This window comes from Zophobas morio, unplaced genomic scaffold, assembly GCF_036711695.1.
Source record: "Zophobas morio isolate AGI-343-1 ecotype UQ-CSIRO unplaced genomic scaffold, CSIRO_AGI_Zmor_V1 ptg000021l, whole genome shotgun sequence".
NCBI lineage: Eukaryota > Metazoa > Arthropoda > Insecta > Coleoptera > Tenebrionidae > Zophobas > Zophobas morio.
This window is the reverse complement of record NW_026972126.1, coordinates 5,884,306-5,987,033: the sequence shown is the minus strand read 5'-3', so window position 1 is coordinate 5,987,033 and position 102,728 is coordinate 5,884,306. Positions and strand designations below refer to the sequence as shown.

Genomic DNA, 102,728 nt, shown 5'->3' with positions numbered 1-102,728 from the left:
GAAAAATGGAACAGTTTTAAAAACTATTCATCTATTTGTTCTGTCTTGCAGCGAGAAAGGAATATAGCATATTGTACCCACATTTCATAGTAAAAATATGGATCCGGTTTAAAATTTTACCTACCTACTTAATTACGTTAACAAACTAAAATTTTCATTGAAGAGACAGGCTGTTCTAGGAAACTTTATTACAAATCTCTTCATTTACGAGCTGCTGAAGGACCGCCGGTCTCATTGATAATTCTTACCTACTTCAGTTCTTACCTGGCTTGTACTTAAGAATGAAGCGAAAAATAGGATAAAGAATTAAATGCGCACTGGCTTTCCTAAATGATAAAATTTACAGTTCAAAATTTTTGACGTTCGGTTTACTTGAACAGTGAGCATTACATACAAATACCATAATTACATCACAATATTTGTTGGGCAAACTTTTGTTTGGAGGAGCAGGATGACAATAGGAAAAAATTAAAATTGTATTAGGTGGTACGTCTTTCGATAAAAATCCTAACTGTAGTCATAATTTGTACTTGTAGCTGTAAACGAAAATAAATATTTTGTAGTTATTATTGTGAACTTCCTACGAATGCAACAGAGAGAAAGATGAATTTATGGTAGTGTTTCCCGCGTAATTTTCAGGTAGTCACTCAGATGTTACGATTCTGAAATTGTTTGCCTGGTTTTCAACATTGTCTAGTACTTTTAGATAACAATGTCCTATACGACCCAACCTATTTATCTTTTACGTGTATTACTGTTTTTCAGAATTTGACAATTTTCATTAATATTTATATGTATTAATGATAATGAACATGGTTTCATCGAAAGCTGAGTGAGCGTCACTTTATTAATAACTCGATGTTTATCGTGTGTTACCATTTCATAATTTAATTTTTATATTACAGTTCTGAAGGAATTAGTTTTGTCAAATGTATTATATACATATATACAGGGCGATTCGGCCTAAATGACGAATTTAATTTGTCGTTAGCACGAAGTCTGTGATTTTAAAAACGTCAAAACAACTGTACAAAGTATTTAATTACCTAACAGGGCAAATTCTAGGATCTGTGGTGTTTGTTGCAAGCCATTTGCTGTCTGTTAATTTATGGCTACCTCCTTGAGCTGTTTTGGAAAAAATACAATTGTATTCTATTCGCCCCGTAGGCAAACCACAATTATCACTTTCTTCCTTAAAATGTTTGATAGTAACGTTAACACCTTCACATCCCCTCCAAGCTAATTCTAATCCAGCCACATAAAAAAACATTTTCTGTAAACCATCTGGCGTGTCTTCGTTATAAATCTTTAGAATCTTGTTGTATTCTTCTAGAGTCAAAATTGAGGAACTAGTTTTGCGTTTTTCCGGTTGTATTTGTAGGTTCCGGCGTTTTGCGTCGCGTGCATTTCTACTACCCTTGAATTCCAGGTCAACAAAAGGATCAAACTTTATACCAAATTTATTGAAATACAGTTCTTGCAACTGCTTTGCCGTTACATTCCACATCGTTTTTATTACTGCTTCTTTGTAGTCATTACCATCGACTTTTTTCATATTGTACCCCCAATCTTTGAGGATGAATGCTAGTTTTTCCGTGGAAGTGTTTCCATCAAAAACATATTTGCGTTCACCGCAAAACTTCTCAAATTGCCTCCAGATTGAATTTCGTGAGTTCTTCGTATTTAGCGGCGTAATGTTTGTAATAGAATCATCAATTTCTTTTGGCGTGTTACGACCAAAACGAAAATTGGACATGGTTTTTTAAACCCACACAAATTTTGCAAAATGGCTGTTCTTATTTACTTGCGTCGCCATAGTATCGCACACCAAACTACTTCGTAAATCATTATAAAATTATTTTTAAAATGTTTGTTCTTGCAATAATCTGTTGAATATATTGCGTGCATCACAATGAAATCGATAATTTTGAACAACAATAATCTCTCATGCTTGTTGCCTAAGAAAAATGCACTCGTGCTAAAGCACTCGTGCGTTTTCAATGCAACAAGCATTCGAGTTATTGTTGCTCAAAATTATCGATAACATTGCGATGCACTTAATATATTATAACTGATAACTATGAGATTTTTACACATTTTTTCGTCGCCCTCTATCGAGTGGTAGCTTTATTAAATGTATTGTTGCTGTGATTTGAGTTATCTACGCGCGCGATTAGTGTCCAAGCTTTTCGCCGACGTTTGACGGCCGACTGTTGGTGCGCCATCTCTTGTTCGCCGGCCGTTGGCCTGTTCGCTCCAAACAATAGCATGGGTCTATCTATATGTATTTAATCAATGCTAAAGTTAACGTAGGGTTGTTGAGTGTTGCGGCTATAATCATGGTACAAATACTGTGGTACAAGGGTCCGAAAAGTCGGCAAGGTGTGCTGATTCCATAAGCCGGGTCAATTACTTGGATCGGAGGGGGAAGCTTGGCGATGCGCTTGTGTTACGGTTTGAAGGAGGTCGGCTTATTAGAGATGCACTTGGCACGAACAGCGAACTGAGCTGAAGCTTGTGAGTAGAGAGAATGTTGTTCAGAACATCTTGTATTTTACTGGAAAGTAATAACCATTGATTTAAAATGTCTTGCGTTTATGTATGTGACAGTGACACTAACGTTTCAAAAAAGAAAAGCAAACTTATGGCAAACCATGGTCAAACTTGTTACAGAATCACTAAATCTTAAAGGTTGGCGGCCTTTTAAGACGTAGCACGGAATTTTTAAAATGCCAAAAATATTTGTCAAATTAGTTAGGGTTTACGGGATATGAACTGGTCGATTCGCCTTCCACCGTACCATTGCCAGTACAAACCTACCGGGCTGGAATAGGTGCAGTGGAAACGCTTTTATAATAAGCAAAGATAGTTCACAATTTATGAAAGCCATACTACCGTGCATTTCAAGCATTTGTAGAAAAAAATGTTTTGCATTTCGAAAAACAATTCACGAGGACTCAGAGAAGTTAATGGGAACGTCACTTGTGGACAATATGCCACCCGTGGTTATAAATGTGGCGGAGTCATTAGATTCGTATGACCCAAAATTTGAGTTTGTAGACGAATTAATTTATTTAGATTGACATTAAACTGGAAAAATGGTGTTCACAATTACAAAGCTCAAAAAATAAAGGTACTAGATTTATTTAGTTGTCTATCTATTTGCTCATCCAAAAAAAATTGATGACGTCACCCATCTAAAATGTACAAAATATGATGAGTCTGTCTTGTGATTTATCATTCCATCCATATTTTTTAGATTTGCTTAACAAGTCGCCCAAAAAAATTAATGAATGAATCAATTTATTTTATTGATTAAATGGGGAATAGTTCACTCCATTTTCCCGAAAATTTGAGAATACAGTACTTTTATTTTTAGTATTACACTACATTTATCCAAACTGATATACGTGTCCTTGCAAAAATGTTGATGACGTCGTCGCAATCTTTTGTTAAATTGCCCCGCTACAAAAATGTAATGAGAAAAAAAAACATAATAGGCATGTAGTCGTCATGTTTTCGACAGCGAGGGAAGTACTGTCTAAACTCTTTACACCAATTTTTTTTTATTAACAACTTACTGAAATCAACAAGTGGTGGTTTTTTAAGTTTGGCAGAAACTATAAAAGTACCTATATGAACCTAAATTTAATTGAAAACATCATAAAACTTGTAATTCACTTTTTGTAAAAGACGTCCTCAGGACTGGTTCATTTTCAATAACTTTCATTTATTGTTATCACGGATGTATATTTGGTTCCATAACTTATTTGTCATTTAATTTTTAAAAATTAGTTGCTTTCAGTTTTAAATTCAAAAACGATCAACGGAAAAGTATTGTAACCAACTCTTGTGTTAATGGCCGATCAACACACTTGTTGCTTAAATGGAATATACAGGGTGATTCACAGAGTGTCTGAATTAGCGCCCTTTTTCCTGCAACCCAAATTACCTTCTCATAGGATATTTCGCTGTTTTTCAGTTGGTATAAAAATTTGTGATTGCAGCAATCCGATTTTAGAAAACTGAAATAAAAGTTTCAATCAAATGTGTCAAAATAATTACGTTTTTTTAACAAAAGTAATGTTTAATTATTATTGAAACACAACATAACATGAAAAATTAACGGAAAATGTATTCAAAATGTCCCCCACGACTTCCTTCACTCTAAATGATTCACGTGTAAGAAGATCGGTCATCTAGACTAGAATACAAAAAATGGGTATCCCGTTTCCGTCCGTGTGTCTGTTCGTCCTCCGTGACGATTTTTGTTGGACAGATAATCTCCGAAACTACCACGTGGATGGTAAAACGCTAACCAAACCTTCTCTAACCATTCCAGTCAGTAATGTGATGACGTCAACTAAAAATTGTATAGTAAACGGGTTTAAAATTGTATAAAATAACATAGTCGTACACGTGTGGTTTATGAATACGTGTTGAATTTTTACGTGAAACGTTCAGATTTTTCGAAAAAAAAAAAATACATACAGGGTGTTATGGAAAGGTACGTACAACAAAATTGACAGTTCTTCGCGAAATCTCAGAAGTCTGAAAAACTTATTTTGTGTTATCAAAATTATAAGGGGAAAATTAACTCTTATCCAACCTTTTTAGACGCTACTGAAGGATAAATAGGTAAAATTAATTTATTTTAGTAAATCCTAGGAACTGTAACATTAATAAAAAAATAAGAGACCCTTTTGTTGCTGTAGAAGCGAAAGATGACCTTTTTATCAGAGGCGTATAACGAATTTGGACATAAATTTTAATAATTTTTATCTCTAAAAGGAGAACATATTTACCTGAACTTTTTTTACTTTTAGCACCCAAACTCCTAGACCAATTGTCGATTTTATTTTGTACGTACCTTTCAATAACACACTGTAAATATATAAGATTTTGAAATGTAATTTTGAATCTGCAAAACCGAATACTTTGAAATCTTGCAGATATTTTAAAATTATCATAAGCATGGTAAATTTTTAATCAAAAATCTTGTGTGAGGAATTAAGAAATGTTATAATCAGACTTCGGCATAGCGGAAGTGATGCTCATTGTCGTCCGATTGCCAGCGCTATTGCAGTCGTGGCCTGCAACTTTAGAAATTCTTAATAATAATTACTACTTTTTCTAGGTTTTCCTCAGTTATACGAGTTCTCCTACGAGTTCAAATGCTTTAAAAATTAAAAATGACTGTTCAACATCACAATTTTCGTGATCAGATAAACCTTAAATTACATCAAACGCCACTGAGGTTGAGACTGCACAGTCAGCCAGCCAAATTTATCGCCTGAATTAATGTTTGTCTGATTGATTCCCTATCACTTCGGCTGTACCTAAAACTAGTTATAACGTAACACTTAAGTATAAGCATCCAGAAACCTTATTTATAACTTGATAAACAAAAGGACGAGTCCTGAATAAGTGAATCTCATGAAATCTCTTAGTAAATGCTTTATCTGAATCTCATGACTGTTAAATTGTGTTAGAACCGGTAACGATTCAAATCGTAATATGAGCTGTGAATTTATAAACAATAAATCAAATTTACACCACGTGTTAGCATCGGTCGAAAATTCGCATATTTCCGATTAGAAAAAGAGCAATAATTAGTTACGCTTGTTGGGGAAACTGGTGACAGAATTTGAATCAAAATTTTCGCGCTGAAATTAATTAACAGCGGCGGGAAATCACATTTGAATAATTTGAGTTTGACAGAAAAAAAAAATTCATCAAATCAACAACTCGTTAAACAAACATGCACGTAGCGTTAGTTTAGTTAGAGTTAGAGGGCGGTTTGCTAGAGACAGAGGGCCGTTTGGTAGAGACAGAGGGCGGCATAGCGAAGCGTCAGTCTGGATGTGTTTGTGTGGGTGTAATCAGGGACGGATGGGGTACAGTTTTCCGGCCCGGGAAAATAACAAGTACGGCCCAGACCGAAAAGTCATTTTTTTATTTTTGTTGCGGAGGAAACCGATATTTGTCAGACACAATTAATCATGAGTAATGTGAAAAAGATATTCACTCTTTACAAAAAAAAATGCATTTCACAAAAAATAAAACCTATATTTCACAAAAAATTAGCAAAATCGAACTAACAACTATGTAATCTAATATATTAAAGCTTTTTTTAACAAACTACTCTCTGCCGCAAGACTGTTAATGACTTCTTCATTATCAACTGTATTTAAAATGGATTTTTCCACATTCATGATGACGAAAGATTCCAGTCGGTCATCTGTTAATCTATTTCTTAATCTATTTTTAATATATTTCAGAACCGAGAACGATCTCTCACACTCCACTTGAGTTATTGGAAGTGTTAGGAGATACTGATACGCTGTAGCAAGTGCACAATATGCCCCCTGGAACATGTTATATTTCAAAATAACAGTGTAGCAACATATTGCACAGTTTTTGCAACTCTTGCAAATATTTTTTTTCAGTTTAACATCCGTAATTTCGGAAGAATTAGGTAAATTTACAGTATCGATACCATCCTCATTATCATAGTCGTCCTCAATGATATGTAGATCTAGATCGTAATTTGTCTTGTACGTATCCTCCAAAGTTAATTTTAGTTTCTCCCAATTTGAGGCAAAACTTAAAAGCTCCTCTTTTAACTGGGAAGAAGTTGCAGTCGAATTATATTTTATTATTTTCGCGGACAAGTACTTCATGCAGTTGTCTGGCAAACTTTTTTTGTTACAAATTTCTTCAAAATTATTGGGATCTAATATTGCCATATCCCTACATATATCCATATTTTTTAAAAATCGATTATTCATGGCTTCAACCACAATGTCCATCACCACGTTAAAAGTAGATATCTTATATCTTTCTTCTGGAGATTATGGCTGCTCATCAATTGATTTTTCTTCATAACATTTTTTTACGTATCTTCGACGTACGTTAGTGAAATGTTCCTGTATATCTGCATCTACGTCTTTTGACTCTAACTCTAATTTAGCCCAACGTAAAAATGTGTTTGTAGCCTCCTGGATAGAGATAAAATCTCTCTGTATAGACCTCAGTTGTTCGATAGTCGTCTCTAACATGTGGTTACATTTAAGAAGATCTAATCCTCTAGTTTGCAGATATCTTGACAGAGGACCAGTTATACTAAAAATCTTTAAAAATATTTGCGCAGTGATTATATTTTCGTATTTCAATAAATTATCCTTATGATTTTTAGCTGTAACCCTGGTGTCATCAGGATTAATTTTATCATTTTTTTCAATTTTTTCCAAAGTATCAATAACAACAACATATAAACTGTTTTCCGGTTTATTAAAATCTCCAAATATTTTCTTAAGCGCCAGTTCCTTAGGGCCGGTTTATCAATGCGCAGTTAAGTTAAAGTAACTGGCAGTTAAAGCTTGTCTGTCAGTTAACCTGTTTATCATTACCCGCTAGCTCAAAACTAGTGGTCAAAGTGCCTGATAAATTAACTGACAGTTCAAACTGTCAGTTAAAACGTTATCCGCCAGTTAGTGACAACATAACCTAACAAATCCAAATAAATCTGTTATGAATTTAACAATATTTTGATGAGGACTTATGTTGTGCAACAAATTGACAGAGAAAAGATGAGAAAAACACTTATTATTAGCTGATTATTTTCCTGGTCTAATGTGGGTACCAAAAATTAAAAACCTATCTAATAATACCGCGAGATCGAAAAAGAAATTAATCGAAGTAGGCCATGCACGACAAGCCATTTGTCGTAATCACGGTGGTAGGGTAATTTAATTTTTTTTATTAAATGTCAAATTGACAGTTTAGAGATTAGAATTATGACGCCTACTTTTAAAACACATAAGAATGAATTAAAATCACCGTTTTCCAATTTTGTCTAAAATTTATCCCATTTCTGAAGATTCTAATAACAAAAAAGCTTTAATTTCGTTTGATAACAGTGCAAATTACTTTTGTCAACGTGACGATTAATCAAAAATTATTTTAAACTAAGACAAACGCCTTTTCGTGCATGGCCAACTTTGACTAATTTCTTTTTCGATCTCTCTGTATTTATTTATAGGTGTACCTACTTGTTTCATTTTTAATTTCCAATACTTTTTTTCTAATGCTAAATTTTGCTTTTTCGTGATTGATCACGTGAAACGCGATATACAATCGTTGAATACCGAATGCGGATCAAATCTGACGGAACTTTCAAGGTCGGGGTAGTTTTGAACTGACCAATCACAACTCATTTCCAGTGGGGTGAGCGTTACCAACTTAAGAGAGTAACAGCTAAACTTCGAGCTACGAAACTGGAAGAAACATCGTGCATTGATAAACACTTTACCTCCGTTAACTGCTAGTTACCCTTATCTGACAGTTACTTAACAGACACTTTTAACTGAGCATTGATAAACCGGCCCACCAACGGGTTGCACCAATACTTTGAATCTTTCTGTGTTTTGAATCAGTAGAATTATTATTAGACTCCCAAATGTTCATACGTTGGTAAGATTCTTTAAAGAAAGAAGATATCGAGTTTAATAAAGAAAAAAGTGAAGCAGCTTTTAAATTTGCATTCAATATATCACACAGGACTAGATTTAGAATGTGACTGTAACACCAAATGTGCACATGGTCTGAATTGAGGTTTTGCATATTTGCAGAAAAACCATTATATTCACCCTGCATATTTGCCGCGCCGTCTGTCGAATTTGTAATACAGTTTTGAGGATTTAAGCCATTACTTTCCAATACATTTAAGACAAGAGCCTCAAAACCTTTTCCAGTTGTATCGGTACATCGAATTAGCGAAAATAATCGTTCGATAATATTTCCCATGTAAACATATCTGGCAAAAATACAAAAATGTTAATGTTTAATGCTACATATATAAAAATTTCACTATCTTACCTTATAATAACCGAGCATTGCTCCTTTGTGGAAATATCTTGCGTAGAATCTATTTCAACAGAAAACATTTCGGCTTCTAAAATCTCCACTGACATTTTCTTTTTCATAATTTTAGTTATAATAGAGATTATTGAATTTATTGTAGTCTTTGATAGGAATGTTAAAAAATTTCCTGTTCTTCGGGTGTTACCTTTTTCATGAGCTCTTTTGCTGGCTTTGATGATTACATCCAGATGTTTTTTGAAAATTATGTCATATTTGGATATTAATAAAACTATTTCAAGAAAATTTCCATGGTCAATATTTTCATTTTCTAATGAATATGCGGCCTCATTTAAATTTCCTCTGTAAGAAACGCCTGTCTTGCCTATAAATTTAATGACGTTAATAATAGTACTTAATATTTGTCGATTGTTGATCACTTCCTGATTGCGCTTGTGGAGATATTGACTGTATAATAACTTGTCTATAGTTTTATTCTTCAGGTGCATAAAATATGCATCACAATTTCTCCCGTGTAGAATAGTTCGTTCGTGTTCTTCAATTCGCTGGTAAACATGTTTCCAATCCACCATGCCGCAGTTAGAGTTAAAGCTATTTGTTTCTTTGCTTTCAAAAGCTAAACAAACTGAACAAAATAAAGCTTTTTTCGAGAAACTGTAGGTCAACCATACTCTATTAGTTCCATTTTCGCGTTTAAAAGCCTTATCAACTTTAAAAGGCAATCCTATTTGATTTTTTGGGATGACAGGATGATGATTAAAAAACATATTCAGTTCCATAACGTCCGGTCGTTTAAAAAAGTCGTAATCATCCGAATAATTCTCAGTTGGAGTGTTCTCTTTTGCCGCCACATTTTCATCTTTTTCACAACGCAATTCACTAGGAATATAATTGATAATTTTGACATGTTCTGTCTCATTAGCTTCTTGATGTTCTGCGGTTGTATTATCGCAGATCTTAGAGGTCGAAGGAAAATTGTATTTTTCATTTTCGGAAGCTGGTGTTTTTAGGAACATGCTTGTTAACGTCCTACAAGTTTTTGCTTCTTCCATCAGTCTTCGCTTTTTTCTCTCTCTTTCTTTTTCAGCGCCGCCCCTTGCTTTGGTTTTGTTGCTGCCTTTATCCATTGAACTACAATTAGGTCTATTTTTGTCAGTCCACTTGTTGTTGTGATTTACCCGTATTTTGCAGTTGAAGATCAAAGTTTGTATAAGCACTTTTGAGCGGACTGTACCTATATTATCTATAAATAAAAATACTAAATAGGCGGAAAAATAAACTAGAGAAAGGATTTACCTAAATTGATTAATCACTATAGTCACTAATATCAAATCGACACGTAAATTATTATTTAAACTGAAGTAAAGTATGTTTTTGATCTGAACTAGTAAACTACGAATACTGCGATCACTTTAAAATAAAATAATTTGTCAGTGGTAATTATTGCAATGTAGTCAGCTCTATTTTGAATGGAACACTGCTGAAGAAACAAGGGAAGCAGAGATCTGGGGAGTGTTGGTAGTGTGTTTAACACGTGTTAGGGTTTGAGCAATTTATGCGATTTTAAAAGAGCTGACCGCTGTCGAAGATATATTACTGTGCCTGTACCGACTCATTTCCAAGAAATAAGTCATTCCGATTTCCTTATTCGCAGCAGTGTTTCAAATCGGTTAATTTGGATTTAACCAATTTGACCGGCCCAGACTTGCCCAATTCGATCGGCCCTTCGGGATTTTTCCCGAATTCCCGACCGGCCCATCCGTCCCTGGGTGTAATCATGTGGTAAGGTAGTTTTGGTTAGTTTAGTTGGTTTGATAGTTAATAAAAGGGAGGAAGCCTTTGTTTAACGACAATCAATCGTAACTCCGATCACGACACGGCTTTTAATAAAAAAAAAATGCGATCTTTCAACGCGAAACACGTGCCGTAAATTTGTTTTATTGTTTGTAAATTCACCAATCAAGTTAGTTTTTCTTAATCGTCAGCTAGTGCTAACACAATTTAACAATCAGGATTTAGAAAAATTGCAAAGCAAAACTATTCCTCTGTAATTAGGAATTAATGTTGGATCGCCCTTCTTAAAAACAGGGGTGACACTGGCTTTTTTCCATATTTCAGGAAACTGTGAATTTCTTATAATTAGATTGAACAGGACATGTAACGGTTTGACCAAAACACAAGCGCAGTCCTTTAAAATAAAACTTGAAATTCCGTCTATGCCGGCTGTAAGTGAATTCTTAGATCGCTTTAAGGCTTCTAGAATTTCATCCTCTGAGATAGATGTAACAGATATGGGAGTACTAGAGAAACATTTTGTTACAGCGCACTGCTGGCTAAAATCGGAGGCAATATATAAGGAATTGAAGAAATCATTGAACGCGTTTATAATAGCGCAAGGACTGGACAGCTCACTATCGTTGTAGTACATTACCCCTGGAATTCTTGTGTGACCCTTTTTCTTACGAATATATTCCCAGAGCTTTTTCGGATCGGTTGAGACCGAATGTTGAATATTACTCAAATAATGTTGGTATGCAGATGTGATAAGTGTCTTACAGAGTGATCTGTAGTATCTGAATTTGATCAAATAATGTTCAGTTTTGAAACGTTTATATTTTTTATGAAAAGAATATTTCAACTTTAGCGAGTCAATTATCTCACAATCAAACCATGGAGGGTATTTGCGACAATTGTTGGAATTAATTCTATATTTGGGAACAGACTTGGTAAAAATTTCGTTCAAAGCGTTATAGAAAGAAGAACAAGCAGCGTTTACATCCTTAATATCATACAAGAAAGACCAATCTGCAGATAAAAGGTCTTGGTACAATAACAAAAAATTAGCTTTCATAAAGTTAAATTGTTCTGAATCGGTGTTCGTGCTGAAATTAACAAATGGCTTTTTTATTACCTCAAAGCTTAAATCTAAACTTGGATGGTAGTCATCTTCAATAACAAGAGCGTGCTCCGATCGGGTCACATTACAATTAAGATTAGCGAAAACTAAATCTAAGGTACAATTGTATTTGTTTGGCACGTTATTAAATTGGGTAAAGTTATAAAAGTGACTAAAATTATTTAAGTATGTACTTATACTGTCGTTGGACTTTTGGCAAAGATTTGGCGCATTAAAATCACCCAATACTATAACTCTGTCGTTGTGAGTTTCCTCAGTATTACTAAGTATGTCAAGAAATAATTGGTAATCATTAACGGACACAGATGGGGTTATGTATATATTACAATCATAAATTCTTTTAAAGAAAACTGAAATACGTGTGTAAAATATAAAGTTCTAAGAAGTGTTCTTTGATTTGTAATATGATTATGTTTTTAATATTTTTTTGCTTAAAATAAACCTTTTTTAATGAAAGTGTTATGCTTATTTAATGGTTTTTTGCTTAAAATAAAACTTTTTTTATTGAAAATGTTGTGCTTATTTAAGCGCTTATTCTTAATTTTTTTGTGCTTATAAATCCGCTCTCTACTTATAACTTTGGACCTCGTAATATAAACAGAACAGAATGTGCTATTAGGTCTTCAAGAACGGTGGCTCTGCAAACTAGATTCCCGGAACACTCAACTTCTTTGCCCAAACCACCTTCCATCACTAACGAATGGACCGAAAAATTCAAGATTTTCTGCCAAAAACTGCAATATATTTCTAAAAATTCCAAAATGAACTCTCTTGTGCGACTGCAAAGAATTTTTCTACCTTACACAGCATAATCTAAACTCTTCTAACAGTACAGCGACATATTTTGGTACCCTCACAACATGGACTTTCGCAGTCGCGTCTACCACATACGTCCCCCAAGATGTCTAGTGTGGTGAGTGGTGTTGGTGCTGGAACACGCGGCGTTTAGTGGATGGGGCTAACGGCAGTCAGGTATAGTTGGTTTAACCCAATTTATTTAGCATATGTTGGTCATACATATTTCTGTGGTTATGGTCTTGTGCTTTATGATGTTAATTTTTTAGTGATTTTGTGAGAAATGGACCCGTGATTAATTTAACGAAGAGCAAATTAAATAAGGTTTTGTTTACTTTTTTAGTTAAATGTAAGAAAGAAAGTGATGTTTATTCATGAAAAATGTTTAATTACAGAAACATTTATATACATATGAGTACTGGTTATAGTGCAACGATGAGAGGAGTGGCTTACGATTTTAACTCCCTCACCACGCTTGATACCACGAGCAATAGATGCAGCTTAAACTTAATGGCAGTTGTTCGTTGTGTTTGGTTGGTACGCTTCTTCTAAACAGAATCGGCTTATCTTTAGTGATATTCGTTTATGATGCTCTTTGTTCGGAAACAACCGATTTTGTAAATTCAAAATCATAAAACCACTGCTTTCGTTGGAACACTAGACGTCAGGAAAGTGAGTATTATAGATACCTGGTAAGATTCTGTAATTTGAGTAACTTCATGTTCCTGACGTCATAGATCGTTTTTTTTCTCTTTTGTTCAGATATGTGTCCATACAAGCACTGCCAATGGAATTATTGTTACTAAAAAATTTACGAAATGCTGAGGAGACGAATTGTCGTCATTGCATCGATCTGTGGAACACTCAACGCAACGGGTATTTACAATTTTTGAATGAAGATTTCCCAATTGTATCTTCTCTTGCCTTGATTTTGCCCTCGACTGGCAATCACCTTTCGGAATACATCCTTTCAATCTAACATCTGTTGCTTCTGTAAATAAAAATAACCAGTAGTTTTGGGTATTCCAGTGTCTGTTTGTTTGTGTTTGACTGTTACCTGTGTGAACATACAATGTGTGGCAGTTGTATTGTGTTTTAGGTGGTACTGTCACGTAATGAGCACCTTTGCTTTCAAATACATTTTGTAAATATTTTGTACAATCTTGTAAAACGAATTCCCCTTTTAGTGATGAGTTTGTGTTTGTGACATAACATTCCAAACCATGAGCTTAAAATAAAATTACTTGATTGATTAATGTTTTCGAAAAATTCAATGAGAAGCTTACTGTTTTTGTGTAAAAAAATAATTAATGGAAGCAAAACACTTATAACACCTTTCAGCATTTTGCACTGCATTACGATTTAAGGAAAACTTGTCTTATCGTATACTTCCTTCACACTTCCTGGATGTTATGACGTGTATTATCAGACACATGAAGACTACTGAAAGGAAAAGTTATTATCATTGTTATTTATTGTTTAAGAAAACAATTTTGCGCATGATCGCAGAGATCGTATATGTATATGTGTCTTTTGTGGCGTTTTCGGTTGACACGATCGGATGAATGTATTTAGATTAAGTGTTCAGTTCATTCGAGTGGCTTGGAGGAACATCGAAAATTTCGGATTGTACCATTTAGATAAAGCGAATCGTTTACTCGTCTCCTAATTTCTAGTTACTACATGGAAGTAAAATGAGAGAAGAGAAAATAGTTTGAAAAATTAGCGATCCCGCGCTTTCGACTGGTTGTTCCAGTGGCATGTTCGATATCGTTTGTTGAAAGGTTGGATATACCACAGTAGATCAGTAACGAAACTTCAGCAATATTTGCGGAACGGGTGTGACCTTGGGAGCCCGTTCCCGGGAAACACGAAGATTCAAATATTTCGTAGCATTCGTATGTGATTCATATAATACTAATAATTGTACACAAAAATAAAAATGGGTGGCATGTACTAGTGACATTGGCCATTTTTTTCTTTCTTATGAATTATTAATATATTCAAGCAAAACATTTTTATTCAATTTTGACGTTTTAAACTGCGTTTATTAAATCCTTAACAAGTCTGACAAATAAGTTGTTATCCACAAGTGAATTGCAAAATTTTTATTTCACTCTTAATATTTTTAAATCACTCACAAAAAAAATAAAAAACAACTTCAGGAACATAAACATTTTGCTTATTATTTTCAATAGTTTTCACAGAATACAATTTGTTTACAATTTTCACTAAAAGGTTGCTGCAACTAAATCAGTATTGTTTGACATATTTGTTTGGCTCTGTGAGACGTCAATTTGGGAATTGTATAAATCCCACACCAATACAATTCCAAAGTGTGTTTCGGAAACTATTTACTACAGATTATTTCGATACGAGTGCAAGAACCAACTGTGAAACACTATTTTATTTGAAAAGAAAAATTTGCTAAGGTGTTCTTTTAAACAAACTTCCACAACACATCTCCCCTGTATTCCGGCCTCTTCAACCATCATTAAGTGATGTGAGTTTACCGGAAACTCACCTTGAAAGAACACAACTGTTTATGGTATGTTTGTGGATACTTCATTAATACGAAAATTCTTACACCACCACTTCTGCGAAGTTTGTTGTGAACTTTGCACATTCTTACGAAGTGGTACATCCTGTTTTACTTGTGTGACATTTTAAAGTCTTCAATGAAGATGTGATTTTTGGCGATTTAATGATACCACCTAAACATTTTGCAGTTTATACTCCGATGGGTAATACATTTTGTGAGTTTTTCCCAATTTATGCACCGTAGTCGTTAACTGGTTTGCGGCTAAAAAACGAACCATACAAAAATACCATTCCACCACCCCTGCAAAGACTTTCCTCTTGATTACCTCGTTTCAGTTTTTATTAGTTAGAATTTTTTTACACACTAAAATTTAAAAATAAATCTTGGACCGCTCAAACACGCACACATCGAAAATTAAACTATTTCGTTTAACCTGCAGTTTGTTGACCTCTTTAGCCTGGAATTTTCTAGTATTTTTTACATGCATCGTAAGTATCTATTACTTTGTTAAAATAAATTTTACGTTTGTTTTTAACCCCATAACCCAACATCCCGTATGATTCCGTAATTAATATGACATTTCTTGTTGACAAAACCAGACAAAACGTTCACCGAAAACTTTAAAATGAAAAAGAAACTATGTTCTTCAAGGTCGGAGCACCTTTAGTGACGCTAGTGACCTCTTTATGTCGTTCCGTAAGCTCCCCATGTATTTCTTATGGAATCAACTGAGACTTTCATAGCCCTGGATATACGATACAAAAATTAACTTGTAGCAAATTAATGGCATTGATTAAATACGATTAAATACATATGTATTTAATCAATTATAATGGTATAAGGATCACGAAAGGGTAAGGGTCAAATTCTTTTACTATTTACTACCTGTGAACCCATTCATAACCAAACTGCACCGCCTTTGATCTGTTGACAACCGACCGCTCCCGATGTAGTACGAAAAAGCTTATAAATCGCTCTTGCGTGGAGCTCTTTTGCTGAGGTTTCTTTAACCTTAGTTAAATGAGGTATGCTCCTTCCTGTCATCCTACCTTCATGAGTTACCATGAAAACCCAAATATCTCGCCAAAATATGACATGTGAACAAAATTTTACAACATTTGAGAAATTCAAAATTTGGCCGTGAACTATGATCGTTAAGAAAATGAAACCGTACGTTGTCTTTTTTTTTGTGTGGCGGAATGCGTTGAAATGTAAAGTGGTGTACCCCAAGGTTGGAAAAGTGCTCTATCAACACAATAAAATAAAAATAACGTGTTGATAGCTTCGTTAATTTTACGCGCATTTCAGATTACCAAATCATGAATAATTATGAATTAATTACTTTCGTTGGAGAGAAACTGTGGCGTCATCTATTAATTTTTGTTTAAACAACTGCCCTTTTATGAAATTACAAACGACATTTAACCTACCCTTATTTTTCACCACGTAGTTGCACTCACAACAAACGACAACAAGTAAGTGAGAGTGGGTGTCAAAACAGGGATGCCAAAACACAGAAAGTGAGGCAGGATTGCCAGGATTTAAATATCATGTATCACCAACCTGACCTCAAAAAGTACCCAAAACGGATACTCGATCGCCACATTTCTGATGATCATGAACTTACGAATTAATCGTTTACAACAAGAACCACCAAAATTGTTAAACTTTATCAACATTTCCCAGGTTAATTAAACTAATAAAATAGCGCAAATCATCAGTTGATCTGCTGATGATATTACATGACCCCGATATGACGCGTGCCAAAAGCAACATCTGTAATCACTTTGTGTACAGTGTTGCCAGAGTGAAATTATGGGAGGGGGGGGGGGGGGGGGGGTGATTTCAGCAATTTTTTCAGTGAATTAAACATTTGTAGATGTTATTAATTATTGTCGTTATTATTCATGTCTGCAAAATTCTGCCACATTTCGAGGTTTTTTTGCACCGCCGCCGGTACGCCACTGTTTAGTCAAAATTCCGCTTCAAGTGGCAACACTGTTCGTGTATTGGTTTCTACTTCTCTGATTTGTTTGCATTTACCTGTCAACATTCCAGTACCAACCGATCACTGTGCCCTATTTAAAAAAATCGTTACGTAGGCTGTAGGCACCAGAAATTTATAACAGTGCCCGTGATATGATCCTGATGCCTACCTAACTTACTTACATAAAAAGATACCCGTTTTAGAAAAAAGCAGCCACTTTAAATCGCTATCGCCAACAGGGAATTTTATGGCGCCATTACAACTTACAACTACAAACATTGAGTGAGGGCGTTTTTCCCAACCCTTAAGCCACTACCAACCTAACAAATTAAGTGACATTCACTAATTTTTTAAACGGCTTACCACTCAAACTAAGAATGTCTACAGATGGTTGCCTAAGTTTTAATGATGTGATAACCCAAACTGTGACCCAAACATCCCGCCTTAAATTGACATGTGCAAAAAAATTAAAAGCCCGCGAAAAATTCTATTGTATCAGCAAACAGGTCGCCCAGCACCGCCCTATCACGAAGAAACGTGCCGCGCGACCAGGCCGTTAGGGTCGCAAACTCGTGGTTGGAAATTCCGGCTACTGGAACAAGCCGCGAGCGTCACGTCATCCCGACCGCTTCCCTGACTTCTATTCTAAATCTGTGTCTTTTGTGCAGATGACGCGACCGCCAGCTCGACAAGGAACCGCGCACTCCGCTTCCGCCACTGTTACCTCAATTCCATTTAAATCTTCAATTTCTATAACTCTGACATTCAACTACAACTGTACAAGTGTTTCAAAGTTTCAAGTTTCAAACGTGCAATAAACAACATTTAAATTCGCCATAAACTCCTGTGAAATTTTTAAACAGCAAAGAATTGTCATCTGAGATTAAGATTGGATCAGACAATTTATACGATGGAAACATTAATCAACAAAATATGTACATGGTCAAAAAAATAGCAAAGATTTATAAAAACAACAAAGATCTGGTGTGAAATAAAACTTGCAGACAAAAATATTACTTGAGGTCAGGAACTGCAGAGCATGAAAATTTAGGTTCAAATTAAATTATACAACAAAGAAAATTATTGAGGCTAAAATTGTTAGATAGAGAAAAATCGCATGACGTGAAAAATTGCAAAGCTAATAAAATTACATGCTTTTAATATTTGCCACACTTTATCAATGATTCAAACAAAGAATTTGCATGAAGTTAAATTATGCCACACTTTATCAACAATTCAAACAAAGAATTTACCTGATGTTAAATTATGCCATTATTCAAGTGATTGGTTACTTAGAATAATTAGCTTTGAGAGTTTGCATCGTGAACTGTCCCCAGGTTATACCAAACAAACACATGATAAATAATTACAAAATGCATCCAGTGTTGCGAGCAATATGCGTCTCGGTGATGTAATTTTCAACGTTGCGGAAAAATGTCTCGGTGGTATGATGATAATGTGACGATAACTGCCGAAGGGGAAAAATTTAATCCCCCCGTACCCCAGTCCACGAGTACCACACTATCCATGACCCTTTTCCTAGAGGGGGACAACGTTAGTTAATTTAACTGCCCTAAATGAACTATTAGCAATCTTGTGTGAGGAGTTAAGAAGTGTTACAATGTAACACTGAAGTATAAGCATTCAGAGACCTTATTCATAATTTGATAAACAAAGGATGGGTCCTAACTAAGTGAATTTCATGAAATCACCTAGCAAGTGCTTCATCTAAACAAATTCCCGACTGTTAATTTGTGTCAACCAGTTAAGTCCTAACATGGACTGTGAATTTACAAACAACAAAACAAAATCTACACCACGTGTTGGCGTTGGTCGAAAATTCCCATATTTTCGCTTGGAAAAACCGCAAGAATTAGCTACGCGTGTTGGGGAAAACTGTGGCATCGCAATCGGTACGATTAATTTTCGTTAAAGGAATGTTTCCTCCTTTTTTTTTATTAACTACCAAACTAACTAAACTTAATCTAGCTTCCTTACCTCGTCGTTTCAAACAAACAACAATGACGCCACCGAACAGAATGACTCATTTCAACCCTCTACAAAGCAAGCCAACCTCTACTAACCCTCTCACTACAGACTCCCCCACAAATTCCTCCCTTAGGAAAGCTACCAAATACCAAAAAGGAACTAAGCGTGGACATAGTTGCCTACGTTTAACGATTTTCCTGATTGATTTTTTTTCTAATTAAAAAGGGCACCGAGTGTTATTATTTGAAGTAATATAGTAATATAAAAGTAGTATTATCAGCCGTGAATACTCCTAGCGCGACGCACTGGTGACCCCCTTGTAGACCAGATCAAAGCGTCCCCACTACTCGCCGTAAAACACACCTTACTTCAACTGGGGATTGCAGCAGGAAGATTTAATTCCGCGCACTGACAATGAATGAATGCATGAGTAAATATTTTTTTTTTACTTTTATTTGAAACTGAAAGTCTTTACATCGTTTCTAGTCGAACGTTTTTCCAGCTACTGTTTAAAAGGTAGATCAGTGGCATCGCATCGAGGGTGGTTCATGGGTGTTTTGCCCCTTTCGGCTTTTAATTTGTTTTTTCTATATTCCACATTACTACGGTACAATTATTGCATATATTTCGAAATCATCCTGTATAATAAACGTTTCAGTTGTTGCTGAAGAAAAGTTGTCATTTTGGATTATAATCTCCTTTTCTGCGCTCAAAGAAATAATATTTACACTTTTATTTTCGATAAATTTAGATCCGCAGATCAGTTTTGTGCTGTTTCTAGAAACACTTTATTCTTTGTTATCAGTTTGTTTTTTCACAAGTAGTGTTAGAAAGTGGACGAAAATAATGTGGTATAATTTATTTTTATATTGTTAAATTGTATCAGTAGCGGTAAATTTGTAATTATACTTACAATATTGGGGTTAAGAACTGATCTTGAAAATAATTAGGTCTGTAAAGATATTAGGTAAGTACATGTTGATATAAACAAAGAAATCAGTAACAAAGACAGTAAAGTCATTATCTGAAGATTAGGGAACCAATGATTTTAATCTCATTAAGTTATCTCAGTATTCTCAAAAATTATATAAGTTAATCTTTATGTTCAATTTGGGTCGCGTGCCAGGTGTTTCATTATGCACTTGTTAAAAATTGGTTTTGAGATGTAATCGCAAAACATTGTATTCCTTCTAAGTGGTACGCTACTGTTATTCTGATTTATTTATGATAAGTACAACATTTTTGATTACACAAGTTTTCAATTATTTTGTGAGTAACAAAAATTTGGGTATTCTGGTCAAAAGTGAGATAATTTGACAAATAAAAGACATAATTTTCAACAAATCTACTTTGCTCAAGCTCAAGGGAGTATGCTTTATCTACATAAATATTATTACAAATACGGTTGCTTTCTAGTTTTTCCAAATTTATGCGAACACGTTCTGGTACAAAGACTATCCACTTACTATCATTTATTATTATTAGTTATGTACTTAGACATTCCATAATACTGATTAGTGATTACAAATGGCAAATGGGTTATGACGTATGAGGCTTACAAGATATTGGTGGGTTATAATTTATTTATGAGGCACGGGAGCAAAATTAAGAAATAGTATATTATGTAACGAGTAAGGTAAGAAGCTAGTTATTATCCACGAGCGAAAAAAATGTAAGTACGAGGGTTAGCCGAGTGCGATAATTCGCGAGTTCATACACTCAAATTGCGTGCTATATTACTTTTTCTATGACGATAGAAAAGCAGTGTATGTAATCAACTTTGTGAGTAAAATGTCACTAACTAACGAGACTTGAACGAATTACTTTAATTCAGTTTTAGATTTACATAATAGTTACGAAAGTTTAAAGTAACATTATTATATTTATTGACAGTAATTTGCCAAATCAGTTTTATCTTAGCAAGTACTGGTAACTGATTTTTCTTTTGTTGGTTTTCTTTTTGTTTATAATTTATAAATGTCTCGTTTGATTTTTTTATTTATTTATTAATGAAAAATAACAGCGTGTTTTATTAATAATAATGCACAACGATTAATGAGTAGCAGTTGTTATGGCTATTGTTCTAAAAAAAGTGGATTTCAGTCACCATCGTTACTAAGAAATCTGAAAGTAAGCCGGGGGGTGTTCACGCTTTAGGTGCGTGCAGTGTTGCCAACTTAACTTTGATAAAATTAGTTTTTTTTCGTAATCTACATCATAAAGAATTTTTTAATGATCTTTTTGAGACTCTCGAAACCTCCGTAGGTATATAACGTACTGAAGAGTGAATTCGCTATTTCCTAGATACCCGGTATAACGGGTGTTCTTTTGAAAAATCACTTAGAGAAGGCTTTGGAATATCATTTGACACAAACGGCATGTCTGTTTTTAAGTATAACATCCATTTGGCAGAAACGTAAACTGTTATATGCTATATGTTACAAGAACAGACATGAGATTTGTGTCAAATGATATTCTAATGCCTACTCTGAGTGATTTTTCAATTGAACACCCGTTATTTCAGTAGGTAGTCCTAATACTCTGTGGATAAAGTCTTGTATACCTACAATTCTATAGGAATGCCCATTCTGGTAATTGATACTGGCCAGAATAAGCAACCCCAAATTTATTATTAACTACCTATTTAAAATATCAACACCATTGAAATATCACAAATGTCAAAAAACACCTTATATTTATTATTCAGTTGACGATTTGGAGGGGTAGAAATGTTCTGGCAGTGTTTTTTCTTCATCTTCAAATGACAGACCTGTTAGTTCATAATAATGTTATTTTTTTTACTCCCTCTAATCTACTGTTATTTAATAGTATATTGAGTATTAAGAACGGTAAGGGGTGTTTACTGGTCGAAGACAAAAGTTTGGAGACGGAGCGAAGCGACGTCTCCAATTTGTCTGACACCAGTAAACCCCCTTAACATTCGTGATACTTATACTATTTTTTGTACGACCATCAAAAGATTTGCGTCTTTTTATCAAATTCATAAATTGAAAGAATTTATATCAAACATCAACGAGGTCTTTTTTTTTTATTTAAAATTTGTTACTATGGTTTCGATTAATATAAACAACAATTTTAAAAATCAGTTTCCATTTTGACCGCTGTCGATTTAGATTTGATCTGGCTTGATTTCGAGTTAATTTTCTTTCTGCGACTATTAGTGAGTGATTTATTTGCTTAAAATATCAATCATGAGTGATTCTGAAAGCGAAAATATCGAAGTCGAACAAGCATGGAATTTAAAATAAAAAAAATCTTGAATGCGTGATTACTTACCGTTCAGCTGAACAGTAAGTAATTTGCTTACCGTTCTCCTCTTCGTTGTTAGTCGTAGCAACCCGTAAACTGAACTTACTGCTGTGGAAACCTGTACGGTAAATGATCGAAAAAGCAATGGTCGTACAAAAAATATATAAAGTAAATCGGTCCTTAGTTCTTAATCTATTACAATCTATCAATCGTACTGGTAATGCAGGATATTAGTGGTAAATTCTACATATAGGTTAATTAACTTTCCAAGATTATTTATTTTATTGTCACATCAAATATTGTCTAATAAGCAAATAAATAAGTAGTTGATAATTATTAATTATATATAAGTTTTCACTCCTTCACATCCAGAATTCTCCGGCCAATCGCAAACAAAAATTCCAGGATTAAAGTACAGTCCAGCTGGGCAGTCAAACGTATACGGTCTACCATTAGAACATTGGTAGAATTTTGTACAGTCTTCGTGCGGAATATAGGTAGCGCCATCAGAACAAATGGTACCTATTTATTTAAAAATAAAATTTTGATTAATAAACGTTAATACTATAGCAATGTAAATAGAACTTACTGGCTTGAGACGAATATACAGCAAGAACAAGAAAAGCTAAACAAGTTGAGTAAAACATTTTAACTGGTTTTTATTTTTCGCTTTAAAAGTACTAATACAATTTGACGCGAACTGATGCTGCTGCAACAGATTTCGTAGTTTATATAGTTAGAAGTCAGCAAGCCGAAAATGGGTTAAAATAACAAAAAAATACTAAATTTTATCTGAATGATTAATATTAATAAATAGCAGATAAAACACTTCAGATGAACAATTCTGTGTATTATTTGCTAAAATGGCACAATTTTTAATCGTTCTGTTTACAAATTATTTTAATGAAGTTACGTGTATTAAAACGACTGAACATTAATGTACGACATACGAATATTTAGTTAAATTTGGTTAAATACGTAGGATAGATTACGATATTTAAACAGCAGTAACAATTGTTACATTACAGTTTTCAGTATGGAAACTTAAAAATTGTTTTAACAAAAATAATTTACTTCGCTCTAAAATAGAAGTTTAATAAATGACGCTGATGTTAACTAGTTTTACTTCGAAAAGTGTATTTTATATTTTCGTAAAGTTTGAAAGGTCTGTGAAGTTTTCATATTAAACTTTTCGCACACTTGCACCAGACAAAACCGTACTGGGTGTGTTTAAAAAGCGAAAGATTTATTATTCGTGTAAATAATTTTTTTAATAAATCTTCATAATTCAATTTTATTTTAATAAGGACTGTATAGCGTCGTTTAAACTTAGTTTGTATAGCTCGCTGTTTGATTTTTAAACTCCTACGTAAGAATGTTCTACGTAACACAAAATATCGCAGTTACACTTCACTGAGAATTTTTTAGTGGATGCAAAAATAATTGAAATCACTCAAAGCGAACTAAATATGTTATGCGAGAGGCTTATTAGAACGAATGTTTATTCATTTTAGTTTAAAATTTGTTCTTGAAATTAAAGCTGTTTTAAAGTGACTCATTGAAAAATTTAAGTACAAAAATATTTTGGTTTCTTTTTTCGACTCAGCAACTTTTTGTACATTTAAAGTCAAATCTATAGAACACAACAGCAGAACTTCATAGCATAAATTATAACTTAAAATTTAACATCTTATAAAATTTATTTTACTTCCTCTTGTCTTGTTAAAGCTTGTTTACTGTCGTCTGAACTAACTCGGTAAATTAGCCTTTACACGCACCCTGCCTGTAAAGCGTTACCGTGGCAGCTTTACAGGCACCTTGCCTGTAAAACGTTATCATGACAGCACCGGAATCAAACACACATTCGCTGCGTCGGCCTTTTTCTTAATCTCACTAATACTGTGCTAATACTAACGTTAAAATCACCTTCAAACTCTTCATCTTCATCGAATTCCACAATTAACAGAGCTCAGAAACAAAATTAAACTATTTAAATTATTAATCGAATTTACAAATTGACAGTCCCGTTATTTTCAAACAATTCAATTTTCCATAGTTACCGGAGCAAACTATGAAAAATAACTACAATTTCTATGACTGTAATTTCAAGTAAAATTTCTAGAGATGCCAAAATTGTTCATTTTCAGGATTTTCAGCAAGAGGAAGTAAAACGTTGTACGCGGCTCGCTTGCAACTAGCCTTTACTGGGGCTCACCGGATTACAGAGCTCGCTCCTACGTCGCTCGCCCTGCAAACATTCCGGCTCGCCCGTAAAGGCTAATTTACTAAGCTTGCCACGTAAATAACTATTAAAAGCGTGATTTACATGGTAACAATTTGAGATCAACGTTTTCAATTTTTTTTTTGCAATGAACAAATGAATTTTAATTTGCATTTTGTTATGTATATGAACAATAATGTCAAGGTATGTCAAAAATTTCTCAGTAATCAACCTAGTCAGATTTGCTTAGTTAACTCATCGACAGACAAACAGACCACGGATGACAGAAAAACGGAAAAAGGAGACATACATTTTCGTATTGTACAAGCTGTGAACCGTTGAAAAAATATGAAAGTAGACATTCGTCGAAATAATTCTTTAGCATAAGTTTCTACTAACACACGAGAAATAAAAACCATAAGACACAGTGAAGAAATAAAGTGAGATTGATTTCATAAAAATTCGATATGACGTCATCAGTTTTGGAAGAAGTCATATCTTTGGGACGAAGTTAAATATTTGTTAAAGTTGCCCTATTAGAATGTTGTCTTAGATTAGCGTCGGATTAAAAACTGACGAGCTTATTTTATTTAAAAACTAACCTAACTTTAAGTTCAAAAGACATATATATGTATGTACGTATGTCTTAACGATTTACTATCTCTTGGCATACGTTATACCTTCCTTATTAAAATAAAAATGAAAAATGAAAATTTATTTACACGAATAAATGTTTGGCCTTTCAAACACACGCAATACAGTATGCAAAGGTGCGAAAAGTTTAATGTGAAAACTTCACACACCTTTCAAATTTTAAGAAAACATAAAATACGTTATTCGAAGTAAACAGTAAAACTATCAGCATCATTCAAACTTCCGTGTTCGACAAGCACAGTTGCTATATCTGAGAGCAAAATACAGTATTCTTATTAAAGCAATTTTGTAAATGTCCATACTGAAAACTGTAATGCAATAGTTGTTGCTGCTGTTTAGATCTTATAAACTAGCTTCCGTATTTAACCAAATTTAACTCGTATGTCGTACATGAATGTGTAGTGGTTTTATTACAAGTAATTTTATAAAAATAATTTTAAAAAGAGTTCTCAAAAATTGTGCCATTTTACCAAATAACAATCAGAATTGTTCATTTGAAATGTTTTATCTGCTATTTATTAATATTAATCACTGCACCGTCAGATAAAATTTAGTATTTTTTGTTGTTTTAACCCATTTTCGGCTTGCTGACTTCGAACTATATAAATCACGAAATCTGTTGCAGCAGCATCAGTTCGCGTCAAATTGTATTAGTACTTTTAAAGCGAAAAATAAAAGCAAGTTAAAATGTTTTACTCAACTTGTTTAGCTTTTCTTGTTCTTGTTGTATATTCGTCTCAAGCCAGTAAGTTCTATTTACATTGCTGTAGTGTTAACGTTTATTAATCAAAATTTTATTTTTAAATAAATAGGTACCATTTGTTCTGATGGTGCGACCTATATTCCGCACGAAGACTGTACAAAATTCTACCAATGCTCTAATGGTAGACCTTATACGTTTGACTGCCCAGCTGGATTGTATTTTAATCCTGGAATTTTTGTTTGCGACTGGCCGGAGAATTCTGGATGTGAAGGAGTGAAAACTTATATATAATTCATAATTATCAACTATTTATTTATTTGCTTATAAGACAATACTTGATGTGACAACAAAATAAATAATCTTGGAAAGTGAATTAACCCTAATTTAGCACTATTATCCTGCATTATCAGTAGGGTTTTATCGTACCAACGTTTTTAGAAAGAAGTATAAAAAAACCCGTAGACTACATTTGGCATTTAGCTACCATGTTGTATCTACAAGAACATACTTTGTAATAGTCTAAGAGCTAGGGAGAGATTTACTTTATATATTTCAATATTTATGAATATCAGTGGATGAAGCGTTATATGTGTACTTATTGAATAAGGAAGACCCATTCTGGCAACTGATATCGGCCGGAAAAAGCAACCTTCCTAGAAGGGGTAAAAAAAGTTTAGCAGGTCTGGCGTTTGAAGATACTATTTTTTGTGAAGAAAAGATACTGCCAGAACATTTCTACCTCTCCAAATCGTCAACTCAATAATAAAAATTTTTTTTTTACAATTGTGTTATTTCAGCAATGTTGAAATTTACAATAAATTGATCTGATGAAGTCTAAACGCTAGAACCAAATTCCATAATCACAGGCGTAAAAAAATCTTTGTAAACTTGGGGTTGCTTTATACCGGCCGGTATTAGTTGCCATAATGGGCAATCCTACAGAATTGAAGGTATTCAAGATATTATTTACTGATTTTTATGAGCATACCTACTGAAATATATGAAGTGAATCGGTTAGCTCTTAGACTATAAATGGAATGGTTGCCCATTATTTCCTTTAACACAAACGGTCATGTCAAGACCACATCATTCAGCTTATTACACAAATACTGATTCGATATGGATATATACAGGATCGCTAAAAAATATATAAGCAGTTGGCAGTCGGATATGGAGAGAACGGTTTGTTGAATCTTTTTAAAATTTGGGCTGTCCCTAGGAATATCCAAGTTCTATTTTTTGCAATATTTTCAAATTTTATACTTCATTTGTTATTGAGATGTAGGACTAATTTGATTTTTTTTTTAAATAGCACTAGTAGTCAAATGTTTCGTTTTTAAATAGTACATTTTTTCTGAATTCAGAAGTGTAACGCATGGATTATTTTTTCCCAACATGGTAAAATAAATTGTTAAAATAAAAATACTGAAAATCAGAAAATCGTAGCTAGCCTTGGCAATACTATCACCTGTCATAGTCTTGGTAGGACACTTTATTCAAAAATTATACTAGTGCTCAATCATTGTAAAAATGATAGAACTAAGAGTACATAAACTGAAATAAAAAATAAAAGTCCCAGCGTAAATGTTGTTTCCAAATAAATTACAAAATATTCTATAAATAGCAATACTCCGATTAAAAATTATATTATTGAAAAAAGATCAAATAAACATTTAAAAACCAATAATTTTACAACAAATGTTCGAAATGTTTTCCAGTTACTTCCTGGCGATACGCTGCACAAAGTTTTCAAATGAATCTGTTAGAATGTTAGGAAGGATATCAGCAATCACATTTAAAAATTAGTATTTTTTCTTGGAGTTCTTCGATGCTTTGTGGTCTATTAATATAAACTCGATTTTTTACATCACCCCATAGAAAAAAGTCAAGTAGGGTTAATTCGGGTGACCACTCAAGTACCCCTTCTCCTCCTATCCACCTTCCAGGAAAAGTTTCATACAAGTAAAGTAATCTCACTTGACATACAGCTTGTAAAACTTTTATGACTTAAGCGACTTAAGCCAAACCACGCTTATAAGTCAAACTGGCTATTGTAAGCTTTGTAGATCCGAACCGCAAGGATTATTACTGTCCAATGTTGGCATAATGGAGCTGTGAACTGAGTTAGTTAATACAATAGCCAGTTTGACTTATAATAGTGCTTTGGCTTAAGCCGCTTAAGTAATAAAAGTTTTACAAGGCGTATTTCAAGTGAGGTTACTTTAATGTCATACCCGACGCTGAAGTGAGGATATGTTTCATCTTGTTGCAACCAGATGGATTCCTAATTAGTAGGTAGTGGATAAACGAAGTATTTGTACCAGTACGTGTTCCCATAAGTTCCGAAAAACTAGAAACCAACCGTTTTTGTAGTAGTTAATAGATAAAGCATTCTCACTTGAGCTTGAGCAGACTTGTTAAGAAGTATGTCTTTTATTTGCCAAATTACCGCACTTTTGACCTGAATACCCAAATTTTTGTTACTCACAAAACAATTGAAAACTTGTGTAATCAAAAATTTTGTATTACAAATAAATCAGAACAACAGCAGCGTACCATTTAGAAGGGACACATGTTTGCGATTTCATCAAAACCAATTTTTAATAAGTGCACATTTGACAAGTGACCCAAATTGAACACAAATATTAACTTACTGAGAAAACAATGAGATTAAAATCATTCGTTGCCTAATTTTCAGATAATAATTTTCTGTTGATCATTTCTTTATTTATGTCTGCATGTACCTACTTACCTAATTACCTAATATATTGTTACGTTGTACGGGTGATTAAAATCGACGTCGGTAAAACTCAACAATTTATTTCTTAATAACTCGAATTTATACGACTGATTAACAGCGATTGTGTACAAAATAATTCCGGCGCAACTTCTCTTGACTCAACTGGCTGAGTAATAATCGTTCCCGAAGGTGGCTTCTATTTATACCCATACTTTCTTCTAGATGTGCTGCGATCGGGATCTGTCTGGATTGCCGTTCGGGACTTCCGCTTCCAGGATTTTTGTTTAGCGATCCGACATTTGTTCAGACCACTTGAACGATATAAATCAGAAAAGCACGGCTTTTGGTTGTCCTCAAAAGAATTGCCAATGACCAATGACGACTCTTTTTGTGCGGGGGGTCTGTTTTGGCTTGCCAACAAGAGTGGCAAGCAGCATCATAGAATAAAGTAACACTTATATGTACCACCAGCATGAGCAGACAAATTTTAATAAATGTCGTCTTACTTATCACGGACAATTATTGCTCCTCGATATAATCCGTGGAATTTAAACAATATTTCACTATATTTTAATCTACTATTTAGTGTTATTTAGAATAATTTTGGAGTTATGTCTTTACCTTTTTTTTATTTTATAATATTATCTATCTATACCGATATTTCCTGTTTTGAGTGAATTAACGTAAAGATTTTTTTATGATTTTTCCCAAACTTGAATTGTAAACTTAATAATGTACCGTTCAATTAGTATACCTTTTTGGAATCATCTTTTATACGTAAATATATATAAAGAAATGTCTTTCCAAAAAAACAATATATAGCGGTAATCTAATTTAAAAAAATCTGTAGTAGTAATTATGTTAGAAGTCCAGGAAGTCATATTTTATCGAACGAATAAGATGGGATAACGTTCTTTGAACTAAAACTAAATATAATTAACATCAGCATCGTTTAAACTTCCACATTTGCATGGTGTTGTTACATTTGAGAGCAAAATACTGTGTCTTATTATAGCAATTTTGTAAGTTTTCATACTGAAAACTGTAACGTAATAGTTTTTTTAGGCGACCATTACAAATCTAATGGTTTTACATTCGCAATCACGTCCAAGAAGTATTAATTTTTTTACTGAAATGTCAAAATTACTCTTCTGGACTCACTTTGTCACATTTTTGGACTGATTTGTTATTTTTTTGTACTCAGATGTCAAAAATTTACTTTTGCGTTCTTGGTGTTGTCTTTTTGACCAACATTTCATCTTTACTGAATATCGTTATGAGAAATAACGGTACCAATTTTGTTCTTAACAGAGCAGCAAAGTAGCACGTTGGTTTTTATCAAATCTACAGGAATTTTCTTCCAAAAACAACAACAACAACAACAAATTTCTTCAAAACCACTTGCATAACCAATTATTTTTCTGTATGGTCGCCTAAAAAACGTTGTGTGTACCTCGATCAAAGAGAAGTTTTTCCGCCGTATTTGATTTATAGTTCTCGGTACACTCCGACTTCAAACTCCACAGATCAGCCGAAAAGGTTCTTCTTTGTGACCATGATACACAAATAAGTATTGTCGCTATTTAAACCCTGTGAATATCTTAGCTAATTTAACCAATATTAGTTAAATACGATCTGATTATATATCGAATGTGAATGTCTAGTTGTTTTAATATACGTAATTTCGCTATAATCATTTAAAAAAAATCATAAATTGTGCTACGAGTATATTACCAAATAGTACAAAGAGTTGTTGCTCTGAGATGTATTATCTGTTATTACTATTTAATCACTGCTCCCACAGATAAAATGAAGTATTTTTTGTTGTTTTAACCCATTTTTGACTTGCTGATTTGTAACTATATAAACGACGGAATCTGATGCAACAGCATCAGTTAGCTCCGATCTTCTCTAGCAAATTGTATTAAGACTTTTAAAGCGAAAAATAAAAAACACTAAAAATGTTTTACTCAACATGTTTGGCTTTTTTTGTTCTTGTTATATATTCGTCCCATGCAAGTAAGTATTTTTTAAGTTGCCTTAGTATTAGCTTTTTGTTAATTAAAATTTTATTTTTAAATAAATAGGCAACATTTGTTCTGATGGCGCCACCTATATTCCACACGAAGACTGTACAAAATTTTACCAATGTTCTAATGGTAGACCGTATACGTTTGACTGTCCAGCTGGACTGTACTTTAATCCTGGAATTTTTGTTTGCGACTGGCCGGAGCATTCTGGATGTGAAGGAGTGAGAAACTACACATAATTGTCAACTGTATATTGTTGTATATATTTATTTGCTTGTTGGATAATTAATTAATTAATGTAACGACAAAATAAATTATTTTGGAAAGTTAATGAACCTGTATAATTTAACACCAAGATTCCATATTACCAGTAGGGTGTTATGGACTGAAAACTATCGTACAAAGTAATCTGTAAGGAAGAAGAAGAAGAAGTCATATGAACACCACATTGCCCACTGATTATAGAAATAATACTTAATTAATTATTTAGGATGGATGTATTTCCACACACGTGAGGAGATATTCTTTAATTGCATTTTTAAAGATACTATGGGTGGTCTTTGAGAAGTGACTACACAAATTAGAGAATGTATATTTCTGGTCCTATAGTTGTGGTAAGTATTATTTTTTACAAAAAGTGCTAATTAAGACAAACAAACATTTATATGCAAACAAATTGTTGAAAGTTAAAGTTTATTGTTTTATAAATACCAACTGCAAGAATCTATTTTATTTTTCTTATAGCCCCTACATAAATTGCGATCTCAGTTTGTTTATTACTGAAGTCTACAAAATGGAGGGTTTCTTTTTCTGTTGATTTACTCTGCTTATACTCATACTGAAAACAAGAGGGTACATTTTTTTTGTACCAAATAGCGCACAATATTAGACAAACAATTTTCTCAATTATTTTTGACAATATAAGTTTAACAAAAGCAACTTTTAAACATAGTGGAAAAGTATCTGCTTTTATTGCTGAGTTTGCTAAGTGCAACAATGGGTGAGAAATCTCGTCATATACATATTTGATTACTGTACCTGTAATAGTATCAATTTCTGGCGTTTTGTTGTTACACAGTTCATATTGCCAGGAAGGCTTTTGAAAACTGCTTAAGATTACCATGTACAAAGTCCTACACAGTTTAGAATAGAAAATTATACTTCGTAATGAAGGTGGCCAGCCAAACATTAAACGACGCGATAGATAGGAGTCGCCTGATGTCACAGAAGGGAAGTGTTCCCAAGTTTATCTATCAACAAACCACCATATCGTTCAAGTTAAAACCAAAACCAAATCATTGAAATATTTAGTCACTTTTCACCACAAACCACGTCAGTGTCCTTTTATATAATTATTATAAATTTCTGGTTACGAAATAAATTGTATTTTCAAATAGTACCCAGTAAACACAGTTGTAACATTGACGTGAGAGGTACGTACTCACAAAAGAACAATGAGTACATCGCGTGATTATGTCTTAACGATATACCTGGAACGTAAGGTATATAACGTCACAATGGAGTACTCATGCTATGTAACCAACACGTAATGTTGACTACATTTACTAGATATCTCATTATTATGTCGCAGCAATATATCTTACATATAAGCGTTAAAACATCACACTGTGGTACTCCTGTTATGTAACTAACACCTAATGTTAACTGCATTTACTAGATATCTCAGTATTGTGTCGCAGCGATATAGTTGGCAGGTAAGCCTTGTAACATCACAATGGAGTACTACGGTTATGTAACCAATAAGTCATGTTAACTGTAGTTACTAGATATCTGATTAATATATATACATGTTTCGGAATGTTTTATTTTTATTAGTTAATTATGTAAAGTGCTTTTCAGTTCATTTTACAAAATGGCATGTCAAATCGAAAATTAACGTTTCTGACAGGGAACACCAAAAAAAAAACATTTAAAAACATACACATCGAGTATTATATAGCTCTATTTTATATTTATTATTTATATTTGTGTTGCAAGTAAATCGTATATTCATAAACAAAAGATGCTGAGTCTTAAAAAAAGAAATTTCTTCCCTCTCTTAAATCTTGCACAAGCGAGATGACGCCAATAGTGAGTTGCTCTTAATTTTTTTTTCATGTTATATTTCCATGTAATTATATTTATTTATAATTTTATTTTTATACGTCCATAACGACCTGCGTTTTATAAAACAGAACAAGAGACTTAATGCATATAGTTTATGATCAGAATTAAAAAATGTCCCATCTAAGAGGTAACACGAATTAAGACTAGTAATGATACATTATTTTATAACCTCTGCCTATGCGTCACTGCCAAAAAGGAACTGAAAAGAAACATATACAGAATTTTGAAATACGCTCGAAAAATAAAATCATTTATTTCATCATTTCATTAATTCTAATGCAAAATATGTTGATCGGCAACAAAAGCAACACAAAGAAAAAAATCGAAATTAAAAAACGAATCTATTTCAAAGTCAGCGATATCGTTCTAAAATAAAAATTAATTAAATAATTTCTTCACTTTGATCGTAAGGAAAATAAATAATAATTTGAATACGAAACAATAATTAATTGATCATCGAGTTTTGTGTTTTGACTTCGTACTCAGTTATAGGTATATCTGTTTAACATTAAATTTTCAAAAGTTTAGATTTTTCCAATGTAATCTTGGGTTCTAAAATAAACTGGTAATGTATAATGAATAATTATAATTGAGTATTTTCGTGGTTGATCTTTAAATTGTTATTTTCTCAAAAAATTCACTTCATTTCATATCCAATATGTAGCTAACTGAAAACTGATAATAAGGCAGCATATATGACGAAATAGTGTAGACTTATTTTAATGTCGGTAATAGAGTGTTTGTATAATACCAATACATCGGGTATGTTTCTGTTTTTGTCTTCGTTCGATACCACTGTATTTACAGTATTTACGCAAGTATACGGCATCCTTTGCTCACGTAAAGACAGTGTCTGGAATGAAGACAGAAATAGAAACATATCAGATGTGGCGATTCACATATAGTTTTACAACAGCTTATGAAAATTTAAAAAAACCACTATGGTATTATTCGAAATTTATTGTTAAAGATTATATGGTCAGTTAGATGGGGGTCCTCGTATTCTTTAAAAAGTGGCCTTCGTCAGTGAGTTCGTAATACTTAATTAATAATTATATTCAGAGCGAAAAATACAACGGCTTTATTAGAAATACACCAAAGACAAGTTTTTTTCATTGTAATAATTTCTAAGAATTATTTCTGTAAACTTGTTCACTTGAAATGTTATTTTGTAAGTACCTGCTTGGCAAATTATAAATAGAACATCTGGGGTAATATAGGGAAGACCCAACGACACAAACAAAGTCATAAAAATTCTTTGTCCATTGTCACTGAAATGGGACAAGGTTTTGAAGAGTTCATTCGTCGAATTTTGATTTTATAAAGACAATTATAAAGCGATGATGGGTACCAAACAAATCAGAGAGTGGTTAATTTTTAATTTTATTAAATTTATTTCATCTAATGAAAAAATCACGCTCAACTTCTGTGTTTACTATCCACCAGATGTTTGGGAGATGCAGTCCGACGATCCCTTTTTTCAGTATTTATGTTTATTGCACTTCACACTCACAATGAAGCTTTCGAATTCCATTTGGCCATTTGGTTCACAACCACCGAACCTTTCTCGTGGATCCGCAACTCACTTCATTTTTAATGCAATTTTGTGAAAATTTCTGCCATTCAGTGTGGGTTGTCTTTATACTAGGTAAGTTAATATAATTCTAATGAAGTAATCGTTTTAATTTTTACGTGCTTCTGTTGTTTTTGATAACTGTACGTAAATAACAAAAACAGTTTTTTCAGATAAACTGGAAATACCACTATTAATCACTGAAGATACTCCCGCTGATTTTCAAGAACTTACGGTGATTGTTTTTGAAAGTGAGACGCTTTGACATAAAATGTTGCAAAGGTATGTTACTGCAATTTTTTATGAACTAGGTGCTAATGAACATAATTTTACTCTAGACTTGAAACAAATACAAATAATATGTGTGAAACAAAAGAAATTCTAGAGGAAACGAGTGAACAAATTTCCAACATGAAAACGTCATCAAATCTGACAAATCATAAAGAAAACAGTAATAGAAGATATGCCGCCAGACCACAGCTAAACAAATTTTGAGGAATTAGAAGATTATCTTTGCCTACTACAACAAGCAGGTTTCTTTGTAAGTTAAAAACATACAATAAATTTATATGTACTTACATATAACATAATATTTGATACTATATACAGGTAGATGCCTGTAATACTGTAACACTTTTTAGGAACCTGCTAAACATGACACATTTCGCCTAACACGTTACCTACATAGTGGGTTGCAGAAAAGTCTCATAGTGAAGCACCCTGTATGTTATACATACGCGGTGACTTCCAAATAGATTCGGAAAAAAAATCCTTTAATTGTCACACGGATCAAAATAATTAAATTGCTGCTCCAGTTTCAATAAACAAATACGGAACATCTAGTTAAATGTCAATGATGCGGCAATGATTATTCAGTTTCCATTGTGACTAATTTTTTTCTTTGTTTTTGCTGTGTATTGCTTAGATGAAAACAAATAATGACACTGAATGAGGTGTAGATCTTGATATTTTTCCCCTGAATTAGGACTAGATAAAAGAAATTATTTAAAATTTTCTCTACTTCGTGATGTTGTGGTTTTATATTTCGAACTTATTTCACAGTCATTCGGTATAAACACATAAAAAAATACACTTTTTCTTATTTCAGGAACTGCTATTGTCCCAGATAGGTGGTAATGGGAAAAGAACAATGTGGGGCGTGTATTAAAAAAAATATTTTTCACCGAATTTGGTGTAGCTTGTTCGTTCAGTAGGAAAATTCCAGAATGGCTGGGACAAAAACAATGAATATCATGAAAGGTATTATTTTGCAATAAATATAATTATTACAGTTTTTATTTTTGAAGAAATTACAATGAAGATCCATTCCGCAATAGAAAAAGAAGTAGAACAACGGTGCTCAGAGTGGCTACGACATTCTAGTCAACGCCTGAAGAAAGAAAAAACGACAGTTTATAGTTTCTGTGTCTTTTTTTAAGTGTAGATTATATTGTATTATTTTCGAATTAGGAAATCATATATATATTTATTTATTTATAAGTATTATGAATTTATATTAATTTTTGTATTTTATCACTTATTACATATTATATTTTTTCAAACATTGAATAAAATAATAATTTACTGTTAGCTCTAAATTTTACTCTTCATATCCATATCCTTAAATGATAACTAGACATTTTGAAATGCCTATTCATATCGCATAGATCATGTTAATAAAATATACTGAGAGTCATATGTTTACGATGTTGCGATATATACGTAACGTCTATGTCCATTTAATGCGTTATATTGGCGTTTAAAATAAAACGTAACTGATACATCAAAATATAGACAATCTAGCGACATACTAACACAACGTTATGATGATGTACCAGCGAGCACGTCTCTAGTCTGAAACAATGTGGATGTCACCAGTATGTTACAAGCATGGGTGACTGTTGATTACATTACATAGCACAGGGAAAGCAAATGTACGCAGTTTGGGATGTAACAGCTAACAAGATCGTAGACAGAGTTAAGTGGCATTAACATCGTTACGATGTAACTGTGTTTACTGGGATATAACAAAATAAATTCTAAGTTTCAAGGAAAATCTCAAAATCTTCATGTTCTCTTAAAGTGTAAGTTTCTATCGTCTTTATAACAATCAACAATTTTGGGAATGTTGAAGTCACAGCAACATTTGTTCCGTGTTTTCAATTCAGGAACGAATTGTTAAAATGGCGTTTTAATAATATGAATTTAGCTGAAAAGCCTCTCTATTTCTGCATTAGAATATGATCAGGTCAATAAAGAAGCTAGAAATTTCGCTAACCGCTCGATCTATCTATATAGCAGAAAAACCGCGAAGCTGGGAACACTGACTGAACAAAGTAAGTGAAGGATACACTGGGTCAGTCATATCAAACAAAACACGATTTCAAATAAGAACCTAGTGGAAGTTTCAAGAACAAATGGGTATTCTACATTTGTTTAATACATAGTTTGTTGATAATTTAGTTGAAATCAAATTCTATGTGAATCTCATCAAAACGATTGTACAAATGGGAATAATGAAATTGGCATGGCAGAGTATAATCAAATAAGACTGTATTCTGTTGCCCAGTCAGTCAGTCAGTCTCAGGATGAATAGTAATCAGTAATTCCGAAATTTCCGTAAATAATGCAGATTTTAAAACTTGTGATAATCAGAGTTAGGTGCCGCCAAAATGACGGGGAATCGATCAGACAAATATTAATTACGACGGAGCGACGTCGGGCGATAAATTTGGCTGGTCGATTGTCCAGTCTCAACCTCAGTGGCGTTTGATGCAATTCAGGGTATATCTAATCAAGATTATTGTGATGTTGAACAGTCATTTTTAATTAAAAAAAAAATTATAATTATTATTAAGAATTCCCGAAGTTGTAGGCCACGACTGCAATAGCGTTGGCGATCGGACGGCAATGAGCATCACTTCCACCATGCCGAAGCCTGGTGATAATACATAAAGCAAGATAAAGATTGAGTCTTGAGCAGATTTGTGAATAATTATTACGTCTTCTATTTGTCAAATTGCCGCACTTTTGCCCTAAGACAAAATTTTTGTTACAGACAAAATAACTTGTAATCAAAAATTTTTTATCATAAATAAATCAGAATAACAGTAGCGTAGGTACCATTTAGAAGGAATACATATTGTTTTGCGATTATATCAAAACCAATTTTTAACAAGTGCACGATGAAATATTTGACGCGCGACCCAAATTGAACAAAAACATTAACTTATATAATCGTTGTGAGAAAACACGGAGATTAAAATCATTCCTTGCCTAATTTTTAGATAATAATAATCAATCAACTTGTTGTTGGTGATTTCTTTGTTTACATCTGCATGTACCTACTCACCTAATATATTTACCTAGTTATTTTGAGTATCAATTCTTAACCTCAATATTTTAAGTACACTTACCGGGAAAAAAACCGGCCACCCTGAAAAATTTCGCAAAACCACTTTAAAAATTATTAATTGAACTAGTGATCGTTACTTTATTAATGAACCATTCACTATTGACACATGATCTACAAATTAGCAAAAACAGAAGACAAATAAACGCAGAATTAAATTTAATTTAACAAAATAACAGAAACAGACCAAGTACGATATTTTCTTAATTAAAACAATAAAGGAGGCTGTTATTGTAAACATTGTTTTTCATCATTTGATTATGAGTTTTTTCTGTTATTTTGTTCAATTAAATTTAATTCTGCGTTTATTTGTCTTCTTTTTTTTCTAATTTATATATCATGTGTCAATAGTTCTTTAATAAAACAACGGTCAGTAGTTAAATTAATAATTTATATATATTTGTAACTAATAAGTTTTTTTGCCGGTTTTTTGCCGGTCAGTGTATTATTGTGCATTATAAATACAAATTTAGCATTACTAATATAATTTAATAAATAAATTACAATATACACATTTATTACTATCGTCTACTTTGTGATGCTAGGTACTTTATACTAGGGTATTTTATACATACTTATGTAAAAACAAATTGACAAAAAACCCAATAAAATGTTCCCAGAAGCATAACTAACCTGATCTGTATATGTAAATTTATCGAAAATAAAGCTGTTTTCTTTGTATCAAATTCGAACCTTCCTTTTATTATGTATTGAAAATCAGATTAGTCAAACTTAATTATTATCAATCTTAAAGTGAATTAAAGCAGCTCTCGTTAGTTGGTAAATTCACAAAGCTGATATATGTATATGTTATTTTTCTGTCGTTCTAGAAAAAGTATAGTACGCAATTTGGGGGTTAGGCCATTCGCGAATTATCGCTAGAACGGCTCGTGCTTACACTTTTTTCGCTCATGCATAGTAGCTTCTTTCCCTACTCGTTACGTAATTTATTGTTTATTTTTTTCCTGTGTCCTATAAATAAATTATGTTATAAGTTAGTTATAACCCACTAGTGTCTGCATAACTGATTGGTAGGTAATGGATAGTCTTTGTAACAGAACGTATTCTCATAAATTCAGAAAAACTAGAAAGTAACCGTTTTTGTGATAATAGATAAAGTAAGATAAAGATTAACTCTTGAGCAAAATTATTAATAATTACGTCTTCTGTTTGTCAAATTTTTCTGACTCACAAAATAATTCAAAACTTGTGTAATCATGAGGAATCGGGTTTTTCAGTAAGGCAAATTGCGGATTGCATAGGCCGTAATGTTTCAATCGTATTACAGGTTGGACTAGTTGGTCTGGTCGCTCTCCAAGAACGCCAGTGCCGGAAGATCGTCTTCTACGGGTTGCTGCTTTATGAGACAGATTTTCAACCACTCGAGCAACTGCAATTGATTGGATGAATGGGCTAGAGCGTAGCATCTCCATGGCATGGCATTGATCCTCGAATTAGGTCGTTTGGACTTCGTTCATGTAGATCATTTCTTTATCACCTTTTAACCGCAAGACATCGTGCTCGCAGGTTGAAGTGGTGAAACGAGCGATCAAATTGGGACCACGAATGGACTCGGGTGGTGTTCTCAGACGAATCCCGGTTTTGTGTTTGGACTCACGATGGTCGTAGGTGGGTGAGACGATTACGAGGAGAACGTCGAAATTTAAGTTTCTCTGTTAAACGCCTCTCACACAAGGGGTGATGGTTTGGGGGACAATAACGCAGGATGGCAGGTTCCCTCTACTTTCCATTCGGGGCAATTTAAGTGCAGTATATAGGGTACATCTAAGCAGTACTGGACCCAGTTGCAATTCCGTACCTGAGGGGGTTAAAGAGACCCCTATTTCAGCAAAAGAAAGGGCACACCCACCCACGGTAAAAGTAACAACAGAAATAATGTTGAAGTTCTCCCCTGGCCTTCTCGTTCACCCGAGTTATCTCCAATAGAACATTTGTGGGTTATCACGGGTACATGCCTTGGTACCTTACAGCATCCCCGCATAATCTGAATTATCTGCGTATGCGACTTCAGGAAGCTAGGAACGAGATCCCAGAAGACGCAATAAATCTTCAGCATGCCTCGTCGAGTTAATCAATGCATAAACAATCGGGGTGCACCCACACATTATTAAATAACATTTTTATTTTATTAGTTTCAGCCCTGTTATTTTACTCATTGGTTTTGTTCATTTTAATACACATTTGGTGAAAATTTGAGTTTCATTGGTCAACTCCTTCAAGGTGTTCGGATTTTTAGGAAAGTCAGTATACATACAGGGTGACTTTGAAATAGAGGTGGAAAAAAAAACCACGGCTTCATGAAAATGTGTAGAAGAAGTTTTCGTTTTGTTTTATTAATTTTAATGCAGAGGTAAAAACTCCAAAATCCTGACCCCACTCGGCGCCATTGATATGCACAAAATTACCTTACCAACAACCTACAGGTAAAAATTATATGCATAGCAACCTGATTGTTAAAACTTGTTGCTGTAATTATTGCTAATAGTTCATAGAAATAAAACTTCGTAAACAGTTATTTTAGTTGAACTCGAATTTTTAATAAAGGAAAAAAATAAAATAAAAATAAAACAACATTAAAGAAACTGTTCAAAATGTAAACCGTTATTATCGAGACATGCTCTAGCTCGTCGAATCAGCGATTCTTGAACCCTTGATAAAACGGCGGGGTTTTGTCGAATAGTTTGAGCAGCATTTTCTATTCTATCCACTAATTCTTCGACACTGTCGACCGGTGTGGCGTAAACTAGTTGTTTCAAATGGCCCCACAAATAGAAATCGCAAGGATTTAAATCTGGTGACCGGGCAGACCACAAAACAGGACCACCGCGACCAATCCAACGTTGGTTGTAATTATGGTCAAGCCAATCCCGCGCTTCACGAGCATTATGGGGGGGTGCCCCATCATGTAAAAACCACACATTTTGTCTTACGTCTAGGGGAATATCATCTAAAAGGTCGACCAGAACATTTTCCAAAAAATGTAAGTACCTAACTCCATTTAAACGAAGTGGTAAAACGTGAGGTCCAATTAGACGACCACCTACAAGTCCTGCCCATACGTTGACGTGAAACTTTCGTTGAAATCGGTGTTCCCAAGTGGCGTGAGGATTTTCATCAGCCCAAACATGGGTATTATGCATGTTAAACACCCCATCTCTTGTAAATCCTGCTTCGTCAGTTGTTAACAAATTATTTACAAAATTTGGTTGTTCTTCAGCTTTGTGTAATAACCACCGACAGAACACTTGCCGACGCGCAGGATCACCAGGTTGTAGCGCTTGCACCTTCTGAACGTGGTACGGGTGTAAGCCCTGTTCTTTTAATGTTCGCCACGCTATGAACTGAGAAATACCATGACGTACCGCAAGTCTCCTAGTGCTAATACCCGGTTCAGCTTCAACCGTGTGAAGAATTTGGGGTTCCACGTCTAGGATCCGCCTGGTCCTAACACGTCCCCGATCTTGGGTTTGTGGCTTAAAAGTTCCATGATCCCTCAGATGCTGAACGTTTTTTATAAATGTCCCGGCAGCAGGAGCAAGCCGCTGGGGAAAACGTTCCATGTAAATCCGCCTGGCTTCTTCAGCATTTCCTCGTGCTTCACCATAAATGAGAACCATATCGGTTCGTTCAATATTTGTGTACATTGCCATTTTAAAATGAAAATTAATTCATTTATGTCAAACTGACGGTTTGAAATTAAAGGTGGAAAAAACGTAGGTAACTTGATAAACTTCCTTAGCTTACGTTCGGAAAGCATAAATCGTTAGGTTACTATGGAAGTTAAAAAAATTATTATAATCATTGGCGTCCCATGAAAATTGAACTCAATTTGTTTTATTTTTTTCTTGAAATTGAGGTAGCAATTTCAAAAACGAAATCTGCCAATTTTCCTCATTTACAGTAAGCTTTAATGGATTTTTTTTTCCGCCCCTATTTCAAAGTCAGGCTGTATATGATGAAACATTTGACACGCGACCCAAATTGAACACAAACTTACTGAGAAAACTCAATCAGATTAACATTATCTGTTGCCTAATTTTCAGATACTCAATTATGTAACTCTTTGTTCGCGGTTTCGTTGTTTATATCATGATGTACTTACCTAATTTCATTACACAGTTATTTTCAATATCAGTATTTTAAGTGTTATTACAAATACCTACAAATTTAGCACAGTAGTGCTATTACAAGTATATAATACTTAATAAATAACTTACAATATATTACTTCCATCCACTTTGTGATGATAATCTCCGGTCCACTTAACTGATTGTTGTCAGATTACATACGAGTATGTCGTGTAGATGGCAAAACGCTAACCAAATGGGATGATGTTATCTCTACAATTGACAATAGTAAATTTATTTAAATTTTAAATACGATCCTCCTGTGTCCGTGTGGAGTTTTTGCCTTAGACATCTAGATTTAATAAATATATATTGTGTAAAAATATTTTACAATCTAATTTTGAAACTACAAAACCGAATGCTTTGAAATCTCATAAATTATTATTTGAGGTTTTTTTGTTTATGATGACCTCATTTTAAAATTTTGCCGAAGAAATGTTCTTTAAGTTTTATAAAGCAACATACTCTTACATGTGTAATTGTGAATCTGTAGTAAATTTTTACCCAAGCCAAGAGTATGTTTGGGAAAAAAATCAAAATTGTATGAAAAAAAAAAATTAAAATTTTAAAATATGTGAAATAACAAATTTTGGTAAGAATCTCGCTGAATTGAGCAGACTGCTATCTTGTGGTTAAGTAATATGTTTATACTTTGTGTGTGTGTGTCTTTGTTAATTTATTTCACTTAAAGTTTTAGTCTCAGTGGCGGTAGAATTTTTATAATCTATACATATAAAATTGTTTGTCCTGACTGACTGATTCATCAACGCAGAGCCTAAACTACTGCAGCTAGAAACATGAAATTTGGACAATAGTTTCCTTTTGTGATGTAAACACCCACTAAGAAAGGAACTTGGGAAATTCCACCCCTAAAAGGGTGAAAAGCGGTGGTAAAGTTTGTACAAGAAGACTATTTCCTAACCATTTCTGTTGTAAATATTTACGTGAAACTTGGTATTAATGCTTTTCAACACAAATAACGAAACACGTATTTCACCATTTTCCGAAATTCAACCCCTAAGGGGGTAAAAAGTGGTGGATAAGTTTGTACGGGAAAACTACTTCTGTTGCACATTTTCACGTGGAACTTGGTATTAATGCTCTTCAACACATATAATGACACACGTATTTCAGCATTTTCCGAGATTCAACCCCTAAGGGGGTAAAAAGTGGTAACTAATTGTGTATGGGAAAATATTTCTATTGTAAATTTTTGCTTGGAACTTGATATTAATGCTTTTCAACACAAACAATGTAACGCGTATTTCAGCTGTTTTTGAGATTCTACCCCTAAGAAGATCAAATGAGGTGACAAAGTTTATATGAGAAAAAATATTTGTATGGCGATATTTAGTTGAAATGTTGTTAACATTTGTTACTTGAAAATTGGTAATCATGTAAAATTGTTTGTCTTGACTGACTGATTTTAATTCTTTTTTGAAATTCATCCCCAACGGAATATAATTTGGGTGGAAATGAAATGAAAGGATGTAGCTGTAGCAAAAAATATCCTCGAATTCTCCTGAAAGAAACCCAAACAGGCGAAGACAGCTACCCTCAATACCGGCGAAGAGGTTCCGCGGATGGTGGATTCACGATTGAATTCCATGTTGTAACCCTATATAACAGATGGGTGGTACCGTACAATCCACTTTTATCTTGAACTTTTGCTGCTCACATCAACATAGAGTATTGTAACTCTCAAACTCCAACCAGGATTATTTGGTCTTGAAAATGACAATGATGAGGTCAAATTATATGAAAGTGGTCGATATATTAGCAGCTTTGAAACTGTCTGGAGAATCCTGACCCTTTCCTATACATGAACAATTTCCAGCGGTTTTTCATCTCACAGTGCACTTGAAAAATGGCCTGCTGTCTGTTTTAATCCTAACGACTTTAATAATGTAACTGAAAAGGTAAATAATTCACAGAAAACTACTTTTCTAGCATTTTTTGAGCTTTACAAAACGAGTAATTTTGCAAAAATCCTTTTTTATGTTGAAGTCCCTTCATACTATGTGTGGAAAAGTACCAAATTTGAGAGACAAAAACGTGGAAAAAATGTTGATGGTTGGCCGGGAGTCAAAAGCTATCAAACTTTGGGCAGAGTGTACACCGTTCACCCTAATAACGCCGAATGTTTCTACCTTGGTCTTCTTCTTCAAGAAATGAGAGGGCCAACATCATTCTCGGATTTAAAAACTATTGATGGTGTCGCTTATCCCGCATATCACTCATCATGCAAAGCTTTGGATTTGTCAAGTTCAGTCAGAGTGTCAAGAGAGTGTTCATATTATAAATGAAATGTACAAGTGTGTGATTTCCTTTAAAGACACGGTGCTGTCTTTAGGAAGACAATGTTTAAAGTATTATGGTTCGCCTCAGCCTGTAAAACGTGAAGAAGTCATACAAAACAGAGACTATCTCAGAGTGATTAGCTATGACATACTTTTATAGGCACAACGAAAGTTTATTAAATACAGAACAATATCAAATTTACAACCAAGTTTTAGATAGGTCAGGTAAATGTCTGTTTTTACATGGCTGCCTACAATATTAGCGACAAAACTATCCAAATATTTGAACTTTTTTAAAGAAATATCCTTTAATTTAAAACATGACTTTTAATCAAATCGACAAAAGATAACCCAAATTACAAAATTCATGGGACCCTAACTCCAAACTTTCAGTCCTTATTTCACCCACTTAGGAGTAATTGATGCTTACATAACAAAAGGAACCTTCTGTCCAAATTTCGTGTTTCTAGCTCCAGTAATTATGTTAATGAATCAGTTAGCCGAAGGACAAATACTTTTATATATTGTTATTAATGAAGACTTGCACAAACTTAAAAAGTAATAAAATTGAAATCAAAAAATAAATCAGCGGATCAAAAATAATGTGTCCTAATTGCGAAAACCACGCAAGCGGAGCTGCGGGTAACAGCTAGTAATTGATAAAACTGACCATTTTGTATCCATAGCCGACGTGAGTAACTAGCTGTTTAGCTTTTGAGTGATCAATGATTTACATGATATCACAACGCAATATTTTTCTTGCATTAGTTAACGTTTATGCTGGTATGCTGGCTTAAAAAGCTATGGAAAATGGAACTGGTTGTGTAGTTTTTTTTCTTTAAAAATCGAAGTCGTTATGCAAGTTGGTTGCTGTAGTTTTTTATCAACAAAAAAGTCCTAATGTTTAATACTTGCTAAAATAAATGAAACGACTGGAGCTATTTTACCTGAAAACGTGAAGGTAAGTGCGGAAGAAGCTCTTCAAGCTCTTATTCCAACCAAGTCGAAAGTAATGTACCAAAAATGTTATGCCGACTGCCAACACTGGCAGAAAATTAATAATTGTGCAGAAATAGTGAATGAAAATGTCCTTCTCGCGTATTTTCAACAGTTTATAAGTTTATTAATGTTGCAGTTAATGTGGAATTTTATTTTATTAACTATATTTAATTGATTTTTACTTCAAGAAGCACAGTTCTTCATCTCTGGGGGTATTATCCATTCACGATCTTTATATAGTAAAGTAGGCTTTGATATTTTTTCTTTAAGTTGGATAAACTGATTTGAAGATTTAGTTTTTTGTTTGTCAGTAGTCTGATTGACATTTGCTTTGAGCTGGATTGCCACTTTTCTACTTCATTTATTAGATCAGAATTATTAGACGCAATTTTTTAATCAAGCAAAGAAATGTTTTAATTTTGTCAGCATAGATAATTTGTCATTGTGACAGATTCACAGATCATTGCAACATTATTTAAAAAGAAAATGCCTAAAATAGTTTTACTGCAACAAAAAATTGCAATAAAAAGATGTTTTTTGCAGTTTCGAAAAGACAGGCCCGATCTTTCTTTCGAAGAGGGTCTCGAACATATTTTTTGTAAAGTAAAAATACGCTGGAAAATATGTTTTAATTTTTTTCTCATAGGTGGGAACATCAACTGTGGCGAAAATTTTATCAACAGGGGACCAAAATTGAAAAACATCACTATGTGGCAAGCGAAAATCAACGGATTTACTTACAAATTATATTTTTCGGAAAGACCTGCAACGACAAATTTGGCAACTTAATGAAAAAAACGAATATTTCACTGTAGATATTCCTTTAGCATATTCTAGGGAACAGTTGGACTTTAAATGGGGGCGAACCACATTATACAAAATTCTTAAGTCAATGGGTTATAAACACAGGGAAGTAAATGGTCGCAAAATTCTATGTGAACAAAAACATGTCGTTGCAGCCAAAATTACTTTTTTGAGAACATCTTTACAGTTTCTAAATTCTTGTGAAAATTTGACTTTCGTGTATTTGGATGAAACATGGATCTATTAAAATGGTTCGTTCATTCGTCGCTGGGTGCACGATAAAGATCTAAAAAGCAATCCCATCAAAATTAAAAGTGAAGGATCAAGGTTTACTATTCTCCACGCGGGTTGTTCAACGGGGTTCTTGGATGGTTGTAACAATTTTTTAAATTAAAAAAATAACGATAGAGACTATCATAAAACGATGGGCGGAACAATTTTTCAAAATTGTGTGGTTAATCAGCTAATTCCTACTTTGGCAAAGTTGAACCAAAAATGTGTGGTGGTTTTAGACAATGCACCATATCAGTTGGATAAACCACCCACTTTTTCTAGTAAAAAATGTGAAATGCAGGAATGGCTCTTTAAACATAGTGTTGAATTTGACAAAAAATTTTCGAAGAAACAGTTGTGGGATTTAATTAAACCCTTCAGAAACGTTAGAAAAAAAAAAGATATTTGGTAGACGAGACATTAAGAGAAAGTGGCCATGAAGTTCTTAGATTACCTCCGTACCATTGTCAATATAATCCAATTGAAATGACGCGGGGATTTTGTAAGAACTATTACAACAAGCATATAAATTCTCAACCTTCATTAAAAAATAGGGTGGAGAATTTATGGCTTGAGGCGCTTTCTAAATGTACTCCAAGTATGTGGCAAAATTTTTGTAAACATTGTGAAAAACTTATTTTGGCAGATTGGGAAAAAATATGGGAAATCCTTCATACGAATCTATACCTCCTTTCATTATTTCGCTAGGTGAATCTGAATTTGAAAATGACGGTGATGATACAGATTTTCTTAGCGAAATAATGGAAATGGAGTGAATTGTAGCTTGTCAGGGGGTGATATTTTTACGCATCTTTCGTTCTAAATTTACCAAGGTAGTGTGTGAAAAATTACCTGACGTACAACAAAATAAGTATAATTTTAGTTAGATCATCCACGTTGTTAGTTTGCACCAAATTTTAAGCATTTTCATTTTTTTTTGTAACTCTTCATGGACCTGGAGAAGGTGTATAGTAACATTCGTATTAATAAGCGTTTGAAAGTACTTAGTAAAAGCAAATAAACAGCACTTACGTAAGCATTAGTAATAGCTCTATAGATAAATCATTCAATTTAAGGCCGGAAAAATGTTCCAGAAGAGCTAAACCCACCAAAGCACTAGAGCAAGGTTGTTGTCTTTTGCCAACCCTTTTAGTAATCTTAGAAAAGTGAAAAAAGAAGTTGGAAGATATGGAAATAGGCTGTTCACAAAGGTCGAAATTTCCATTTCTAAGAAGAGTGGGCGAGCAGAACGAACTGATGATTGAGAATCAAAGATGAGATGCTAAATGTTGCACGCAACAATAGTCGTATGTAGAACCCCCATTCATATAAAAACAATGTTTAAGTGAAATTTTAGTGTTTGTTCCTTACATATGAAATAAATACTTACAAAAAGCCGAATAACTGTTTTAAATAGCGCAAAGTTTTACGCTTTCTCAGAAATGGATACCGTTAACTTGGTCATTGCTACTGAAAACTGAAAGTATCGGCAGCAATGTTTATATTTCTAGCATATTTTTTAACCTTTAATTTAATAAAACGTAACCTAACGAAACAAGTTCAGGGAATTTTTATTCTTCTGCATCGAATACCAACAAACTCACTAGATTTTCATGGCCAACCCTACTATATAAAGATCGTGAACGGATAATATTCGATGTTACGATGTATGATCAGTAGCAATAAGTACATAGATATGAAATGTTATGGCAAGCTATTTGCGTTTTTAAAAATAAAAAATGTTGAACATGTAGTAAAAAAATCAAACTTTTTGACGAGTGATAACCTCAAACTTTTCCTTCAGGACGCCGAGGTTGAACAGTTTTTAATGTCCAAGATAAAAATAAGTCGATGTCAAGAATACATGCCTGAAGTTTACTGTTGTTTTTGGCAATTTTCGGTTTATTTGGAGCACCCGATCCGCTGAAATTTATAATTTATCTACAAACAATATTAGTAAATAGGAAAATGTCATAATAGTCACAATTAATCAAACAAAAACTTAATCCCGATTTTTTACTGTGTTATAAATATAAAAACATGGAGACCGAAGCATACTCAACATTATAGCTTTTTTGTTTTCTATAATCACGAAAAATGTAATACTCAGAGAGTGGGCATACATCAGATTTCTTTGGTTCCCAACATTAACTGCAACGTTTTTGAGATTTCCGAAACCTGAGAGATACACCGGCCACTCTCTTTGACGTAGTTCAGTTTCAACACACTGATCTGAAAAGATTGGGTGGATGGAAAGGTTCTACTATCGCTGAATCACATGTGGAAGAATCAGTGCAACTTAAGATCAGTATTGCTAAAAAAATGGTTGACGCCTACGACAGAAAATAATTATAATGATTTAACAATGCCAGAAAACGTTAATATTAGCACTCATTATGAATTTGCCATAAAAAAGAAGACCGAAACCGAAGAAATAACTAAAGGTTAATTTTCAGGTTGTTCTAATTGCACGATGAACATAGGTATATAATTACTATTAAGGAAAGAAGAATTAGTAGTTTGTTTTTGTATATTAATATTTAATATAATTTTGATAATAGCGGTTTATCAAATAATTTCTTCTCTTGTATTGTAAAAATATTACATGTCGTTTTACATGTCATTTTACATTTTAAATAAAGTCATAAGGTGCATTACAAACCAACTTTTGTAAATATGTTAAGGACCTTTTTACATCCTGAAACCTATAATAGTTATTTACGTGGCAAGCTTAGTAAATTAGCCTTTACGGGCGAGCCGGAATGTTTGCAGGGCGAGCGACGTAGGAGCGAGTCCTGTAATCCGGTGGGCCCCAGTAAAGGCTAGTTGCAAGCGAGCCGCGTACAACGTTTTACTTCCTCTTGCTGAAAATCCTGAAAATGAACAACTTTGGCATCTCTAGAAATTTTACTTGAAATTACAGTCATAGAAATTATAGTCATTTTTCATAGTTTGCTCCGGTAACTATGGAAAATTGAATTCTTTGAAAATAACGGGACTGTCAATTTGTAAATTCGATTAATAATTTAAATAGTTTAATTTTGTTTGTGAGCTCTGTTAATTGTGGAATTCGATGAAGATGAAGAGTTTGAAGGTGATTTTAACGTTAGTATTAGCACAGCATTAGTGAGATTAAGAAAAAGGCCGACGCAGCGAATGTGTGTTTGATTCCGGTGCTGTCATGACAACGTTTTACAGGCACGGTGCCTGTAAAGCTGCCACGGTAACGCTTTACAGGCAGGGTGCGTGTAAAGGCTAATTTACCGAGTTAGTTCAGACGACAGTAAACGAGCTTTAACAAGACAAGAGGAAGTAAACTAATTTACGTAATTTAACCAATATTAAATATGATTTGATGCATACCGAATATTAATGTGTAGTAGTCTTAATGCAAGTAATTCCATTAAAATAATTAAGAAATAACAATAATTATCAAAAATTGTGTCATATTACCAAATAGTAAACAGAATTGTTGATCTGAGATTTATTATCTGCTATTTATTAATATTAATCAGTGCACCGTCAGATAAATGAAGGATTTTTTGTCATATTAACCCATTTTTGAGTTGCTGATTTCTAACTATATAAACTACCAAATCTGTTGCAACAGCATCAGTTCGCATCAAATTGTATTAGCACTTTTAAAGCGAAAAATAAAAACCAGTTAAAATGTTTTACTCAACATGTTTAGCTTTTCTTGTTCTTGTCGTATATTCGTCTCAAGCAAGTAAGTACATACTAATTTATTTACGTTGCTGTAGTGTTAACGTTTATTAATCCAAATTATATTTTTAAATATATAGGTTCAATTTGTTCCGATGGTGCCACCTACATTCCACACGAAGACTGTACAAAATTTTACCAATGTTCTAACGGCAGACCTTATACTTTTGACTGCCCAGCTGGATTGTATTTTAATCCTGGAATTTTTGTTTGCGACTGGCCGGAGCATTCTGGATGTGAAGGAGTGAAAAGTTAGATATAATTATTATTAATTATCAACATATCAACTATTTATTTGCTTATTGGGGAATAATTACTGTGACAACAAAATAAATTATCTTGAAAAGTTAATTAATCTATATGTATAATTTACCACTAATATTCTGCATTAGCAGTAAGGTTTTATGGACTTAAAAATGTCGAATAAGTTTTTTAGAAGGAAGCATAAGCATGGCGTTGAGCTACCATGTAGTATCTAAAAAAATGTATGCAGAGTGTTGCATCCAAGTTTGGACATACGGAATTACCATGGGAAATTGATTTTTATTTTATAATATCTCCCCAGATCACTTTAAAGCTGTTATTGAGTGATGTATTTGTGGAGGTCAAGGAGCGCTATCGGCCAGTATTTTTTTCAAATCCTTGCATCGCGCTCATTCACTGCAAAAAGGTTTTAAAAATCGTAGTTTGAAATTCGCGCTCGGGACGATTTGTCTCGAAACGTTCCGTCTTACTTCGACGATCGTGTCTTAAGATTAGCCATGGAAAATCGAAATGTCAAAGTGAATTTTCGATTCTCACTCAGGAATCACTGAACTCAAACTGAATTATTTTATCCAGTGTGATGATTATTGTACAACCAATTAAACAGAATAAATGCACAAATTGATCCATTCATTGGTCATAGTGCGCGAACCCGTCAAATGCGCCATCTCCGACTACAGCCAGCCGTATCCAAAAAAACCCGAGATGAAGATCTTCGAGCAGCTCGTCTTCCTCAACACTTCCATCGGCAGCATTGTGCCATGTCCTGGGAGCCCATCAAGCTAGGAATTTACTCGTGCTGCCTCACTTAGTAATCACTGAACAACTCAAATTGAATTATTTCATCCAATATGACGATTATTGTAGGACAGTTTAAACGGAATAAATTACACAAAACATTGTATGAGGCCGTTTTAGAGAATTTTTATTACTAAATTTTTATAAAATGCTATGTTCTACTGCAATTAGATGAAAAAGTTAGGACCTGCTTTTTCTTGTCGTATGATGATAAGATTTACCATTAAAACAACAGCTGGCGCGTTTGAAGAGAACCTTTTAGTATACCATTTAGATAACTATAAATAACAAAACTTAACAATTGTTGATGGATGAAATAATGAAAATAATGAAAAATTGTACGAATCTGGAGAAGTATTGCACTATTTTCAAGAACAACAGTAAGTAAGCCGATCTTCAAAACTCCTACGCGTGTTGATCAGCATTTGAGGTGAAATCTGAAGACAATATCGCTGAATTGCTTGTTTCAGCGCGTCTCTGTTTACATAGCTGGTATTGTTCGAATACAGACGGTCGGGTCGTGAAGAAATCTCCAAAGAAAAATTCAACGTTGCAGGAAAATACTGATTCAAATAAACAAGTTTCATGCGAGCTGAAAGGCGAGAAATTCGGTCCTACAGGTAAAATACCTGCTGCAGGTGTCGCACCCTTCGAGTCTCAGGAAGTATTTGCTGAGCTAACATGTCGTTCTACTTCTGAGCATTCAATCCAGATTCGATGAAAAAAGGTCCAAAGACATGATGCCCTAGAAGCCCCAGTCACACATTGACAGTTGCACACCATTGATCTCGATGATCATGGACCATGTGAGGGTTCTGTATTGCTCAAATTCGATTGTTCTGACGATTAGAACCTCCCATAAGGCCAAGTGTACATTCGTCAGTAAAACAATAATGTTCCTCAAAAAGTCTCCATCAGCCTAGATTCTCTCAAGCGTTCCTTCGCAAAACGCCATACGTGAGAAGTAGTCCTCAGGCTTCAATTTTTTGTCATGATGCTTTTTGAAACTCTTCTTTCTCATCTGTTTAAGGTTCCTAGAAAACGTGCTTACCTGATTTCATTTAATTTTCATTACTGTTGAAAATAAATATAACTTTGTTTTGTGAAATATTATTTTTATTTTTGTTGTTGTTAACACAATCTATATTAATAAAAATGAATCGCCGAAATGTATGTACACTCATAACTTCAGAACGACTGCACCGAATTGGACGATTCTTTTTTTTACGTGTACCTTATTGTCAGGACAAGGTTTATATGTAAGAAAATTTATAAAAAATAAGACGGCTAAAAGATAAAAAAAAAATTTAAAATTTGCATGGGAATCGCCACTTCGAATGAATTTGAATAGTTGGCGTTCCTGACGGACCTGTCGCCTGACTGACGTGTCATACAAAACTATTTCTTCCGTGCGATTGTGAAAAAAGTATTATTGCATTTCAAATCGTTCTTTGTTTTTTCGTAAAAAAAAACGTCGTTTATTTTAAGAAAAGTCTTAGTTAAAGTGAATTTAGTTACACATTGCGAAAGTGTCTTATTGCCATTCTATTTACCTATGTTCACTTTGTTGGTTTCGACAAAACTTCAAACTTTACTGTTATTCGAGGATTTAATTTGAAGTTTTCAATATTTTAAAATTCTCAAGACAAAATTTACAGATTTGATTGACGGGTGAAAATAATTCTGTGTCGTTTTATGAAGTTCATTACAATGCCGAGAAGACGACAAGCTGACATAAGTCCACGAAGTCAATCAAATGTGCGACGAACTACCTAAGGTGCAAATCGCGATGATTTATTTCAAGGGTAATTCGGATACGGAAGTTGATCAGCGTTGTGCTCATAATCAACACCATAATCAAACATTGAAGCGAGACATTGGACGGTATGAATAAAACTGAGTAGATACTCATATTCGAAGTACGAAGTACCTACTTCATTATTACTCTTATATACCTGAGCATCTACCCGATGTACTGTGTATCTACTTGCAAACATTGTATCTCCCCGGACACAAATTGAACATTTACGCGTTTTGTGAGCATTTAATCTAAAAATGAGCATCGGCGTGGCAAATGACTATTTGTCCTTATAAATCATAAATTAAATGTAATATATTTTTTTTTCCTTAAGAATATAGAGTTAACAAAGTTAGTTGAGTTACAAAAGTCTCTTTTGCTCCACGTTGGCCACCAACGAGCGATTTTCATGATTTTTGTGAAACTTTGCTGGTTTAGAATTTGAATTTTCTGTCCTCGATAGTTGATGCTCAGCAAGAACCACGGGCAGGTCTGGAGCAGATCTCGCTAGGAAAGGAGAGGACTAGGAATTGTTAATGAGGGATAGAACGTTATACAGTACAATACAACGGAAATACAATACAGGTACCTACAATCTAGCTACAATACAGAATACACTACAGATACAGATACAATTCAGATACAATACAAATGCAAAGTTAGTACCCAATACAGCACCGGAAGAAATGGCACCAAAAATTGAGAATGTTGTAAAATGAAAACCCAAGCAAGCACACCGATGGAACACGGGACGAAATCTATTGGTCGCAGCGCTCACACGCCCAAGGGAGAACGCAGCCGCATAAATCCAAGGTCGTCTTACCTCATTCTCAAAGAACGATGCAACCCAGCGTCTAAGGGCCAAAAGAACCCCCCCAGGCCAAAGCGTCTGACGACATGGAGAATTCAGTCTCGGAACCAAAGAATGCACTGTTGCAAAATTAAAACCCAAGCAAATGTACTGTGAAAACAAAGCATTTGCACCACTGGAGCTAAATTGACAAGACCTAAGTTAAGTTAGTAACACATACAATATACAGTACAAAATGCTTCAATTACAAAAGTTACAATATACAAATTTCTCCACGTTTGCCAACAAAGAGCGATGACTCTACTCGCTCGTTGCTGTTGCCCAGCAAGAACCAAACAATACGAGGAGGTCTGGAGTGCGTCTTGCCATTAAAAGAGAGGACTAGGGTTTGATAGCATGGGTGAAGGACACCGTATTTTGTAAATTTTGACGCCGTAGTTTAAAAATGATGCATACGGTATTTTGTGAATTATGAACGCTGCACTTTGTATATTCCAAAGCCGTACTTTATCAGTCCTGAATTCATGTTATTAACAACATATTTCAAAAAAAATCGGGCATTTTTGGAAAAATATCCACTTTCCTTCGTGTTCACAGCACGCAACACAAAACATTTTCGCTAATATTTATTAACAATAAATTAGAAATTCGCGAACACGTGCTACTTTTAAGCCAAAACGGAGCTCCAGTGTTGCTGCTACCAGACCGGAATCAAAACTAAACACAGAGGATGGAAAAATTGACCTTTTATCAGGTAGCTCACGTGACAGTGACGTCATCGTACGTCACGATGAGACCGCAAAAATTATTTTTCATATTTTAGATCACAAATTGTACATTTTCGGGGTTAATTTAACAATGTTTAAACAAACTAATTTGTTTTTGCTAACCTCGTGTTCTTAGGAAGATGGATTTCGGTTTAATTATCATATATTGATAGTTATCATATTTGAACATTATGAATTCTATTAATTATGTTTAAATTTTATTTAATTATATCGCGAAAATGTATAGCTTTGACCCACCAACTTCAATCGTTTCGAAAATTTATCCAAAATGTAAACATTGTCGACCAAACGAATCACGGAATCCGATAAATTAAAACTGAAGTCGTACTTACCCTGTTTTCGGTCTTTTTCGGAAAAATATTCATTTTCGTCCGTGTTCACAGCACTAACACAACAAATTTTCCTTAATATGTATTAATAATAAAATTGAAATTCGCTAAAACGCTCCACTTTTACGCCAAAATGACGCGACGATCTTGCCGCCATCAAACAGAAATTAATACTGAACACAAAGGACCGTAAAACGTGACCTTTATACAGGTAGCTCACGTGACATTGACGTCATCGTACGTCACCATGAGACTGCAAAAATTATTTTTCATATTTTGGCCGGGAAAATGCACATTTTCGGGGATAATTTAACATTGTTTAAACAAATTGATTTGTTTTTAATAATTTCGGGTTTGTAGGAAAACGAGTTTCGGTTTAATTATCGTATATTGATGCTTATCATATTTAAACATTATAAATTATATTAATTATGTTTAAAATTTATTTATTTATATCGTGAAAATGTATAGCTTTGATCAACCGATTCCAATCGTTTCGAAAATGTCCCCAAAATTTAAACAAAGTCGAGTGAACGAATCGCGGAATCCGATAAATTAAAACTGAAGTCGTACTTACCCTGTTTTCCGTCTTTTTCGGAAAAATATCCATTTTCGTTCGTGTTCACAGCACTAACACAACATATTTTTCGTAATATGTATTAATAATAAACTAGAAATTCACTAAAACGTTCCACTTTTACGCCAAAATGAAGCGACGATCTTGCCGCCATCAAACAGAAATTAATACTGAACACAAAAGACCGCGAAACGTGACCTTCGGACAGGTAGCTCACGTGACATTGACGTCATCGTACGTCACGATGAGATTGCAAAAATTATTTTTCATATTTTGGCCGGGAAAATGCACATTTTCGGGGATAATTTAATAATGTTTAAACAAATTGATTTGTTTTTAATAATTTCGGGCTCTTAGGACAACGAGTTTCGGTTTAATTATCATATATATTTATGCTTATCATATTTAAACATTATAAGTGATATTAATAATGTTTAAAATTTATTAATTTATATCATGCAAATGTATAGCTTTGATCAACCGACTTCAATCGTTTCGAAAATTTTTTCAAAATTTAAACATTGTCGAGTGAAGGAATCACGGAATCCGATAAATTAAAACTGAAGTCGTAAGATAATTAGCTTTTATTTATGCATAAATTGTGCAGTGCGTTCTTTCTAACACTGACCATAGAGATTCCCAACTCAAGGTGTCTACCCCATACTAACTGATATTTTGGTGACTCGATTTTTGCCTTGATGGTTGAACACTGTCACTGTTTTCCGTTTTTGTTGTATCGAGATACTACTTGAACATCAACTGTTACCTACTGAAGTATTAGCATCATCTAGAAAAACTAGAAATATTTTGATTTGATATTCGAGTAGATACTTCGTATTTCGAGTATGAGCATCTACTGAGTTTTATTTATATCAACCATTGTCAAAAATTTGATCGAACGTTGTTTCGACTGAACTTCCTTCGCACCAAAAGTATAATGAAACATATTCAGCATTTTCGAGTTGGGTCTTTTCTTCACACAATTTTGTGATGACCTAATCAACATTTACGATCAACACGTATACCACCTTGGATTGGTGCAGTGTAATACTAAAAATAACTGTATTGTATTCCCAAAATTATCTGCGAAAATCGAGTGGGCCGTTCCATCAATTTTTTGGGGGGAATAAGTAAATATTCTTAACAATTTACCATGCTAACAATAACTTTAAAACGTCTGCAACATCTCAAAGAAGTCATTTCTTCAACTCTTGAGTTATTCTCTAAAATAAATTGACTGATCCATACATTTTTTGGAGTCACTGTAAAAACAAATCTAAAAAATATGAATGCAATGATAAATTACGAAAATATACTGATGATGTTTTGCACATTTTAGATAGAATTTGTTCGGCAAAATCTTGAGATGACGTCATCAAGTTTTTGGGCTTGATAAACAGATATACTCGTATTTTGATTAAAAACCTACCATGTCAAACAGTAACTTCAAAACGTCTGCAATATTTCAAAATTCAGTTTTGCAATTCTTGATTCAATCAATAAAATAAATTGACTCAGTGATTAATTTTTTTGAGTCACCCCCTATAAGCAAAACCAAAAATTATGAATGGAATGATAAATCACAAGTATTGTTTCATCCTATCTTGGACATTTTAGAGAGGATTCATTTGGCAAAATTTTGGGCTGACGTCATCAATTTTTTGGAGGGGATAAGTAAACATATTTTTAATAAAAATTTATTATGCTTATCATATGTTTAAAACATCTGCAAGATTTCAAAGCATTCGGTTTTGCAGATTCAAAATTAAATTGTAGGTGTAACGTAGTTCACGGGGTCAGCTAGTAAATAAATAAAACAGTAATACAAAAGTTTCTGAATCTCTAAACACATTCATAATAGAGAAAAATATTTTTAAAGGTTGATGAGTCAATGTTCTACATTTCTCTCTCAAAAATTTCTTGTAACAAACATGGTTACAAGCGGCAGAAATTCCATCCCTACTTGATGTAAAATCAATTGAATTCCAATCTTTAGTGATTCGAAAAAAAAGTGTGAAATTTACTCAAAATTGCCAAAAAACCTTTGACTTTATAAATTGATTCCTGATATTTAAGCATGCAAGTATATATTCCCGAGCTGAAAAAATGAACAAACGTGTATGTACTCGTAGATGAATCTTACAACATTGTCATGAAAGCTATTACTTACCGATTAAATTAATCATTTGAGAACAACTAGGCCCCCGCTTTTTCATCTAATCGCAGTAGAACATAGCTTTTTAATGTGATTTTAGTAATACAAACTCGACCGGCACTAGCAACATAACCTAAAATAGTTTGTGCAATGTGTGCATTTATTCCATTTAATTTATCCTACAATAATCATCACACTGGATAAAATAATTAAAATTGAGTAGTTCAGTGATTACTAAGTGAGACAGCGCGAGTAAATCCCTAGCTTGACGGGCCTCCACACTTGTCACAATGCTGCCGATGGAGGTATTGAGGAAGACGAGCTGCTCGAAGGTCTTCACCTCGGGCTTTTTGGATACGGCCTCGGTGTAGTCGAAGATGGCTCGTTTGACGGGGTCGCGCACTATGACCGGGAGTTCGTGCAGAGATTCATGTGCTGCACTCAACACATGCATGGATCAATTTGTGCATTCATTTCGTTTAATTTGTTCTACAGTAATCATCACACTGGATAAAATAATTCAAGTTGAGTTGTTGAGTGATTTCTGACTGGAATCTAAAACTCACTTTGACATTTCGATTTTGCATGGCTAATCCAAAGACGCGATCGTCGAACTGCGACGGAACATTTGGCGACAAATCGGGCCGAGCGCAAATTTCAAAATACAATTTTCAAAGTCGTTTTACAGTGAATGAACGCGATGCAACGATTTGAAAAAAATACTGGCCAATAGCTCTCCTTTATTTTCACAAATGCATCACTCAATAATAGCTTTAAAGTAATCTGGGGAGATATTATAAAATAAAAACCAATTTCCCATGTTAATTCCCTATGTCCAGACTTGGCTGCGGTACGCTGTATAAATGTAGTTATAACCTAATAATATGATTAATTTAAATAGGATACAATAATAAAAATAAAAAAAATAAAAATTAAGAAATTCTGTGATGAAATGAAAAAAAAAGATCAGTCATCTAAAATAAATGAAACAGCGTTTGAAACTGTAGTTATGGAGTTAAAGTAAATATCGCACACACAATTTAAGTTGTTAGCTAAATCGGACATTAGTGCCGCTGATGACCTAACTAAGACATTAGTTCTTTTAGAGATACAATAAAACATATTCGAATTTCTTGAATTTAATCGAGGAGCCAAAAAATTTAGTTTATGCAGAAGATTCGAGCAATCGATCCGAAAGTAAACTAGGTTATACAAGAAACGAAGGACGCTGAAAACACACCTAGTATGCAGTGTGGTAAGATTAAATCTAGCTCACAGAGCTGTATGACCAAAGCCTCTAGGAGGATAAGCACCGTCAATCAAGTATGATATGAATTTCAAATACTTTCTCTGTAGTGTTTCCAAATCATTCACATGAATGTTGTATGTGGGATACCAAATCAATATGCCGTACTCCAGTCTGGACCTTATATGGGAGCAAAAGAGAAGGATTAAAACCGATGTATCAGAGAAATCTTTACAATTTCTATAAATGAAACCATAAGTTTTATATTATTTAGCTAAGTAAAATTTCTGGTCAAATAAGATACCAAGATCCCTAAATGAAACAACACGATTTACGGGTACCGCATTCAGGACATAATTATGCTGATAAAATTATTTTTTCCTTGTAGAACGATTTTTCTTGCACCATTCCAATAATAATAGATCTAAAATACTTTGCAAAACAAAACAGTCATCAACTGATTTTATTTCAAAGAAGAGTTTCCTATCATCAGCATATAATAACTTTTCACAATAATTTTGTCAACTATGTCATTAATGAATAAAAGGAACAAAAGCGGACCTAGCTTAGACCCATAAAAATTGCAGTATTTAACAAACTGGACTCTGTTAAATAAATAAGATTCCAGAAGTGGCAACAAGGACTGAGTGAAACCAAAATGATGTAACTTGTTTAAGAGAATGTAGTGGTCGATTTGGTCAAAAGCTCTTTGAAAATTGGTATAAATTACGTCCACTTGGCTTTTACGATCTAGTGCTTCCGACACAAACTGACTGAAGTAGGCTAAATTTGTGATGGTAGATTGCTTTTCAACAAAACCGTGTTGTTCAGGGGATATTAAACTTTTGACTTAAAAATAAATAAGCTTATGTATTAGGGACTCTAAGATTTTGGAAAAATTGCAAATTATTTAGTTACGGTTCTTATAAGCAAAATTTGGGAGAAAACATAACTGGGATACAGCTTGCACCTAACGCATAATACAAGAGGGCCTCGGAAATACAGGTTATTGAGGTAAACACAGAGGTTAATAATTATTAAGAACGATAAACTAATTGCTCGGCTTATCTATTAGAAAAAAGAGAAAAGACTTCCACGATAAGAATGGATTCAGAGATTGTAGCGCTTTAATTTGGATAATACACTATCGTTTCAAAGCGGAAACGGATACAAATCATACCATCATAAGAGGGTACGTAGATCTTCAGATTGGTATCAAATACACTAACTTATTATAACGGTGAAGATCCACACTAATTTCACTAAAAAACTAGTCCAACCTACATTCATCACGCGAGTCACATGGTATAACAACATATAAAGTTAGGACACAAGGAATATGTTTGACTAACTATTGTACAATGTGCATTATTATATGTGTTACTGTGCGTTTTAAAGGACGAGGAATAATTAGTATTGTAAGGCACCAGACATAGTCGAATAGAGATTCTTAGGGGAATCGGCATGTGGGTACACCTGAAAAGTGTAATAAGTAATAAAATTCAGTGAAAAATCAGTTGTGAAAATACCTAATAAAGAGTTAAAGAAGTTTGTCCTGATACAGTTTTTTTTTACAGGATAAACCAACGATACCTTTCTTGTTCGCCATGAACTCTACTTAAAATTCTATTTTCTTTGTAGCACCGAGCACCATATTTTATGAACAAGCGAGGTGCAAATGATTTCGGAAAATAATTTCTCCCACAATAACTCAGATTTTCTAATAAAAATATAATACTAATAAAGCTTTACGTTAAAAATTAGCAAAAATATTTAGATCAAATTTGGAGATAATAAATACCAGTATTTTGTAGTTTGTTCTACCATAGGTACTAATTGTACATGAGTGAAAATACATCCCTTCTAAATAATTAATTATTATTTGTATAATTAAGTAGTCAACAATCTGGTGGGTGTTGATAAGACTTCTTGTCTAAAAGAAAATGATGGACAACCATCTAAAAGGTAGCTTATGGGTCATTTTATGCTTCCTTACAAACTAATTTGCACGATATTTTTCATTCCATAACACCCTACTGGTAATAGAATCTTGGTGTTAAATTATACAGATTCATTAACTTCTCAAAATAATTTATTTTGTCGGTACATTAATTATTCAACAAGCAAATAAATATAAACAATACACAGTTGACAATTGCGTTTAGTTTCTCACTCCTTCACATCCAGAATGCTCCGGCCAGTCGCAAACAAAAATTCCAGGATTAAAATACAGTCCAGCTGGGCAGTCAAAGGTATACGGTCTACCATTAGAACATTGGTAAAATTTTGTACAGTCTTCGTGTGGAATATAGGTGGCGCCATCAGAACAAATGGAACCTATTTATTTAAAAATAAAATTTTAGTTAACAAAAAGCTTATACTACAGCAACATAAATAGTACTTACTAGCATGGGACGAATATATGACAAGAACAAAAAAAGCCAAACATGTTGAGTAAAACATTTTTACTTTTTTTATGTTTTCTTTTAAAAGTACTAATGCAATTTGCCAGAGAAGATTGGAGCTGACTGATGTCGTTGCAAGAGATTTCGTGGTTTATATATACTTGGTTAGAAATCAGCAAGTCAAAAATGGGTTAAGATGACAAAAAATACTTCATTTTATCTGACGGAGCAGTGATTAATATTAATAAATAGCAGATAATAAATCTCGGAGCACTAATTTTGTTTACTATTTGGTAATACGACCCAATTTTTGATCATTATTGTTATTTTTTAATTATTTTAAAGGAATTATTGCATTAAAACTACTACAAATTAATATTCGATATGCATTAGATCGTATTTAATAACTGTTGGTCAAATTAAATTGGTTAACTGGCTTTAAATAGTAACAAAAACTGTCATATTACAGTTTTCATTATCGAAGCTTACAAAACTGCTTTAGTAAGAATATGTTGTATTTTACTTTCAAAAATAACACTGTGTGTGTCGAGTACAGAAGTTTAAGTAGCCCTGATTTTAATTAGTTTTATTTCGAAAAATAGATTCTATTTTTTCTTAAAATTTTAAAATTATCTGAAGTTATCAAATTAAACTGTTCTCACCTTTACACCATAGTATGGGGTATGTTTAAGGGGCGAAATTTTTCATCAAAATAAATTTACGTATGTAGTTATTAGTTTATATGGACTGGATAGCATAATATGCCAACGAATGAAGTGTTTAAGATGTATCTACTTGTCCTAAAGTTATACCAGTTTTTGAACAAAATGAGTTCATCACCCCTACGGTACGCTAAAAGAAAGCATTCTAATAATAGCCTCACTTCAACAAATGTTTTATTTCATGCTTTTACGTGTCGAAAACTCATTTGTTAAAAATAATTTTTCAATAAAATGTGAATCTTTCTCGTTTTTTAAAGCAACCACAGAATGCAACCCTTTTTGGCAAATCGTCAGGCTTTAAGTGTTTACGCGTTGCGTACATTTGTGTACATTTAAGCTCTTCCAAACTACTAATGACGAAAACCCTATTCGGTACGCTAATCTTCGCACGTTTATGTTAGGGTTTCCTTCCACGATATTTAAAATTTCGGATTTTGCATTTTGTGTTTGGTTGGTTCTTTGTCAACACCAGTCCGACGTACGTGGACGAAATCCTTCATATAGAAGCAAACACTGAACAACGGTATTGAAAGTTCTATGATGTGGTAAATTCCGACCGGGGAAAGTTTCACGTAGAGACGTCAAACTTCAAGACCTTTTCTAAATGATCTGTCGTAGTTATATTGAGACCGTATAGGTCAATTCGGCATTTATATAACGATGAGCGGGCGAATAAAATCGGCGTGGAAAAACTCAACAATGTATTTCTTACTAACTTGAATTTACACGACTAACTATTACAACGATTATGCACAAAATAACTTCCTGGTGCAACTTGGATGAATTCGCTCACTCGGCTTCTTGACTGAATTCCACTGAATAATAGTTCCCGACGGTGGCCTCTATTTAAATATCTGCATTTCTCTAGACGGATCTCGAACGCCGCTTCTAGGTTTTTTTCTAGACCCCGCAATCGAGACTTCCGCGTTCGCGTTCCATAAGTCATCACCGGCGTACGACCAGAAAGCTCTCGACGCCCATAGGCGTCGTACAGGGGCGGCGTAAGGGTGTATTTCGCAACAATACGATTTCATGTAGGTAGATCGAATATGAATGTGTACTGGTTTTAATACAAGTAAGATAATACCACTAAAATATAGAAAAAAGATTATCACAAATTGTGCCATTTACCAAATAGTAAAGAGAATTGTTACTCTGAGATGTATTATCGATTATTTATTGCTACTTATTAATCATTGCTCCATCTGATAAAATGAATTTTTTTTGTTTTTAACCCATTTTTGACTTGCTGATTTCTAACTATATAAACCACGAAATCTGTGTGGATAGCGTCAGTTAGCTCCGATCTTCTCTGGCAAATTATATTAGCACTTCTAAAACGAAAAATAAAAAACAGTAAAAATGTTTTACTCAACATGTTTGGCTTTCTTTGTTCTTGTGATATATTCGTCCCATGCAAGTAAGTACTATTTACGTTGCCCTAGTATTAACTTTTGTTAATCGAAATTTTATTTTTAAATAAATAGGTAACATTTGTTCTGATGGCGCCACCTATATCCCACACGAAGACTGTACAAAATTTTACCAATGTTCTAATGGTAGACCGTATACGTTTGACTGCCCGGCTGGACTTTATTTTAATCCTGGAATTTTTGTTTGCGACTGGCCTGAGCATTCCGGATGTGAAGGAGTGAGAACTTAATTGTCAACGCTACATTGTTGTAGATATTTATTTGCTTATTCGATAATACTAATTAACGTAACGACAAAATAAATTATTTTGGAAAGTTAATAAACCCGTATAATTTGCGTCAAGTATGCTTTTCTTTACTCACATTAGTCCTCTAGATACCATCCGGAACATAGGGTTTCCACTGTCCTCTACCACTTTTCTCAGTCCTTGGTTCTGTTTTTTATTTTATTTCTCCATGATAGCCCAGAGGCTTGTGCTTATCTTGTTACATTCCTTTTCTATGTTCCCGATGGCTCTCCGTTTTCTTTGCCCGGTTGACGAAATATTCTAATGCAATGTAAACATGACTATTTAGAATGAAGCAAAGAAACGCAGACTTATATCCATAATTATTAAAAAAACTGTAAAATCCTGAGTCAAAAAATTAAGATTGTACTCGTTTGGTATAGTATATTACACACTGAGGCGGAATGTCTATCATTCCTGTCGAGAAAACAATAATTTGCTGAGGTTTGTATACTATTTTATTCACAAGCATTTAATAATACAAGCAGCAATACAATAATAAAAAACCTAACCCCATAATAATACATGTGTTTTTTTTTTTGCAAAGATATAAATACTTAGTAGGTGCTACACGATTGACATTTTGTTAAATTAGTTAATCAAAATCACACCAATTTTGCAACCAAATTTGTATTTTCTCAGTGTTTTTAATAAATAAAATGTCTAATACTGAAACAGAGTTACTCCTCCAGAATTGTGGGAGTCTACACAAAAATTAACATTCACTCTTTTAGCTGCTATGGCCTAAAACTGCAAAGCGAGGTACAACTTATTCAGTGTTGAATGGCGATAACCTTCTTTTCTTGTACTCCTATTATTTTCTCAGAAATCTGACGTATGGTAAACGATTCCCTCACTAGTCCTGATTGCAATAACCACAACTTGTGCGGCCACGATTGCAATAAATACATTGTGGTGACAGAATTTAAATCAAAATTTTCGCGCTAAAATTAATTAATTTGAAAGAAAAAAAAAAAAGCAATCACAAAAAAAAAGAAATCGTTAAACATAAGCAACCAAAAAAGCACGTTGGGGTTAATGCACGTAGGTGCTAGTTCTGTATGTTTAGTTAGAGTTAGGCTTGGTAGACCCTGGGTAGCATGGCGAAGCGTCAGTCTGAATGTGTTTTTGTGAATGTAAACACGTGGTAAGAGCTAGTTTAAATTAGCTGGTTTGGTAGTTCATAAAAGGGAGGAAGCATTTGTTTAACCACAATCAATCGTAACTTCCATAATGACACAGTTTTCCCCAAACCGCGCGGCTAATTCTTGCGGCTTTTAATCAAAAAAACATGCGATCTTTCAACGCGGAACACGTGCTGAAAATTTGTTTTATTGTTTGTAAATTCACCAATCAAGTTAGTTTTTCTAAATCGTCAGCTAGTGCTAACACAATTTAACAATCAGGATTATTTAAATAAACCACTTGCTAGAAGATTTCATGAAATTCAAATAGTCAGGAAAACACCTTTGTTGTTTAATTACGAATAGGTTTCTGGATGCATATACGTAAGTGTTACATCATAACACTTCTTAATTCTTCACACAAGATTGGTAATAGTTCATTTACGGCAGTTAAACAAAATTCATTATACTGCGAACTGGCGGGGAGTTAAAATAATTTCTTCCCTTAGACGGTTATCATCGCTATTATCGTCGTTATCATGATTACATCATCGAGGCTTGTTCTCACCACGTTAAAGATTGATTACATCATCGAGGCTTGTTCTCACAACGCTACAGATTGATTACTTCATCGAAGCATGTCCTCGCAACGCTAGAGATTGATAACATCAACGGGGCTTATTCCTCGCAACGCTAAAATAACACCATCGAGGTTTTTCCTCGCAACGAAGATTGTATATTTTTGTGTTTGTTTATTATGTGTTTTGTTGTGGTAACAAGTTCGCGGTATTTTAAACTCTCAAAATATATTGTTTTAAGTAACCAATCACTTAGATCATGATATAATTTGACATAATGTAAACTCTTTGTTTGCATCATTAAAGAGTGTGGCAAGTATTAATCTCATGTAAATTTTGTTAACTTTGCAAACTTTCACCTCATACAATATTTCTTTAATCTCACAGTTTTAACCTCAGTAATTTTCCTTTGTTGTATAATTTTCATTGGACGTGAATTTCATGCTCTACATTTTTAACCTCACATAATATTTTTATTTGCACAAGTTTATTTTACACCAGAACTTTTATTTTATAAATCTTTACTAGTTTTGTTTTGTAAATATTTTGTTGATGAATGTTTCCATCGTATAAATTATTTGATGTCAATTTTTTAATCTCACATACGAATTATTTGTTTAAAATGTCACAAGATTGTATGGCGAATTTAAATGTTGTTTATTGCTCTTTTGTTGTTAATATCAGAGTCATAAGAAATTGAACATTTAAAAAATGGAACTGAGGTTAAATAACACCGAAACACGTAGCAGAAGCGCAAGGCGCGACTCCTAGTGGTGGCTATCGGGATTTGTCGCGCCATCTGCACAAGGGATGCAGGCTTTGTATAGAGTCAGTGGGAACGGTCTGGACGACGTGAAGCTGTCAGCTTAATTATAGCCCTTGACATTCCAACCACCAGTTTTCCACCGAAGCGGCCTGGGTTGCGCGGTACGTCTCTTCGTTAGATAGAGGGGTGCTGAGCGGTAGGCTTGCCGATAGATAGAATCACCGTCACGGGGGAGACCAGCCCGAACCGGTAGCCCCAAACTCCGCTTATGCTAGAACGCCCCAGGGCTACTTTTGTTGTGCTCCTGTTAACTGCCGTAACTTTAAAATCTACCGCCACATGCCCATAATAAGTTGTGTATTTGCATCCAGTTACTTTAATTCAGATTTTGCTTTGTTTTACTAAATTTGTGATATTCCAATATTTGCATTGATTCCAAACAGATGTATAGGATTTTGTGTTTGTTCGTTTTTCACATGTGTATGTCTGTCAATTCGCGAGTGTCTTTTCTTTCATATTTTTTAAGGTGTTTCATTTGAAATGTAATATGTCCGTGAATATACGATAGGGGGTTTTTGGGGCTGAGGAGTGAATCTTCGTAGCTTCTTTCCTCCTGGGAGAGGTGCCATCTTAGCCCCTCAAAAAAAAATTTTGTCTATCATTTGTTGCGCTCTCGAATCACACGCAGTGTATGCTCATTTAAAGGCGGGAAGTTTGGGTTATCACAACATTCATTTGACATTTATAGTACAAATCGACAGTGGCACCGCGACAGGTCGGAAAGTGAATCATTTCTGACCGATTACGTGTCTTTACTGACCGCTTTCAGACTTTTCCGATTCGTCGAAAAATGTATCCGTGGAATCGCTGACTTTCTAACATTTCAGGGTCAGAAAAGCTGTATTTCACTGACTGATAAAAGTGGTTATTTACGTTTTACAAGCACAAAATTGTTTCCTACACATATAATTCTGATCTTAATCAAGGAGGCCACCAGGCTGCTTCAGATTAAGGGGGGACCACCAGGGTATTCCGGAGATTGCTAGTGCACAGTTAATCGTCCGTTTCTTTCAACTGCGGGTCCTTTTATAGGGGTCGCGGAGTGGTTGTAAAGGATTCAATGGCTTGCGAGCGAGTATCAAAAGACAGTTCTGGAACCAGGGTCGCTACATTCTCCCCAACAAGACCATAAGATCGTCTTTTGTGAGATATTAAATATTAATATTTTGTAGTACACTACTGATGTACATGAATGAAAATGCATCCATTAAGAATAATTAAATATTATGTGTATGACTTCTTGCCAAAAAGGAAATGATGTACAACCATTTACTAGTTACATTCTTTATAAATACTTTGTACGATAATTTATAAAGTCCATAAAACTATAGCATATTGCTGCTAAATTATACAAGTTCATTAACTTCCCAAGATAATTTATTTTGTCGTTACATTAAGTATTATCGAATAAGCAAATAAATATGTACAACAATATAGAGTTGACAATTAACTTCTCACTCCTTGACATCCAGAATGCTCCGGCCAGTCGCAAACAAAAATTCCAGGATTAAAATACAGTCCAGCTGGGCAGTCAAACGTATAAGGTCTACCATTAGAACACTGATAAAATTTTGTACAGTCTTCGTGTGGAATATAGGTCGCGCCATCAGAACAAATCGAACCTATTTATTTAAAAATAAAATTGGGATTAATAAACGTTAACACTACAGCAGTGTAAATTAGTACTTACTTGCTTGAGACGAATATACAACAAGAACTAGAAAAGCCAAACATGTTGAGTAAAACATTTTTACTGTGTTTTATTTTTCGTTTCAAATATACTAATAACACAGTTTGCCAGAGAAGATCGGACCTAACTGATTCTGTTCTAACAGATTTCGTGGTTTATATAGTTAGAAATCAGTAACTCAAAAATGGGTTAAAATGCCAAAAAAGTACTTCATTCTGTCTGATTAATATTACTAAATAACAGATAAAAAATCTCAGAGCAACAATTTTGTTTACTATTTGGTAATATGGCACAATTTTCGATAATTGTGTTAATGTTGGTTAAATTACGTTAAATTAATCAACTGGGTTTAAATAGCAACAATAGTACATATATTGTGCAACAAGCTTTGAAAAAGACTCTTTTCACACGAATGTGACGTTTTTATCAAAGAAGTGTGAAAATGGTCAATTTCAAACGTGTTGCACAATATACTTTTTCTACGCTTAAATGATAAGCAAAATAATTGGCTTTTAATGCTAATTTCAATAAATTTCAATGAAAACTATTAATGTATAAACAAAACGACGTTGCTTGTTTACGGAAAAGTTCTGGTAGCTTTGATTTTACAGAGCACGGGCGATTCCGTCCGACCGTGGGTAAAAGAAACTTTAGTTAATGACTAAATTAACGCTTTTATAACAATTCTTAGCAGTGAAGAGAAGCAAAACAACCAATGATTTCCTCTCTTTGGTTAAATACGATACTGTCTGTGATGTAATTAAGCGAAAAGTCTAATATAAAAACTTTTTAAATTTTAAGAAAAAGTAAAACACATTATTTGAACAAAAGTTAATTAACATTAGCTTCATGTAAACTTCCATATCCCCACGATTATGCTCGCAAAGAAATAAAAGTCATTTTATTCAGAAATTAAAATATAGTAAACTCAGTTGACTTGTACCCAGTAAAACTATACAGCCCCATTAACGAACAATAGCGGACAATTGTTGCTATTGTTCGTTAGTGGGGCTGTAAAGTTTCACTAGGTACAAGTCAACTGAGCTTACTATAACTCTAACTCCAGAAGAAGTATAGCGTACGCTGTACACTACACATCAATTTAAAAATAAACTATGTAAATGTTTTTTACATGAAACTTTCGCCTCTTAAACATAGGTACTCTGTATTTTGGTTGAAAAGTAAGAATAGTATATATAATGTGATAACGTCAGCCAATTTTTAAATTTTAGGAAAAATTGTAATACGAGTACATTATTCGAAATAAAATAAATTGAAATCAGCGTCACTTAAACTTCGCTACTCGACACACACAGTGTTGTTATTTATGGAAGCAAAACACAATATTTTTTAAACCCCGATAGAAAAAAAAGGGTGTTATAGTTTTGACCCCTTTGTCTCTCTATGTGTCTGTGGCACCGTAGCTCCCAAACGAATGAACCGATTTCAATGCGGCTTTTTTTATTTGAAAGCTGATTCGATCGGGATGGTTCAGTAAGGTTGATGGTAATCACTCACCGGTTTAATCGGAAAGGTTGTTACGAGAGTGGTTTGATGAATCATCTTGGAGGGCGAAAGAAGAAGAAGCAGTAATTGCGTATGTATGAGAGAGTTCATTTTATTAACCTCCAAGGCAATGGTGGAGGAATAAGCTTTTTTGGTCAGTTTCAGACTTTTTAGGGGTTAATTTTTTTGTCGGGGTTTTTTTAAGTATTACGCTTGTATTAAAGCAATTTTGTTATCTCCCATAATGAAAACTGCAATGTAATAGATTATGTTGCTATTTAAACCCGGTTAACTATCTAATTTAACCGATATAATGTGTAGTAATTTTTAAAACAAGCACTTCCAATGAAATAATTAAAAAATAACAATGATCAAAAATTGTGCCACATTACCCAATAGTAAACAGAATTTTTCTGCTCTGAGATTTATTATCTGTTACTTATAAATATTAATCAGATAAAATGAAGTATTTTTTGTTATTTTAACCCATTTTTGACTTGCTGATTCTAACTATATAAAGAGCGACGTCTGTTGCAGCAGTATCAGTTAGCTCCAGTCTTCTCTGGCATTATTAAGACTTTTAAAGCGAAAAATAAAAAACACTAAAAATGTTTTACTCAACATGTTTGGCTTTTTTCGTTCTTGCCATATATTCGTCCCATGCTAGTAAGTACTATTTATGTTGTCGTAGTATTAGCTTTTTGTTAATTAAAATTTTATTTTTAAATAAATAGGCAACATTTGTTCTGATGGCGCCACCTATATTCCACACGAAGACTGTACCAAATTTTACCAATGCTCTAATGGTAGCCCGTATACGTTTGACTGCCCAGCTGGACTGTACTTTAATCCTGGAATTTTTGTTTGCGACTGGCCGGAGCATTCTGGATGTGAAGGAGTGAGAACCTAAACGTAATTGTCAACTGTATATTGTTTATATTTATTTGCTTGTTAAATAATAATTAATGTATCGACAAAATAAATTATTTTGAGAAGTTAATGAATCTGTATAATTTAACACCAAGATTCCATAAAAAATGAAATTCCAATGAAAAATATCGTACAAAGTAATTTGTAAGGAAGCATAAAATGACCCATACCTACCTTTTAGATGGTTGTCCATCATTTTCTTTTAGATAAGAAGTCATATCAACACCCACCAGATTGTCCACTAATTATACAAATAATAATTAATTATTTAGAAGGGATGTATTTTCACTCATGTACAATTAGTACCTACCGTAGAACAAAGTACAAATTATTGCTATTTATTATCTCAAAATTTGATCTAAATATTTTTGCTAATTTTTGACGTAAAGCGTTATTATATTATTATATTTTTATTACAAAATCTCAGTTAAAAACATGAACTTAATATCTGAGAAACATATTGTTTTCATATTGTGGGAGAAATTATTTTCCGAAAGCATTTGCACCTCGCTTGTTCAAAAAATATGGTGCTCGGTGTTACAAAGAAATAAAAAAATTCTTTACATCACCTTACAGAAAACCCTTCCTGCAGGTACGAGGGACCAGATTGGCTGAAGGCAGAAATCTGTAGTATAAATTCGGGCGAAAATTTAATAATAGCGATTTATTATTAAACCATCGATAAAGAAACATCCGACAATATGTTAACCACAAATGAGACTAATATTACTTGACAAAATTCTTAGATGACGTTATTAAATATTTCTTGGAAATGAACAGATCCATTTTGGACAACATTTTACTGTGTACAAAGATAATCTCGATCGGAATGAAGTTGATATAGGAGTGTCTAATCAATCAGTCAGACCGAAAATATTATATTTCGTAATTGGATTTTATCGTCCCCAGACAATTACAATTGATTGGTTAACATCGTTTTTATCATTATGGACAAATTTTCATTAACAATTTGACATCTGGATTTTAGCACTCTAATAAACTTCTTACTTTATGCTGACGATCTGCAATTCAGAAGTATTCAGTCTGTTGATAATAATTTAGAATTTCAATTAGACCTATATACTTTACATAAATGGATAGTAATCAATTTCCTTCAATTTTAAAAAACATCGCATAATTTCTTTTGTTAATGTCAAATTGGTCTTGAATTTTGATTACCAATTAGGAAAACGGAAATTTGTGTAAATGAAGTAAAAGATTTAGAAATTATTTTTGACTCCAAACTTATGTTCAAGGTGCATTACTATTATATATTTAATAAATGAATAAGAATGCTGGAGCTCATCGGCGTCAATGTTGTACTTTATCTGTCCTTCCATTAAAATCTTGTATTTTGCTTTGATGGGGTCAAATTTTCGATATTGCTCTCCTATACAGTCCCCATTTTAAAGAAAAGACATTGATCTTTTGGAAAGAGTCCATAAAAATATGTACGACTGATCATCAAAGAGGAAATTTGATGTAGACTATGTACAATTTTCAAATATTGTTATTAGAGGATCAATGGAAAATGCTTGCTGTTTGTTTCCTTCATAGACTCGTTAATGGTTATTGGTTATATACAGAGTGATTATTTTATCTGTATACGCCTGAATATTTTCATGTAGGCAACACATTATACATATCATAAGCAATTTTGATCAATCTATTAATCTAAATTAGCAATCATGGATAGTAAATGCAACAGTACAAAAGTCATAATGAAATAAAGACGTCAAGCAACTAATAATGGCAACATTTAAAGAAAATAGAACGTAATTTATTCGATATTTAAATTAATATTATAAATATAAACAAAATAAATAAATAGGTACCTATCCTATAATAAGTACTCAAACTGTCCGTCTTATCCTTCTTCACACAGCGATAACTGCGTTAAAAATTTCTGCGTAGTCTAATTATATGAAGATCTGTACGACACCGCGCAAATGATCTTCATTTTGAATTGGAAGGACTGAAATGGCATGGGTGAACCCGGTTTGCCCTCAGAATGTTAAAAATCGAACTCTAACTAATCTGCATTTGTCTTGTGATCCGCCGTTGACTCACGTGAGGATTATATTCTATAATTTCAATAAGGACAGCTTTAGTTTCTTACGTTGTTACTGTAGGACATTTAATTTTAGTTTTCTTAAATTGATCAACTTCTCTTAATTTTTTTTTAGTCTTCTGAATGCTTGGTTAAAAGGAATTGTATCGCCTGGCAGGTAGACCAACCGCAGCATCAAATTTTCCATCACACTTTCCCACAGTTAAAAACATATCGGTTTTTTCGGAATTCGAAAGCACTGTTACCAAAGATTGGAAATAATTTGACTGTTCGAATTAATTTGTCATAATTTTGGCGCTATCATTGCCATCTACACGTTATTTATTGTTATAAAAAATTTAAGACGAAATCGGTTATGGAAAGTAAATTGTGTTGCCTATTCGGAATTAACTAGGCGTGAACAGATAAAATAATCAGTTAATCAATTAACATTTACCTCCTTCAAATAGTAGAGGAACTCGGAGGACAATGATCTCCATCTTCAGAATATCCCTGTCCACGACTAACAGAGCGCAAAATCATCCAATTAAACGAATAATGGAAACAGCCAATCGTATGGCAGAAAATTTAACATTTTTGTTATTAGATTGTAATCGACCTAAAATCAAATTTAGAATTAAGTGTACTTTACGTCCATAAATTATACCGGGACATTTTTTTAACTCTGAACATATGAAAAGAAGTACGCGTTTAATCTCTAGGTATATTTAAAAATTATCACAATTGCAAATGAATTAAAAATAGTGTAAAAACAATAACATTTTGTAGTTGATCTTAGAAACCACACAGTCTGTTATAAAAATAATAAATTAAGTGCCCTACAATAGCGATCTCGTGCTGAAATTAAGATTTGACCCCGCTTCTCTGATAACGATTTTGTGTTTTATTAATTTATTTTCAATGTCTTGATGGCTGCAAAATTCAACGTTATTAGAAAACGCTAACATACATTTTATTTTTTTTTTTTTACAAAAAACTAAATAGTAAACAATGGTGCCGTCAAAATATGAAGAATGCTTTTTTAAACGTCTCTGTGAAAATTACATTTAACTGAAATAATTCCACCGGAAGACCAGCCTTAAACCATCAAAACCAATGCAACTGAACTGACAAATTTCAAATATCTCCCATTAAAGTCACTAGATAACCAAAGTACTGCAGTTCAATGTTCCAATCAGAGATTTCTTAGAGCAGCTTTCAACACAAAAGGGTACAGGTGGTGGGAGTGCGCAGAACATTGTTTTGGTTTGGCCTTACAAATATCGTGCAAGCAGTGGCAGCGGCGATGAATATTTCGATTTTGAAATATTAAAATATTATTGCGGTTAATAAAAATATCACTTTTCTATTTTATTAGCGTTGACATTATAGAAAAAGAATTTAAACAATTATTAGTGCTGTATTTGATGTATGAGTTGAATAAAAAAGTAAGTAAAAGAAGTAAAAAGGTAATTTTTAGTGAGCAATAATTACTGTTAAATTACGGTACAGTCGAAGCTCTAGTTATAAACGACAATTGACCCTTTTCCTGTAAGATCGTAAAACTTCCATAGTGACTTTTCGTGCGCACGCATCTTCAAAACCACGTTGGAAATTGTATCCGGCACTCCGGCAGCAGAGCAAAGGCCTGTGACAACAAACCGCTTTGACAGAATGCAACCGGCTACACATGCGTAATCTGTCGCTCATTGGTTAATTTAAACTTGGCGCTCCAAAAATCTGACTTCGCCTGCGCGATGTTGTCTCACTCTGTGTCATTGGAATTTATATAATGTCTACTCACTTTGCTTACAGGAAAAGGGTCAATTATGCTAGAATACGAACTGCGATTATTACTTCAATGTTAAAGACAGAAAACGTTAAGCCTTATTATAATCCGACTTTACGGTATCGATAAATTGTGCCAGAAAATTAAAAACCATATAATTATAGTCATAGGTTGCTTATTCTCAGAGTTTTAAGCCCGCTTTTATCTAAAGATTTAACTGTTGCTTTAAGACTAGTCGACTATAAAATAGTATATGATACTGGTTTATAATGAGGGATTCGTGAAATTTTTTACTCATGCTATAATCCCTCACATTATAAACTCGTTTAATAATTAAAAATACCAAATTTTGTGTGATAGATTATCATAATTTATTGTTACGTAAGTCTATTTTTTTACCAAACAAATAAATTTATTTTTATTAAATGGTTGTCTGTATTCTTTTGTGGAAATTGCTCTATTTTTAATTGTTTTTGAAAGAAATGTAACTCAGCCGAAACTTCCTTCTCAATGCATCGATGTTACGCCACTGCTAGCCCGACTACAAGTCGCGCATCTTAAGCCCCGCCCCTGTACCTTTTCGTGTTGAAAGCTGCTCTAGTAACCTAGATACGATGGCCAACATGTACACTATGCGTTTTGTTTTCCATCTTCTTTTACAGCATGGGAACGCAGGAGTATGATTTTGTAGGTCTTTGTTTAAACCTAGCAATTTACGATTTTGCGCAGTAAACCCTTAAATTCTGCTAGCGCAAGTCGGTTCTTAATTCATACAATCGCCGGTGTTTGTGTGTTTGTTAGTTTGTTCTAAGATATTTCTTAGGTTATAAAATTTATATCACGATTATAAGTTTAAATTGCATAGAATTTCTAAAAATGGGTTACAGAGTGTGTGTTGTATGCAAAGAAAGATCTAATAATTCTTTTGTTTCGCAAAAATATTACAAAGATTTTTAATAATCCCGACATGAACAATCATTGCATTTCTCAGGGATTACTAGATAATCACAAATTACAATTGATGAAGGCAATAGCGCAAATTTATTTAAAAGTCCGCTTGCATCACGAAGCAAAACTGGTAAATTTTGCTTCAAAACAGGCGAAAATAAGAAGTAAATTAGTAAAATACATTTTATTTAATAATGAGTAACTAAGATTACATTAAATCACCAATATTTAATAATAATGTTAATAAATTTATACCACAGCTGTACGTCTTTTTTCTTTTTACAATACGATTCTCTATTTATGTTAGAAACGTTCGTGGCAACAAAAACTTTTGACTGTAAGAAAATTGTATGATGTCATTTTTCAAGAGTTTCGCCGGTGTGAATGATAAAGAAAATGTACAAAAAAAAGGAAGTCGACAGTCAAATTTATTCCAACGATCTTGTCCGTGTAATATTTTAATCTTAACATTACAACTAATTTTGGAGATTGCTTAGAAACTTTTTAAGCTATGATTTTCTTTTATACCATTTTAATTCAGTGCGCCAAATTATCAACCAATGTTAACAGTCGCTAGAATTAGAAGAAGATAACACTAGTATGTAGTGCACATTACAACGAGTAAGAGAAAGACAGAGAACTGAAAGTATGTCGACACTATTTTCATACATGTTGTTCCACACTTTGCTGCCCATAGCCGTATCTAGGTTACTAAGAAATCTCTGGTTCCAATGCATAAGAAAGAGAAGTACCTTGCGTTGCGCGCCCTCATACGGTCACAAGACAAACGACCACCCATGAAAACGGGTCAGTAAAAATAGCGAGTTGTCCCTACTGATTGATTTCTATACTGTGCCGACACTGTGAAAGCGACTGTGTCAATCCCTTAGATCATATAATAAATAGATACCACCATGCCGCGTTCTTTCCTTAGGAGAGCCTGTGACGACATCCTCCTGTCACACATCTCTCTCGTGCATGGAGGGATTACAATGAAGCTATCCTTGCCTGATCACTATTTGAATTTTGCGCGCCTAAATTTTAGGAAGTATGTCTGAACTAATTTCGTACGAAAGATGTTGACAGCTTGATTTTATAAATAATTCACAGTAGATAACGAAAGGAATAGTAAATTATTGGGCAGCAATTGTGATCCTTTATGATTACATCACTTAAAATAGGATCTTTGTTCTAAATTCTAAAATTGTTTTTTGTACAACAACTCGAAAGAGAGGTTAGAAGAAACATCTGTCAAAAGCGATTTGTTGCGTTGGTGCGGTACAAGGATGGAAGTGAAATAGACATATACAGATGAAATGCATATAACAAAGATGAAGATGTGGTGATCACACAAGGATAGCATTATACTACTTCCCTTGACGTAGAAAACGACAACAGATAGCCTCATGTCTAGTCACAGCTTTCAGTTTAAGTATTGGTATCTATTTATTATATGATCTAAGGTCAATCCATTGTAAGTATGCAACCAATATTACACCAACTTATCTGTAGTAAAAAAACCACTAATAAAAAGTGAACTTGTTAGAATTATTGCTGTTTAATATTACACTACTAAAGAAATAGAACAAACGATGTTTTAACTCAAGAAAAAAAGTTAAATATATTATGCTATGCAGAAGACAACCTAAAATTGTCTTTTTTACACTTGATTTTGTAGAATTTCTTGTTCTACAAAATCAAGTGTGTAATTTTGGCCGAACATTAGTGCATACATCAAACGTATTGATGTGTGTTTTTAAAACTGAACATAGGGATTAAGCCCTTACTTACATTCATATGTTCAGAGTTAAAAAAATGACCCGGTAGATTAGTAATATTTTATATATTTTAAATAGGATTTATTCGACACAATTTTAAGGTGACGTCATCAATTTTTTAGGAGGGGACAAACAGATAAATTTTTATTAACGATTTACAAAGCTTGTGACCTTATAACCCTAGGAAGATGTTACAGTATTCGATTCAACAGTTTCAAAGTTAAATTGGAAAATTTTGATTTATTTTTAAAAATCTGGATGTTAAGGGGAAAAACTCAACACGGATTCATAAATCAGAGGTGCACGAGTATCTTGTTCTATAAAATAAAAAAAAAAAATTATTGCAAATTTTGGAGATGCCTTCATCCCATTGTTGGTGGGAATGATCAGACAAATTTTGGTCAAGGTTTTACCATCTAAACGATATCCCTAACATACATATAAAATTTGAAGACAAAAAATTGGTCGAAAGTTGTTTCGACAGAACTTCCCTCGTACTTAAAGTACAATGAACCATATCCAGCATTTTCGAGTTGAGTTTTTTCTTTACACCATTTTATGTTGACGTCTTCAACATGTTTGCAAAAACACGTATATCAACTTAAATTGATGCAGTGTAATACTAAAAATAATAGTACTGTATTCCCAAAATTTCCTGGGAAAATGGAGTAAGCCGTTCCTGATTTAATCAATAAAATAATTTGACGCATTCATTAATTTTTTGAGCCACCTGTTTAAGCAAATCTAAAAAATATGAATGCAATGATAAATCACAAGTAAAAATTCATCAACTTATCATATTTTTCACATTTTGGGTAGAATTTATTAAGCAATATTTTGAGATGACGTCATCAATTTTTTGAGGTTGATAAACAGATACATTTTCATTAAAAAGTTACCATGCTTACAATAACTTCAAAACGTCTGCAAGATTTCAGTTTTCCAATTCTTGATTTAACCAATAAAATAAATTGACTCAGTAATTAATTCTTTTAAGACACCCCGTATAACCAAATCTAAAAAATATTAATGCAGTGATAAATCACAAGTTAGTATATACTCATCATATCTTGCACATTCAGCAGAATTTTGAGGTGACGTCATCAATTTTTTGGAGGGATAAGCAAATATATCTTGATTAAAAATTTATTATGCTTATCATAACTTTAAAACATCTGCAAAATTTCAAAACAGTCGGGTTTGCGGATTCAAAATCAAATTGCAAAATGTTGTTTTATATTTTTTTTTCCAAAAATGTGGACGTTTCGGGTAAAAACTCAACACGAAGTCATAAACTACTATGTTATTTTGTACAATTTAAAAGCCATTTACTATGTACAATTTTGAAGTGACGTCATCGTTATTTGACAAATTTTGGTTAGCGTTTTACCATCTACATCATATTCCTAACATAAATACAAAATTTGACAACGAACAGCCTATTACTTTCGGAGATTATTTGTCTAATAAAAATCAGGGACAGACAGACAGATGGATGGACACACAAACAGACAGACGGAAACGGGAGACCGATTTCTTCGTACTCTAGCGGTCTCGAAAGGTCGAGAAAATGTAAGTAGAGAGTCGGCCGGCGGACTCAATTACAATACTTCCTTCGCTTACGCTCGGGAAGTAAAAATTAATAATAATAATCATTGTTCTTTATCATCTAAACCTCTGTCGTTGTTGAAGAAAAAGCAAAGGGAAAATGTATTTGAATTCGATACGTGAAAAAATTCGACATCCTAGAAAGAGTCTAATATGTCGATTCTCTTACACATTCTATCCTTTCGCAGCTACGTACGTCACTAACTATAGATAAATTTCGTACCCGCAAAACGATATATTTTCACAATCGAATACTCGATTATATTGTATATATACTGTCATTTGTTAAATTTGCTTGATAACCTTGATGACACAGTTTTTCAAATGTTTATAGTAACTGAAATTTCCGATGATTCTCAGTCACTCGAATGAACTGTACACTCGATCTATTTATGTCCATATAAAATAATCAGTAATACAAGACTTTTTCCTGTCATGAATTTTTCCGTGTCAGTTAGTAGTGATAGTGCACGTCACTAGACATAAAGGAAGTGTGAATAATATATACGATAAAATTATTTATGAAAACAAATTTCCACTTAAATCAGAATGCAGTGTAGAAAGTTAAATAGTTCTATAAGTGGTTTACTTACGTTAATTATTTTCATGCACAAACACAGTAAGTCTCATTCAATTTTTCGAAAACATTAATTCAAGTAATTTTATTTTAAGCTCATGGTTTGAAATGCTATGTCACAAATATCAGTCGTCAAAACGTAAACAGCGGAAACACAATAAAAACGGGGTTTGTTTTACAAGAGTGTACAAAGTATATACAAAATGCATTCAAAATCCAAGGCGAACGGCACGTGAAATTACCATCTAACATAGAATACAACTGCCACACAATTTATATTCACACAGGTACCAGTCAGACACGACACACACAAGACTACCCAGAACTATAGTTATTTTTGTTTACAGATGCAGCAGATATTAAAACGAAAGGATGTGTTCCAAGAGATGGTTGCAAGTCGATGACAAAATCTATAAAGCAGATGGTACTAGCGAAATCTCCTCTTTTAAAAGCTAAAAATATCACCTGCATTGAGTGTTCCTCAGACCGTTGCAATGATGACCACATCCCATCTTCTGTTCGTATTGGCAGTCAACTGATGGATGACAGCAATTCGTCTCATCATAATTTTATAAATTTTTTATTAACATTAGCTCCGTTGGCAATACTTGTTGGGACACACAACTGAACGAAATAAAAAAAAAATGTTATGTGAGACGTTAAGAAATTGCCGTTACTTACCACGTAATTAATAGCTCATTTTCTTAACGTATAGTGCTCCAACGAAGACAGTGGGTTCATGGTTTTGAATTTTCCAAGCCTCTCGTTTGCGAACAAAGAGAATCTTAAATTAAAGCTAAAGATAAGACATGTCCTGTTTAGGAGAAGCGTGCCAGTCAAATACACCGAAAAGCCGCTTTTAATTTTAAGCTGCATCATTTGTTGTCAAGGTGGGGGAGTCAAAATCGTAAAACCACTCCTCTCGTTGATCCATTATAATCATTACCCACATGTATTTACAGAGGTATAAAAATATGATAAGCACACAAATATCTCTGTAAGGAAACAATTTTCGTTAATAAATAGGAGTATAAATTTATTTCTTACATTTAAATGAAAAAATATATAAAATTTGATTGATGTCGAAATCATCCGTTGCCAAAAGCTGTCTTAAGACGTTATTTCAATTACTTTTCGTGATCATCAATAAAATACAACCCTATGTTTGTGTGTACATATTTGTTAAATTTCGGAATGTGTTCAAATGCACAATGGTAAGAAAATGACCTTAAATCAAAATGCAAAATATTTAGGACAAATTATTTATTTCTCCATTCGGACAAAATATCACAAAAGTTGAAAATCACAAATTCAAACACAAAAAGAAAGAACGTCATTAAAATAACTGAACTCCCATGAAGTTTACAATTAAAAATTCATTTGGGCAAATGCCACAAGACAAAACGTCAGTTTTGACTAAAAACAGCGCCACCAAATCTTGTGCTTTAAATTCAATAAAAATTCAAATCCTGTATTTCTCGAACTTAGAACGATAATTGAATAAGTATCAGAATTTATCAGGAACGAAGCAAGCAGAATTTAATTTCGCCACACTCTGTAAAAAATTTCATACAAGAAAGAATGTGTATGATGTTAAATTATAAATTAATTCAAGTTAATGAATTACATCGTGGACCGAAAGTAAATCCCATATCACAACAAGCACATATGAAATATGATCAAAATCAAAATAAGGTGATTCAGGAATAAATGTTTAAATTCAAGTTGTAAAAAAATAATTAAACTTGGAAGAAAATATTAAAGGCCTACCGTTTCCGAATCCACAATGATACTAATTTAACTGATGATAATTTGTCATATATAAATTATTGCCTAGTAATATATTGCCCATGTCTTGACAGTCTTGATAAATACCGTCTTCAAAAAATCCAAAATAATTGTTGTCGTTTCATTTTTGGTTTGAGGAAATTTGATCATGTGTCTCAGAAAATCTGTGAGCTTGGTTGGATGAAAATTGACAAATTGTTTCAGTATCACCTATCTATCTTTGCTTTCAAGTTATTTTCCTCTAACTCTCCGCCGTACTTGCGTTGTAAATTTCATACAAGAAAAAGTATGTTAAACTCAAGTCTTCCATTAAGGAATCTTAAAGAACTGTCAATGCCAAAGCATTATACATCTATCTTTCAGAGATCTTTCACGTACAATATTATCAAAGTTTACAATAAATTTTTATTAGAGTTTAATTCAAGTTCTTCCATCAATTGTTTTAGGAAAAAAATTAAAAAATGCTTGATTAATACTTAGGTTTAAGTTTATTATTGTGGTTCTCTTGCTTGTTGTTAACTTTTTGTTATTATTATTATTATTACTTGTATAAATTTAGTTTCTAATTATGGATTATTTAATTTAATTTAATTTAATTTAATTTAGATTTAATTAGTTTAAATTGTTTAATTTGATCATTACCTAGCTGACTCCTGTTTAGATATTTAATCCGTTTTTCTGTACAAACTGTTTGGTTAGTTTTATTTTCTTGTAAATCTAAGGTTAAGTGGAATAGCCTATGGCTAGACTTCGCCTATTATTATTTAATAAAGTCCTATTATTATTATTATTATTAATATTAATAATATTATAATTTTCAAGGTCCTTTCTTTCAAAATGGCAAAATACATTGAAATTTAAAATTAGTCTTAATTCCGGGAATGAATTGTTATAAATCTCGAGTGAGCAGTTATGAACTATGGATATTTTGATAACTTTTTTGGACATCTCAGGGATCCCTTGTAATTTATTTTTGAAGTAATTTCAAAAGAATTTTAGGGACTCCTTGTGTTTTCTGTTTGAAGTAGTCTGAAAAAATCTGGGAGACCCCTTGTGTTTTGTTTTCAGGTATGTATATAGTTTCAAGGAATCTCGGGGGACCCCTTGTGACTTCTGTTTTTGAGGTAATTTCAGAAAATCTCGGGGACCTCTTGGGTTTTATTTTTAAATTAGTTTGAAAGAATCTCGGGGACCGAATTTGTTTTATTTTTTAAATAAATTGAAAGAATTTCGGGGACATTTTGTATTTTATTTTTGAAGTAATTTAAAGAATCTCGCGGACGCCCTGTGAGTTTAGTTTTTGAGGTAATTTCAAAGAAACTTGGGGACTCCTTGGGTATTATTTTTGAAGTAGTTTAAAAAATCTCGGGGACGCCCTGTGAGTTCTGTTTTTGAGATAAAATCGAAGAAACTCGGGGACCCCATGGGTTTTATTTTTGAAGTAGTTTGAAAGAATCTCGGGGACCCTTTGTATTTTATTTTTGAAGTAGGTTGAAAGAATCTAGGAGGCCCCTTGCGTCTGGTTTTTGAAGTAGTTTAACAGAATCTTGGGAAACACGTTTGTTTTATTTTTGAAAATATTTTTAAGAATCTCAGACCCCTTGTGTTTGGTTTTTGAATTAGTTTGAAAGAATCTCGGAGGCCGAATTTGTTTTATTTTTGAAGTAAGTAGTTTGAAGAATCTCGGGAACGCCCTGTGGGTTCTGTTTTTGAGGTAATTTCAAAGAAACTCGGGGACCCCTTGAGTATTATTTTTGAAGTAGTTTGAAAAAATCTCGGGGACTTCTTGTGGGTCTTATTTTTTAAATAAATTGAACGAATCTCGAGGACCTTTTGTATTTTATTTTTGAAGAAGGTTGAAAGAATCTCGAGAACCTTTTGTATTTTATTTTTGAAGAAGGTTGAAAGAATCTCGGAGGCCCCTTGCGCCTGGTTTTTGAAGTAGTTTGAAAGAATCTTGGGAAACACTTTTGTTTTATTTTTGAAAATATTTTTAAGACTCTCATGTTGCTTGTGTCTGCTTTTTGAAGTAGTTTAAAAGAATCTCTATGACCAAATTTGTTTTATTTTTGAACTAGTTTGAAGAATCTCGAGGACGCCGTCTGGGTTCTTTTTTGAGGTAATTTCAAAGAAACTCGGGGACCCCTTGAGTATTGTTTTTGAAGTAGTTTGAAAGAATCTCGGGGACCCTTTGTGTTTTATTTTTGAAGTAGGTTGAAGGAATCTCGGGGGTCGAATTTGTTTTATTTTTGAAGCAGTTTGAAAAAATCGCGGGGACTTCTTGTGGGTCTTATTTTTTAAATAAATTGCAAGAATCTCGGGGACTCTTTGTATATTATTTATGAACTATGGATATTTTGCTAACTTTTTTGGACATATCGTTACTTAAAATTAAACTGAGCCTAAATAAGTTCAATTTCTTGCCATGTGTTTTTCGGGAACATTTCAATTATTCTTATTAAATTGCATTCAAATCATGAACATTCAAAAATCTGCACATGTATTGTGAATTTACTATCAATAAAATAAAAATAATATGTGATGAATTCGCCAAAATTTCACAACATCTCCGATTACAAAACAGCTAATTACACTCGTTATGGAAACGGTGGTGTCGAATTCGCTTCATTTTTGTATAAACAATTGGCTCTTCTGTTAAATTAGCAACAATAATTTACATACACTCTCCCCCATTTAAAAATTACAAGCGTTGTTCTACCAATTCCTTAGAACTGCCAACAGGAAGGGTGGCCATCTACTAAACTCTGTAACGCTCTAATCATGTATGCATGCATTATTGAATGGTCTTTCAATTTGTCATATGCGGTTTCATGGTGGTGCTTTTGTCAACACGAAATTTAATTTTTCAAATCAGGACACCACAACACTGTGGTGTTCCAGGTTAAATTAAAATTTCACGTTGAGGAGAAAAAAACCAGCGGCGCGAAATCGCATTTGAATAATTTGAAATTGAAAAATAAATTAAGAGAATAGTTAAATATAAGCAACCATGTGGAATTTTAGTTTTGGTAGCTCGTCTGGATAATTTGTTGGTATTAAGTTGATGAGGGGTTGATAGTAATGCATGGAAAGAAGACTCGTCACTTCTGGCGTACCGGTGCTAGTGTGAGCACGCCGTGATATACGTATGATAAGTTAGTTTGATTTGATAGTTTTATAAAATAGCCTTTGTTTAAACGAAGCGTAATTAATTGTTAATGGTTTTCTAATCTGAAAGATTCCACCCATGTTAACACCAGCTGTAAATTTTTGTTTATTGTGTGTAAAGTTACAGTTCTTGTAAAGATTTTTAACTACTCCTGGTTTAACACAATTTAACAGTCATGAAATTGTTCTTATAAACCACGTGCTAGGAAATTCAGGTAGTGAGCTTCACGTTTTTGTTTATAACTAAGGTTTCTGGAAGTTTTTACTTAAGTATTATATTATAACATACTTTAATTTCTCATTCGGGATTGCTAATAATAGTAATAGTTCATTTATCGTATTCAAACTGATCTAAATGTTATAAATTTCGGTCTCATAAACACAGCTTTTTAAATGCACACAATTCTCCAGTTTGCAACATCTTATCTGAAGAGAATTGATGAAAATGCCCACATTATTATGGTGGCGTGCTGGTAGATTTTTTTTATTGGCAGTCGGAAAAAGAACCCAAATTAATTCAACAATTTACAAGACGTGAAACGAGTAGCGCTACCGTTTCTAGGCCCTGTCTTTGACAGTCTCTTCGCACTAACGACAGCTACGTACAACCATGCCGCGGTGCCCCCGAAAACGTCCGCTATTGTGTCCGCTGGCACCTGCGGCAGCCGCTCCAAAGTTCCGCAACTAATATTCCATTCTCCGTGTGACTGGCAACACTGACTACCCCCGGCAGAATTTCCTTTATCACCCTCCGAATATCTCACGTTAGCGTAATCCGATATTGCGAATAAACAATCATAAGGCTAAATCACCACAAAAAAAATACATGCGTAAATATGGTCCAAATCACAAGACTGTCGTTCGGTACACATTTCATTATGAGAGGAGTGTCCGAATATGAACGTTCCAAAATTAGCATAACCCTTTCCTTCTTCGAATTCATGATAAGATTTACTTCATTGATAATGTTCAAAGAGAATCAGTGCTTAAAATTAAATCGTGAATGTTGCCAATTACTATTTTAAAATTCCCAAATGAGAATCTATTAAATTTAAGTAATACTTAGTTAAGTTAGGAAAAACCATCAGTCCCATTAGACATTTCACAATTTAAAATATTACCTATTTCATTTGAATGAAGTTGCTTATTTCGTCGGTGTCATACAAGAAAAATAAAATGTATAATTTCGGGAGACAAAATAACAATTTTCATGACTGTTAAACTGTGTTAGAACTAGAAACGGTTAAAAACCCTAACAAGATCGGTAAATTTACAATCAATCAACAAATTTACAACACGTGTTAATACCATGGTTACAAATTTACACATTTTCGATTAGGAAGACATTAATAATAATCAAGTTAGTTAAGTTTCGTTTAAACAAAGGATATTTTATGAAACTACCAAATCAAACTAAGTTAACCTAGGTAGCTAACCTTAATCCTTAATGCATGAACAACAAGTGATTACCAACTCCCTCACCAACTGACTACCCACAAATTCTCTAGACGAATTACCAGCAAAAAAATTAAAGTTGCATGTGGTTGCCTGTGTTCAACGATTTTCTTAAGTAATTGTTCAAATTCAAATTATCCAAATGGGATTTCGCACCGCTATTTTATTTTCAGCGCGAATTTTTAATTCAAACTAGGATACCACATTGCTACAAATATTTTTTTTACTCCATAATTAAGCAAATGTTAACACGCTTTTAGTATCTATGACTCATTTTAACGCAAATGGTACATTATAAATAGCTCTTTCATTGAGCTTTTGTCCACTTTTATCCGACAAATGTTTAACATTGTTGCAATGAGGCATGCTCCCTCCTGTCATTGTACCTCCATGGTTTAGATAAAGTCTACGGAAACGAAGGGTGCAACCGGTGTAACCTATACCTCTACACAAGAATTACATCGAAGTATATTCTGTTGCCATGTTTAAATAACTAGTTCCATAAACGTGCACGGAATGGTACAGATTGCTGCCATAGTTTAAGTACACAAGTACCAATAGATGACGCTGTCTATCTTAAATAAATTCAAAACCAATTCAGTTCGTTTTCATATTATTCCAATGATTTATGGTACCATATACAGTAGAACCTCGATTAACCGGAACTTGGTATACCGAAGCCTCAGTTAACTGGAACGCTGAAAAAAAGAAATCACTGATGAGCCTGTGCTGCAGAAGAAAACTTGCTGCAATGGTAATTTTTTTATTTTTTTATTAAAGACAATGCGTGATTCAGCCATGCAGAAGAGAATATCAAGTCCTTATTTCCGGGTCAACTATTGTAAAAACACGTTCAGAAGTATTTAGGTACCCAAGTTTTTGAGGAAAAAAAATCAGGCCAACAGTTTTTTCAAAACTGCCCAATACGGAATGAAATTTCAAAGTGGACAAGCCATGTAGTTGATTGTTAAACCTCAGATAAAGATAAAATTTATGATAAAAAATTTTAAAATTTTTTTGTATATTTTGTTATGATGGCGTAATTTTTTTGTATGAAATAAACAGATACATTTTGACTAACGTGCTGTCATGTTGAGGCTAATTTGAAGGTTTAGTTGAAGTTTTGAGACAATAGATTTCTGAGTCTAATATCAAATGGACAAACAGCAAAACAAAATCATGAAATTAAACATTTATCAAAAAGACCTTTTTACATACATATAACACTAATTTCACTATAATTTAGGAAACAGAAATGGGAAATTAATCATACCGAATCTGCATGATCGCTAAAGCACACCCGATGTTATGTTACCCTTTACCATGTAGGTATATTGCCGTTTAGGAAGATGAATGCTAATGAACAATTGGTGTAGGTAAATATTGGTAAGTAGTGGAAAGTTAAACCATTTAAAAATGCTAAATTCGTAATGGGCGTTTGTGGTGTATTATTTATCATAACTTATCTATATTATAAATGCAATAGGTAACAACTATCATGTTTTTCTCGTAAATTATAGTATTGGCAGAGTAATTACGTACGAATTACACTTCATAAAAATATTCTTAGAACTGTAACACTACCGTAAATTTTATATTCGTTCATATTAGTGTTGAACCAGTATTCTTAGTTTTAGAAAGTGTGGAATAATTATTTATTATCTGCTTAATTTTTTTTTCGAGTATACAGGGCATTTCGTATGAGCTGATTTGTCAAAAAAAAACGTCGTACGAACATAAATTTTTTATCTGGAATAAAATCAAGTTTTTCCTCAATACCTCAACTAAATAAAATGTAGAGTGGGTTAAGAATAACTATGAAAGTGCGATTGAAACTTAGCCTTTGTCGTTCATTAATACAGAGTTCACATGGCAACAACGTTCGGATCACTATTGAACGGGAATTTCCAAACCGTTTTCACTCAAAAATTTTATTATATAATAATAATTTCTCAATTTTGTGTTACGATACTGAGAACACAATAATATTTTTAAAAATTTACAAAGTGGGATAGTTTCGCTTTTAATAGTAAAACTTGTTTTCACCTTCTATGAAACAATCAATTTTCGGGTATCCCTGCAAATATATCACTATGTAGTTTCCCAATATTTTGGAGTAAAAAAATCATAATTTGGAAATTCAATAGCGCGTTCAACGAAACGTAGAAAAGCACTTTAATGAGCAGATAAAAATTTATTATCTCATTATTAAAAAAGAAATAACTTTTATGTTACTTGCAACTGAAAACATTTTGTATATTAAAAACATATTGTTACCGTATAAAACTTTAACTGCTGCTGTTATCGGATATTGACTAATTTCATACCGTTTGACGCACCTTCTAAATAAGAAATTAAATTAGTCTACCGGTGTCCCAGATAAAATTCGGTGGCCTTCTATCTTAAGAACGGATAGAGAAATATTGAAATTTTGTAAAGTGGGAAGCTTAATTTACCACACCGTAAGTATGGAGTCGGTGTCGCGACGCAATTTTTTTTTTAATTGTTGTACATAGGTATATGTTTTAACGGATTTTGATAGATCATTAAATTACGATTACAATGATATAAAACATCTAGGTATTTATTTGATTTTCAATTAATAAAAATAAAATTCATAAATATTTCCAAAATGGAAGTTGGGTGAAATAAAGGACTACTACTTTATTTGATAAAACAACTAATGAGACCTGAACACAAAACTTCTTATTAGTTCATAACTTGACGTGGCCAGTAGCAGTATAGCTGCAAATATGCCAAACCCTTTATGTATCCCCACATAAAGAAATCTAATAGCATTATGTCTGAACTGCGCGCTGACCATAAAATTTTTCATCACAAATATTATTCCGAATTAAAAAATTGAACTATTTTCAGTAGGTAGCAAATACAATTTTTGTAGTCCGAGATTTCTGAAATGAAAAGGTAACCAGAAAAACAATCGTGTCTTCAGAATTTCAATATTTCTATACTATAAAGATATAGAGCCAAGGAGTTTTGTCTAGGATACCTGTACTTCAAAACGTGAGATTGATCTGCACACAAATAGTCTCAAATAAGCAGTTATAATAATATAATTTAGGTAACGCTAACAATAAAAATATTCTGTGCGTTTCACTTCTAATTTTCCTTGAATTTAACATCAACCGGCACATACCATTCTTTAAATGACTATTTCAACTTCATATATAGCTTGATGTTTTGTCACATTGAGACCATTTGTTGAAATTTTTATAAACAAGGTCCGGTTTTATGTTTGAATTAAAAGACTTAAGTACATCGTTCTCTTTGCCTAGGTACCATTTATTTCACATTTTTCTGCGATTACCGTGTTTATCAGATCTGGAAAAGTGGGAGTTAAGTTCTGCATATATGTATATGTCGATACTTTACAAACGAGAGACGTTTGTATTGGTTTTTTAATTGTGCTACACCGTGGACGTTAAAACAATTGAAGAAATAAAACCGAGTCAGTGATGTTTTTATCGCAAGAATAGAAGTGAGTACCAAATGTATTGAGTTACTTAATAGAGGATTTAAAAATTAAATTTGGTCGTAATTACACGCTTATTATAATTAGAAAAATAATAATAAAATAATGAATAAACAAGAACTACGAATGTAATTTGATGCTAATATATATTCTTAATTCAAGAGTGTTAAATAAAATTAACCCCCGTAGCGAAGATCAGTGTTGATATGCTTCTAACTGAGATACATAATTTGCATGTGTGATTGTGTTGTTCATGTACACTTACCACAAAAATTTCCAGTCTGTATATTAATGGCTTAGTACGAAAAAAGATTTATTTAATTCATGAATTTTTTAATTCGTGTCTGGGATTTCATGATCACAAAAAGTAGTCAACAAAGGCACAACATTCTAAAATAATGTTATTTGCGTATACCACGTGTAACTGCAATTTTTTTTTATATAATGAATGATATATAATAGATTTGATGATTGTTTGGCAAGATTATGGATGTTTGTTGATGATAAAGATACAAAAATATATAAAATTATTGTTATTTGTTAGTAAACAATCGAGTATAAAATTATCATAATCAATAGTTAATGGACACTAAGGCCGGTTTATAATAGGTAAATTAAATATTTATTATATATGACAATAAGTTAAGAATATACAATCCGTTTATATAAAGTCCTTTTGATGAACTACTAATTTCATGTTTCGTAGATTATGAAAATGTAGGACTTCTTTTTCCATATGCCTCTAGCTTGTCGTCTGTCGTCTGATGCTTAGGCTCCGTTATTTGTGATTTAATATGTGTAATCATATTTTTAATGATAACGTGCACAGGTTACCATAACAAAGAAAAGTAAAATTAGTAGAAGTAAATTGTACAGTTTGTGCTAGGACTTAACAGAACAAGAATGAAAATTTATCCGTTAAGGAAAATAATGACGTCATCGGAAAAATGTATTATAAATGGGCGTTGTTTGTATAAACAACGCCCCATGAAGTATTCGTATGAATACTTTGGTAATATACTTCTATTTTTACTTTCAGAGCTTTAGCTACTTTAAGCTAAGGAAGTACTGTAATCGTGTTCATTCGGCGACTGGTTGCTTTCATATTTGCTCGATGGCTTAGTTGTGACCCCTAGTGTACGAAAAAATGAGTCTCGTATTTCCGTCTGTCTGTCTGTCTGTCAGCGGTTCGTGACGATTTTTGTTAGATAATCTCGGAAACAATGGACGGATTGTTGTCAAATTTTATATATGCATTACGAATATCATGTAGATGGTAAAACGTTAACATGGTCCTGCACGTGTGGTTTATGAATCCGTGTTGAGTTTTTACCCGAAACGTCCAGATTTTTGGAAAAAAAAATCAAAAATATATTTGCTTTTTCCCCCACAAATTGATGACGCCACCTCAAAATTTTGCCGAATAAATCCTACCTAAAATATACAAAACATGATACTTGTAATTTATTGTTCCATTCATATTTTTTAGATTTGCTTGTTCACGGCCAATTTTTATAGTTTTTCTAAGAAACTTGACTGGACTGATTATACTTCAGATGTGAGGGAAGTTATGTTTAAATAACGTTGCGCCTATTTTTTTAATTGATATTTGCACATGTGTTCTTTTCGATCTCTTTGATTGGTTTTTAATTATCCTTTACCCTGGGTACAATTTGTTTTTGCGGAATAATAACAATATCAATCCACATATCAGAGCGTTATGCATAAAAAGAGGTAGTCACATCGTAGAAGGGATTCCCCGAAAAATTCCATTTGTGAGCGTCATCTTCAATTCGAGTTATCAAGAAATTTGATTAATCGAAGTTCGAGTAATCAGGAGGTATGAATTACATGTAAGTGTTAACATAACGTTCTTATCTATCAATTTTGTTCCACTTTTGCAGAATATATTTGAAGCACATCATTAACGTGATAAAATGTCTTTCAGCACTAGGTAATAGCAATCTGAAGCGCAAATATTTATTTATGTTTATGCATCGAAAGAATGTCACATAGAAATAAATTTGATTTGAATAAGTTTGTCTTCTCAAAACACGGGATTAAAACTATTAATTAAACTTCAATCAAACAAAATGTTCTGAATATTATAATTCTTATTTTATCATTGTTATTCCAAAGATGTGCTTTTCATATTTTCGAGAAAATGGGGTGACTCCTCTTTAGTTTGACCAATAAAAAATTGGATAATGGATAATACTAGTCACAGCACAAAAGAAAAGTAGTTGCAACGTATTGTCGATGTAAGAAAAATAAATTGACCCAGTCATTAATTTTTTTCAGACACCCCATATAAGCAAATCTAAAAAATATTAATGCGGTGATAACTGATAAATCACAAGTACAGACTCATCATACTTTTGCACATTTAAGATATAATTTTTTCAGCAAAATTTTTGGGTGGCATCATCAATTTTTTAAGGGGGATGAGCAAATATTGATCAAAAATTTACCATGCGTATGGTAACTTTAAAACATCTCCAAGATTTCAAAGCATTCGGTTTTGTAGTTCCTGATTAAATTAATTCATTAATTTTTTGAGTCAACTTGTATATGCAAAAAAAATATGAATAAGTGATAAATCACAAATGCAGAGTCATCATATTTTGAACATTTTTAGATTTATTCGGAAAACTTTTGAGCTGACATCATCAATTTTTTGGAGGGGATAAGCAAATATATATTTTGATTAAAAATTTATTATGCTTATCATAACTGTAAACCATCTGCAAGATTTCAAAACATTCGATTTTGCAGATTCCAAATTAAATTGCAAAATGCTGTTTCATAATTTTGATTTTTTTTTCCAAAAATCTGGACGTTTCGGGTAGAAACTCAGTTCGGAATCATAAACTACATGTTATTTTATACAAATTAAAACCCATTTACTATGTACAATTTTGAAGTGAGGTCATTGCAATATTGCTGGGGATGATTTGACAAGTTTTGGTTAGCGTTTTACCATCTACATATTTCTAACATAAATATAAAATTTGACAACAATTGGCCCAGTACTTTCGGAGATTATCTGCCTAATAAAAATAAAGACGGCATCGGCAGATAGAGGGACAGACGCACAGACGGACAGACAGACAGACGGAAACGGGAGACCTACTTCTTCGTACTCAAGGGATCATGAAAGGTCGAAAAAACGTAAAAGTAGAGAGTCGGCCGACAGACTCGATTACAATACTTCCTTCGCTTACCCTCGGGAAGTAAAATGTTGCTCTAAGGAGTTTAGACAGTAAAGTTAAATTGCAAACTGTTACACAATTTTGATTCTTTTCACAAAAGTTTGGATATCTAGTTTAAAGTCCAATACGGATTCATAAACCACAAGCGTAGGTGTCGGTTATTTTATAAAATTTAAATAACATTTATTATTGTAAAGTTTGGAGATGACGTTATCAAATTATTGCTGGGGTCGATTAGACAAACTTTAGTTAGCGTTTTATCATCTGCACGATATTCACTATACACATTTAAAATTTGACAACAATTGGTTCAGCAGTCTCACAAAGATCGACCCAGAAGACAGACAGGCAGACAGACGGACCAACGAATGGCAAAAGAAAATGGACGATCTATGCTTGTGATTGTACTCTAGGGGTCATGAACGTTGAGAAAACGTGAAAGTAGGCATTCTGTCAACGGACCCCATTATAATACTTCCTTAACATACGCTCGAGAAGTAAAAAAGTGTCTTTAAAGATCTTTTTTCTCAACATATAACACTTTCTTGTTTTTGAAATGAAACACGTCACATCTAAACTACAAATTATATTGATTCGTGAATAATAAATTAATATGTAGATTATTATCATTACGTTGTGAAAGGTAAACAATATTTGTTCATCACGGACAGGGAAGGTTAAATTTTAAATAAATTTTTATTTTGAGAATGACTGAATATGCATTTTTTCACTCATAAAATTAACTACATGGGGATTATGTTAAAGTAGAGCTTTGAATATTTCTTTCATATGTAATTAAAACATTTTTAATTTCTATTACATTTTTTATATATGAGTGTGTTGTATTCGCTAATTTGTATCCTCTTAAAAAGTCTCCGCGTTGTTGCAGTTGGCAGCTAAAAGTCATAACGTAGTCTGAAAACACTATTTCACCGAAATTTTGTTAAGTCAAGACTACCATTAATTTATAAATTGTTTCATGGCCTACTAGAGCATTATGGTACAATACGTATCATATGATCGAAAAAAAACTCCTCTAGTGGGGCGTGCTATTTTATAAATCCGTGAAATAGCACAGGATTTAGAAAAAGAAGCATTTCTAATGATAACTAGTTAGTGTGATTTTAGGTAAAACACTAACTAAAATTTAACTTTTCATATCCATCAAATGTCAACGTCTACCATTTTTTACAGACAACTCTCCTATAATTTAAAATAAAAATCGATGCGTATAATTAAACTACAAAATAAAGTAGCATGCCATGTCTAGTTTCAAGTGAGTTTTTTTTTAAAGAAAATTTTGTGATAACATCATAAACATGTTAGATGCGTTTCATTTTATATAAATACAGTGTAGTACAGTACAATACTGTCACACAAAATCAGAATATCGATTTACGGTTAGACCCAGTAAGTTGTTCAACGTTAAAATTTTGGTGTACATTAGAAAGAACTGAGCATGAAACACAGGGAATATGAAACTTACATGAAATAACTTTTAAAAAAATTGGTTGATTTATCATCAAACCTAAGCTCCAAAATTTATACAAAAGAATGTAGTGATACATGGTGTCGAAATCTGAAAATAAGCAACTAACAAGCGGAACTGCTTCTGCGTCAGGAGGAAACCTCTGTCTAAAAAACTTTATATCAATGTTTAAAGCATATACCTATTTCATTCTTGCTTTTGTAGTTTAACATTAAGATATTATTAAAGATGACACCCCTCGATTCCACTATGTATTGTGCTTTTGGAATGTACATCTACTAATTAAATGAAATTATTTACACCTAGTGGTCTATGCTCTATAATCTGTTTCGATTAACTGATTAAGCTGAAAACTGTTTGTAAGCATATACTATTTTTAAATCATTTTACACCAGTTTTATTGTTTCCTGTAGATCCATGTTTTATCAGAATAATTTTTATGTTTACGCACCGCAATTAAATGCAATAGCTTGCATTAAATTAATAAAGTGGTTTTAATTGTTATATTCCTTGAGATTGCAAAGAGCTTAAATTGATCTTAAAAATAGCCCAAACCTTTGTTTCTTAAGCTGAGTAAGAAATGGAGGGTTCAGAGGCCAAACAGTTAAACTCAGGAAGATTACAAACTGAGATAATCTGCTATTTACTAACGTTAATATTAACAACATAATATAGCGATAGTCCGTGGACCAAAAAAAAGTTGCAAAAAAAGTTATCTAAATTGTTTATACAGGTTAGTGGCTTGGATAACAAATAATATTGTTCGTTGACGTTACAAAGTTCATTAATCAAATAATGTCTTACACTGTTTGGCCCCTGAACCCTCTAAATAATACTCTCAACTTCTTAATTCATTCATTAGATACAATCGTAAATTGTAGACCCTCAGTCGAGAGTGGGGGTAGTCAAATGGTGAACAGGGACAAATTTGCGTTATTTAAAAAAAATTAAATTATTTAAAAGTTACTTTTCGAACATCAATTATTCAATTATTTTGTAACCAAGCCTGTTTTTTATTTCTTTCAGCCAAAATTATGAACACAGGATCACTACCATAACCGTACTACGACAAAATGACTCTAATATGTTCTAAAGGTACTCCATATGTTGTAAGGTTGGCTATAATAAAAAAATAATAATTTTAGGGTTCATTCCCACACGATTCCTCATAGCAGTAATGATATTTTCAGCATGCTTTGTCACCTACACAGTCAGAATTAATATATCTATAAATCTTATAGCAATGGTAGAATCAACTAGAACAAATGCGATTACTTTTGAATCAGAGTGTGTAGTTATTAACAGAAAGAATAACACCCATAATTTGGAAAACAGTGAACCTCCAAAACTGACTTCAACCTCAGACGTAAGTATTTGATTTGCACTTTTTTAAGTACTCAAATGACCTATTTTTAGTACGGAGTAAGGTACAACTGGGATTCAAACATTCAAAGCCTTATTTTAGGTTCTTATTTCTGGGGGTACACCATTACTTGTATTCCTGGTGGTATTTTAGCGGAAAAGATTGGACCTACAAGAACTGTGATGATGGCATCACTCATATCTGGCTTTTTAACATTTATAGATCCATTCGTGGCGTCCTGGAATTATATAGCATTCATATTAACACGATTTCTAATCGGAATGTGCGGAGTAAATACCCAGATAAATTAAAAGTAACTAGAACATTTTTTAGATTTAATTGTAGGGTGTAGTGTATCCCTGCTTCCAATGTCTCATATCGCACTGGGCACCTCCAGAAGAAAAAGGCAAATTTGTTAGTGTACTGTTGGGTGGTAGTGCAGGTACCGTAGTGACCTGGCCTGTTTTGAGTATAATTATTGAAAATCTGGGTTGGTCCTGGTCATTCTTCCTAAATGGTGGTTTCGTAATAATTTGGTCCATTTTATGGATTTTATTGGTGTCAGATAGCCCAGAAACTCATCCCAGGATCAGCGAAGCGGAAAAAGTATACATTGTCAATAGTCTAGGCACTTCAATAAAGCAAACAAAAGTAAAACTTAGCGACAAATGTTCGAAACAATGATATTAACATTTAGAAATTTCAGAAATTACCACCGTACAAAGAAATTGCTTGTTCTGTTCCTTTTTGGGCTTTAATAATTTTACATTTTGGGAGCATCTGGGGTCTATATTTTTTATTAACATACGGGCCGAAGTTTCTCTCATCGGTTTTGGGTTTTAATCTGGGACATACTGGAGTTTTAGCAGCACTCCCGTATTTGATTAGATTAATTGTTGGTTTTATTTCTGCACATATTGGAGATTTAATCAGGAAAAGGAAAATAGTTTCAACGGTAATAGTGCGGAAGTGTTTTATTTTGTTTTGTAAGTCAGCCTATTTAAGTGTTTTACGTTATTAAAAAATAACACTTTTTTGTAATTTAGCACACATTGTCCCAGGAATACTACTTCTGGTACTAATTTTAGTGAAATGTGATCTGACATGGTCGATCGCCATTCTGATTTTATCTTTGGGCTCGAATGGAACTTCTACTGTAACAAATCTGCAAAATTCGCAAGATTTAGCACCAAATTACGCAGGTAGTCTTTACGGAATAGTGAACTGTATTGGTGCTACAGCGGGTTTTATTACTCCTGTGATCGTGGGTCAATTGACGGCAGTAAATGTAAGAATTAGAGTCATATTATTATGTCTGTTGACGTTATGTTTGTAGAATGGTTTGCATGAATGGCACATTATGTTTGGTATTACTGCTACGGTTTACATTGTATCTGGTTTAGTGTTTTATATTTTTGGAAGTGCCGATATTCAAGTATGGAATGAAGAAGAAAAAATTGAGAATTCTTGGAAAGATGGAATTCCAAACCTTGGTTTTGATAACATAGATGACACCACACTTAAAATAGAAGACAAGGCTAAGGAGAGTACCAACGGTGGAATTGGAATGTACTAAAATGTTTTATTACTGCGTTGCCATTCATGTGACAATATATATTTTTCTATAAGTGTGATGTTATTTAGTCAGTACCTAGAAGAAACGAGTGCCGAAATTGATCAATTACGCAAATGTTTCTCATTTACTTATTGTGCGTTTAGTTTTCAAACCAGCACACGTGAGCAAATTTTTCAGTAGGGAACTTTTCGTTATTTTTCCAATGGAGGATGTAATTCTTTTTTTCAATAGTATTGAAAAAAATCATATACCTATCTACTCTTGGTCAGCTACGAGAAACTGCGTGTGCACGTTTATTCTCTAGGGTTTATAAAAGTGAATATTTTCACATTTACTGTAGTACAGTTGTTTGCAACAAATTTCGGGCAAGATAACCAAATCAGGTTCCCATAGATCAATGAAAAGCATTGCCGTTTCATGTCAATGTCATTTACCCGAAATTTTTGGGAACAACGGTAGGTACTCTTAGTATATTATACCAAGATAGCAATAAAAACACGATCAAAGACAGCCATGAACTTTTGGAATGGTGTGTTTGAACGTTACATTTTCAATTAAAACTTGAAGAAAATTCTGCTAAAGGCAAATTTTGAAAAATCCATGGTTGTCTTTGATCGTGTTTTTAATTTCTGTTTTGGTATGTCTAGGAACTAATCCCGACGGTTTTTCATGGTTCGATACGTATCTGAGGGCCACAATAATTTGAAGAATGGAAAGATATTTTAGTGCTGTGTTAGATACGCTATTTTTTGCACTTCTGGAATCAGAAACCTAATACTTGAATTACTTTTTTAATATTTCTTTTTTGTGGACTACTTTGAATAATAAGTAGTGGTAGGTACCATGGACGTTCAAGTAAACAAGACGAGCCATGTTGAAATTTTTTTTAACGTTTGAACATGGACTCTAGCTGAAATTTCGAAAAAGTGCTGCAAAATGAACGCATTTGACTGTCTTGAACCCATTGAAACAGAGGAGGCAGCCGCAGACGCCACTAAAAGTCTTGTCCCTTAGAAATCAGATGGTATAATTTTAGCTTAGTTTGACCAAAAGGGTAAGCAGTTCGAACCACCAACGCTGTGATCGATTTATTAATGTTGAAATCAACGCAAAACTAGTGGGTGTAGGCCAAAATAATAAAAAATTCTCACCCAAAAACAAATGGATAAATTCTTTATGGTAAAAACAGTTTTTGAAAATTACCTCGAGAAATTGCAAAATTTTTAGAACTCCCCAACCAGCAGACATATACTGGTCATTGTTTCTGAAGAAGAGCGTAGATGAAGGAAATGCAACAGGCGATAGAAGGATAGTTACGGTTCAACTATTATTGTATGGTTGGAATTTAACACTTTATGTTTTTTGCGCTAATGTTTATTGTTAATGTAGGAATATTAATTATAATAAGGCCTGCATCACATTTAAAACCAGGCGTACAAATAAAACTTAATTGAATTTATTCTAGCGTTCGTCAGCTACTTTATTAGCTGTTGGTGCCAATACAAGTGTTCTGCAAGTAGTAGATGAAGGATATGTTAAAAGTTCGGTAACAAACAAAATGAAAATCGCAGAAAAAATTCTATTGGATGATAAACCTGCAGATCAAAATAAAATAAAACCCGAAGAATTATTATTATCAGTATACCAATATTCAATTTATTAAAAAAATTAATGTTTTTCCACTAGTAGCATTGCAATGGCTAATTATCGACAATATTAACAATAAGGAAACATTTAATTCTTATTAAAATAATAGTTGATGGTGCAATTATGGCACGTCATATTGATACCAGCAGTCCCTGTATTTGTACTTGAATTGGAAAAACTGGCTGCAGGTATGTCTATCGTGGAGTTACAAATTTCGTACTCTGGACCGCGGGAAATGGACGGGAATGAAACTGAAGTTGATGGGACGAGTGTCATGTGTACTGGTCTGGGTTTTTTAATCCAAGGAATTTCGCTGTAGTATTTGGAGTTTTGCTGATTGTATTATGATCAATATTTTGTCTTGTAGGTTTATCCCCACGGAAACCAATCAATAATTTTGGCATATCAGGGGTAGGTCTTTTTGAAGTGGACTTTCGAATTATCTAGTCCACAGATGTTCTATCACAAAAAATTTTCGCGACGCCCCATTTTTGCTGGTTGGTATATTCACAATGATAATATCCTCCTTAACTATAATGTCTTTCATCTTCATATTACATAACTCATAAGTGCGGCAAGCACCAGCCACTCCCATAACACAGATCACCCATAAGTACATTTTCAGACGTTGTCCCATTTTTTTTCCCAAGCACCAATCTTTAAATTCTGAATATATCTTCAGGTACAGTTTTTCTGATTTTTCTGGAAGTAGCTGTTCTTCCATGGTTAGTGCCGCCTCTTTTATTTCAGGAGGGGTACATGACGGTTCACTTTCCAACATTTTTCACAGAAAAATTATTTAAAACGGGAAATATGGAGGAAATTGAAACAAAAGTTTTGGACTGTCAAAAAATAACAAAATTCCAAAGCTTACTAAAATGACGTGAGTGTACGTTTTTATTAATGCACATCAGAAAAAACATTTTGAAAATTTGCAAACCTCAAATGGGCTAGTAGTGGAAAAAATAGTATATTAACCACGTTTGTGAAGCCAATTCTAAACCTCGCGCTTTATAGCCCTCGACGCTGCTCGTCTCGGGTTCTAATTTGCGCTAGGTCTAGACTGACTGCCTTCACAACCTTGGTTAATAATATACTAATTTCATATCGGTTTACTATCGCGGACCCGAATGAAAAATTGTGAAAATCAGCTGCTGTATAACAGAGAGAAAAATCATGTTTGATCATGTAAAATATCACCTACAGTTCTTCAGTAAATGCGGAAGTCATTGAAATCCATTAGTTTTAAGCGACTCTTTGTTTTACCATAGAGAAAGCTTATTCTTCGAATCCCAAATAAGTAAATTCTGTAAAATTAATAACAAAGATAAATTACTAAATTTCTTAATTTATGAAAGCAAATTCTTAATATAATATAATAATAATATAACCTTTATTGCCAAAATACATAGTATACAACAGGCAATTTCTAATATTATACATGCGAACAAAAATAAAAATTAATTTAGAAAAGACAGAACTCAGATATAACAAAAAGAAAAAAAAATATTCGTCTATAAAAATAATTACATACCTACATACTATAAGGGGGGAAAAAAATACCGTAACAAAATTTCGCAAAAATAATTTAGGATACATCATTCTACAGTGAAAGCAAATGCAAATACCGTCTAAGGGTTTTGGAACTACAGTGAAACAGGTCTAAATCTTCGGATATAGCGTTGATATATCTAGCAATACGGACAAATGGAGAATTATAACCGTAGTGTGTACGATGAACACCGATGACTACAGTTTCATGTATTCGAATATTGTAATTTCCAAAGTTTTTTCTTAATGAATTGACATAGGTCCAAAAATATTTAGGGTTGGTATTGATATTGTTTTCGGTGTAAGATATAAATTTCTTGTAGTCTTCATGAATCAAACTTTTAACAGAATTTCTGATTTCCTTGAATTTATTAAAGTATCCTATATCATGACTAAGTTTGAATTTTTTAAATAGTCTATTTTTTTTTTCTTTATAAGTAATTTAGTGCCTTTGGAGAACCAATTTGGAAATTTATTTTTAGCAACAACAGATTTAGGGATAAAGATTTCAATAGCCGTCCTTAGAACGCTGTAAAAAATATCAAAATTTGTCCTAATATCATTAGTTGAAAACAAACCATTCCAATTTATAGTAGAAAAGTAGTCGTTAATATCATCATAGCGAGCATTTTTGAAGTTAAGTTTGTAAGCTAAGTTATTACAGACAGGTGTATAAGCGAAAGACAGAGGAAATTTTATGTTAAGGGGTCGATGATATGGGTCAACATTCGGTACAATGCTATAGCTGTCTTTCTGAACTTTAACATTTACTACATTCGAGAGTCCGAGGTCAAGACAGGAGTTATTACAATTTAAAACATGGTTAAACTGATGAATATCCAAATAGTCTTCTTACTTGTCCACTAGGGGCTCATGTAGAGGAACCAGTACATGCCTTTTATTTACCTATTTTAATAACGATAACGCTTATTGGTTGAGCATGATTAGTTTAAGATCTTCTTGCTTGGAAAAGTTAAAATCAAAGACCCGCTATATTCCTGGGCACCCTATACCTTTATTGGTAAGTATTTTTTTGTTTCTTGCACATGTTGCACCAATAAAACCAGTTGCTCAATTCAGAGAAGAAAGCCTAATTTCATAGAAGAACTCATCAAGACATCTACCAGTTTCTTCTAAGGCAGGATTAAGCGCGGAATCATGCAATATGCGGTTTCAACGAAAACTATCCAATTTGGTATGGAGGACGATTCTAAAAAATCTCTTTTGTGCATATTGCGTTTGATTCAGAACAACAGAATAAATACCTGAAATCTGAGAAAATCTATTTTATTATCATGATAAATAAAGAAAACGAACTGAAAATACAATATAAATTTTAACGATTCTGAAAGTTCAATATTATACCAAAACTTATTATAAGATGTTATATTTATCGTAATAACAATAATTTTTGACTCTTTTTAAAATTCTCAGTCAATTAAAAATCAAAACATATTTCAAATTATGGAAATTTCTGAACGCGGTTTTCATCACTGTTTTGAGCTCTATGCGTTAGGTGGGAAACATTGTCGATTTCTTTTGTTGAAAATGAGACAGAGCAAAAGCAACTTCTTCGACACAAGCTTCTTTTTAGTGCCTCATTTCCGACAAAAAAAACCGCAATGTTTACCGGGTAACGCATAGAGTTCTGTAAGCTGATTTTTAAAGACAAGTAGGGAAACATTTCACCAAAATGCTAAAAAGAAGATAACGATAAAATATTTTTAAAAGACTTCTCGTACATCATATAGCGGAAGGTGTGAACAGGTTATATTTAAAATTTCATGGCAATAAGTCTGTAAACAACGGAAATATTAATTAGTTCTGACAATGTGTTCAAAATCAGTAATTTTCAGTAGCAAGGAGTGCCCTATCAGTCGAATATAACGTTGTAAAGTTTTTCCGATTATACAACTTTTTCGTGACATGGAAACAATAAACAACGCTACAAAATGTAAATCATGAAGTGATCAAATTTCAATAATCAAGAAGATTATTAATTAATTAATTAATTAATAACACAATTTTGGTGTTTGTCTGTCTGTACTAATGTTCATTAACTGAGTTAAATACTTCCGTTTCTAGTGGAAAATAACATTATATACCACCATCACGCTGGTACAGTTCCAAACACCGGAAGATACAACTTATTGATTGTTTCAGTTATAACTCATGAAAAAAAAACCATTGCAATAAAATGATAAAGAATATTTATGGACCAGTTACTATCATTAGGCAAGTGATAAATTTTGGCAACTTTTATTGGGAAAGGGAAGTACCAGCTTACATAATTAATCTGAGAATTGTTATACATTATTACAAGCAGCAGTACTACTTCTGTATGTTTTTATAAACTAAATAAACCGTTCGAGCAATTTTTAACCACAATGATAAAGGTAAATTTATTATTGTACAACAATATTACATACTTAGCTGGACGATTTGCTATAACGAACTTCTAAAATACTAACTGACGACAATCTTCTAAAACAGATAAAAGTTTTCTTAATAAGTCGCAGCTTTGAAGTAAAAGTATGAGAGCCTTTATCCACCTTTAAATTTGCAACAAGTTAAGTACCACAAGATTCTTGAATCACTTTCTTTTATTTTGTTTTACACAACCGACTACCTCGTTCCTTGACGTCTAAATGTTTGATTTGTGTGATGACATCAACATTTTTATTTCATTCTATTTGGCCGATATTAAACCAAAACGACCTTAATGGAATTAATCAATATAGCTATGTTACACCTGAGTAAAATAAAACCCCATAACAATTATTATTACAAAAATGGTCTCATCCAAAATGATCTTGAGTTCATCGTAAACATCGTTAAAGGTTTATTCGTGTTTCACCAAAAGTAACATTTGTAAGAAA

General features: G+C 33.2%; 2 protein-coding genes and 4 long non-coding RNA genes across 9 annotated transcripts; 2 read left to right on the top strand and 4 right to left on the bottom strand.

Moving 5' to 3' along the window:
* The first annotated feature begins 2,507 nt into the window (after nt 1-2,507).
* LOC135132231 (sialin-like) lies at nt 2,508-96,703 on the top strand. Of its 4 annotated transcripts, XM_064060249.1 has the most exons (9): nt 12,967-13,267; nt 13,358-13,471; nt 94,739-94,807; nt 94,858-95,078; nt 95,129-95,365; nt 95,421-95,726; nt 95,782-96,061; nt 96,122-96,363; nt 96,412-96,703. In XM_064060249.1, exons 3-9 carry the CDS (start codon nt 94,786-94,788, stop codon nt 96,649-96,651), a joined length of 1,548 nt encoding a protein of 515 aa, XP_063916319.1. In that variant the 5' UTR covers nt 12,967-13,267; nt 13,358-13,471; nt 94,739-94,785; the 3' UTR covers nt 96,652-96,703. The 4 variants fall into 4 exon arrangements, with proteins under 4 accessions (XP_063916322.1, XP_063916319.1, XP_063916320.1 ...); XM_064060252.1 differs by lacking the exons at nt 12,967-13,267; nt 13,358-13,471 and adding an exon at nt 2,508-2,517; XM_064060250.1 differs by lacking the exons at nt 12,967-13,267; nt 13,358-13,471 and adding an exon at nt 88,929-89,017.
* Nucleotides 5,238-8,975, bottom strand: LOC135131621 (uncharacterized). The gene is made up of 8 exons (XM_064059432.1): nt 8,881-8,975; nt 8,725-8,818; nt 8,151-8,279; nt 7,399-7,467; nt 6,915-7,328; nt 6,489-6,626; nt 6,146-6,368; nt 5,238-5,293 (listed from the first exon to the last, which is right to left on the bottom strand). Exons 1-8 carry the CDS (start codon nt 8,973-8,975, stop codon nt 5,238-5,240), a joined length of 1,218 nt encoding a protein of 405 aa, XP_063915502.1.
* LOC135132234 (uncharacterized) lies at nt 12,946-14,028 on the bottom strand. The gene is made up of 3 exons (XR_010280985.1): nt 13,882-14,028; nt 13,653-13,823; nt 12,946-13,586 (listed from the first exon to the last, which is right to left on the bottom strand). It is a non-coding gene; the product is annotated as an uncharacterized LOC135132234 (long non-coding RNA).
* Nucleotides 60,931-61,349, bottom strand: LOC135132236 (uncharacterized). Its single transcript, XR_010280987.1, has 2 exons — nt 61,262-61,349; nt 60,931-61,193 (listed from the first exon to the last, which is right to left on the bottom strand). It is a non-coding gene; the product is annotated as an uncharacterized LOC135132236 (long non-coding RNA).
* Nucleotides 67,591-68,036, bottom strand: LOC135132235 (uncharacterized). Its single transcript, XR_010280986.1, has 2 exons — nt 67,922-68,036; nt 67,591-67,853 (listed from the first exon to the last, which is right to left on the bottom strand). It is a non-coding gene; the product is annotated as an uncharacterized LOC135132235 (long non-coding RNA).
* On the top strand, nt 78,996-80,146 carry LOC135132814 (uncharacterized). Its single transcript, XR_010281097.1, has 3 exons — nt 78,996-79,149; nt 79,203-79,394; nt 79,455-80,146. It is a non-coding gene; the product is annotated as an uncharacterized LOC135132814 (long non-coding RNA).
* Nucleotides 96,704-102,728: the final 6,025 nt, after the last annotated feature.

Coding starts and splice junctions, on each gene's coding strand:
- LOC135131621 (XM_064059432.1), bottom strand. CDS start 8,975: ATGTCAGTGGAGATTTTAGAAGCCGAAATGTTTTCTGTTGAAATAGAT. Junction 6,627..6,914: donor TACAGGAACATTTCACTAAC/GTACGTCGAAGA, acceptor ACTTCTTCCCAG/TTAAAAGAGGAGCTTTTAAG. Junction 5,294..6,145: donor TAACAGTCTTGCGGCAGAGA/GTAGTTTGTTAA, acceptor ACATTAATTCAG/GCGATAAATTTGGCTGGCTG.
- LOC135132231 (XM_064060252.1), top strand. CDS start 94,786: ATGACTCTAATATGTTCTAAAG. Junction 95,079..95,128: donor AACTGACTTCAACCTCAGAC/GTAAGTATTTGA, acceptor ACCTATTTTTAG/TACGGAGTAAGGTACAACTG. Junction 95,727..95,781: donor CTTCAATAAAGCAAACAAAA/GTAAAACTTAGC, acceptor TAGAAATTTCAG/AAATTACCACCGTACAAAGA.